The sequence below is a fragment of the Scomber scombrus genome, chromosome 23 (genome assembly GCF_963691925.1).
Source record: "Scomber scombrus chromosome 23, fScoSco1.1, whole genome shotgun sequence".
NCBI lineage: Eukaryota > Metazoa > Chordata > Actinopteri > Scombriformes > Scombridae > Scomber > Scomber scombrus.
Window position 1 is genome coordinate 10194225 of NC_084992.1, and position 138994 is coordinate 10333218.

Below are 138994 nucleotides of genomic sequence, written 5' to 3' on the forward strand. Positions count from 1 at the left end.
TCTTTTCTTGGCAATAATTTTATCACACTACGACACGTTGCCTGACAAGAATGTTGTTTCTCAATCATTTTGTGTGCACATCGGTCTCTACTTTAAGTCGCCTTTTTGCTGTTGGCAGGTGTACCTGCTATTCTGAGAGCCATTTACACTAACATGCCTCTCAAAGTCTATTTTTGTGTTAAAAATGTAAAATGTACATATTGTTGGTGAGTGTGTGACAAGAATAAAAAAAAGTATGTGTAAATGAACTTTTTTACGTCTCGTTCGGCTGTATTGAACATTTATGTATAAAGAACACAGAAAAGAGAAGAGAGGCATTTTCAGCATCAATATTTGTTTATTCTACTGACAAATGATCCACAGAAAAGGTCAATTTCACACAATTCTGTACACACTGAAGGGGGGGGGGGGGGGGGGGGGGCAGATGGGTGCTGCTGTACGCCGCAATCCCAAAAGTTAAAGTTGCTTCTCTGAACATACAAACAAACCTAAACAAACATATAGACTGAAGCTGTTTTCAGGCTTCGTCTTGTGACAGTAAAATATGCAATCAGCACAAAAGCAAATCAAAATCATATAAAACATTATCCTACTCATTGGACATGAAGCAGGAGTAAAGATGGGGTACATGATTTAAAATAAGTACGTTTTTTTCTTGGAGACAGAACACAGAACATGTCATTTAATTCTTTTGTTCCCTTGAATGTATTTTAGCTACATGGGGTACACTGATACACCCAGTAGCCTTAAAATAATCATACTGAAGTGGTGAAGGGAGTTGGGGGCAATTTGTAGAGAGTAGAATAAAATGACAAAATAAGAAAAAACCCTAACTAAATCTTTGTTTGTGTCCAACTCTGAAGGATCTAAGGATGGATTTCCCGAAAGTATCTGTCTGCTACAGATGTGTCCTCCTCAGTGTGAGTCAGGGGAACAAAGATAACCTTTGGGGAACTCAGCCTCGCCTGCCTCAGAGATGTATGAAGGGGCGCAAGAAGGCAGCCAAATTAGCTTTGGATTGTGAATCTGTAGGTAAAGCTTTCTTCAATTTAAGTAACTTTTTTTTTTTAATGGCAACATTAGAGTAGAGGAGGAGGAGGAAGAAGAGGAGGAGGAGGAGGAGGAGGATGAAGAGGAGGAGGAGGGGGTGTTTGCAGCCATCACATTTTGGCTGTAAGGACTTGGCTGCCACATGTAGAACCTCATCTAACTCTTTCTCCAAATGGCTCTGGGCTGCCTACATCGCCACCGGGTGAATCTGCTACCGGTGGCCGTGTGTCTTCTTCTTCTTCAGTTTATCCGCGTTATGTAGGCATCAAAAAAAGCTAAGGCGTGTTTTTTGTTTTTTTTCTTGTTGTCGTTTTGTTTTGTTTTTTTAAAGGATGGCTACAACGCAGGCAGAGAGTAGAGCGTCTCTCCTCCTCGTAGAGCAAGAACCAGATGGAGAACAGAGCCTCCCTGGATTTTGTAGTCTGCTGCTGTTTTCTCGTCGTTCCTGGAAATAGAGAAGGAGGGAGGGATGGATGGAGGGAGGAGAGGGAGGGAGGGAGGGAGGAGAGGGTGGAATGGATGGATGGATGGAGGGAGGGAGGGAGGAGATCAGAGGAGAGGAAGTCAGACAGAAAAAATGTATTTTAAATGACAGCAGGGACAATGGGACTGAGTTACGCTGAGTACTGAGTTCTAGTTATTTCCTAAAACAGCTGGGTGCTGTAGTTTTTAACAGATGCCACTCTTATGGAAGGTAAATGTGCGTTTGTTGGAGACACAGAACAAAATTCTCTGTTATGAAATATAATTAAATTTGATAATACTGTTTTATGTTTTGGGTGTTTTTTTAGATCTGTGTTAATATGACAGTAGGGACAATGCTACTATGTCACCAAAAACATAAATTAACTCCTTTAAACAGCATAAAACATTATTCTGGAGTTTAATATATGCAACTTCTTCCTAAACTGATTAAAGTATAAAACTGGTCTTATTCTATATTTTTCTTGAAATCCCACAAAAAGACAAAATTGTAATCATTAGTACTTATAATCCATTACTTATAATAATAATAATAATAACAACAACAACAACAACAATCATCATATTAATAATAATAATACAAGCACATCTCAAATGCTACAATGTAAAAGCATCAATATAAAAGACAGATTTAAAAAACCTAAAAACATCGTAAACATAGGAGCATAAAAGCAGTAACCAGCAAGATTAATTAAAAGTCAATAAACTATGTATCTATTAACTACTTATGTGTAATATAATGATTATTTGTATATTTCTCTCTCATTTTACTATATCATTTTTATTATATACTCTAATTGGACTTAGAGCTCAAAGAAGCCAAATTTCACTGCCTTTCTTTGCATGTGACAATAAAACCTCTTGTATCTCTTGACTATTTCAAGCCAGCAGATTCACTAGTGAGCCCAGACAGAATAATGAAATATATAACAGGCTTTGGAAACTCATTAATCAATGCTTTTTGGTCTTTTTAAATATCCTTCAGTCAATAAAGTGTTCATCTTACATCTGTTTTCCACTGTAGATCAACCTCTGCTGCTGCGGAGGGATCCCTTCCTTCTCCTCCACCCTTTCTTTAATCCTCTCCACCTGAATGGAAATAAAGATAACTTCACTTAACCACAAGAAATGAATAAAAGGTTATAATTACAACACACTGTAATGATAAATGAGTCATGCCTTATCTGTGGGCTCTATATCAATCTCTATCTCCTTTCCCGTGAGTGTCTGTAAAAAAAAAAGAGTATTTCAGGTTATTATTAATAAGTACAAACATTGTATAAAACTTAATGAGTCAGTAATAAACAGGCATGATTCATTAGTTAGCTCATTCAACGGGATAATGCATGTTTCTGTGTCTTACCTTCACTTTAATCAGCATCTTTGTTGTGTGGTTAAATTCACTGCGGAGGGAACAGAGCTGCGATTATAATGTAGCCGGATCTCTTTTTTGCGCAGCTCCTGTGTGGAAAATTAATGTTGAAATTCGTTATTTTTAGTGAAGAAACTCCTTTCCCAAATATATACACCAGTGTCTGTGTGTTTCCTGTGTGTCACACTGAATAGTTCCTCCTTGTTACTCTTGTGTGTCAAAGGTTCCGCTTCATGGGATTGATCTGATGTTAATTTTTTACAAAATGTGTCTTATAAATTGTTTTTTAATGGTGTGAATGATTATAATGTGTTTAATTAACGCCTAAAACAAGACTTTACGACATCAGTGCAAGGTCTCGTAAATCAGGTCGTGCATTTGTAGTTTATTGTGAAATGTGGCATTCAGGTGTTGTCGAAATAATAGTAAAAAAAATGAATCTCAACTGGCAAAATTCACATGACCGTATATCAATTATTATTTAATTGCACAATTAATGTAACTGTAATTCTTTATATTAACTGAGAAAAACATTGCATTCAACATGTTACTGAATACATATATTGCTGTTTTTAATTCTTTGAAAACAATATTTTTTATGTATGTTTTGTAAATAAATTATGACATGAACCTTATTTGGAGCACACATGGGATTAAATGGTGTCACAGTACCAATTAAGCCCATGCCAGACCTTTGAATGTTTTCATAAAATATTTTTATTTTATATTACAAACTCTACATGAACTAATGAATACATTTTCAAATGTTATAAGAAATGATTATACATCATGTCAGTATCCATGAAAAACACCCGAACTTAGATTTTAGTGGGTTTAATGGATACACTTACCCTAACAGTTAGAAAAGTTATCAAATGTAATAAATTACATTACTTTTATTAAGTAATTGAAATAGTTACATTACTTATTACACTTTAAATAAGGCAACTAGTAATCTGTAACCTATTACATTTCCAAAATAACCTTACCAACCCTGGTAATATGGTATTAGGTTGTAACTGTTGGTTCACGTAGTGACCTATATTATTTCGAAAAGACATTTTAGAGATTTTATATTACGTAGCAACAAAAAACACACTGAATGTAAATAAATATAATAATAATTTATATACAGTCAGAGGAAAAAACTACAACACATCTTCCACATTACGATTTAAAAGCTGATGAACACACCAAAGTGGAAAGAACGACTCCCCAACTGGGGGGATTTGCACCTGAACGCACCATAAATTAAGAACTACAGAGCGGTGAGTCCGTGTCCGCCTTCATAAACCTTCCCGCGTTGACACGACGGGACAGGAAGCGGCGGTACGCACAAAAAATCTGTCACACTTTCCAACAAAGGTAACTCCTCCATTTTTTGCCTCATGAATTATATAACTTAGTCTTGGATTAATTAGCGCTTAATGCTAAAATAAACGCGTTTGCATTTCGTGTCAAGAGCTGCTTCAAATGCGACACGTTTAATATATGTAACCTTGAATTTTGACATGGAGGCTAAAGCTGCTCTGACATCTGGTTTAGTGATGTGTGAGTAGCATTAGCAGCATAGTCAGTAGCGTGTAAGCGTCTTATGACATTTACATACAATAGTAATTACAGTTCTGACTAACTTTACTATTTTAAATGATCTTTGCTTATAATGGACTCTTACTAACTAGACCCTAAACAATGCGTGCTTGTAGATAATAGCTTGTAATAACAATATGTGAAGGGGGGCTGTAAAAAAAGAAAAACACAGCACAAAGCAACCATTTTGACCTTTGACCCCTCTGTTTTCCAACAGTCACTGCACTCTACAGTTGTACATCCTGTTCCCAAAATGCCTCGCATTGAGAATGACATCAAACTGGACTTCAAGGATGTGCTCCTTCGCCCAAAGCGGAGCACACTCAAGTCAAGGAGTGAGGTACATATACAGCTGTGGATTCTCTCCACATTAAAAACTAACTGATCTGAATACAAATACTTTTAGTTACCCTGTGAAGATACTCTGAGTGAGCACTCATCATGAGTAGTTATTTAAAAGGAGAGAAAGAAGTGTTAATCCCCCATCCTCAGTTTCCCACCTGGTCAGAAAATTCAAGCACTAATCCTTTAACCGAAAGCTTGCATTATAAATCAGCCATGTGACTCATGAGGGGAGTTTCAAACTGATTAAATAAATGGGGCACAGTTATAAAAGCATTAAAGGATGAGTGCAATATGAAGCTTCAGTTGTCAAAATGAGTCTAATAAAGTAAATATCTTTCAATGTTACAGCCTTGTTAGTGCCAGAGACCCTCTCTTTGTTACTATACTTCCACTACACCTCTGATCTTTTAACAGCCAGTAAAACAGGAGGAATAATTACAGCAAGGAAAACCTCTTTCAATCTTCAAAACACATTTGTATTTTTTTCTTTCAGGTGGATCTGATGAGGAGCTTCACCTTCAGGAACTCCAAGGGTACCTACAAAGGCATCCCCATCATCGCTGCTAACATGGACACTGTGGGGACCTTTGAGATGGCCCTGGCTTTACACCAGGTAAACTACATTATTACATTACACAGAATGCATATATATATTAGTTATTATCCCGCAAAGATCACTTAAAGTCAGAGAACTCACATTTTTTTGTACCAGTGTTTTGAAGGATAGGTGACAAAGGTAGTCCAAACCTAAATTTAATCTAGGCTGTGAACAAGATAATGGCTAATAATCCTTATAATACATGACAGGCTGATAAATGAGGACAGGCCCTACTTTCCGTGTGGCTCTCTCCGGAGACCAGATTAAACAAGAGCCTTTCCAAAACGGTTTCCTAGACGTCAGAGCTAAATTATAGGCGGCATATGTTCTTATAATGATCCTAAATGATTGTTTTATAACACCTGCTGCCATGTATTTCCAGCCTTAATTCAGTATCATCTTGGATTTATAATCCACAGTAAATAAGAGGCACCTCATAGATTTAGAGAATGGGTCACTTGTATATTCATGAGTTTAAAACTGCTGAATTAACTTGCTTCGTTGCTTTATGGCTCTGCATAAATATCTCAATTAATTCATTGCTTTCTTCCATCAGTTCACTCTCTTCACCACAATCCACAAGCATTACTCTGTGGACGACTGGAAGGAGTTTGCAAAAGAACATCCTGAATGCCTGCAGGTACTCATCATTTAATCCATAATTTGTTCCTTTTTCTCCATCCCTAACTTTATACGGTGTGGTATTGATTGTGTCACATTTATCGCTTTATCTCACAGAGTTTAGCGGTCAGCACAGGTACGGGCGAGAGCGACTTTGAGAGGATTTCCACCATCTTGGCGGCGGTGCCACAGCTGCAGTACGTCTGTGTGGACGTGGCTAACGGCTACTCTGAACACTTTGTCCACTTTGTCAAAGACGTCAGGGAGAAGTTCCCCACACACACTATAATGGTCAGTAGATGACAGAGAGAATGCACTTCCTCTATTTCAGAGATAAGTACAGGACGAACTTCTTCTTCTTTTCTATTTTTTGTGCATAGGCAGGAAACGTGGTGACGGGAGAGATGGTGGAGGAGCTGATCCTCGCTGGCGCTGACATCATCAAAGTAGGCATCGGACCAGGTGATCAGAGCGTAACACTTACTAACACATTTCTGCTCTTTACATGCAACTTTGCCTGCAGAGAACGATAACACAAAGATGTCTTAATACTCTGTCTGTCAATTAATTTATAGAACTGTGTATGAAGTAAAAAAACAGACCACAAAAAGCATGCTTAAAAAAATTCCTGGACTTCAGACTTGGAAGACTAATCTGTCTTCTGTGTGTCTTCTACAGGCTCTGTGTGCACCACCCGTAAGAAGACAGGGGTGGGGTACCCCCAGCTCAGCGCTGTGATTGAGTGTGCAGATGCAGCTCACGGTTTGGGTGGCCACATAATCTCTGTGAGTGACTCTCTTCTACAAAAATGTTACAGGAATAGTTTGACACTTTGGGAATTGGCTCTTTTTCTTGCTGATGTCTCCTTGTCTGTGTGGTAAATATAAAGCAACAGTTAGCTTAGCTTAGCACAAAGACTGAAAATGGGGAAAGAGCAAATCTGACACTTTTTGACAGACAAAATACAGCACCAACGAGGGGTGGGGCGGGGGGGTGTTTATGTGTGCCACTATTTGTCCAGGTGCAGTAACTTACTACTTCTCATGTGATATGTTAGAGATGTACTTCACCCTGAGAATGAGCAGACTTATCTTGTCCTCCAGGCTGAAAACATGATCTCGAGTCAGACTCACAACATGGTGTTAATGTTTTGTCTCGCCCCGTCTCTCCTCTTTCACACAGGATGGGGGATGTACTTGCCCGGGAGATGTGTCAAAGGCTTTTGGTGAGTTTCCAAATATATCTATACACAGAACAATGCTCTGATTCACTCATTGATACTTTGAAGCTGCCCAGTACAGTCTGAGCTTCACTTATCTGATATGATTTCAACTGGATCAGGTGGAGTTAGGGGGGGTTGTTGAAGGGCACCTCAGTGGTGGTATTGAGGGAGGAAAGTGAAAAAGCAAGCCACTCTCCAGTCACAAGCTTGCTTCCCTCACATTCAGGCCACCACTGCCCCAAATAATTAAATTCCACAGTCACATGATTTCACAGTCTGTTGAACCAGATCTCTCACTATTTGGCTTTTATTTTCTATGTGACCCTTAGGTGCCGGAGCTGACTTTGTGATGCTGGGTGGCATGCTGGCAGGCCACTCAGAGAGCGGGGGAGAGGTCATTGAGAAAAACGGCAAGAAATACAAGCTGTTCTATGGAATGAGCTCCGAAGTGGCGATGAAGAGGCACGCAGGGGGCGTGGCTGAGTACAGGTCAGGATAAGGGATAAGAAATATGATTTGAGCATCTTTCTTTTCTACTCTGGGGTGGGAACTTCACTCAGCTGATACTTTTAAGCCTTCTTTTCTGTGGATAATCATAGTTGCTTGCTTGTCTTTCAGAGCATCTGAGGGGAAGACAGTGGAAGTTCCTTACAAAGGTCCCGTGGACGATACAATACGAGACATCCTGGGCGGGGTCCGCTCCACCTGCACCTATGTTGGGGCGGGCAAGCTGAAGGAGCTGAGCCGCAGGACCACCTTCATTAGGGTCACCCAGCAGCTCAACACCGTCTTCGGCAACGACAGCTGAACGTCCAGCTCAATCTCATCTCTAAACAAAGGAGAAGTCTGCAACACTGCCTGTCTGACTCCGAAATGCTGTTTGTACATTTTAAAGGGACATACAGCATCTTTCCCTATCCTTTTTAGTTTTTTGACATAAGTTAAGCCCCTTTGACTTGGAATTTAATGCAATTTTAATATATTAGATTTGACTTAATTCACCTTTTGAATATTTTTTCAACACACAGACTTTGAGACGAATTCAAATTAAAATCATTTTCTTCATGAAGCCACAAAGTGTTTCAGGGCTCAGGGTTTCTAGAGAGCCTCATATAAGCTAGAGCAGTAATTCTCCTGCTCTTTTCATATCTGCCGCATCTCATCATTCCAATACAAGGACCTTAATTGTTCTTTTCACATGTATGCAAATCTGTGGCTGTCTCACAGTTTGTGGCCGAGAAGCATGCCACATGCCATAACCAGCACATACAACATGTCATAGCAAACGTCTTAACCTAAATATGTATGCAACTGCTGTGGCTATCTAGGAAATGGATTTGTTTTTAGAAATTCAATCATTCCATCACAAATTAAGTTTTGCACTTTAATAATTTGTAATTTGAGATTTGAGAGTCTAATATTTAGTATCAGTTATTGTCTCATTGAAATGTTTTGAAACTGCAGTGTCATACTTTTTTTTTTCCAGCACCTATTAGTGCATATGTATCTTAGCAGATTTGGGAGAATTTACTTATATATGGACCATATGTGGACATTTCTTGTTGTAAAGTGCTGCATTCATACCAGAGGTTTTCTCCAGTGTAAAGATATTTACAGCTTTTCTCCTCTCTGGTTCCAGCTGCTCCTGATTGATACCAAAGTTTGAGTGATTTCAGTGATGCACACATTCAAATGAAGTTATGTTTCATTATTGCCTTTAAAGTAAGTGGTCCTTCCTTGGAATTAGCCTCGGTTGTTTTACACCATCAGTATTAGGTATGGTTTCACCTCACACTGTGTCTGTAGTTACACAATTTCAAGCTGTTGTTACATGATCTGTGGGGTTTCATTTTATTCAGTCGCATTAGTGTGAAAGTATGAAAGGTTTTAATACACTTCTTTCACGTTACATTTTATCCGGTCAATAAAGACATTCCACATCTCCAATTTCACTGGTTTTATTTTTGATCTGATCATTCGTAACATGCAAGAGACATACATTTCCTTGTTGCCATTTTAACTTAATTAGACCGTGTGCTATACTATGATACTGTAAAATGTGGGCGTAATGACACATTTGTCACCACTAGATGGAGACAAACACCTTTAACTGTCAATGACTGTCAAACACATACAAGGCAACATCCAAAACAAAATAATTAACATTAATAGAATGAAACACTGAAGAAATCCTACTTCCTATTGTGTATGATTTGTATTTTGTAAACTTAAAACAATTAAGACATGGACGTCTTACTGATATGTGCACTGTTACCACTACATATTAATTTGACAGCAGCTTAACACTAATAAATGCAGTTAGACACATGCAATGAAAGCAAGAGAAATACTATTATTGTAAATATGTGTAGCCGTGCACTTCTAGATTTGTGTAATGATTGGTTATGAGTAAAGTTAAAAGGGCAAACTTGTGAGTTACAGATGTAAACCATGTTCTGCCTCCCGAAGACAACACTAAAATGCACCCTTAGAATTTATATTTTTAATTTACTTTAGAAAGATTAAAACCTTTTGTGTCTGAATCAGCTCATCATCACATACAAAGGGAATATTTTACTGAGAGTCTTGGAAGCAGGGTGTATCTACATTTTCTTGGATTCAGCACCTGATGCATGAAAGATGTGAAGCACCCATTACACAAGTTCACAAATTATCTTTGTGATGCATGCATCACCAATAATTGCTCCACAGGAACAGTTGCCCTGTTGTGAGTACTGGCACATTCCATTGCCATATCTATTCATTCTCCTGTTGTGAACCTGCCCACAGGAGCACCGCCATTGCTGATGGGGCCAGTCTGAACTATTTGGGGCATTTACTTCTCCCAGTTGGACAAAAGCAACCAGGTCACTGTTCTTGAGGTTCATCTTAATTGTGAGTACTTCTTCCCTCTGGTGCTGTCCAGTTCTGCTGAAAAAGGACAGCGAAGACGCTGCTAGGTTCCAAAACACTTCCACTGTTTCAGGTCGTGATACGGCCTCATCTCCATTTTTGCCACGAAATTCAATTGTTTTAGATGAAATCCTGCATGGTTTCTTTGTTGGGGGCATTGAAGCATCAGAACAATCATCATACTCTGTTGTGAGAATGCTGAGCTGGTCACCTTTGCAGCACAGTCCAAAAACATTTCCATCCTTCAAGTTCTTTGGAAACTGTTTGTCACATAAACCAATGGTCCAGTCATAGTCTTCAGAAAGGCCGATCACCCAACTCTGAAAGTTGGGAACAGATTTGATGCTAGCGATAAGAAGAGTAGCAGAGCATTGACCCATCCAGCTATTGTAGAAAACCATCTTTTTGTTTTCAGACAGTGACATGCAAGGGCCCAAAACCTGGGGGTCAAAGATCAGGTCTGAATCAGTGCAAATGAGCTCCTGGTGGTTTTCAGGGTCAACCAGAGTCAACAAAGAACACCACAACTGGTCTGCTTGCTCAGTCATCTTTTCACCACCCTTTCTCATCTCCTCAACCAGTTTATCACGATCGCTGCCAGGCTCCAACCCTTTTCTCAGATCCACGGCCTTGGCCTTCTCCATATCCTGATGCACCTGAGAATACATCTGCAGGAATCTGAAGGTGTCTTTCTCCTCCTGTGCTGCTTGCATGCTGCTCTTACTGGTTTTCATGGACACCATACGAGCAGAGACTGAACGCTGGTCAAGGCGATGTCACGCAGGTTAGTCACAGCCTCAATGAGACGCACACTACAGCGACCAAGCTTCTCTCTTTCACTTTTTTCCCACTTTTCCAGACTCACGTTCTCATCATCAGTTTTCACCAGTAAGGCCTGCTGCTCAGCACTGAGCTTTTCCATGAGCTCCTTGTGGGCTGTGGAGAAGGTCTTCATGTTGTGCAGGCGGTGCTGGTCTTCAATGGCACAGGAAACACAGAGACAGGTCCTGTCATCCAGACAGTAGTACTCAAGCAGTTTACCATGTTGGGGGCATTTAGTGGTCCCACACAAAGCCATCGGCTCAGTCAGAGGATGAGTTTGTATCAACACAGGAGTGGTCAGGTGGATCTGGAGGTGCTGGACACACATGGAGATCTCACATTTCATGCAGGTCTTTCGTGCTGGTTTCCTGTCCTCATCTGTGCACACGTCACAAAAGATAACTTGCAGGTCTTTTTGTGTACTGTCAGACATGTTTTCAAAAGCCTGAGATTGCTTGATTTGTTTTTTATTGAATATTATTGGGTGTTGAGTCCTCAGGATGCTCCTTGTTGGTCCCTGGTCGACTCTGTTTTGGCAGAAAACGGAAAATGAAATCAAATTTTGATCAATTTTGTTTGTTCACTCATCTCTGGTCTCTTAGTGTCTGGTGATATTGGTTATGTTGCAGATTCAGATTTTACTCACAAAGTATAACAAATAACATGATGCATTAATTTAAACCTATGGACTTATGGCATATAGCAAGCAGACTTTTGAATATGAAATCAAATTAAGGTTGAATTTTTTTGGTTTACTTTTTGTGAATTATTTTTTATTGAATTTCAAATGTCCAGAATGTGCTGAAGTAAGTTGCATCTGTATTGTGAATATTGTTTGCCTTGGCCAACTGCTACATTAGTTAATCATTTATCATGTTTTATCACTGGTTGACACACCTAACCACGTTACAAAAAAGAGGGTTATCATCACTGTTTGGCGGGATGTACATGTGCAGAATGTATGAAATGAAGTGATGACAATAAATAAAATATAAAATAATGTGATGCAATAATAATTAAACTATCCAGTATTAAATAAGTTAGAATTAAAAGCTACAGTGGCCACCAGCCTTATACGACGGAAGAGCTGGGTGGTGAAATCAGCACAGTTCCCACAAGTGCAGCTTCAATCAGTAAACAGACAAATTGTTGTTTAATAGTTGATATTGAGAGATTACAATTATACATCTGACAGAAAAGATGCATAAACAACAAAATCTTACCACTGCGAAAAGTTCTTTATGGTTCTCTTTCTGACCTCTCTGCTACAGCAGCACTGCAGGACAATTTCAATTTCCTGAGAACTTAGTCTCACATGCTGACCAAAACTTTCCGGGGTGGAGCCAAAGAGACATGAATAAAGCCGTTGTGTACTGTTAAGTTTCAGTTTTATCTCATGGTAATTTATTTATGACTTACAAATACACTTTGGTGTTGCTCTACGTGTGAAATATATAAAACATTTAGGGAAAGGTAGGCAAACTTTGAAATCCATGTAGTAATCAGTCCAGCATAATCTATCACAAAATCTTCTAATTATTTGAACATATTAATTTACAATGTCATTGTTTATATTTAATCATGTTTGCATCATCAGTTCTCATGGAAATTGTCTGAAAACACGAAACACGTATAAAATAATACAAAAAACACTGCTAAATTGAAGATTAAACCATTTTTATTGTACAATAAGGAGACAGCATACACAGATTGACATCTGCTTATCTCAACAAACAAATAACAAACCTAATCTATTATAGCTTCAAAAGGAACAAAGAAATGATCCATGAGTAGTCAAACATATCAGCTTATATTGATTAGAGCCAATGGTAAAATATACATCTGCAGACACATGAGAGTTACAGAGTCATACATCACCAACAAACAGGGAAGTTAGGCTTCAAGCCATAAAATATTCTTAACATCTTACAATGTCCTCCTCTGTGCACACGTCACAAAGATAACTTACAGGTCCTTTTGTGTACTGTCAGACATGTTTTCAAAAGCCTGAGATTGCTTCATTTGTTTTTTGTGGAATATTATTTGCTGTTGAGTCCTGACGATGCTCCTTGTTGGCCCTTGATTGACACTGTTTTAGCAGAGAACTGAAACTGAAATCAAATTTAACTGAATTTTGTTTGTTCATTCGTCTCTGGTCTCTCAGTCTGTGGTCTGACTTCTCTGCTGCAACAGCACCGCAAAACAGTTTCAGTGTCCTGAGAGCTTAGGGTCACATGCTAAACCAAACCTTCAGGGGTGGAGTCAGAGTGATGTGACTGAAGCCATTTTGATATGTTTACTGCTAAATTTAAATTTCATCTCATGGGAATTTATTCTGACTTACCCAAACACTTTGGCATTGCTCTTTGGGAGTGAAATACATTACATTTTTAGTAAAAGGCATGCAAACTATGAATTCCAGGTAGAAATCAGTGCATGTTAATCTAGCACAAAATCTTTTAATTAATTCATTATATTCATTTACACTTTCATTATTTATACTTAATCATATGTTCAACTTATCTTAAAAAATATCTCTCTTTAAACTTGATTTACACCTGTCATCATTATTACTGAACTATACATTCATTTCATTACAACCTGGCACTGATCAGTGACATTTATATTCACTCAGTGAAAGCAAGAAAAATCTGATTCTGATAATGATTTGTAGGTATTAAAATGAATATGATTAATCATTTGAAGATCTGGGCTGTAGACACCAATATGTCTGTCCATTACAGAAGTTCACAAAACACCTCTGTGATGGGCGGGGCACCGATAGCTTGTCCACAAGAACAGGTGGCCTGGGAAGACTTGTTGTAAAAGGTCCCTCTGTGATTGTATCCATCTCTGGGGTCAGTATAAACCATCCCACATGAGCATTTCCATTCCTTCTGGTATTGTGGTTGAGCTTTAAATAATCCACTTGCCTTATTCACACTCTGTTCTGACTTTTTCCCTTCAAAATGAACAAAAGGAGCTAGTTCCCAGTTGGTGGAGCCGATCTTAATTGAGACTATTTTTATTCTCTGGTGCTGGCCATTCCTGCTGAAGAACGATAATGAGTTAGGAAAGCACCACACCACTTCCACCTTTTGTGGTTGGGTCATTATCTTTGCCACATCTTCACCTGGAGGGTTGATCGGCTGAAGAGAGACACTGCGCTTTTTCTCTTCATTGGGCTTTTGCATGTTTTGCATGGAATCAGATGCATCAATAACGTCATCATATTCTGTTGTGAGAACGCTGAGATTTTTACCTTCTTTACAGCACAGTCCATAGACATCTCCATTGTTCAACTCTTTTGCATATTTTTTGTCACATACACCAATGGTCCAGTCACAGTCTTCAGAAAGGCTGATCACCCACTTCTGAAAGTTGGAAACAGACTCGGTACTCTTAAGGCGAAAAATGCAGGAAGAGTTTTGTTCCAGGTGATCAGTATAGAAAACCTTCCTCTGGTCTTTGGACAGTGATATGCCAGGGCTCCAATTCTGCGAGTCAAAGATCAGGTCTGAACTAGTAGCAATGAGCTCCTGGTGGTTTTCAGGGTCAATCAGTGCCAACAAAGAACACCACAACTGGTCTGCTTGCTCAGTCATCTTTTTACCACCCTGTCTCATCTCCTCAGCCAGTTTGTCACGATTGCTGCCAGGCTCCAACCCTTTTCTCAGATCCACAGCCTTGGCCTTCTCCATATCCTGATGCACCTGAGAATACATCTGCAGGAATCTGAAGGTGTCTTTCTCCTCCTGTGCTGCTTACATGCTGCTCTTACTGGTTTTCATGGACACCATACGAGCAGAGACTGAACTCTGGACGCTAGTCAAGGCGATGTCACGCAGGCTAGTCAAAGCCTCAATGAGACGCACACTACAGCAACCAAGCTTCTCTTTTTCACTTTTCTCCCACTTTTCCAGACTCACGTTCTCATCATCAGTTTTCACCAGTAAGGCCTGCTGCTCAGCACTGAGCTTTTCCATGAGCTCCTTGTGGGCTGTGGAGAAGGTCTTCATGTTGTGCAGGCGGTGCTGGCCTTCAATGGCTTCAAGACAGTAGTACTCCAGCAGTTTGCCATGTTGGGGGCATTTAGTGGTCCCACATAAAGCCATCGGCTCAGTCAGAGGATGAGTTTGTATCAACACAGGAGTGGTCAGGTGGATCTGGAGGTGCTGGACGCACATGGAGATCTCACATTTCATGCAGGTCTTTCGTGCTGGTTTCCTGTCCTCATCTGTGCACACGTCACAAAAGATAACTTGCAGGTCTTTTTGTGTACTGTCAGACATGTTTTCAAAAGCCTGAGATTGCTTGATTTTTTTTTTGTTGAATATTATTGGGTGTTGAGTCCTCAGGATGCTCCTTGTTGGTCCCTGGTTGACTCTGTTTTGGCAGAAAAATGAAAATGAAATCAAATTTTGGTGAATTGTGTTTGTTCACTCATCTCTGGTCTCTTTAGTCTCTGGTCAAACTGGTCATGTTGCAGATTCAGATTTTACTCACAAAGTATAACAAATAACATGATGCATTAATTTAAACCTATGGACTTATGGCATATAGCAAGCAGACTTTTGAATATGAAATCAAATGTCACTTATTTGTTTACTTTTTGTGAATTATTTTTAATTTAATTTAAAATGTACACAATGTGCTGAGGTAACTTGAATCTGTTTTGTGAATATTGTTTACCTTGGCCACCTGTTACACTAGTTAATTTATGATGTTATATCACTGGGTGACACTTACAATAAAGAGGGTTATCATTGCTGTGTGGCGGGATGTACATGTGCAGAATGTATGAAATAAAGTAATGTAAACAAAGAAAGTATTTTTACAAATGTGATGCATTAATTACGGAAGCTTATTGCATTCATTCAATAAAAAAAAATACAGATCCTGTTTTTCTGAGTAATTTTTTCTGTTTTTCTGAGTAATTTTTTTTTAAATCAGTTTTTCTGAGTAATTTTTTCTGTTTTTCTGAGTAATTTTTTTTAAAATCAGTTTTTCTGAGTAATTTTTTCTGTTTTTCTGAGTAATTTTTTTTAAAATTACTCAAAAAAACAGGGAAAAAAATTACTCAGAAAAACAAGGGGAAAAAATTACTCAGAAAAACTGATCCAAAAAAAATTACTCAGAAAAACAGGAAAAAAATTACTCAGAAAAACTGATCCAAAAAAATTACTCAGAAAAACAGAAATAATTACTCAGAAAAACTGATTTAAAAAAAAATTACTCAGAAAAACAGAAAAAATTACTCAGAAAAACTGATTTTAAAAAAGATTACTCAGAAAAACAGAAAAAATTACTCAGAAAAACAGGATCTGTATTTTTTTTTATTGAATGAATGCAATAAGCTTCCGTAGAAATTAACACAGAAATAATATTACAGAAAGCGAGGAGTCAAAGAAGATGTGTGTTTCACCGACTCTACGCTCTGGACCGTGCAGGCTGACCTGCAGTGGTGTCACTTCATCATGTCTGTTGTGTCGTCATGTTTTTAGTATCTTGTGATGCTACATATCCTCTCTGTATTGCACGCAGGTGTAACCACCGATACCCATGCATCTGTCCATTAGCAGGTATATCAGGTTCTTCCATGTTTGTGTGGTTCCTTCCCATGAACAGACACAGTTTTCGGCACTATATCTTAAAATCCTTATACTAATCACCAAATTGTGTTTGTCCTTGTTAGTAAAACCGATTCTGGAGTAGGCATGTTCACCAATTCATCTATACAAAGTGCTTTAAAAAGGCAGCCAAATGCTCAAATGCAAGTAGTTTGTTTCATTCTCAAAAGTTCGACTTTAATCTTGAAATATCAAATTTATTCTCAACATTTAGACTTAATTCTCAAAATGAAAGAAAAAAAATCTTCCACACATTTAAAAATAAAAAAAATGATCTGGCTCTAATATTCCTCATCCTACTTTTGTATGTTGGTGTTGCTCTGTGGGTGTGAAATATATACAATTTTAAGGAAAAAGCGGGCAAAATATCTAATCCAGGTAGTAATCAGCCCAGGTTAATCTTGCACAAAACCATCTAATTAATTAATCATATTCATTTACAATTTCATTATTTATATTTAATCATGTTTGCATCTTTATTTTTGCTCCACTTCTCGTGGAAATTGTCTGAAAACATGAAAAACACATATAAAATAATACACAAAACACTGCTAGGTTGAAGATTAAATGATTATTATTGTACAATAAGGATACAGCATACACACAGAGTGACATCTGCTCATCTCAATGAGCAAAGAACAAACCTAATCTATTAGCAGCAGACACATGAGAGTTAGAGAATCATACCCAAGACAAAGGAAAGTTAGGGCTTCAAGACATAAATGATTCTTAACATCATCCCAAAACTCAAAGCATCTAGCATATTTGGACATGAGCCAAAGTGAGTGGAAAGCAATTGGCCTTTAAAGATAACAAATAACTTTCCTCCAGACACACACACATAGTTATGCTGTAGAAAGCAGCCTCAATCTTGTATTAAATAACAAACCAACCATTTGATCATCCTTTACTTTCAAACACTTTTTTGCACCTGTTATACCTATTATCATTATTACAGAACTATATATTAATTTAACTGCAACTTGGCACTGATCAGTGACATTTAAATTCACCCAATGGAATGAAGAAAAGTCCAATTCTGATAATGATTTGTAGGTTTTAAAATTAATATGATTAATAATGTGGAGGTATGGGCTGTAGACACCAACATGCATGTCCATTACAGAAGTTCACAAAACACCTTTGTGATGCGCTGGGCAATAAGTCCTCCACAAGAACAGGTGGCCTGGGAAGACTTGTGGTAGTGTTGCCGTCCATCATAGTATCCATTATTGGTCTCAGTGTAAACCTTCCCACATGAACATTTCCATTGCTTCGGGCATTGTTGCTGAACAACTCCATACGTATTCAAGCCCTGTTGGGGCTTTTCCCCTTCAAAGTGAACAAAAGGAGCTAGGTTATAGCTATTGGGGCTGATGTTAATTGTGACTATTTTTATTCTCTGGTGCTGGCCAATCCTGCTGAAGAACGATAACGTGTTAGGAAAGCCCCACACCACTTCCACTTTTTGTGGTCGGGTCATGATCTTTGCCACATCTTTACCTGGATGGTGGATCTGCTGAAAATAAACGCTGCGGGAGGAATATTGGCCCATATAACTATTTCCTCTAGAGGAACACTGATTATATGATGTTGTGAGAACGCTGAGATTGTTACCTTCTTTACAGCACAGTCCATAGACGTCTTGGTCCTTAAACTCTTTTACATAATTTTTGTCACATAAACCAATGGTCCAGTCACAGTCTTCGGAAAGGCTAATCACCCACCTCTGAATGTTGGGAACAGACTGTGTACTCTTAAGGCGAAAGATGTGGGATGAGTTTTGTTCCAGACAATCATTATAGAAAACCTTCCTCTGGTCTTTGGACAGTGATATGCCAGCTCCCAAAGTCTGTGGGACAAAGATCAGGTCTGAACTAGTAGCAGTGAGGTCCTGGTGGTTTTCAGGGTCAACCAGAGTCAACAAAGAATAACAGAACTGGTCTGCTTGTTCCATGATCTTTTCATGACCACGTGTTATCTCCTCAACCAGTTTATCACGATCGCTGCCAGGCTCCAACCCTTTTCTCAGATTCACAACCTTGGCCTTCTCCATATCCTGATGCACCTGAGAATACATCTGCAGGAATCTGAAGGTGTCTTTCTCCTTCTGTGCCGCTTGCATGCTGCTCTTACTGGTTTTCATGGACACCATACGAGCAGAGACTGAACTCTTGACGCTGGTCAAGGCGATGTCACGCAGGTTAGTCACAGCCTCAATGAGACGCACACTACAGCGACCCAGCTTCTCTCTTTCACTTTTCTCCCACTTTTCCAGATTCTCACTTTCAACATCAGTTTTCACCAGTAAGGCCTGCAGCTCAGCACTGAGCTCTTCCATGAGCTCCTTGTGGGCTGTGGAGAAGGTCTTCATGTAGTGCAGGCGGTGCTGGTCTTCAATGGCGCAGGAAACACAGAGACAGGTCATGTCATCCAGACAGTAGTACTCCAGCAGTTTGCCATGTTGGGGGCATTTAGTGGTCCCACATAAAGCCATCGGCTCAGTCAGAGGATGAGTTTGTAGTAACACAGGAGTGGTCAGGTGGGCCTGTAGGTGCTCGACGCACATGGAGATCTCACATTTCGTACAGGTTTTTTGTGCTGGTTTCCTGTTGTCCCCTGTACACATGTCACAAAAGACAAATTGTGGATCCTTTTGTCTACTGTCAGACATGTTTTCAAAAGCCTGAGATCGATTCATTTGTTTTTTGTTGACTGTTATTGGGTGTTTAGTCCTTGGAAATCTCCTTGTTGGTCCCTGGTTGACTCTCTGTCTTGGGTTTATATTATTTGCAGCAGCCCTGAGGTCTTCGAGGTCCATTTCTCTTGAGTTGAATAAACACCTCCAGGTGTCACATGTAAACAAAAGATTGGTTCTGAAGTAAATGAAATGGCCTCAAATCAGTTGTTGACCTGTCTCCAATCCCTCAAGAGTAGACCTGGTGTGATAGTTTGAGCTCGAACACAGTGGCTCCTCAAGGTGGTATGATTTCTCAGGAAATGTACTCTTGAACTGATCTTAGTACACTATAATGTCACATGCTCATAAAAAGCCTCACCCTATGTCCTATCAGTCAAAATGGATGATAATTCACTCCAGGGAGGAGTTTAGCAATAGAGTTTACCAATAGACAACGCAGCTACCTGGGGCCCCCAATCAAAAGGGCCCCAAACAGCTACAGATTTATAATTATGTTACTATTTTAACTTATTGTTCCCCAAAATATGCAGCTGTATACTTTAACAAAATATAAGAAATATAAATATTATGCATTATTATTGATTAAAGTGTCCAGAATTAAGTAAATGTAAATACATTGTGCTGATAATACCTCTCTTTTCCCCTTCACTCGTATATAACATTTTGAATGCAGGACTTGCTTTTACAGTATGTTTACTTTTTCTACACTTGTGTGTATCTATTTGTTTCTCTGATGTGCTTACTAACACATAAACTGTGGAATAAGACAACCCAGTCAATTTGGTATAGGCTGGCTTGCTCTGATCTCAAGTGACTCAACAAGCCATTCAGATTTGATGGCCCCTCTCACGTCAGTTGGAGCTTCTTTGTTGAGTGACATGCCAGGGCCCAAAGTCTGCGGGACAAAGATCAGGTCTGAACTAGTAGCAATGAGGACGTGGTGGTTTTCAGGGTTAACCAGAGTCAAGAAAGAACAACAGAACTTGCTCCATCATCTTTTCACAATTATGTGTTATCTCTTCAACCAGTTGCTCATAATAAGCCTCACCCTATATCTTATTTTCAGCCAAAATGAATGATAATTCATGATAATTCTCCCATGGATAAGAGCTGGATACAGGACCAAAAATGGTGCCTTTTCAGTTCAATAAGAACTGCTAGCCTGGTGTATACACCTGTGTTTCTAGCTTCCAGGTTTACTTCGGGGAATGTGGCCCATTAAATATGGGCAGTAGTGTTTCTCTGACCCCACCTGCAAGTTCCCTCCAAAAAACTTCCAAGGATCTTAAAATTCATAATAGAAAGAGTCATAATTTACCTTGTTTGCAGTTTGAGGTGTCCTGCCAATAGTTTTACAGACGTCTCTTATACAGTGTTGGTCTATGGGGTAAATGTTTTTGGGCTGCATTGGGATTTTTTGCTGTTTACAGCATTATAATATATATAATTGGATCATTTCATCATCTTTCATTCTGGACTTGCTGAAGTGGACATCTCATAGATAAACCACGAAGTAAAAGTATAAATAGCTGACCATGCAAGCTGTTTTTACGGAGTGTTAATTGATGTTGACGCCCACCAGGAGGCGGGTTTGAGCAGGAAAAAAACCCAATCACACTAACAAGTTGTTGTCTGTGAGGTAAGAGACCATGCACCTTCACTAAACCACGAAAAAGATTAATAAGTAGAGGTGAAAAAAGTCTAATTATCGTCTATGCACAATCGCAGTGCTATATTTAGCCTGCTTGGTGCATTGTGAGCATTGAAGAAGGATAATTTTAGCTTAGCACTAGACAGCTACCAAAGCTAATATTTAGCATTAAACTAACATTAACACGAACAAATCGATTAATATACTCTAATGTCGGGACGAGTGGCTTTTAGCTCAGCCAATAAATAATAATTATTAACGATTCGTAACTTTATTGTTGGTATTGTTACTGTAGGCTAACATTAGCTTATCCCAGTTAGCCATGTTAAGCCCATAAAGGTCATGAACTATCATAATTAAAGATTTAAAGTTGGAGCTTATTTAGCTGCATTTCTAAAATAGTAACATTATTGATTAAACGCATCTGCCAGCTGAATGAATACAACCCTATTTTTTTGGGCTAGCAATAATTTGGATATTTGATCACTATTATTTCAGGAAAGGCAAGTTTAAGTTTATGGCACATTTCAACTACAAGGCAACTCAAAGTGCTTTATTTAAGACATTCAAAGTATTATTAAGACAATGTGCAAATGATACACTATAAAAAGACATGTAGAGTAGAAAATAAAAGTAAGCAAAGATATAATGAGATATAAAATATAAGAATAATATCAAAGTGCAGTGTAAGATGTTAATTAACAGACAGGTGACAAATTAAAGGAAAAACCAGTACAGGTCTGACTGCTTGACCCCCACATGGCATGGAAAATCAATACAAAGCTGACTGATCACCTTTATCCTTCAATGAAACATTTCTATCCTGATGGGAGTGGTCTTTTTGAGGATGACAGTGACAGTGACTGAAAGGTTTGATTAGTGTGAAACTGATGTGAACCCAGCTGAGCACCTATGGGAGATTTTGGACCTACATGTTAGACAGCGCTCTCCACCACCACCATCAAAGCACTAAATGAAGGAATATCTTTTGGAAGAATGGTGTTCATCCCTCCAGTAGAGTTCAGACACTTATTAATGCTAAGGCACATTGAAGCTGTTCTGCCCCAACACCTTAATAAGACACTTTATGTTGTCTTTTTCCCTTTAGTTTGTCATATATTTGTTTGTGGAGTGCAGAAACTGAATGTTGCTTTTCCAGGCTTAGTTTTGACTCTGGGGACAGAAGCAGACCTGTTCCAATCTGGGTTAAGGGAAAAGTTGAGGGAAACATTCTGTCTTTGCACCGCTTTTACACTTCTGAAAAAAGCGTTACACTTCATAGCAGTCTTAACTCTGTTTAAACCCTTTTTCAGATTCATGAAACTATTATGCATTATTAAGCATACTTTTCCCACATAAACCACTAAACTTGTCAAATCTGGATTAGATTAACAAAGAGACTCCAGAGAATCATTAAAAGACAGTTTCAGATTGGTGAAGCCTTTATTCTATTTGTGAAAACTAAAAAGATCTGGTCTAATGCGGTCTGGATGGATAAACAGCAGTGAAATCGCCCAGTTCATTCTGTTTTCATATGCAGAATAAAGGTTTCGCATATCTGAGAGTGGGTTTAAACAGCCTCAAGACTTTTTTCTACCACGTCTTAACACTTTTTGACAAGTTGAGTGGTGCAAAAACTGAAAATGAGTTGCTAAATATTACTTTATATTTCTTTAAACGAAGGGGGAACTTCACCCTGAATGAGACATTAACCTCTGCGTCGTGAAAACTGGTGTTTAAATGTCAGCCTGCTGTCTGGGCTGTGATGTTGTGTCTCATCATAAGTGCAAAATTCAAAATGTTACATCCCTGTTTTTGTTCTGTATATATTATTCTACCACATGCAGTCTAATGAGACTGATTAAGACTAATTTTAAGGACTACATATTTTCCCCCTAAATTTCTTAATGGCATTTTGGTAATGGGCCTTTTCTGTTTATCTTGTCTCTGCAGGAGTCATCACCACAGAAGACAAAGATGAGGCAGACAGCTAACATAGGGCCTCCAAGGATCAGACAAAATCCTCCTAACGCTCATGGAGAGACTCCGACAATATCAAAAAGGGACTTTGCGCCATCTGCTTTCAACCTGAACCAGAGCAGTGCTGTGTGCCTCCCCCTGGTCTCTGAGAGTCAGAGGCTCATATGGGTAAACTCGAACCAGATCGACCTGCAGCTGGATGGTGCAGCAGAACTCGAAAAGGCTTTCGACAAGTTTCCATACTTGACGCCGACACAGACAGAAGGGCTGGCGCAGCGCTGCTCCCTACACCCAGACCAGGTGAAGGTGTGGTTCATGCTACAGAGGCTCCGCTACGGCATCAGCTGGGACTATAAAGACATCTGCGAGATCCGGGGGAAGTTCAAATCAAACCTGGGAAAGGAAGAGCAGCAGAACGGGATGAGAAAAGAGGTAAAAGAAGATAGTGGAGAGATGAAGGTGCAGGAAAAAGAGGTGAAGGAGCGTGGTGAGATTAAGGCAGGAGAGGTGAGGGAGGAAATGGAGAAAGGGAAGAAAAAGCGAAAAAGGAATACATCGACCAACAGGATGAGAAAGAAGAGAACAAATCAGCAGGAGGAGGGTGTCACAGAGGGAGCAGGAGGCGTAGAAATAAGAAGAGATAAAGTTGAGAGGCAGTGGCAAACATCTACCCCGACATCGCTTTTCACCAGAAAGAAAAAGGAAGCTAAAGCAAAGCAAAGATTGCCACCCCTCTACGAGTGGCCAGCTCAGAAGAGCTTTGTGGTGCCCGATGAGAGGCTGGATGCAAGTTCTCCGCTCATCCTCCAAGCTTTTGAAGCACCTCCACTGACCGAACTGCAGGGAATAGTTCACAGCTTCCCCTCCTCCGCCTCAAATGTTACTGCGACCCCTGTGAACGGCGGCTTTGATGAGAAACCAGAAATGGAAGCTCAACCGCAGGGAGGACTACACGAAGAGTTTACAAACGACGACAGCACCGTCACTGATGTGAGCCAACTGAGGGATTACATAATGAACAGTAATCCTGTCGTCGCAGACGTCTCTCAAGAGTACTCTCAAGAGGTGTACGCACTCCCCACTCGGATCCGCTGGCGAACGAAAACGCAGACCCAGCTGGCGATGATGAAGGTGGCTTTTGCGCGCTGCCAGTATCCAGACAGCGAGTGCTACAACATGCTGTCGGAGGAGATTGGCGTTCCCCGCTACGTGTTGGTGCAGTGGTTCGGCGACATGCGCTATTACATCAAGAGAGGAAAGCCACGCTGGATGAATGAGGAGCAGCACAGCCAAGCGCTGGCCAACATCAGGTACAGGCAGTTACTAAAAGCGCTGGAGAAGGAGCAGTCAAGCGAGGGCGACCGAAAACCAACTATAAAGATGAAGCTGGAGACGGGCAAAAGCTACAGTGATGGTGAAAGTGTGCAGGTGCCTTTGGAGTAGAAATAATGCCACAACGTCTGTGCATAAAAATCCCACAAAAGGGAATGAAGATGAATCATTTATGAACGTTTGGAAAAGTTTGTGCATTTTTAGTTAGATCAAGTTGTTTGTTATGGAGTTGAACTTTAAGACGCGTTCTTGTGAATTTACACGTTCTGTCATAAGGAGAAAAAAAAGTTTTATTAATGTTATTGTGATTATTTAATATGTTTAACATGGTTGTACAGCATTTTCCAATGGTTCTTATTTGCATTCTACAAAGATTGTTAATGATCTTTTCATGTGATTGTACATGAAGGCGTTCCTTTGTGCTGTGCAGACTTCTTTTGTTATTCAAGTAAAACACTTTCATTGCTTGTTTAAAAATGGCTCTTATTTTAGTCATATTCCACACACAAAAGCATTCATAAACTATGAAATAAATTATATATATATATACTGTAATACTTAATTTTACAAAGAGTTTTAGTTCATGTCTTAAATACAGTGTTCAGTTATCACCTGTAATTTCAGAGCTGATAGAAGGAGACTTTCACTTACAACACAATCAAGTTTATGTTTATTATGTAGAATATATTGCACAGAAAATAAGTACATTAATAGCTATGGAATTCACTCTCATGTTACCCGACATACATTATAAAGCTACCATAGTTGCTAAATACAGTTTCTAACACAATCATATAAGATGCGTTTCTCTTTTTTTTGTCCAACTCATTCTTTTTACAACCTGAAATCATCAAAATGTTAAAGGTTCACTGTTATACAATCACCACATAAAAGAGCATCACTGTTATTAATACCACCTTAACAGGTGTTCATGTTTATTTTCTCCCTCTTAAGGAGGTAAACTAATTTAGACAACACCCTGGCTACCAAATGAGAAGCTCATTACTCGGAGTGAACTCAGAAGAATCCGTATTATAATATCAGATGTCTCTCTCTCAGCTCTGTCAGTTCCAGTTGGCGGTGTACTCTCCCCTCTGTGGCTGCCAAAGCTCAGCGCCTTCGATAATGCGGCGGATCATGGAGGCAGTAGTGATGAGCAGGTGTCCGGCGGCCTGAAGGAGGGTGGAGGCAACACGAAGAGTCTCTCTGGAAGAAAACAAGGTGTCATCGGTTACATTTTGTATTGATAATGTGCTGCAAAGACTCTCCACTATCTTCTGAATGAGAGGTTAAAACGATATATAGAGGATATAGTTAAACAAGAAGATATGTCAGATTAAAGAGGACATTAATTCTACTTCCCCTCGGCTCACCTGATGACTTTCTTGGGCCCCAGACACTGAAAATCAGCGCTGACGGAGTACAGGCCTTGAAATGTGGCCTTCACGCTCAGGGAGCCGAACAGGTCCCTTGGGCTGATTCGGTAAAGGTCAAAGGTGACGCGGGCGATGTCCTTTCCTGTCCGAGGCTTGTTGTAGTCTTGAGATCTGGAAACTATTGCACCCTGGAGGGGATCAGAGGCAACAGTCAAATATATTAAATGTCCCAAACTCACAGGAGCCTCTCAGTTACAACTTAAATACATATAATGCTGTTTAATTCTTTGGTTGATCGTACCACTTGTGGTGTCCATGTCTGTCCGGGCTCCAGAGCCATGAGCATGGTGTTGTCGGCCAGGGTCATGAGGAACTCCTCAGAGTCCACCTCGGTACCGTCCTCCTCACACACCAGAGACAGAGACAGTGCAGAGAGGGACAGCAGCAACGCTTGGCATACCTACAGCACAGATTCAAGGGAGAAAAAATGCCTTGATGTCTTAAATAGTGAACATCCTCTTGTTTTCACTGTAATTTTACTTGTTTACAGTATATATACATATATAAAGTTAAGTAAGAATGAGATGATAATGTGTGAATAACATACAGAAATTAGAAAAGCAGGAACTCCAATACACGTTGTACGACATGTTTCACCGTCATCTCATCTAATTCTACGGACTGTTACTCTCATGTTAGAGTTCAGTAGTGAGGACTTAAACTAAAACCGTCTGAAACTAAACTAAAGACTGCACTAAATTGCAATTTAAGCCACTTTAAATTGGTCTGCGGTTGAAAATATGACTCATGTTAAAGGTAATACTATGCAGTATGTCGCTGTGCAAACTCATACAAGAGTAATCCCTCTCAATCATCACTTATGACCCATTAGGAGCGTATGGTTTTTCTTATTATTTCGCTGTGTTCGGGACATTTTTCAGTGTCAATATTTAGGCAGTAGGTGTGTAGCACCCAGCCAATAACAGCGCAGAGGTGTGAGGTTGAGACCAGGTTACATCACTGTCTCCATCTCTCTCCTCTGCTACACTTTGCTCTCTGTCTCTGTCATAGATGTATAAAGAGCTGCATGTGTGTGTGTCTGTTTGACCGTAGGCAGGACTGAGCTACACATACACAGAGCAGCGAGGCCCCAGGAGAAAGGATGAAGCTCTGCATCCTGTCCGGCAGTATGGCACCCTTCTACAGGGTTGTGCGGAAGTGTGAGTGTTTATTTAAAACAATGAGAAAAAGATTTTATCGAACTAATTCACTGCTTTGTTCTCACTATCGCTGCTGCCCTTCTTCATTCACTCTCTAACTCACTTGACCACTGCTGCTCTCTCTGTCTCTCTCTCTCTCTCTCTCTGTCTCTCTCTCTCTCTCTCTCTCTCTCTCTCTCTCTCTCTCTCTCTCTCTCTCTCTCTCTCTCTCTCTCTCTCTCTCAGGGGAAAACTTTGAATTTTAAAGCTACACTTCACATGTCTTATCTCTGAATCAGTCTGAGTGCAACCTCCTGACCTCATGTGATCATCTATTTGACGTAATCGGTTCCTTGAGATAATGAAACATCCCGTCAGAAGATTTTGGACCATTATCTTTTAATAATGTATAGACTTTGTTACCCTGTTTTAAATATATACATTTTTATGCCTTATTATTATTATTATTATTATTATCAACCAAAACCAAGAGGAGAGAACACATGAGTCCAGTTTTAGCTGATCTGCACTGACTTCCTGTAAGTTTCAGAATTGACTTTAAGGCCCTTAAAGCCGTTAATGAGCTAGGATCAAGCTACATGGTTAACTCCCTTGTTAACTATTTGTCTTCAAAAACACTGAGATCATCTGCTGCTGGTTTATTGGAGGCTCACAGCAACAGCAGAGAGAAAATCGTGGATGTCAGCATTTTAAGCTACTTTTACTATGTACTATTTTATTATTATTTAACTCTTAGATTCTTATATTAATTTATGTTTTTATTTCTTTCTTCTTTCTTTTCTGTTCTTTAAAATAAAAACTTTCTGATGGTCCTTTTATGTTCCTTTTATGTTCCTTTAATGTGACGCACTTGGTGTATCATGTAATTTATTGTGTTGTAAAGCACTTAAGCTGCATTTATTGTATGAAAGGTGCTATACAAATAAAGTTATTATTATTCTTCTTATTATTGAACTTACTTTTATTATCACCATTTGTTTTACATTTTCTTCTTCTCTAACATCATTTTTAGTGTTGTTTTCCCCCTCTTCTTTTTTGTTGTATATATAATAGAAACAGTTATATAACCTGATCTGAATCTGCATCTGTTATTCTTCCCATTGTTTTTGTTTTAGGGTCACGCTCACCCTCTCTTTCAGCTCCTCCAGGGTTCCAGCGGTGATGCCCTTCTTGGTCTCCCTGTTTTGACTGCACACCCTGAACGGTCGCTGTGGCGGCGACCAAACTCGCTTGGTTACGGATCTGAGGGCGGATAAGATAGAAAAGTGATTCAATTGTTAAATATGTTGGACTGGGTGTAATAAACGCTCTGTGTGGATCTTCTGAGAGTTTCACAGCAGGCATTTTGACTCGTATCACGGCTGTTACTGAAAACATAAACGATGGCATGACTGTTTACATATAGTCAATATTTATGACAGTGTGAGAGTGATTTTCCTACATTAGATTAGAAATCTTTTTTCATACCTCACACTGTTTCTACCCCTACTTCTCAGTAAACCAGGCTTGAAAAACACTTAAAAACATCAGAATATTAGCTTTTTTTTCTCATTTTGGGAGCTCCAAAAGCTTCACTGTGTTGTTTAGGTTGTTACTCAAATGTATCGTGAGGCAAATCAATACATATGAAACTGATTCTTCACTTACTTGAGAAATGAAGACGTGGTATCCATTCTGGTCGGTGTCTTGCTCTTCTCACAGCCTTGATATATTTTTGTTGGTTAGTTTTTAGTGAGATCAACTGTAATAATGTCAGCACTGCTTGTATTTGACCCAGCAGGTGGACTTTGCTCTGAACATGGTGATCATTCAGATACAGAACAGCACAGGGCAATGTTCATCAGGCCTCTCTCTCTCTCTGTGTGTGTGTGTGTGTGTGTGTGTGTGTGTGTGTGTGTGTGTGTGTGTGTGTGTGTGTGTGTGTGTGTGTGTTTGTGTGGAGAGATATCCTCCTCTCATCTGCCAATTAAAATATTTATTGCATGCATTGCGTACTGGATTTTTAATGCCTGAGGGTTGTTGCACAAAACCTAGATAGTGGATTAAACTGGGATTTATCCTGGCTCGATTTGGCTGGGACTCGGTTGCACCAAAGCAGAGGCAGATAAATGACCATGTAGATTTATTCTGTGCTGTTATCCTGCTCCAGACCAGGTTTCATTAATCCTGGTGTCTTATTTATTCAGTCAGCTGCCACTCCGATCAGAAATAAATGTGTGTTATTTTATTTTATGGTCTTCTGTAGATTATGTATCCTGTCATTAAGTAGCTATAACGATCATCATTTTTTATAATCATACATGTCAATCATTATTAGTTAGGCTTACTGTCCTATCGTTTAAGTCTGTGGTACATACTGTACTGCTGTCAGAGGTTTGATGAATATATTACTGCAGTTTTTTAATTGATTAGAAACGGCTGATGAAGCAAAGGTGGATTCAAAGAAGTCAAAAATGCATTCATGCTCATTGTAACAGTAACATTTCAAGATATTTACTTGATTTGACTCATTTGGATGGCTGAAGCTTCATATTAGCTTCAGATAAACTTTTAAATACATTTATGCACAGAAAGAGGCTTGTGGATTTTATCCCCCCATTATTGTAAATGCATTATAAAGGGATTTTCAAATGGCCAGTATGAAGAGGAGGAATGATTACAGCAAGAATCAAATATTAAAGTGTTCATTTGGGCACCTGGTTGTTGTTTTAAGGCAGATAAATCCTTTAACTTTACAGGGTATTAAAATTGCAAATATGCTTCTTTATATTTTTAGCATTTTCTGTGGGCAAATAACAGTTTTTTAATTGTACATTATTCTTATTTATATGCTTATTAAAATGCTCTGACATTTCGCACACCATTCCGTCTTATTTCCTACTACATTTTCTTTTCTTTTTAACCATTTTTTAACAAAAACACAACATGTTTACAAACAAGTGAAGTACATTAGGACTGAGGACTGTTACGTCATATCCTCGGAACACAAGTGGGAGCACTCGTTTTAATATCTTAGAGTGTTGGCGTGGGCGCGGTTCTATAAACGGACCTCTGAATCCCGCTAAAACGACTAAGCACCGCCCATTCGGCACACGCGTTATTAATAATCGAGCGGCTCATGTTGATGCCGTGAACGCGGGAGGATGAGAGGCAGAAAGTTTTTGGTAGAAGTGTCGCTAGCTTTTTTGGGGGGTATTGACGTCGGCGCTGATGTTTAACGACAGGTTTAAGCGCTAACTCCGGTCATCGGGAGAGTTAGTAAACATTATCAAAGCGGTTTCTTCTTTAAAAATATAACATCACAAAGTGTGCTTACGCCGGTCGGCTTTGTAGCACACTCAGGAAGCAATCTGTAAAGGTTGCTAAGCTAACCTTACTTATTGTCCTATTTTTCACAAAATGGCAACCAGGAAACCCAAGCAAAGTGGTAAGTGTTAATAGTAAATGTGTGTGTGTGTGTGTATATATATAATCTGTCACGGTGGCAGGTGTGGCTGTCATATCACATAATTACCCCTGCAGGCAGTAAGAAGTGCCCTGTGTGCAGAGACAGAGGGGCAGATAAGACAGCTGATGATCGCCTAAATAAACTCCTGCACTCACAATCACTGACAACTACAACAGCTGGAGAGCAGAGTAGAGCATAATATTTAATCCTGCATGATTTAGCCTGAATTTGGAGCCATTGCCTCTTATTTTTTATGTTGTGTCCAAGTCTTAAAACAACAATCAGGTGCCTAGAAGAGCAGCAAAAGAGTTTTTTTGTATCATGGTAATCATTCTTCCTGATCATACACCCTCTTAACATCCAATGTCTTGGATGGAAATGCATTTAAACGTTCATATCCAATCCAATCCACTTTATTTATATAGCACGATTTTAACAAACACAAGGTTTTCCAAAGTGCTGGAACATATAAAACACAATAAATAGATAACACAATAGAAGCACAATAAAAAGATAAAGTACACAAAAGAAAGGTAAAAGCAATAAAATACACTGTATACACATACAATCAAAACCCTACATGGTGTCAAAAGCCAAAGAAAAGAGGGTATATATATATAAGGGTTCAGCAGTCTAAGTTAGTCATATTGGGTGGATATCTGCCACATTTAGTCTTTCTAGCTTCAAATTTCCTCTTTGTGTTTCCCTGTTGAGCTGTGATGGAAATATAGTAACAAAAAGAGGGATTTTGGCACTAAAAAGACTGTACTGTTGAACAATATCTACTTGATTTGGCTCATTTGGACGACTGAAGCTTCATATTAGCTTCAACTTTTAAATACATTTATAAGACAGAAGGAGACTTGTGGATTGTATCCGCCATCATTGTAAATGCATTATGAAGGGATTTTTAAATGGCCAGTATGAACAGGAGGAATGATTGCTCATACAGGGTTCAACGTTTCCGCTGTGTACCTTGGAGCTAGACTCAGACGTGCCTTAAAAGTGTTGCTAAAATTCTAAAATAAACTCTAAAACAAACAGGGAGCCAGTAGAGAGAAGCCAGGATTGGGTTGATGTGATGTCATCTCTTAAAACAACAACATCTGGAGAGCAGAGCAGCATAATATTTAATCCTGTCTGTATTTGGAGCCACTGTCTCTTATTTTTATGTGTTGTCTCCTCCTCCTCCTCCACAGATGCCGGCCTTCCTTTTGCTGCACTCCAGCTGCTGGCCCCGCCTGTGCGTCTGGTTTCTGCAGCCCTCTGGAAAGTGATGAAGCAGAGGGATGTGATGCAGTACGGGGCCGTGGAGGAGTTTGTGACCTCAGCCTGTGAGACCGTCCCCGGCCTGCTCACCTTAAGACATCAGGGGAAACTGGCGCTGGGACTGAGAGCACGGGTGAGTTTCACAAGAGAAGTTAAATCAGACTTTAAGTCTCTTTTATTTTTCTCTGTTTCATTTTTACAGATATATTGTTACCTTTTGTATTTAATTATTATCTGCATGAATTCTTTCCAGTTAATCTTGGAGCTGTGCCACGCACAATCGGATGCAAAGGTGATTGAGACGCACCTGAAAAGGATCCGTGCACCTGCCCCCCCTTCACACTCCTCAGCTCCTACCGTGGTAAATAAGATTCAGTGTTAAAAATTTAATTGAACTGTCTTTTTTTCTCACTATGAACGCACCCACAACCATTTTAACTACCTATTTTATTCCAAACAAAGACTCCACCAGATGATATTACTGATTATTTGTGCACTATTTAGTTTGAAGATGTGTTTAATCAGTGAAATCATCTCATTCAGTCTTTGGTTAGAACAAAAACTGCTGCATTACAACCACTGAGTAGATGCTGGAGACCATTACGAATCAGCGCTTTGATGTGGATATTTTTTGGGCACGACTATTTGTGTATTCATACTGTATTTAAACTAGGAGTCAGTGAGGGTTACGTGATCTGTGATGATTGAATTTAGTAGTAAGTTGGATATTGTGGTTAACCAGATAGACATTCATTACTGATTTCACTTCAAACACTAAGATCAGAAAAGTTCAGAACTCAATCTTTGATACAAAAGATAACATTTAAGTTATATTATGACTTTACAGTAAAAAAAAAAAAACACATGTATCTTCCAGTTCTACCACTCAAACATTTTATGTATGTTTAAATCTTTGTGTGCACTCCATAGGATCATCTGACAAGTGTTTTTTGAAACCCGTGTGCTACAAACTGTACTTTTTTTTATTGTTGTTCCGTCTCCTAGAAGAAGGATTTGAAAATTATGAACACAGTCGAACGTTTCCATGCATTGGTTCAAACGCTGCTAACAGAACCTGCAGAGAGAGAACAGTTCTTCAAGGTGAGTCCCTCTCTTCAAAAGTGTTCACAATCACAGGACCACAACAGCTAATTTCCAGCTCTATGATAAGATTATTTCAGAGTTAATGTATATAGGTATTTAACGGACAACTGTTCCTATTTTCCCTTCTGATAGGAGGAGTTTCCCGTGGATTATGGTCCCACGTTTGACCAGGAACTGGAGAAGCTGCTGTGGGAGTTTCTAATTCGACTGGACCAGATGCTCCCTGTTCCTAATTTAGCTCAGGTAGAGAGCGTGTTTAAGGAAAAACTTCCCTTGTTTTGTTACTGCTTCTGTAAAAAGCCAACTCTGTCCATTGTATAATTATATAACTTTATCATTTTACATGTATAATTTGCACTGGATGAATATGAAAGCTGTTGTTATTATAGCTTTTAATCTTTAAATATATTTTGACTGAATTTAAGGCAGAAAACTTTTTTTTTTTTTTAAATCATTTGTTTCTAGACTGTGTCGTGGCTCAGTGATGCCCCCCCTGTCCTGGAGGAGTGTGCACGAGCAGCCACCCAACCCCAGCTCCTGGAGATTTTGCTTAAGCATCAAACCTGTCTAGGTCACCTGGAGACAGCAGGTACGTAATCATTTGTTAGCGTCTTGGAAGGATGACCTCGACAGCAAGATCTTCGGTTTAGATTCCTAATAATTTCTGTTATTCACATGCTGTCGCTTTGCTTTTCACAGCATCACTCCCTCCAAACATGGGAGACTCCATCCTGGCTTCACTCTCTCTGCCGCCCTCTGGAAGAGTCCCTTCAAACCAACCAACAGGACCCAGAAAGTCTTTTGAGTCTAATGGCACACAGATAAAAGACAATACACCATTTATTACACCTGTTATTGGACTAATATCTAATGACGATGTTCCTTTTTTGAAACATCGTAAAGAGATGGCCAGCTCAAAAGGAGCCACAAGTGTGAACTTTTACTCAAAGCAGAGCCCAAAATTTACATCTCTTAAACCGAAGCAAAAGTCCAAAGATGATGGAGAGAAAGAGGATGGCCAGCAGGCGGAGAAGGAGGAGGAGAGGAATTCCCCGAAAAGAAGCAATGGAGTGAAACGCAAGCAGCCTGACGGAAGAGAGAGTGCGTCTGAAGAAGAGGATGAAGTGTTATGCGTAAGAACACCTGTGAAAATGAGAATGAGCGGAAGTTCGAGGTATGGTGGAAGTGCCCAGAGAGTAAACGAGAGTGAAAAAGACAGAGCGGAAACCGGAAAAGATGAGGGGTGTAAAGCAACGGCCCTGGAAACCCGTATGAAGCAGCTGGGCGTCAGAACGCTGCACCTACCCGAAGATCCATCCCTCCGCTCCATTTTTGTTTCGTGTCTCAACAGCCAGCCTAAAGTTATTATCGAAAAACTGTCAGTGACTCCTGCCGGCGTTAAGGTGACTGATCGAGGAGGACATTCCTCATACAAGCATCAGCAGAGAAGGAAATCACCCGTCAAAGCCCCCACACATAAAAGCAACCAACCTCAAAAGCTTGACTCAGACTTTCCTGGCTTGGATGATAAAGAGTAAGAGGCATAAAATGTGTTAGGATTTTTGTTAATGAGCTTTTCCTCAACTCTGCGCTGGATTCTTGTAATTAATTTGATTAAAACGTGAGTCTGTTCTTTTGTACGAAACATATCAGGTATCATTGCAGTTCCAGGTTTATTATGGTTGTTTGGGCTCACTGACCTAGATATTTTAAGTAAAGCCTGCTTTGACACACTCATCCATATAATACATAATGTTTTACACAATAAATGCAACTGATATAGTCAAATTTTTCCTGTTTCATTTGTTTTTTCTCTCTTTGTCAGATAGTATCAATAATGTACTCTTATCATCATAATTTAGCTGCATTTTAACGTTTCCTGATTGTCTTTAGACTCATTTTAAGGCTCTCTAAAGGTTCACTTCTCCTTAAGCATTCACCATTTATCAACCACTGAAACTATGACTTCATGATTTAATCATATTATTGTCTCTACTTGACAGAAATCACCCCGTATTACCGAGTCTAAGCAGCTCCTCCTCTCACCAGCGGAGTCACACAGGTGAATTTACAAATGCAGTTAAACAGCAGGCAGGGGATATTTTGAATAACTCATATGAAGCAACGATGAATAATGAGCTGCGGTTATTTAACAACTGTGCTTCCCTTCATGTTTAGAGACGTCGGTCCCGCCAGGTGACGGCGAAGATTACGTGGCTGATTCTGAAGATGAGGCGACAAAGAACTTTAAAGGCAGAGTACGTATCCTCAAAACATGAGGCAGTGAAAACGATTAAGCATTTGTTTGAGGAAAGATTTCTATTCTAAAAATGATTGTAGCTTAATTAAAAAAACTATCGTCTGAGCCTCCGTAATGTGGAATCTTGCAAATGTTTCAATCAAGTCTTAGACAATATATTAACTTGCAGTACAGTATTTTAATATCGAGAACTTTGTGCTTCCTTCAGTGTTTAATAATGGACTCTGTCTCCCTCAGCTGTTTGTGAAGCGCTACTACAAAACCAAACACGGCACTTATGTACCAACTCTGAGGGAGTACTGGAAACCCGGGATGACACGGAGGGATTTGGCCCCTCGCACTAAACGCAGATGATGACACGGATCTTCGATGCCAAGTTCAGTGTTGGGAAACCGCCAGGAAAATACCAGAAGACTCACTGGTTTTCTCCTCAAGCTATATAAACTGAAAGCAAAAAATTTAGTTTAAAAAAAAAAAAGATAGTTACCTTTGTATTGTTTTGTTTTCATTGTAATATGAATTTCAACTGAGGGTTGATTTTTTTTATTTAAATAAGCTGTCTGTCATAGAAAACAAGCCCTTATCCCTGATTATGAGCATTATCATGAAGGCTAAACTGTTACTTTAGTTCATGAATTTTTCTGTTACTGTAAATAAATTATTATGATCAAACTTATAAATATTTTAAACCTGAAATGTATTACATGCTTAATCAATAAAGGGTTTTTTTTAACCTATGTGACTGTCTGTCACACCCAAATAATGGCAAAAACTACAGAATTCTGTTCATTTTCTCTAATTTAAGATCATCACATAGACTCACAGCCATCAGAGATCCATCATTCCTGTTATTTTTATATAAATGTTTATATTTTGATCAGAAATCTTTACACAGTCATTCACACAATACCCCAATTATTAATCAGAAGAACAAAATCTCAGTATCCTGGCTAAAATTGGGTTATATTTTTTTTTTCTTCTTTAAAATCTCATGACTCCACTTCAGTAAAACTGTGGAAGTAGTCAAACAATAATCAAAGAGTTCATCTACACAAGAACACAATTAAGTGTAATTTAGTTTGAGGATCATAGTCGACAGCCTATCCCTCCGGTCACTGTGATGGTCTCTCCTGTGATGTATGAAGCCTCCTCGGTGCACAGGAAGGCAATCACTCCCCCAATTTCCTTTGGCTCTCCAATCCTAAAAAGGAAAGACATTTGAAATATGATTCATATTAACATTTAAACTCTTGGTATATCATATTAAGGACAAACTGTTGAGATATGAATGTAAACTGTACCTTTTAATGCTGAGCTGCTTTTTGAATTCGTCCACAACGTCTTCATTTTGCCACAACTGAGACAGAACAGAGTACAATATATTATAAAAACATTAACCAAGAGTATTTTTACAGAGAAATGACTTAAGTGGAAATAAATGATAAAACACATTAAAAAAAAACCCTCACAGCAGAGCTGAAGCGGGTCTTGATAACTCCGGGGGCCACACAGTTGACTCTGATGTTACTGTGACCCAGCTCAGGGGCCAGCGCCCGGGTCAGACCCAGCAGGGCCGTCTTACTCACGCTGTAAGGACCCAAGGCCTGCAGGAACCCACACAGCACAGAAATAAAGCAAAGAAGTTAAAGATCTGCTTAATTAATGCAGATTTCTTCAATAATAGATCTTCTAAGATAAGAAAATGAACTCGACTGGTGTCAAACACAACCAGAAGGCACTCATAATGCTGGATAATGTTGCTTTTATATCATATACGTATATCATATGAGTACAATTTTAAATTGTTAATACAAACACTTTTTAAGTAAATCGGTTTATACTCTCACTGACCTGCATTGGTTGGTATCCAGCCACAGATGACACAAACACTATATTTCCCCCTCTAGAGGAAAACAAATGAAGAAACATCAAAGCATTTGCAAAGAAAAATAGAGTTTTTAAAATAAGCTTTATTGTCATTTGGTGAAATGACTGTATAATTTAATCATTTATTTTGACACTCACCCCCTCTTCTCTATATGAGGCACCACCAACTTGGTCATGAGGAAGGCTGATTTCACATTAATGGACAGAATCTAGAAAGAAACATGAGTAAAAAACATTAATTTGGCATTTCAGTATTTTTTAAAAACTCTCCTGTTTATCAGACTTTGCAGAATTTGCTTTAAAGTGTGCACCTTGTCCCACACGTCCTCTGTGGAGTCCATGATGTTTCCAAAGAAAGGGTTGACAGCAGCGTTGGACACCAGAATATCGATGCCTCCACATTTATCCAGAGTCTATAGCAAACACAGAAAGGCTATTTAGGTAAAAAGAGTCACAGTAATTTTTTTTTTTTTCAATCATAAGGCCCAAAACTGGTTGATTCAGTTGTCTGATCTAACTATCATGTCTGATGCTGATGGGACTCACCATTTGAACCAGTTTTTCTCGTTCCTCCCCGTTGCCAACGTTACAGGTGGTCCCAGTCACTTGGATGTTCTGGCTCTGCAGCAGTGCCACCGCCTTGTCCACGTTGGCCTGCCGCCGGCTGCTCACCACCACATGTGCTCCTCTCTTCCCCAGAGCCTCCGCTGCAGCCAGACCAATTCTGAGCAGGAGAGATAGTGTAATGATAGTGGATCCCCGTATGGGATTAAAGGACATGTTCAGAATTTTTCAAGTGTGTCTTAAAATAACAGTCACACAGTTCATTTGGACGACTGAAGCTTCATATTAGCTTCAAATAAACTTTTTAATCATGTTTCATTGTTCATTTGGGCACCTGACTGTTGTTTTAGGACACACTTTAAAAACTGTGAAACCCTCCTTTAAACTTATATCTGTTATTATTATCATCATGTCTGTACTGGGGCTGTTTTGACAAGTGTTTGGGATTCAGGTAGCTATAAAATCATAAATGGTGTAGACTACGGATCAGAAAATGTTCATCCAAACACTGCAATGCTGTGTGTAAATCATTCATTTGTCAGGACAGGAGACAACAGCAGTCAATAATGTGATTCTTACCCATCTGTAGAGGCTGTGACTATGGCAACCTTTCCAGCAAGACTGCTTTGAGACATACTTCTATATCCGGCTACAGGATTGGTCCCAAGGCACCTGAAAACACTCTTCAACATCACCTGTGGACAGAGAGAGAGAGAGAGAGAGAGAGAGAGAGAGAGACCACAGACACATTTCAACTAGGCAACTAGGGCAGAGGTCACCTGAGAATCGCTGTACACAGGTTACATGCAGAGTGATTAAAGTGAAAACAGACTGAAGGTCGGAACAATCGTTATTGATCCAGTTATTTATCCACAGTGAAGTAGAAGCTATGATGAAATATGTGTATTTAAAAAGCATGACTCGGTTAATGCTTTGACGCAGTGAGCTACACTGTAAAATTAACGATAGATGCATTAGAAACACATGATTGAGAGCATTATCTCACCCTGCAGGTCATGCAAACTGGACGTAAATATGCACAATGGTAGAAATTTGCAAAGAAATACTCTCAAAGTTGTTTCCAAGACCTTTGACTACCGACGTCTCATGTGTCAGCTTTTCCGGGTAAGAGTCACACTATCAAAATAAAACCCTACACAGCTGCAAATTCAAACACTTAGTTGCTATTTACGTATATTACGCAACCAAATCCGTCGAAAATAACCACGCCTGTTGTTTTAGGGATTAGAAATATTGCGATATGGTTTCGATGTTGGTGGTAATGTGACGAGCATGTTTTGTTTTCTCTCTATTTACAACTTTGTATTTTGACTTCATGATATTTCCCGATGTCCATAAACGCAACACACAACAACGAGCCAATCATACAAAGTGAGGCAGAAACAGACAATCAGGGTTATTATGATGTGATAAAAGAAGTTAAAAGAGACAAACCAGCCAAGAAGCATGCTTAGTTTGGGATTTGTAAGGATTATGTGAAGTTTTTGGCCTTTTTGGTGGTGATAATTAACATGACTGTTGGAGGTAATCTCAGAAAAGTGACTTTAATACAGATGCAGCAAGGACTTGTCTGGGTGTTGTGTTTCTCTGTGTGCTCCAGGGTTATTATAATTTTGAAATTTTCATTAGTTTTTGTTTTTATTTAGTTTTTCATTCGGTTTTTTTCCAGTTCAGTTTTAGTTTCATTTTTATTTTGAGGAATTGAATAGTTTTAGTTTAGATTTTATTTAATTTTAGTTTTTCAGGTATTATGAGGAAAGCCTTGATTTGTAGAAGCTGAACATTTTTTAATTAAAAGAATGCATGAAACCAAATATGGTTTACCAAGTCATTGTTTATTCAAGGTAGCTACTATATCATATTGTGCAAACCCATTTTATTATCAGTTTACTCTTTAACCATGACCGATGCTCAACCCACAGCAGAGCTCAGTAATTATCACCTGGAGCTAAATCAAACATTTAAAACGAATCTGGTTTTATCAGTAATTCTGTTTCGTTTTAGTTTGTTTTGCATTGTTCATTGTAGTTTTTATTTAGTGTTTTATTTTTATTTCAGTTAACAAAATGATTTCTTTCACAGCTAATTTTAGTTTTAGTCTTAGTTTAAGATAATATGAGATGAGATGTATCTTTATTGATCCCCCTTGGAAGAAATTCAAATTGACACAAGCAGTATAGTGGGGAAAAAGTAGCAGCATAAGGGTGAAAGTGATAAAAAATAAATAAAATAAAATACTATATACAGTAAACAATCTGCAATAAATAAATATGCAATATGCAGGAATTCCTGAGATTATATGTGCATGTATGTGTGTGTGCAATGTTCTGGGTATATACATATTGTAAGGGCAGCATCAGTCTTTTTTAGTGGGTGTAGCGAGTTTCTATGTGTGCAGCAGCTGTTGAAGGAAGCTTTTAGGCCCCTAAAAATAGAGAATTAATAACAGTTTAGTCACTGAGAAGAGTCTAGTTCAACCCCAGTAGGTGGTGGTAATGTTGTTTACGATCTACCAGTAAAAAATGAGCAAAGAAAAAGAAGAGAAAAAAAGGAGCCAATCATGACAGGCTGGTTGTATGCTAGAGCTCACACACGCCGTCACTTAGCACGCTCCTTACGCTGTGACATCAGCGGACTACGTCAGCGCGTGTGAAGGAGGCGGGGGTTACGTTGTTGTCATCGCGATTGAACGCCGATGGCCACCGATTTTCACGCCTGAAAAGAAGTGATTTTTTTTTTTACGTATCACAGCCTGTACGCCGATGCGAAGTTTATCGGCGAAAAGACAGAAGCGAGGTAGTTGTTTTATAATAATAACGACGTATGGTTGAAACTTTTGGGTAAAAAAACAGGTCGGATTTAGCCTTTTTTTGCGCGGCGGTGTCTTTTGTTGTTGTGAACTGTACGTAATGAGATGATTTAAGCAGCGTTAACACAGCTACCGTTCAGTAGCTAGGCCGCGGCGATGCAGCTTACCATATCCTAGCTGGCTACAGGTTAATTGATTATAATATGAGCCGGTTAGTGGTTGCATACTTACCCATTAATAGTATCTGTGATGGCAACTACCGCCGCTTATTTATCTATGGCGCTAAGCTAACGTTAGCTTTCGCTGAACCGGTGTTATGTCGAAGTCTGTTACCCTTCCAATAATGTTCCCCTCCTAGTTTAAAATAGTGTTTCTCATAGCACTACATCCGCGGTTTGAGTTAGGTTGTGGTTATGGGAAGCTGGTTTTGAGGTAAAGTAAACTTGGGTTAGTATTAGGAAGCTCAGAAGACGACTGGTTGGGGGGTTATGGAAAAGAGGTGAACATATACCGATGGGGTAGCACATTTCGACATAACACCGGAGCTGCGTTTAACGTTATTGGGCGTGGAAAGGAAACATAGACAGGTGTTGCCGCCGCCTGCCTACCTTTCTTTTCACATGTGTCTTGTAGCGTGTGAGTCAGAAATTGCCCTGTGTGTGTGTGTGTGTTGTAAACGAGAAATAAGAAAGCGTGTCTACGTGTATCGCAGGATCCTTATGAAGGCGGAGGCGTCCAGATTTTAAAGGATGTGTCCTGCTCAGACCCAGCTGTGCCTCGGCACCGAGTCTCTCCGCCGACCGACACATCCGTGAGAGCCACAGCTGATCTGGATGGATGGCTGACCCAGACTGACCAGGACACTTGAGTTTCTCTGAGACATAACTGATCTTAGCAACAATGTCTGTCTCTGTGAGTACAGTATTTGTTTGTTTATTTATGTATGTGCACATACTCAAATGTGATCAGAACTAACCTGAAACTAAACAAATATAACTTACAGAGCACGTTTTATGTATGATCTCACCACATCTATATATTTTATCTGGGTCTTTATCGACTCCATTACTGTTCTAAGGGGGTCCCACATGGCTCAATGGAGCCAGGCTATCCCCAGGGGGTTGGTTTAGAAAATGAAAGGGGGCCTGACTCTCTGGCTCTGGGTTGGCAATTAAACCCTAAACAGCAAGGGACAGATGTGCCTCTCATCCCCTTCCCCCCTCCCTCTCATCCTGCTCATTACCATTAAGCCCCAGTGTCCATTTGATCATTGATCCCCTCTCACTGTGCCCCTTTTTTCTCTTCTCTGCTCCATGAGGGCTGACACAGCTGTGAATTTTGAGTTAATATTGATGTTAGATATTTACATTTTCCTTCCTTTTTTTTGTTTTTTTTGTTACTCACACATCCACCCTCTTCCTGACCCTCTTGTCTCTCACACACGTTCATTTTACGAGATCTTCCCTATTCACTCCTATTCACTCCATTCAACAGTCCAAACAATCAAGCTTTTTATACTCGTAGTTTTGCATCGCCGTGTCAATGTACTTGTTTGTTTGTGCAGATGTGAGACTCTCGCTTGTGTGGATTTACGTCGTTGATTAAAACCAACTTTCACATGGTCATTTGGTATATGTGTGAATTATTGAACGGTTGTGTCCGTGTTGGTGATTTCGACTCTTATCTCCTCCTCAGACGGTATTGGCAAAGGCGCTGTTTGACAACACGGCCGAGAGCCCGGAGGAGCTGGCTTTCCGGAAGGGTGACATCCTGATGGTTCTCGAGCAGGAGCAGAACGGGGGGCCCGGCTGGTGGCTCTGCTCCCTACACGGCAGACAGGGCATTGCCCCCGCCAACCGACTTCGTCTCCTCCATACTGCCCCACCCCCAGGCTCAGACCTCAGTCGTGGCACCAGCGAGGACTCAGTATACTTGTCGCCTGGTTCCCCGCTGGCCCGGACTGCTGTCAGCAGTAGTGCGGAGGACATAGACGGAGTGTATCGCTCCCCACCAGCTGTCGGTGGAGTCGCTGCTGCGTCAAGGTCCGGGGAGCTCCGCAGAGTCGAGGGTGGGCGTCCGCGTTCTCACTCCAGCTCTGGCACCCGGCCCAGACCTGACTGGGATATTGGGGTGGCGGGGCGTCCACGCTCACCCTCGCTAAGGGGAAGGGGAGCAGAACTGACAGGAACACTTTATCAGACCCCGGTAAGTCCTTTACCTGCAGCTCAGCATGCCAGGCAGCCAGCAGCACTCATGGCTTCAGAGTCTGTGTACCTCGCCCCTAGTGGAGTACCCAGGGCAGCTGATGAGTCAGAGGAGAACACATATCTAGTCCCCAGAGAAACACTCACAACAGACGACTGTTACTTGGTGCCAAAAGGTACACCACTTGCAGGTGACGAAGTTTACCAAACCCCAACGGGAGGAATTGTGGCCTCTGCTGTCTGCTCTAATGGCCCCTCCATCGTTGGTGGAACCCCCGGTGCCTCCCACCCTAAAGTAGGCCAGGACACACCTGGGATGTACCAAACCCCCACCCCTGTGGGGGCAAACCTTCAAAGGACTTCAGCCACAGTTTTAGCCCATCAGCATCCATCTTCACTATCCCCTGCCCAAGCATCTCCCCGACCTCTGCTCAAAGGAGTGTCCCCAAACTCTGCTGTTTCCAGAGGCAAACCTGGTATAGCCTGTCACCGGGGGTCCCCTTTGCTGGTCCGAGCAGGGCAGGTCCGGGTTCCCGGATCGCCAAGTTTCGCCCGCAAACCTCCTCCACCAGCACCTCCAGTAAGGGGAGTCACCAGGAAAGATGCACAACAATCAGCACATTCGTCAGCTGATTGTAACTCTGTCCCCAAAGCCGCTGCTCAGCCCGCTCCTGCAGGTCTGCAGCAAGAAGAGGAAAAACAGAGGAAGGCCAAACAGAGCAAGGAGGAAAGGACGAGTAACGGCCTGGAGAAAAGAAACAACGCGCAGAACAAGAAGGGAGAAAGTCAAGATTACTCAGATCCTGTGGATGATCAGGTGTGTGATGATTCACTCCACGCTGTTAAATCTGTCCAATAATAGTTGTTCGGCTTAGTTTTGCATCCATGTTGTCGATGTTTTGCTGATTTATACGTAAACCTAAATGCTCTTTAAAAATTTCGTCTACCCAATGGAGTCTGATCTAACAATAAGAGAGTACGTAGGGTGTTTGTAAAATATACACATTTCTGTATTTGGTTGAGCAAAAAGATAGATAAAATTGCAAATAACTAAAATATTTCCCATAATGTCAGGCGCTCATCTTGGACATCTCTATGTATTCAAATGATGCTTGGTTGTAGGGACCCTTTGTGCACCTTGGCAGAAGTCATGAGCTATTGTGGGGTATTATAATGTTATATATAAAATATCCTGATCTCCAATCATAACTTGTGTTTTTGTTGTCTCTGCAGGTGTATGACACTCCTCCCAGTGGCAGGTGGCAACGTCCGGTCCCGGCTGCCCTCGGCGACGATGACAGCATCTACGACACCCCGCGAAGCGTCCCGCCACAGGCCGACTCTGAGACAGAGGTGAAGATAACTGTTCACTCTGCATTCCCTGCTGAATTACAGATAGACGTATTAATCCCTTTCAGGTTTATCTTGTCTTTTTTTAATCTCCGCTCACATTTAAGAATCAACACACTGACAAGTGTAAGTGCTTTCATTTCTTGTGAAAGGTCAACTTTAAACTTTAAATTAGTTTAAACTTTTCAAATCAAAGTGTTTTTTATATGTTTTTGCACAGTAGGAAACATTTTATCATGTTTTAGTTATTTGGGGAATGATTTCAGTTGAGATCAAACTATCTATTTGAGTTAAAATGTTTGGTTTTGAGTCAATGTGCAGCTCTTACTCTTATCAATGCTGTGTGAAGCGTATCATTACACATTTCATACATTCAAATGCCAATGTAAAGTCGTAATTCACTGTGACAAACTGCCGTGTTGTATTCATGTCTGTACAAGCGAGCGATTCACCCGCAACAGATGACTATCAAATACCATGTCACCATTTTTTCCCACATTCCACCATTAGTCTTTCTCCCTGCCCCCCTCCAAGGCGAGGCCACACCTGTCTCTGTCTGCTGAGGGAGCCAGTCAGTCCAGTCCAAATGCTGCTGCTATTTTCTCCCAGTCACACCCATCTGTCAGGGCCATGCCAAGGCCATACCACCGCCACCCTGCCCCCAGTGGTCTCCCTTTAATGTTACTTGACTATGTCTGCCAGCTGTTGGATTCTTTTTTCTCTTTGTTTGCAAGTGTATCTAGCACATGCCATCAACACTCTTTCTAAATTTAGTATCGACGGTACTGTTGCAACATTGTTCCACAGCTGACACAGAACTCCCACACAGTGATATGTTGCAATTAAGTAATCCCATAGAATCAATCCTCATCCCTCATTATAGTATTTCAAATCATTAAGCAACAGTCTTTCTTTTTTTTGTTCTTTCTTTTTCTTGCAGGTCTACGATGTCCCCACCTTGACTCTGAATGTGTCCACATCAGATGTCCAGCACGGCGGCTCGGCGCCTGACGAAGTCGATGACGACGTCTACAGTGTCCCCACGCTTCCAGGTGTGCCTCTGGGTCCGGGCGAGTCCATCACCAGCCTCTCCGTCGAGGATTCCTTTTGTGTTTCTGGATCTGATAAACGATCCAGCGGCGGAGAATATCATCGGAACTCCTCTGAGCCGGACTGCGGCATATACGACATGCCCGCTCTGACCACAGAAGTCCTCCCTCACTCCTCCTCGTCCTCTTCCACCTCTACCCGCCGCCTCTCCATTTCGAGTAACGGTTCCGGCGACGTGCAGTGGAGAGCCTCGCTCTCCAACCTCGTCCACGCAGTGTTGAGCACAGCCTCCTGCTCGGCCACCACTCTGTCTTCACGGGACCTGGCCACCTCGCTGGCTGAAATCTTGTCCACCTGGAAAGCGAGTCACTCCGGGGATCCTCCGCCACCTCTACAGCAGGCCTGGGCTCGCCTGTCAGACCTTCTGCCGGCGTTAGCCGCCATCGGCAACGCTCCTCCATCTGAAGGACTCTTAACACTAGTGCAGCGTTCCCTTGAGGAAAGCGCCCTCCTCTTGCAGGCTCAGGGCCGACCCCGTCTGCCTTCCCAAGACTCCCTGTCCCGCAGGCCGTTGCCCGCGCTCCCAGTGCCTGATGGGAAGTCCCCTGGAGGTGGAATGGGCTCCCGTAAAGGTAGCTGGATTCAAGAGAGGCCCTTGCCCCCAACGCCTCAGCCAGCCTTCCCCCTGCCTCCCACTCCATCCACTGTGACCCTCACGGTGGGAACCAGTGACGGAGAGGACGACCCCAGCAATGAGTACGCAGGGATCGGCCTGACTCCCATCCCGGCACCTGTACCTACTGGAGACAGTGTTGGATACGTCAAGCTGCAGGTCGGTTTTCACGATTAAATGAGTTTATGTTTTTTATTTTTTAACGTGCTGGTTTTCTTTGTGCTTTATGTTCATTATTTGACGGTGAATGCGTCTGTAAAAGCGTCTGTTCTCTCTTTTACCACGTCAGGGAAAACCTGAGCCGCCTCCCGATGGCCTGACTCAGAACGGACAAACACACACGATCACCGCAGAGCCGAGGGTGAGTCCTCTTCATCTGGATTTAAGCCTCCACATTCATTACAGTCCACAGGCCGTCATTCTTTCGAAGTTTTTTTTGTAGTACAGAAACGCACACAGCAAGTCGACACAGATAAGCCATTGATTCACTCTGTGTTCACTGTGCGCTCTGTTTACTAATCAGCAGTGTGACTCATTAACAGAGCTCGCTGCAGCTCTTTGGCTCCTGATGTGGTTTAATCCTGTCTTTAGTCTATACTCGACATGTTTACCCAACATCTCCTGACCTCATGTCACTCATCTCTGTGTGGAGATTGAGAGAAAACGTTTTATTATGTTAAAACTTTGATTTGGTTTTCTGAGAATCCAACACAAGACCTACATTTGGAGACATTTAACAGTATACATCACAACAATTGTGTATTGTCTTGGTTATCTGGTAAGTCCGCTTGAAGACTGAGGTCATGTTTTTTTCTTTTTTATCACTCGATCTGCGTTTTTTTTTTTTTTCCTACTCCTTGTTCGACTCCTTGGTTACGCCATAGACGACCAACAACAAGAGGTCACTTGTAAGTCTTGACAGTCTTGCCTCACATAGAGCGGAGACTGCAGGACAATAAGTGACAGAAAAGCAGTTCAGCAGTTTCTGATGTACTCTGTATGAGTGTGCTTGTGTCTGTCTTTTAGTTTTTTGCATGTAACATGTTTTCCAAAGCGTATCTTTATGTGTCATTATTTTATAAATTCACTTTTCAATCCTGCTGGGATTTTTTTTGTTTCCTAATTTGTTTTGTTATGGAGCCAAAATCTAGTGGTGTAAAACTTACCTTAATTTATTTTTTTAAAGTTAATTATGTCATTGCTTGCATTAATCATAGCCATCTGCAAATCATCTGGTGTGTTTACATATAGAAGGGAAGCTCTCATATCAATGCTAAGCTAGTGTCATGTTTGATTCTGTAGTGAGACTTTTCCCTCACTAATTTTATCTTTCCTTGTACAGTTGACCCCGTCTCCTCCCCTGCCGGTGTCCCTCTCCCTGGAGGACTCAGAGCTGCTGTCCTTCTACTCCTCTCAGAGCCTCGCTCACCTCTCCTGCCTGGCAGACGCCATCGACGTGCTCTTCAGCAGCGTGCAAGGGAACCAGCCTCCACGTATCTTCGTCGCCAGAGGAAAGAGTCTCATTGTGACGGCACACAAGCTGGTGTTCATTGGGGACACACTCTCCCGCCTTCTCACCTCTGCTGACCTCCGAGCCAAGGTCTGTAGAGAAAACTTTTTTTCCCTCATGGCAAATGCAGCTTGTATGTAGAGGGGGAAAATATTGCATTGAGTGAAAGGACTGTGTCTGATTTAAGTATAATGTGCCGAAGCAGACATTTTGGCTCTACCTTTATCTACATCAACAATTACAGGCCAGTCATACTTTTAATGGAAAGTTTAAAATCATGTAATAACTGTGTTGTGTTCTTGTTTCCTCCTTCAGATCACAACCTCAGGGGGACGACTCTGCCAAGCCTTGAAATCAGTTGTTGTGGCAACAAAAGGCGCTGCACAAAACTACCCATCAGTATCTGCTTCCCAGGAGATGGTGGACCGCGTCGCAGAGCTCTCTCAGCAGGCAGCTGGTTTCTCCACTCTGCTGCAGCGTCTGGCAGAAATATCCTCATGATATTTCATATCACTCGCGTAAAAACCTTGTTGACACTACATATTTTCTCTCTTTGAAATGCCTTATTTGTTGTTACACTCTTTCATCACCTTTTCCTTTGTATGGGATTGAAGCAAGCGAAGTGAACACCTGGAACAAGTGTTTTAGCCTCGCTGCAGCTGTGACAAAGCTGGGTTTTGACTGTGTCGGTTCTGTCCTTTAAGTGTGTGTTGGTTTGCCTTTGTTTATATACTGACCTCTGTGCTTTGAAGCCAGGCACACTTACCTTTTTGAGTGTTAACTTATTGAATATTTAGAGCCTCTTTGTGGCTTTGATTGTCCATGCGGACTGCTTATTTTGGGAGCTTTGCTTTATTATGTTTGCCATATTTCCTTTTCCTCACATGATAGCCATTTTCCTTCCCTGCTCTATTTATTTAGCCATCCCCCCTATTCCAAAAATAGCACAGAAGGAGGCCTTACATCCTGGTTCTGGCCTACTTTTTACTGTGATACCTGAAAGGCCTTTTGTGATTATCATGCTGAGGCTGCCGAAGCAGCTGCTGAGTGTTTTGGGCTTCATATGGGACAAATGGAATAGGGCGTGGAATAGGAAGTTCGCCCAACTTCCATCCTTAATCTGTGCAAGTATGTGTTGTGTTTGTGTTGTAACCATTTCTACTAGAACGTAAAGATTACTGCAGTATAGTTTGGAATCCACTCAGTGAGGATTACAAGAAACATCTCCAATACGTTCATCAGTTTGACACTTTACAGAGTCTTAAACGTCTCATGAAGAAAAACCAGAGTCCTGTGTGAGACACAGTGGGAATAGATGCAGGGACAGAATGAACAATAAATTGTTGCCTAATCCTTTTCTTTCCCACAGTCACATGTTAGTCTGGCAAAGAATAAGAAACCTGTCGACCAAGTTCACCTGTCTACACATGTCATGTTACGACCTGCATGCTCATACTTCTCTAACTTTCTTTTCATGTTCATTTCCCATAAAATGCACAGCACCTGTAGACGGTGCTTGTTCACTACAGCCTTGAAAGTTTAAAAGCTGCGAGGTGGCATGGTAGAAGCTAAGGCTGGGTATTAAATATACAGTATTATTGATACAGACCTTTTAATGGAATTGGCTCATGTTGGTTTGATTATCATGTCACTGTTTTATTCAATTCTGTCATCAGAAAATGACGGTAAACTGTAATTTAAATCTAACGTGGATACACATTCAAGATTTTTTTTGTCCTTGTGGAACAAAGTTCACTGTCCTCGAAATCAATTTCATTATCTTACATGATTTGCATACATTTGCAAAATAGATATACATACTGATTTTGATCTTAACCATATCACCCAGCCTTAGTGGAAACAGGAATGAAGCACAGCTCACCTTTTGAATAAAATCTGGCATTTTAAATGCATCAGAACACTATAACATGGTACAACACTCCATGACATGTCACGTCATGCTTCATTTTGGGCTCATATGTTTGCATATTTCTGTCAGCAGCTGTAAAGTTGTCCTTTTTTTGGTTTTATCTAACACCTGCTGTCCATCTCAGATTATTATCTGACCTCTGCCTACTTTCATTCTGGAGATGAAATATGTCATTCTTTGCTAAAACACTAAAAACACACTAAAGATGCTCAGCATGAAGCTTGGGTGGAACATATATACACTAAAACAGCTGTTTAAAAAAAAAAAGAGTTTACACTACAAATCTAGAGGTGCTTGACAAAGTTGGATAATGATACTTTAAGTGTTAGAATCTATCTTCTGTGTCTTCAATCATATTACTTAATCTAATACTGAATTTTTTTTGTTTTTGTTTAGATGCAAATCAGTATCATCTGGGTATAGCATAATCATTTTCACAGTTTAAATCATGCTTTGAGGAATACCTCCCTGCTGTCCCATTTTCTCTGCTGCAGTGTCACCTTGTGGGGGTTTGAAGTATTAATGAATACCTGCCTGCCTAAAACAGGCTTTATACAGTTTGTACGAGTGAAGAGACATGATCGCAAATAACCTTTAGCTATATATTTATTATTGTCAATATTTTTTATGTTCTCTGCTTTCCAGTTCTCATAGCTTTAATTTGCTTAAGTGTTCCATATACACATTCTTCACCAGGGGAGATTTTACTAGGTGATTTATACTGAACAAAAATGTGTTGTTTTTTTTTTTTTTTGGGGGGGGTGGGGTGGGTGGGGTATGTTAAGTTACAGGTATTATATATGGCTGTGTTTTCTTTTGTATGACAGTTTTCTACACTACGTGAACTCATCTGAGTCAGTTATCCATATTTGCTGGGAAGTGAATCTGTTTTGACTTTTTTCTCCTACAGACCTACATCTCTTTACTTTTAAACACTACATTTGGTGTCTGTCTTGTATTCCTGAGAATGCACAAATACATCTTTTACAATTATGCAAAAAATGTGTGTGGATTATTGAGTGCAGTATGTGTTTTTAGTTGCAGGATGACTGGGGGGCTATATATACTCATCATTAATGTAGGGTTAGTAAAAGTACGAGTTAAATATGATAAATAATTTTGACAGGCAACATGCACCAGGAGATACATACATGTATACATTTTTTTAATACCTTAATAGGGGCAACGTTTCCAAAATATTTTTTTAATTATTTGTGGAAATAATTTACTAAAGTGCAGATGAGATGCATAGTAACATCGAAGTGAATAAAAAATAAATAAAAAGAATAATTAACATCTAATTTTCCACTCCTGCCTGTTTAAGGGTTACAAGTTTGAATAAAGTTTGAATAAATGAGTGCGACTAGCGTTTAAATTGTCACACTGATGTTAAAAACTGCCACAGAGCTGTCATTGTGATTCGGCCGAGCCCGAGCGTTTCCGGAAACATCCGAGTGGTGACGCCGACCAGCAGCCGTAGCGACGCTCGCCGGAGTTTACACAAGCGAAGGGGAGCAAAATGGCGGACGAAGATATTACGCTTGATGGAAAACCTCTACAATCGCTCCGAGTCGCGGATTTAAAAACCGCCCTGGAGCAAAGAAACCTGCCGAAAAGCGGGCAGAAAAACACACTCATTAAGCGACTGAAAGGGGTGAGTTTTCTTCCTGCGTTTTGTTACGGACGCCTGTGTCGAGTCTGGCTAAGTTTAACAGGAGGCGAGAGGCGGGGGTTGGCGGGGGGGCAGTTAACATTAGAGGCCGTTGTAACGGTGTGTGTGTGTGTGTGTGTGTGGGCTCGCTCGGAAGCGGGAATACATAAACCTCCCTCCGGGACACGTTATGTTATTTTACGCAAAAGCAAATCTTTCTGTTTGCGGTTATTTGTAGTTGACCGACTACCGCGACCGAGTGTAACTACTTTGGTGCGCCGTGTTGCTCACAGTTGAAGAGTGTGCACCTGTCAAGTCGAGGCCTAAACTGAGTGTAAAGCGAGCAGAGCCGCACATAGTGTACAGTACAACACCGTGAACGCGCTCACTCCCTATGCGCGTGTGTGTGTGTGTTGGGGGGTGACGGGGGCGCGCTTCGGAACGTAAACACAATTTTAAACGCTTTACTATTGCGCGCAATTTTTTATTTTGTTAGGGTAAAACTAGATTTTTTGTGTGGTTAGGATTGTTTTGCAGAAGATATTCAGTTTATAAACAGCCGTGGGTGTCATTCCGGATCCAGGGTTTTAGATCCTAACATGTGACCAGACACTCAAAATAATGCCTCAGATTATATTTTAAACATTTAATTAACCAAGCTCCTATATAACTTTTCACTTATATGTTGTTTCTATATTTTTATTTTTATTTTTTGTTATTAAACTTTTTATTTGAAGAAAAATAGGTTATACGTGTTGCTCTTAATTTTGTATACATGTCATCAAGTCTTATCGTCAAACCAGATCTGGAACTTCTGCATATTGCACATCTATAAATTTCAGATTTATTTACCCTTAGATAGTTTACCATATATAGTATTATTTATTTCATTCATTTTATCACTTTCACCCTTAACCAGACACTCAAAATAATGCCTCAAATTATATTTTAAACATTTAATTAACCAGTTAACTCAACACTTATATTTTTTATTTTAAAACTTTATATAGAGCACTAATTGAAATACACACATTACTATTTTGCTTTTGTGACTTCAACATTTCCAAACTTTTCAAAATGTTTCATGTTTATGTTGCAAATCATGGTCAATTACTTTGATAATTGAATAATTATTTAAGATATTTTTTAAGCATATATCTCTAACATTACTTTGGGTCAGGGTAAGTTAGGTTATTTGTAACAATTTTCTAGTTTTCTTCGTCTTACATGAGAACAAACGTTATTTCTTTGGGATATTTGGTCATATATTGGGCTTTAGGTAATTTTAATTGACTTTTTTCACTTAATTTTTCTTAACAAATGATTAATTGGAAAATATTTTGTAGATTAACTATGAATGAAAATAATAAAGCCCTAAATTCTCAGATGTGACCACAATGGTATCTATGGGCCTGATAGGTTTGTGATTAAACACAAACATGATCAAACATACTAATACATTGAAACACTGTATGTCACAATGCAAAACATATTTAAGGTTAAAATATAATGCTACCGTAAATTATTCATTAGCTGAAGAAAAATACAGTGAGTGTAGTACGTAATAAAATCACAGTGGAGTGTCCCCGACATCTCTCAGGTTTCTTTTTCCAGATTTTCATATATTCAAAACACTTGTCTGTATTGGGCCAGAGTGTGGCTGAATTTAGATTTAAATCATGTGTAAATGAGGCTGTGCTGGGGTGGCACATTTAGGTAGTGGTGCTCTCACTAGATTTGTTGCTCATGAAACGTTGCACTTAGATTTTTGAAAGAAGAAGCACAGATGAATAAGTAATATTAATTGTATGTATTTCATTTGAATAAAGATGCAATTAAGTAATATTTGAACTGTTTTAGTGAGTTTTAGTAAGTATTATAAGAGTGTTAATCCCTTTTTCATTCTGATTAATAGTGAAGTAGCTGATAGTTAACATTGTATTTTGTCAAAATTATGTACACAACGTATGTGTGTGAAAAACTGTTGGTTTTTTTACATTTAAAATATGTGTGTCTTTGAAAAAAACCTGATGGAGTTTACAGTATGTTGCCTATACTAGATTTTGGGGCTTATTTTGTATTCATTTAGTGAGTTATCTTTTTTGTTGTTTTCAAATGTTTTCCAAAGTGTGTGACCCCAGGCAGCAACCAAATCACTATTTTATAAGACAAAGCAGGTTTTATAATTGAGTCACTGAACTAGCCAGCAAACAAAACACATTTTAAAGTAAAATTGTAGATATGAGACGTGATGTGATATAATTTATTAATTAAAATAAATTCCATTCCTTGTTCCCTGCAGGCTCTGATGCTCGAAAACCTGCAGAAGTCGTCCTCCTCTCACAGTGGGCTGCAGCCCAACTCTCAGGTAAGAGGACATTTTTGAAGATGAGCTAATTTCAACAACAAAGGTTTGGTTATTTTGGGCTCTGTAGAGAAGCACGACTCCTTTGCTTTTTGCTTACAGCACGTGGATTGTTATAAAGTGTTTTTTATGTACTGTTTTGTCTTGTAGATAGGGGAGGAGATGAGCCAGAATAGCTTCATAAAACAGTACCTGGCCAAGCAGCAGGAGCTCCTTCGACAGAGACTTGAGAGAGAGGCCCAGCAAGAGGAAGAGGCTGATGGTACATAAACACAACAACACCGCATAAACACCACAGTCACGAACCAGATGAGAATTCAAGTGTCTGCCACATGATAGAAAGAACTGGACAGTCTTTCTTTCGTTCTCTCTCTCTCTTTCTCCTTCAGCAGTCTTGTTCATTTGTGTACTTCAAAATTTGTACTCATTTATTTTCATGTAATTTTTCTATCAACGTGCTCATAAACGTATAAACATATTACACCAAGTTTTTATAATATCAACTGACTGAAGCTAAATTTAGGACGTTGAAAAGTTTGGGAATCATGCATTACAGGAAAAATGTCACATGTTACATGTCTCCCTCTAACAGAAAGCCCAGCAGTGCCGGAAGAGGATGAAGACCACTCGGAGGACAATGAGAGCTCTTCCTATCCTGACAAGGTCAGTATCTTTCAATGAGGAAAAACTAAGAACTTCTCCCTCAGGAAACATTTAAGCTGCTACACATAGGTCAGAATCTATAATACGTTTTTAATACTTGGACATTAAAACAGAACATATGTAGTTATCTCGAGGGCAGAATGTTTTCTCACGGACTAGATCAATTTTTTTTGTGCCCGGCAGCATCATCCCAAAATCTCTCAGCCCTCACTCACCAGGACGGAGGAGAGGGGAGGAGGATCAATGATGGGTCATGGGAAGATGGCATGTGGGCCTGATGTGGGTCCTGCTCCAACCATGCAGCGAGCCTCCTTTCATCAAGGACACAAGGAGCCACCGGCCCCGTCTCCTCCCCGCGCCGTAGCCTCCCTGTCAGTGCGCGTCCTGGGCCAGCCTGACCGCCAGGGGCTGCCCCCTGCCGTGTCCCGAGCCCAGGAGAAGGAGGGCACCGCGCCCATCGAGCCCGGCTCGGCCCATCCTGTCCTCCACCTCAGCCGATCAGCCGGCGTCGTGTCCGGAGGTCGTGTCCAGGAGGACAGCAATGAAGATGACGACGGTGATGACGAGAGCGAGGATGATGATGATTGGGGGCCTGGTCCCGGTCCCGGCGGGGCACGAAAAGGCAACAGAGTTCCTCCTCCACCGCAACAGATGCCCCCTAGTGGCCCAGCGGCAAGCGCAAGATCCAAACGCAAGCTTCAGCCTCCGCAGCACATCCCACCACCGCAGGTACTCGAGACCCCTATGCAGCTGCGCCACCCCACTCCTCCTCCCTCTCCACCACCCAACCTGTTCCCCCTCCCCGACACTCCCAAGCAGAGTCCCCCAGACAACCAGGAGGGAGAAGACCCAAGGGCTGCATCTGTCCCACCTTCCACCATGCAGAGGCAGGACTCTGAATCCAGCTCCGGTTCCAGCAGTCCTGAGCCGCCTGTGAAGCGCAAACCAGGACCCCTTTCTCTGCTGGTCCACAAGATGGAATCAGAGGGGGCTTTCCGGGCAGGCGAGACCACCTCAGCTGTGACTGTGTCCGGAGAGGCCGCACACTCCAGTACCGGGTCTGTCATGTCAGTGGCAGCCACAGCACCCATTGAATCTCCGCTGCAAATACTGGAGAGAAAGAGGCAACAGGAGAACAAAGAGCTGGAGGAAGAGAGGCGACTGGCGGAGAAGAGAGAGAGGGAACGACAGAAAGAGCAGGAGGAAGAACGAAAGAAAGAGGAGAGCGAGAGAGAGAAGAAACGTTTGGAAGAGGAGAAGGAAAAGGAGAGGAAACGACTCGAGGAAGAGGAGGAGAGAAGAAAGAAAAGACAGCTGGAGGAGGAGCGGGAGAAGAGACAGCAGGCGGCCAACAGAGAACGAATGGCTAAGACCGAGGCCCAAGATTCAGGTTCCTCATCTGATTCTGACTCCAAATCCGACTCTTCATCATCTCAATCGTCTTCCTCCGCCGGGGAGAAACCTCGTCCTGCCAGGCAGCTGAAGGTCAGTGATCAAGATCTGTGAGCTGTACTGCTTGTAAACCCAATGTCGTGCCACGCATGATGCACCAGTGTTTGTTTTAACAGTATAAAAATCCAATTATTCCAGAAGATTGGCTTCTTTTTTAAGATTTTCTGCTGTGCATTTAAAAGAAAATTTGCTTTTTTATGATTTATACAGACATTCATTTTTGGGTCAGTGATGGGTTTTTTTTGTGTGTCCATGTGGTTTAGTCAAATTTAAAGGGGTTAAAATTAGAAAATAAACATATGAATAACTCGCACACATTCTTTTTTTTGTGGAACGAGCATAAAATCACTTATTTTAATCCATTTTGAGAGAATATATTAGAGGATTATGGCAAAAAAGTTTAAGTGGTGTAACGATAAAAACGTATACCAGATAATTCAACTTGCTTAAAAACACTAAATTTTCAATAACTGCCGACTAGTTTGGCATGATCTTACATGATAACTTGTTTATATTAAATAAAGGTAATGGAATACAATGTTTCTAAATATTAAATTTAATCTGGGGAATCATGTCAATCACTGACATCATATTGACACTTATATATTGCCTTTTAATGTGTTTTATTTTCAATCATCTCACAGAAAACTGATCAGGGACGAGAGCCAGATGATGAGAAAAAGACGAAGCTGAGTAAAGGGGCGGAGAGAGAACACCTCACAAAAAGGTCAGTAACATTCACTTTAAGTACAAATATCCTCTTTGTCCAGTGAAATCAAGACTTCAAATCATTTGTGGCTGAAGTTGAAAAGTTACACCAGCAAAAAAGTCATTATTAATTTGCACCTGAACACACCACCTCCTTGCTTTCTGTCTCAGATCATTACTTTGTGATGTGTGTTATTCTGTAATGTGATTTGAGACATTCTTAGGACGTTGTAAATAATATATTTTCTTAAAGTTATGATCCTAACCCTCCACACTTTGCATTTTTATATCAAGTAATCTTTCATATATTGAACTATAAAGCGGGGACTCTCTTTATGTATGTCTATATTGTCTTTGCATATCTCGAGAACCATTTATCTTATCTATTTCACACTTGGTGGGTGTGTTGCTGACAAAGTGAAGCGTCGAGTGTGAAGTTTTGTTTGAGTGAGAAATATTAAAGGTGTGATTAAAAGCTGATCTTGAACCTCTCCAATCTGGCGGCCACGATTTTCATGACAACCGTTCATCTGACCGCCTTCATACTTGGCGGGTTTGTTGCTGAGGACCCGAGGAAGTGCAGTGTTGAGTGTAAAGTTGTTTGAAATGAAGAGTTCTCGGAAAATACCGGAGGACAGGGAGGCCGGAAACTACCAAGAGAACGCGAGCCTCCCCGAATCGACACACAGCGGCCGATACAGAAAACACATGAAGGAAATAAGATTCACACCATCTTATTTAAGGAAAAAATTCACCTCAAGGACACTAGCACTAAAAATGGAAGGAGTCTTTATCTGTCTGTATATACGTGTGTGTGTATGTATTTGCGACAAATGATCGATTTCACACTTTACTGTTTGGATGAAAGTGGCAAGCAGCGATACTGGGGCTCAATCATTTTGGCGTAGGCTCATCTTAAACAGGTGTGTTTAATGTGTATATTTTAATTTCAGTTGTACTGTAGCTGACAAAACCCACCAAAAAATATCCATCCCTTCATAGAGTATAACAAATTATAAAGGACATGGATCAGCTGATCTTTATTTAAATTTATCAGCTCTAATAACTTGGATTTTCATAATATGAAGTCCTATTACACTGTGGTTTGTTGCTTGAGTTGTGATGTTTTCATTGAGCCTGTTAAAATTATGTCCTGAGGATTATTTGACATCATTCAAAGACAATAAAACATGTCTACAGCTTGGGGAAAAAATACTGTTGATGGAAATGACCGCAGCATACCTCTATTTGCTCTTGAGCCTGAATGGGTTGTAAACTTGGTGCTCCTAAGTTAATAATAGCAGGTTGTATTTCTTGTCAGGCGTTTGATGCGGCAGCCCTACAAACAGCGTGGCTCTTTTCTCTGGGGAGGGGGTGTAAGGGGTCCTTATTCGCCTTGCCCCCTTTTTTACTTCTTTTCCCCGTGTAATTTCCTCTCCTTGTTGGCAGTACTCCGCGTTTGAGCTCACTCAGAGTCACCATTTCTTCTCGTTTTATGAGTGCTTTAATGTTGAAAAATCCTTAAACCGGAAGGTAGTTTGCTGCACTCCTGCTCACTTGACGCTGGTTTCTTGAGCCAACATGGCCGCCATGCGTGCATTGCATCCTTGATAGCGACGCAGTGATCGGCTAACCAGCAAGCGAGATCAACCACGGGCGGCGTTTATCTTTTATTATATCATTTTTATTTAAAAAAAACTCGCGTCCCCGGTTTCCAGCCACGCCTGACCGGCTCAACCTTTACCGATAACCGGTGACTCTCCATCCGCTGGGGGTTCCCTCCGTCCCGGGGCCGGCCACAATGCTGTCCGAAGGCAACAAAAACGGGTAAGAGTGAGCCAGAGGGCGACAGTAGGTTTCAGGTTGGTGCATGTACTTTCACACCTCTTATCTAGAAAGCAACCGGGAGAGAGGGAGGAGGGGGGGGGGAGTACATCAGTCCCGGTGTCCCCTGCTCGTTAAATATGATATCATGCCGGTTCACATACCGGCCTGGTCATGTTACATGTGAGGAGGACTTGGGGTGGGGACCGCAGTGAGTGAGAGGCTTTTGTTGGGTGCTTTTTTTCCCCTTTCTTTTTGGTAGGGTGAGGAGGAGGAGGAGAGGGTGGAGGGAAGGAAAGGGGGGTCTCCCTTCTTTGATAAGAGCTTAAAATAGCTTTTACATTTAAAGAATACACTGATGAATAAATGATAGGCTCAGGTTTAATGTTGTACTGGCGTAAATCATGCAGGCAGTGATTTCTACCCCTCCTCTCTCCCTCCCTCTCTCTCTCCTTCTCCCTCCCTTTCCTTCCTTCTGACCTTAACATATCCTATCATGGGATTTTTAACCTAGAACATAATTTTAACCCTATTTTTCCCCAAATAGACACATCCTCAATTTATTTTCTATTAAATTGGACCACACTGTGCTGCATCTTGTTGGCCGGCCCCACAGTATTTGTATTTTTTATTTATTTATTTTTGGGTTTTGTGTGGCTGTAGCTCTTAATGATCTCACTGTAGTCAAGGGAGATCATTAAAGCAGACATCTGTTAGCTGTACAGTCAGTGTGAGTGGGCCCTTATGGTGTGATATAATTCTCCCAGCTGGCACCGGCACTCACACTCCTCTCCTCGTCCCTTTTGGGAGCCTGACTACATGTCTGATTTGATCGGTGACATTGTGTTGTTGTTTTTTTTTTGGTCTATTTTTATGGTCGATTGAGACATTATCGGTCACTTTCAGATTTTGATCATCTTCCTCAAGTTTGATCTCTACTTCAGTCTCATGATATCAATATAAAGTTTTTAGATGTAGATTAAAGCGGCTTCAATATACAGACACAGTTATTCACTCTCTTTCTATCTCAGTGATCATTACATCACCTTGGCATGGCCGTTTCCCACCCCTTGCTCCTGATCCTAAGGGGGATATATTTGTAGTTGACATCTGCCTCGCTTTATAGCCTATGCAGGTGCCCATGAGTCCCACACGCAAACACAGACACACAATTGACATTGACATCCACACCTTGGCCAAATGAGGAGAAGACTCAGAGTGGTGTGTGTGTGTGTGTGTGTGTGTGGAGGAGGGGTAAATGCTGTCCTGCCTACACATACTCAGTGCCAGTGACTAATCTCCAGAGAAAAAGGTTGAACCGGCTCTCGTAACCCTCTGGGTAAAATTCAGTAGTACAGACACTACTAACGTTACAGTCACTTCCCTCCTCCCTTTTTTATTTTTTTAAAGACGTCGCGGACCTCTGCCAGTGGCCGCGTTTTACATGTCACGGAGAAAGGTAAAAGCTGAGATTTGACTGTCTGAGCTGGCGAGTGAGACCGCGTGAGTAATTACCAGCAAGATGATACCTTCCTTGAAAACGAAAGGGAGGGCATGGGTTTAATTAACTAGTTTAAAACCAAAGACTTTGATTTTGATTTTATTTTTTATTTTTTTGGTGAAAGTGACTCAGTGTTTTAGTCAGAGATACGTCTGGGGGTCCATTTGGACACCTACCACATCAATCTTTGAGTCAGCGCCCTATTTGGGTGATCAGCAGTTAGCACAGACTACTTACACATTTCGGCCACAGATATATACAACTTTTATGCAATAAATTATGAAACATTTAACACTGAAGCAGAGACAAAACATGCTGTAGAGATCGGTGTAGTTTTGTTTTGATGCTTTGTGGAAATGAAAGCACTTTTTAAAATGAATTATTCATCTCCATTTCCATTCAAATGCTAATTACGGAGCGCAATCTAAAAGAAAAAAGAAATAACCGCAATGAATCAAACAGTAGAGGCGAAGGTGCAGTGTGATGGAGAGAGAGGGGGGGAATGCTAGAGGATGTGATTCTCCCACCTACAGGGTGCCGCCGCCTGGGTGTCTGTCATCACACAGAGGCAGCGGAGGAGGTTTTTGATAGCGCAGGTAAGGGGAAGACGGGGTGTAGCTAAAAATATATTAATGGCCTATGCTTGGTTTGATTCTGTCTTTGATAACGAAGATAAAATAAAGTAAAAGCACATCTAAAGAAGTGTTTGGCTGTGTGAGGTCTGACTCATAGCAGCTACAAAGCATGACCATCTTTAGCTGAATTAGAGGTGGAGTTTTTTTTTCTTCAATAATGACCCAGCACGGATCAGATGAAGACCACACACACACGCTGTCAGCTGTGTGTCTTCGACTACAAGTTCGTTTGAGGAGTGTTTGTGACCCTGGGTGTCAGTTAGCTGGTGAGTTATTTATAGCGGGAGTGACCCAGATCACCGGCCTCCGGCACCCTTCCTCTGACTCCTGCAGTGTTTTCTCGTCCCGCACATCGTTTTGTCTCTCCTCTCAGACTCAACACTCGCATCGACCGCTCTCTAAAAGCTGAGCTCAAAGGCAGCGTCTGGATTGATTTCGATGTGGCAGCTAAAGATGCTCGTTTCTGATTAATCGCTTGGTGCATAAAATGTCAAATTATAACGATCAATGACTTTTACATGACAAAACAGCTCCAGATTATTTTTCTGATCATTAATTTGGAGTTCAATTTATATTGTCATTGATCCAGCCACCATAAATGAGAATAAAGACCCGGCCGATACTTGATTTTTGGGGGCGGATACGGATATTAAGGAGTAAAAACCTTCCTATATCGATATGTTATATTTTTTGTAATGATCCTTAAATGTAGTTATCGACCACATGTGACAAAGATATGTGATGAAGGCGTGAAATTTTACAGTTTGACACTAATCTTTAAGGATGATTAACAGTTAACTGTTGTTTTCAGGTATACATTTTAACCTGAGCAAAATAAAATAAAATCCGATGGCAAAGGAAAGATGCTGGTTTGTTTTTGTGTCCATCTGCTTGTCAGCGCAGCAGTCGCACCCGCTCAGATGTTGTTAGGTATCCGTTTTTGGCAGTGTAACATGTAAGGTGCTGCCAGGCCCTGTCATCATGGTAATTGAGTATAATGACGGTCATTATCAGTGCCCTCTAAAACAAGGAGCTTTCATGTGTCAAATTTAAATACAATGCAATAAAAATCACGTAATCTCTTTTTTTTTTTTCTCTCTCTCTCTCTCTCTCTCTCGGTCCTCTCACCCCACCTGTGTTCCCCTCCTCACTCTCCTACTCCTCTTCCTCTTCTTCCTCCTGCTGCAGGGAGGTGTCAGAGCCCAGCGCAGCCGCCGTGACCGAGGTGGAACCAGACTCCGAGAGCTCCATGGCCCAGCAGCCGGCCTCCGGAGCTGAGCCGGACAACAACAGCAACGAGGGTCGCCTGGAGGAGGTAAGGTCACTGAGAGGGTGGGGGTAGGGGGTAGGGAGGAAGGGTGGGGGGGTGCACCTAAGGGTCTTTGCTCTGTCTCCCACTAACCTGCATCCTCATTCACATATAAGCATGTTTTATAGTTGGCAGCATAAGTTGAGAGAGTCACTCAAAACCAACACAACCCCCGCCCCCCCGACATTGGTAGCTGCGGACACATTCTTTTTTGGATTATTATATCCTCTTAAATGCTCAACAGATTACCGAATTGGGACGTTTTCGCAAATGTTCGTAGGTGAACAAAACAAAACGGGGTTGAGTTGGAGTTGGGTCCTTGGGGGTAAATGGGAATGAACTGATCCCTTCCATCTGTGTTTTTAATTCAACTAATAATAATAACTCATAATTAACTAGTTTACTTTAGATGATCTCTCACACACCACTCGTCTTGTCTGGGGCCCTGCAGAGCAATGTTATAGGGAGGACGGGTAATAGTTCGTTAAATTAGGAGTCCACGCTTCGTGGATTTCTGTTTGTTGTCTGTATGTTGAGAAAGTAGAAACGTTAAACTTCGAAGTCCCCTGACACGCCAAGGTGACTGTCAACCATCAAAGGTGCCATCGATTTAGCCCTCGATGACGTATTGTCTACAATTTTGTCTTTAAAGTCATCCGTTTTAATACGTTAGCTGCTAGCCGACACCGCTGTTTCATCACTGACTTCTGTCACGTGACCTTTTTTTAATCAGCTCATATAGGGCTCTAACATGCATATCAACATTAAGATGATGAATTTTTTGCATCGTGCCCAGTTTAAAGATTTTAATTGAAAACATCGGTCGGTTCAGGTTCGTCGAATTCAACTTGGTGTGTCGGGGTTGACGAGATTCATCATATCTCAAAGTGCGTTTAATGCTATAACAAGCAGTTTCTTTTTTATATAATTTTAATGTTATTACAGACATTCACATTTAATACTTAATTATACATCAGATAATTCCTGTTAGTTCAATATAAAGCTGTTTGTTTAAATACAGCTATACAATATTTATAACCTTCACAGTTTCACATTACGCTACATTACCGGCACCGAGCTCTCAACTTTTCTTATCTAGAGTAATTACATTTACTGGTGAGCTTCTGCGCTATTGAAGTTATTATCATCATGTTTTTTGTTTTCTTTCCAGTGTGTGTTTCCGTGTGGGTCGGTGGGTTTTTTTTAGTTTCCTCCGTGGGTTTGCATGAGTAATGGACCCTGACAGTGTGTGTGTGTGTGTGTGTAGAGAGATGCATCAGGGCTTGTTTCTTGCTGTTTCTTTCACCGTGTTTTCATCCTCTGGCTTGCTTCTTTTTACACTGCATATCTCTCTCTCTCTCTGTTATTATCTCTCTCGCTCTCTCCCCTCTTTTATCCCCTTCACTTTCCATCGTTTGCCTTTTTGTATCCCATCATGAACGCTTCTCTCTCTCTCTCTCACTATATATATTTATGGTGTGACTGCTGTTTAAAACCCCATTGATTGCTTTGTTATGAAGGTGCCCATGCCTCTTCCATTGCCCCTAATGGTACCTGCTGCGTACTACTACTACCACCACCACAACCAACACCTCCTCCACTCCTCCTCCTACTCCTACAACTCCTGTCCCGCTATGCCCAAGTGCGTCGTTGGTACCTGAATTAGGCCCAGAGTCTGCGACCCCCATGGCACTGAGTAAAGCCTGAGCCCGCGAGGCCTCCTCCCCCCCCCGTAGTCCTCCAGTGACACGCTGAGCCAGCAGGAACTGGGGCTCGAGTCAGACCACCACCCGACAGCAGCAGCAGCATGAGCGGCAGCCATGGTAACTGCAGCAGCACACAGTTGTCATGGTAACCCAGCCTCAGGGGGTTGGAAGCCTGCTCGCTGATCTGAACCGGACTGGACTGTACTGCACTGCACTGTGTGTGTGTGTGTGTGTGGTGGTGATGAATGATGGACGGGGGTAAGAGAAGAGAAGAGGAAGCGAGGTTGTGCAACTCTCTCTCTCTCAATCCACCCGCCCCCCTTGCCGCCTTCCCCTCCATCTGCCATTTTGAGGATGAGCACAGTCCTTCAAGTGTCATCCTCCCAAACCTCCGACAGTCAGATGCAAGTTTGTCATTCATTCAGAGAAAAGACAAAAAGAAATTCATTTTTGCCTCCAGTCCCGCACTGCCCCCTGCCTGTGGGGCGGGGTAATGACCTGGAGGACCACTGCAGTAACCCACAGAGTGATCAGAGCTCCATCAAGATCACTGCTGGGGTTTTTAAGGCTTTTAAACACACTCCAAGAGAGCAGCTGGGGCTTTTTAAAAAAAAAATGTGTATGAGACATTACGATGTGGACTAATTGGTAATCGCCTGCTTTGACGAGCTGCTCTGCTTTTTTAAGGACTTCCGTTACTGAGCTATACAACCAAACTCTTACACCACTCCTTCAAAGCTGCCTTGAACTCATAAAGGACTTACTGCCAACGGTTTTAATCTGACACACATTAATGCATCGAGAGTTTTTGTGGGTTCAGTTCACGATGACTTTCAACATCCACACTCAGGGGCCAAGAGAGCTGGATTCACTCAGCAAATCATCGCCCTCACCTTCACCATCCCTGCGGCCACACTGTCAGTGAACTCGAGTGTCACCAGGAGGTTGTGATATTCGGCATCTGCTCCGCACCTGGTGGATGGACAACTGCAGTTGTTGTTGCTGTAGTTGTATTTATCTCTTCATCCAGCTCTTCACCCGCTACACCCACAACTCCTTGGCCCTTTCATCTCGTATGATTTCGTGCGAGTGTGGAGGCGTTCATGCCAGTGAATATACTCGAGAAGATATCCATCAGTCTTCTCATTTGATATATTTCCCTGGATTGTAATTGAACCAAAAAAAAACACAAATTATTTGGATTATTTTTTCCACCTTCATTGCCATTTAAAGACTTCCTTTTTTTCCTATATTCCGCAAACTTTATGGAAATGGAAACCTCAGGAGCTGCTAAATACAGGACTACAAATATCTTGGACAGTGAACAGAAACCTCCAGGACAAGCTGCTGTTGTTGTTGTTGATGTTATGACATTTAAAACACACCCGAGTGTCTTAAAAGGCTTTTAGGACTTAATATCGGAGAACACAGACAGTTTTGTCAAAGACAGTCGACCCTAGCATCACAAAATGGATTTTTTTTCCACTCACAAATCAAAGACTTTAACAAAGTATACTTCACCCGTGACCCCGTCACAATCCATCACAAGACAATTTGAAACTCTTTGCTCCCCCAAAAAGACTGAAATGAGACTCTGTGTGTCGATCAAGAAAAAGTCCAACCACAGCCCCCCCTTCAAGACAAAAAGTCCAATCCAGTGATCAGTTCCTGTCTGCTGGCTAATCTGCACACTCATATCGAGCCCTGCCCTCACTCCTCAGCCTACTCTGATTGGATCCTTGTTGCCTAGATACAGTACACACTGTCGTGCGGTTGGGCCGTAGTCGAGCCAGTAAGGATTCAGGTGTCAAATGGTACCAGGAAATGACTTGTCATTATTCCTCTCTTTTAAAATGTTTACATTTTTAAAGGAATACTTTGTTAAAAAAAAAAAAACTAAAAAAGGACTTTTCTCCTAATCTTTTTTGGTTCATTGAAAAGAGGAATTAACTCGTTCCTCGTTGTAATTTTACTGCAAATTTTTGAGCTGTACTGCAGTTTTAATTTGACATTTATTTATGATACCAAGATGGCAGAGCTCATCATACTTTTTAAACACTATGGTTTAATTTGACTAATCTCCGAGGCAAATTTCAACTGCAGTACCGACACTCGTTCTGACTGATCTTTGAGATCTCTGCACTCTGTTTTCCACCTCTGCTCCACAGAACTAAAGAACTCATAAAAAAGCACATTCAAAATAAAAAATCCAACACTTGATTCAACTACACTGCATTTGATTTACGCTAAGTGGTCACCGAAATTTGCAAAACGCTACAACTAGCAAGGATAAATGCAGCAGCGTTACAACATTTGTAAGTCTCGGTGTTGTAAAGTGACAGGATCGACTCTGCTGGGCTCCTTCTCCCGCTCAGACTCCTGATAACAAACCACATTAAGATACGACCCAGTTTGAGTTGCACACAGGCCTCCTCTTGTCCCTAATGCACATCCTGTACTACACACACACACACACACACACACACACACACACACACACACACACACACAAAAGACTAGATTAATGATTTATCTCAGTGTCTTTGAGCAGAGGTGGAAGGCGGAAATGTGTCTGGAGTCTCTCTGTATCGACAAAGCAGAACCCCCTCTCCTTAATGTGGTACAATTGGAGTCTCCAGGCCTCTTGTTACTTTACCCCTCTCCTCCTCCTCCCCCAACTACCCCCCCCCCCCCCTACTGTTCCTGTTTCACCTCCTCTCTGTTGTTGCCTGTTTGGGTCTGGACTCTCGTTTCTCATGTCGCCCCACACCCCTGGGGTTCTGTATGTTCTCTTTCTGTCTCTCTCTTTTTCCAGAGCACCACTCCTAAGGCTTTCGCTGCTCGCAAGATATCCCTGACCAGTAAGTACAGCAGTCCCTCCCGCACAATCCTCTCGACTCCTGGATCTGTCATCCTACCGGAAGCATATAAAATTTCACGTGCAAAATATATTTGCGTAGCTGTAAATTAACGTTTTTGACTTAAAAGAAGCTGAAAATTATATAAGAATGGATACAAATTCACAATAATGACTTTTTAATGAGTAATGAGCCGTATGACTGTCATGCTGAATATACAAGAGTTCAGTTTAGAGTCACAGTGCAATTCATTTTATATGACCTCCACAAACAGAGCCCAACACTGAACATATATACAACTCTTTTTAACTCTGTTTTTAATTATTTATATGATAAATTATGCATTTGCCAACTATAGTGATCACATCTAAACAGGTGAAGAGTTTCTTTTATGGAGAATTGTACACTCTTTTTTATCAGTGATACATGTTTATATGATCAGTGAAAGTAAGAGTAAATTCTACACAATAAAATCATGTCAGAAAAAAACTACAATATGTTTTATGTCAATAAGTTACCTGCTTTATGGCACTGGTTGGTTTATCTCCACCTGCTGTAATGTATTTATAAAATGACTGTAGACCAGTGACTTCTCAGAGGAAAACAACAGTGGACGACTGTTGCAGATATGTAAAATAAATTCACACTTTTCCTGGTCAGCAATGTTAATTGGAGTGTGTTATCCTCTTATATTAAGGTGTTGTGGAAACCCTGTTACTGCCTAAATAACAATATTTGTTCATATGGTTTTTTTTTAAATCACCAAGCTACAATACTTTCTGAAATATTTATGCACACTACTCAAAGCTAAAGTCACATTGGTTTTTGTACAACTTCACACTGCACTGCATTTATCTAATGTGTAGGTCCCAAGCTCTGTAGAAGTAAAAATATGTGAAAAATATATTTTTTAAATGAACAAATATAGTGATGTAGTTCTCCTAATTCCATTTATAAACTCTGTAAACATCAATTAGTAATCGTCAACTTTGGTAAACCTTTTTCTTGCATGTGGTTTCAAGCATGCAACGACGTGCCGCTAAACTTCCGTTCAGCTGAGAACAATCATCTGTCCAAGAATGTATTTTTACTCTTCTGAATTATATATATTTTTTGCCTCCTCCTGCAGGCAGCAAGACGTCTCCGGCCACCACAGAAGGAGCAGCAGGAGAGTCCGAGACGGGGACTGCAGCAGGGAGGAAGAGGCGATGGGGCTCCAGCACGGCCGTCACCGCTAAGAAACCATCCATCAGCATCACCACCGACTCACTGAAGGTACTGACTCAGCACAGGGACCTGGACCAGGTATCCCAACGAGTGCCAGGAGGATTTAGTTAAGGCTAATGTTTGACAGTTTGACCTCTGACATGAATTACACACTGACTTATGAAAAATCATTTGTCTGCCTTTTCTTTTCATCCCTACCATCATTGTTTGTACCCCACCTTCTCTTTTATTCGTCTCTTTTCTTTGCCTCCGTCCTTTTCCTCCTGTGTGTGTGACCTCCTATTGTCCTCCAGTCTTTGATCCCAGACATCAAAGTAAGCCAGGAGGCAGTGGTGGAGCTGCACCCAGAGGAGCTGCAGCTGTCTGGGGACGAGGAGAGTCTGGACGCCAACCGGGGCGACCAGGACAAGGGCCTCAAGATCCGACGCACAGTCACACAGGTGAGGAGACGCTTTTGTCCTGTCATCCATCTTTTTTAAGTCGCTTCTTGTATCGGACAGCCTCTCCTGATTTTGTTTGCTTTTATCTCTTTTTTTAAATATGTTTGATCTATTCTTACTTTTTCTCCTACATTTAAATGGTTTTTACTCATTAGTTTTTTATTTCATCTCTTTTAAAAAGTTATTTTATGATTTATGTATTTTGCAGCCTTGTGAAAAACCTAAGTAGGATTTTGAAAAGTGCTCAATAAATAAAGTTTATCATTACTATAAAGAGGGAATTTAAGTGTTTTTAATGTGCGCAGCAATGGAACAACAAACGGAAGTTGAGCTTTCTGTTATGTTCGATGCCTAATTTGGGGAACTATGTTTTAGTCGAGTGTGTTTTTAAGCGTGTCACACCACTGTAATTCCTCCCCAGGTGGTCCCGGGTGACGGCCAGGAGAATGGACAGGCCAACGAAGAGGAAGAAGTGGAGAAAACCGAGAGAGAGATACAGCGCAGGACTTCCAAAGACAAAAGGAAGAACAGCGTGTCAGAGGAAGCCTCGGAAACACAGGTGTCTGTCAAAGTTGAGGGAGAAGCAAAGAAAGGTAAATGCCTCGGTGAAAAATGTGTGGGTTTAATTGCTGTTGATAGCTGGTTACAAACCTGCTCCCGATCATGCCTCTGGCGGCATTTTTAATTATATAACTTATATACTTAAAATATCTTTTTTCCTCACCTTTTCTCCACTCTGTTTTTTTTTTTTTTTACCCCAGTCACCCCCAGCGACAGTCTGGTGCGTCGCTCAATCAGTCAGCAGAAGTCTGGCGTGTCCGTCACCATCGACGACCCCGTCCGCACAAACAAGCAGCCCTCGCCACCTCGTGGCAAAGTCTCAAATATCATCCATGTGACCAATCTGGTGGGTTTTTAAATCATCATAAATGCATCAAAAGTCATAAAATACAGAGAAAAAAGTGTTTTTCTTCCAAGTCATGTCTTCTCTAAATGTGCTCACTTTTTAGAGTGGCAGATAAGATAAAAATGTTTCCTTATGTTCTTTGTTTTTTGGTCAAATAGTACCCAAAGACTAAAACTATGTGGAGCTAAAATGACATTAGAGAAAAAATCCCTCATTTCTAAATGTACCATGTAAGTGTTGTCATGAATGAGGCACATTGTGTTTGTAACCACCTCACCATCTTCCCCGTAATTAGAGTCAGGAACTCTTACCCAGGTATTACAGCCGCAGTCGAGCAGCACCTCAAGTCGGGGGCGCACTGCATGACTAAACAGACTTTGACAAGATGAGACATCGCACATTTAATGACTGGCATTTGCAGATTTTTTAAACCTTCGTCATCAAGGTTAGACTCTAAGTTAGACACGGATCAAAGAGTACAAGCTATGTATCGCCACTTAGCCACACAGAGTCCAAACACACAAGACTAAAAGTTTAAAGCTGTGAGGCTCGTTATCACTTTGTTTACCAGAAAATAAACCTGGTAAATTGGACGGATTTAAAATGTACAAACAACCTTGCTGTTTACTGCTTTTGTTTTTTTTCTACTTTCACCTCCAGAAGGGGAAAAAAGTGAGTTTTGTCCTGAGGGTGGCAACAGAGTAAAGACATGTTGTTGCCTAAATTAAAAGAGTTTATCTTCTTGTCTTGTGACCGTTTGAGGACGTGTTAGATTCTGTTTGATAAACAGTGGCGTTAATCTCAAAGTACAACAGAAACCTTTGTCAATTCAGTCAGGTGTTTTTGTTTTTTTTAGATGTTTTGTGTCATGAAGTGTTGGACGAGTGGAAATTATGACCTGTTATTACCTGCATGAACAGTCAAGATCTACAAAGTCGTTCAGATTAAAGTTGTCAAAACTGAATCACATTAATCCTGCGTGGACTCAGGAAGGACAGGATGAATTTTCCATGAATCTGTTTGACCCTGATGTTTCTCTCTGATCCCGCAGGTACGACCCTTCACGCTGGGCCAGCTCAAAGAGCTGCTGAACCAGACGGGCAGCGTGGTGGAAGACGGCTTCTGGATCGACAAGATCAAGTCTCACTGCTTCGTCACAGTCAGTACTAACAAATGCAACCATTTATGTTGCGTTCAGAATGGGAATCCTCGTGTCCACCAATAAATGAGTTCAATGATTGATACACAGCTACCAAACAGGACCATTTAAAGCATGTTTTGAACAGTTTTTATGCTTACTGTTTGGAGTTATTGGTATTTTAGAGTAAGCTCAGACTTGAGCACACAGGGCCTGAATGTTGGAGTATTTCTGAAACTTTTCCACTACAGTTTATTTCTTGCATGCTGCTGAAAGTTTATATTAAAATCGTAAAATAAAGTCGCTGAGCTCAGACATGAATAGAGACATTCTTGTTCTTTCCATCCTTGCTTACTCACCTACTTTAACGATTTGAATCCAATTTTTTAATAACAAACATTTGAGTAAAAGGAGCGTTTTCAGTCAGATAACGCTGTTCGTCTTCTCCTGTTCTCCCAGTACGCCACGACAGAGGAGGCGGTGTCCACCAGAGCTGTTCTCCACGGAGTCAAATGGCCTCAGAGCAATCCCAAAGTCCTCAACGTGGACTTCTGTGAACAGGAAGAGGTAAAGCCAAAAAACAGCTTAACATCACAGTAGATGTTGGGGAATGTGGGGAGTTAACTCATTTTAAATTCTCAATGATTGGGATTTGCCATCATTAGTGTGTTATTATTTGGCTATTTTAAACCACACAAACACGATAATTACTCAAAAATTCAAAAAAATCATAGAGGGAAAACATTGAATCTTAAAGTTTCATATTTTAAATATATGATACAAATGTGTCCATTCTTCCCTCTTTCGTATTTCTCTGCAATTTTTTTAAGATGCACCGGTTTTTTATGGGTTGTAAACTTTACCTTAAAGTGAATAGATAAAATTTAAAAAAAACTCACAGATACACTGCTCTGTCATATTGTAGGCAGCTGGTGTTACTCAAAGTAAAAAGGCTCAGGGAATAAAATATTAACAGGTTTATTTTTGAAACAATATAAGATGAGCAGCCACATACTTAGTGATCCAGGTGGGGATTTTTTTAACTGTAGGCAGATGGATGTCACAACATCCACCATGTTTGCTTTCTGTTTGAACTGGGAAAATAGTTCCTGACCTTTCAGAGCAGAGCCTTTGTTAGCATCAAACTCATATTATACATTAAACTATCAGATTTTTTTGTGTGTGGTGTCTTTGTTAGAGGTTTAAATGATACTCTTCCACATTTAACATCTCCGGTATTTGTGAATTTATTTCTATTCTTTGTTCTTCCTGCAGGTTGACTTTCACAAAGGGATCCTGAAACCAGTCAAAGAAGAGGAACGTGTCCCGCAGCCTGGCGCTCCCCAGAACCGGCTGCCCCCACTCATGCCCGAGCGGGACAAAGAGCGCGAGCGGGACAGAGTCGTGGACAGGGAACGAGACCGCGACTCTGTCCGAGGCGTGGTGGGAGTGCGGGATCTGTGGGCGGAGCGAGAGAGGGAGATGGAACGCCGCGAACGGGCCCGCGGAGAACGGGAGTGGGACCGGGATAAGGTCCGGGAGTTCGCCAGACCCGGTGAGGAAGAGCGGCGCTCTCGATCCAGAGATAGAGAGCGGAGGAGGAGGGAGAGGGGCAAGAGCAAGGAGAGGAAGACCGAAAAGAAGGGTGAGATGTCTCGCTGCGATGAGAATGATAGAAGAGATAAAGAAAGGAAACAGAGCGGAACAAACTGATGATTAGATCACAAAAACATATAAAAACTGCACAAGATAGTCGACCGTATCACGTTTAGTTTGTGTTTGTCTCTTTCTGTTAGTCATCATTTACTGAAGTTTCTATAAGAGGGTTTGAGTAGCCTGGAAAATGATCACTACTATAATCCTTTAAACACCTCTCTTTACATACTCTTTATCAATGAATTATTTCATCATTACGTGTTTGTTTTTTTTGTTTTAAAAAAAATAACCTTTATGTGTCTGTTTCCTCACTAACAGAGAAGGGAGATGAACCTCCGGCGAAGCTGCTGGACGACTTGTTCCTGAAGACCAAAGCGGCTCCGTGTATATACTGGCTCCCCCTCACTGAGGAGCAGGTCGGTACCTCTCCATCACACTGAGCCACATCGCTCTCATCGGTTTAAACGCATATCCTGTGACTAAATCGTTTTTTTTCTCCTCCAGGCGGCGCAGAGGGTTTTGGACCGCTCCGAGCGGCAAAAGGAGCGCGAGCGCAGGCGCAAGGAGCAGCAAGAAGAGGAGAAAAAGCGCGAGGAGGAGAAGAGAGAGGAGAGGTTGAAAACCCGGGAGAAGGAAGGCGGAGTGACGGCGAGCGGCGGAGGAGCCGGGCGAGGCGCCGACGGAGACCGAGAGAGGGAGCGCGGCCGAGACCGAGAGGCAGACAAGAGGAGGGATGGCGGCAACCGGCCCAGACGACCCTCCACGGGCACCGGGAGCGGACGGCGATCCCGTAGCCGTAGCAACCCCAGAGACAGACGCCGCTGAGGCGCCGAGCGGCCGCAGGGGAATGCTGAAGAGAGAGAGATGGGGGGTGGGGGGGACGCTGCGTAACGGAGGAAACGGCAGACAGGACGTCTCCCACTTGGCGACTGATTTCTCACGCCACAAAAAATCTAAGGACTCGTGTCTGCTCCTCACTGTCGCCGCCCCCACCACGCTTTAATTCGTCCACTTTGATGCCAGCGTTGTCTTCCACACACTTCTGCCATTTCCCCGCCACCTCGTCGTCCTCGTCGGTTTACACGAAAATAAAACGTTATAATTACTTATTTTGTTTATAATGAAAAGACGGTTCCTCCTCTCCCTCTCTTCCTTCTCCTCCTCCTCTTTCCTCCTCCTCCTCTCCTGTTCTCTCTCCGTCTTCCAGAAGTAGCGTTCAGCCTCCTCTAGAGAGCAGCGTTCCTCCTCGTCTCCGTGCAGTTGCTGTTTTCATTCTCCTCCGTTGAAGAAAAAGAAGCAGAGAGGGCGTTGTTTGTGTTTTTTGTGTTTTTTTGAGGGTTTTTTTTTTTTTCGTTGTTGGCTCGCCTCAGCATTTTGTCCCTCTGAGGTTTGGTAGCCCGCCTCTTTATTTTAGTTCTGCGGGTGCACAGTTCCTTCCTCCAAAAAACCCTGTAATAAAACCAGTCCAGAATAGATCCCTGACCTTCAAATATTTTCTAGGATCAGTTTTAGTGTTTCAACTCTTCAGCACGAGGATTTTTTTATACTAAATTTACAGGTAATCTGTCAAAGTGAGGAAAAGTTTTTGCTTTTTTTTGTCAACATTTTATGAATCATGTTTTTTTTTGTTTTTTTTTGTTTTTCATCCTTGGTGGGTTTGTTGTTTGTGTGAGTTATAACCTTCACCCCCCCCTCCCTTCTCCCTCCTCTTCCTCCTCTTCTCCCTCTTCTCCCACAAAGGATGCAACTGGTACTGAAGTCTCAACACTGAAGCCTAAAAAATAACAAAATAAAGAAAAAGAAAAGAAGTGTTCGATACAAAGAGACGTGAAGTTGCATGTTGTGGCGATGCGGGACACGTGCACATGCCCGAGTTTGTCTTTCTTTTTTTTAAGCGGATGAGAAAAAAGAAGGATGTGAAACTCTCATCCCGAGCTGGAGCGGAGGTTTATTACGTAATAGATTCGGGAAGCTGTGACCCCCCCCCCACTCCCACCCCTCCTCACCGGGTCTCCATATGAGAAAACTCCTCCTCTTACCTGTCAATCATATAAATATATTTAGAGAGGAGGTATAAGAAAATTAAAAGTTTATCCTGTAATAGAGTAATAGTCACACTTTTTAATATTTTTAATTTTATGTTCTTAGTTGGTTTTGCTCTTGTTGCTTTTTTTCTTCTATTTTTTTTCTTCCTCCTGAGTGCTGAATGTACCGAGAATTTAAAAAGTGAATAAATTTAAATTGGTTATCAGATTGTGTGCTTGGATGTTTTTTGCTCAAATCGAGAAGTTGTGGTAAAAACGTCGACAGCTATTAACGATGAATATAACAACTTAAAAGAGCAAAAACTAAATAATTAAGGTTTTAAATTTTGCAGCCTGATACCCAAAAGTCAAATCTCTCAAGAAGCTGATGTATAGAAAACCTCGACCTTTAACTGGTGAAGTATTTAGACTATGGCGACTTAAGAGAGCAAAAACTGAGTAGTGAGGGCTTTAAATTTTGCAAAAGTCACACACAAGTTGTCAAGAACACAAATGAAAATATTTATTACAGCATACAGAAATTACAGTAATGTTTTTCCCCAAAAAAATTGTACAGATTCACGTTACAAATCTCTTACAGTAAAAGTCAAAAAAAATTTAAGTGCAAAATGTTTGCTAGCAATAATAATATTTACAAAACAGTCGAGCGAGATCCCTTGTTCTTCTACAGCAAACAGTAGCCACATTAGGGGAGGGTAAAAGGGGGGAAGGAGGAAGGGGATTAAAAAAAACTAAAACCAAAAAAAAAAAAGCAGTAGTTTCTTTCCCGTTCCCTTATAACTAGAGTACAGTAATAGTACAAGAAGTACAGCAGGCAGTACATGTGACAAAGGAACTGAAGACAAAAATAAATGAAAGTGAATCAGTGGAAATGTTTTAATATCAGCAGTCTTGAAGAAAGAGTGACAAAGCCAAAAAAAAGCACAAGATAATGACAGCGTTTAATAATTTTTGGGGGGTTGATCAGTGTGTGTTGTGAGAGGGAATGTTGTGTGTGGCGCACGCTCTGGTCATGTGACAGGAGTGGCAGAGGAGATGAGAGTCCAGGGGGAAGCACTGCGAGCCAGCCTTATCGGAGAGCTGCTTGCCACACTCCTGGAAAAAAGGAAAAGGAGACTCAGATAAGAGACAGGAATGCACGCACACACACACACACACAAAAATACAAAAAAAAAAAGGGGAAGTGAGGTCAGGCTTTCAGAGCACTTTACAGAACGAGCTTGGACTTTAGGGGTCGGGATATTTTTAGAAACTCACCTCGCAGTGGTAGCATTCGAAGTGATAGTCCTTGTTCATGGACACGACCCTGAGGATCTCCTCGCTGCCCTGAGACACAAAACAAGAGACAAAGAGGAGGTCAGCGCACAGCAGTCATATGGTCTGTGCCAATAATAGTCTGTTTTGATCCTTTTAAGAGCAACTTTTTTTAGACGAGAGCGTGTGAATCACCAAAAAATGCACGCTGAGTAAGCTGATTTTGACATCTTAACTGCCTGAAACTCAATAGAGGGTTTTTAAACTTTTAACCATCTAGACATGTGTTTTCTTCTTGTGTGGCTCTGGCTGTAACTGGATGTAACATTAAACAAGACACTCACCTCAGTAGGTAAGATGGGTTGTAAACAGGCAGCGCACTTCGGGGCAAAAGTCCTGCAGAAAAACACGAGAGAAGGTTTCATTTAGAAAACACGAGGAGGGCTAAGATGGTTGAGTAATGCCTTTGAATAGAGGTTGGATGAGTAAGAGAAATACTTTGAATGTTACGCATGCAAAAAACAAAATTCCCCTAACATTTCTGTTTCACGTAATCCTCGATTTAAAACGGGATATCTTCATATTTGACAGATGCTGTTAAATATAATACACAGAAACATGAGGAAAAACCTTTTTAAGCATCTAAACATGTCTGAGTATGGGCTATGAGTAAGTTTACTGCTCCACTTCTTCAAATTCTATGTGTTGTTGCTTCACTGGATAGTTCAGGGAGCGTCTGGATATTTCAGCGCTTGCGTTTCAGGTGTAGTAAATATTCTTCAAAACGCACGACAGAAGTCTCACTTGTTATAGTCTGCGACGCAGTAGATGCTGCTGTGTTGGTCCACGGTGAAAGGCACCCCATCCAGAGCCTTGCCACACACAACGCAGCGGAAACAGCCGGGATGGTACGAGTTCCCGAGAGCTTGCAGGATCTGAGACAGTGAATAAACACTTCATTATTCCCACAGATAACAAACCGAGACTGTAAATAGGCTCAGTTTTGATTGCCTGTACTTCATTTCTTGGTGTTTTATTCACCTTTTCCCCTCATTTAGCTCTTATTACATTATGTTAATGGTTTGATTGGTTTCTTACAGCTTTATTTGCCTTTGAACTGTTATAATATAAACTGCTTCTTATTATAATAGACTAACTATAGTTGATTTCCCCCCCCTTCGCCTCTGTTACTGTAACAATTTGTAGCCGTAAAAGCATTTTTTTGGCCATTCAAATAAGGCCTGTGGATTTCAGGCACATTGTTAACTTTTTCTATTTATATTATTGGTTATTACGTGGTTCAAATATGGTAAAACGTCTTAAGCCGATCACTGCAGAGTCTTATTTCTTTGTTTATCAAAAACATTCCAGTGAAGATCTGCCGTGGGAACCCGAGGACGGGCCAACAAAAAGACGTCACTCAGTTTCTCTATCCTCGAGGGGGGTGAGGGGGGGGCTTCTTGAAAGGCATTGCTGGAAAAATGTAATGCATTTTTAAGGAGGCGTATATTTCCTTTAAATCTTACATAAGTCCGAGTTTAGAGGTGTTTGCTTGCGCACACACACACACATATATATACAAACACACACACCCCCTCTCACCTGTTCGAGAATAAGGTGGCCACACACATTGCACTTCTCAGCGGCAGCCTGGAATCCCGAAAACTGTAATTACAACGAGGGAGAATATCATTAGCCGACAATCAATCCCTCTATGACTCCCCCCGCCAGCAAGACGGATGACAAAACACACCTTGACCTCATCTCTTACCATGTAATCCTCTTTACAGTACACAGAGCCGTTGACATTGTAGAAGTCCTTGTTTCTCAGGGTGCGTCCTGCGAGAGGAGAGAGAGAGAGAGAGAGGGAGGAGAGAGACTCAGCATCGTACAAGCCGGGACGTTTTGATAGTTAACAGTCAGAAAAGGTGCAGATAGGGAGAGCAGCTCTAAGCTCAGATACTTGTTGGGAAAGTGGGGAGTTAGAGGCAGGGTCCCCACGGATCCTTAAAATGTCTTAAAATGTCAGGAATTGTTGAAATTAAGGCATTAAATTTGCACTGAATGAATAAGCACAAGTATATTTGTTCAGTTCATCATTATTCTCTGATTATTTTACATAACCAAACAATCAACTTACTAATCGCCTACTATAATGAAACTAATCATTAGTTGCAGTCTTGTATAAATAACTTTAATTACAAAATGAGCTCCATTTCAACCCACTACAACAGTAAAATCCTGCTTTTGCATTATTATATTTGTCTCAGCAATGGTATTTTTGACCCATTTTTACATTTAAGAGGTGTAAAAACACCATATACACATTTCTTTTAGCCCGACTATTACTAAAGTGACCCACAGTATACAAAAATGGAAATAAAATGCATCATTTTTTAAAAGTGTTTGTGCAGCTGATACACATTTTTATATTTTTATATATGCAAATGTACACATTTGATCTGTGTTTATTATAAAAATCCAAAAATCTGCATTAAAACATGTCGTATTCATCATATGGAAAGGGGGGGATACTCACCACAGGACACACAGGTGAAGCATCGAGTGTGATACAGGCTGTCCAGAGCCTGACAGGCATTATCCGCCCCGTACACACCTTTCCCACACTTCACACAGGTTCCTGCCGACACAATGGAGGGAGGGGGGGGGGAGCGGGGAGAAAAGAAAGAACAACACAAACGAACATTTAGTCAAGAGTAAATCGCTTTGCGGCTCTTAGCACTTCGTTTACGACGCATTCCAAGAGGATGTGTCTGAAATCCAACTCCACGCAAAGTGTCAACACTTGTAAATCCTCTCGTTCGCACCACCTAGGGGATTTTCACACAGTTTAAAAAACCAAGTTACCCCATGCCAGCCTGTTTGCTCATCCACTCAAAAGTGTCTGAGGCTCTGTTATTAAAGGGAAACTCCACCGGATCTGACTTTTTTTTGGCAGTCGTTCTTTCAAAAAAGAGAAAAGGGAAAAAAACCTCTTTCTTCTTCTGTGAGTGAGTGAAGACGTTCCCTTAAATTTGACTTTAAACCGCCGCAGTCAGATCAATTCAGCAATTAAATAAGACTACACTTATTCAAACGCTTAAATAAATATATAAAAATGATCCTTTGTGGCTTTCCTTCACATCATTATCTCCTAGCAGATCATTATTTCTTCTCTCTTTTTAAGTCTACAGAACAAATGCTCACTTGCCACTTTCTGGTCAAACAAAAGCAGCTTTTTTTCTTCTTCAGTTTTTCAGGAACAGGAAGGTAAATAATCAGCATTTTTTTAGGTCAAGATTACCATGTTTTACTGCTGAGTGGCGTTAAAAAACCCTCCCGAGGGGCAAGTTAAATACAGTCAATCTTTACAGCTAACTAGTTTTTCAGTGTGTTTTGCACCTCTTAGAAGACACTCCAGTACATGTACTTTAAATGTAAAGTGGAAAAGTGGCTACAGTGTTCCTGTGATCTATTTAAAGGGTCTGCTTGTGTTTTTTTTCTCTCTCTCTCTCTCTCTTCCCCCTCTCTTTTTTTCTAATGTGGCTGAGGGAGTGCCACACAAATCAAGAATTCCTACACTCTGTACCGCCGCTGCCGCCGCCACCGCCACGGTTTTGGACAGTCCCTCCGATATTTAAGAACTGGCACGACTCTCTCCTAAAGCCAAAAGCCAGAAACCAGAAGAAGGGCCACGGCTCAAGCTTCGGAAAGCTTAAAATATAATAATGACTGACGCTGCTGCATATGTAGAATAAAGCTGGGGAATGATTGGTTTATGTGACGGGGGGACGGCATAAAGACAGGGACTCGCTTTCCTTCTTTCTTTTTTTTTTTTTTTTTAAAGGGTTTATAAGTAAGAAGACAAGATTCAGATACAATAAAAAAAACACAAAAATTAAGTCTGGCCCACTTCCAACTAAAATATGTGGATGTTTTGAAGCTAAAACTAATTTTAGGACTCTTTTTTTAAACGTGTTGCACCAAAAACAAACAAAAAAATCAATCTTTCATTAGTTCAGCTTAGGACAAAACTTTTCATTTTTACTCTTTTTTCACCTAAATTATGAAACAGCTTCTTGGCTCAGTATTAGATTTTAACATAGGTGTGTTACTCTGTGTGTGTGTGTGTGTGTGTGTGTGTCGGCAGAGCTCGTAGCGTCTGTCTTCACGGCTCGGCGCTCCTCATTTCTTGTCCTAATGGCAGAGAGGAGTACAGTATTGTATGTCCCCTCCGGGCGCACATACCTGAGCAGAGAAAACAGGCTACAGCACACCGCCCCTGCACACGCCAAGGCAGCATTAAAAAAAGACACACACACGCACACACACATACATGACTCACACACACACAGAGCGTTACTGTGGCCTGAAGTCACTTGGGGAAACACACCCTGCCACAGAGCAACAATATACACACATACACACACATATAAATTCAGCCACCGTAACACACTCTACACACACACACACACACACACGGAGCCCGAGCCCTAATCTTGTGTGTGACTCACGCTAATGGTCGGAGCTGTTTATATGCAACCATGTAATTTGTGTGTGAGTGTTACAGGCAGGATTTTGCAGTTAAATGGCCGTGTAGATACGCTACATTAGCCCTCTGTGTGTGTGTGTGTGTGTGTGTGTGTGTGTGTGTGTGACATCTGCCTCAAACATCAGCTGACCTCACCTCCATGTTTTGTGATACAGATGTGATCCACGAGCGACTTTATACACACACACACACACACACACACACACACACACACACACACACACACACACACACACACACACACACACACACACACACACATCTGTAGCATTAATTATGTGTGTTAATGATGGTGTATCTTTTCAGGAGCATCCGACTCCCTTGTTTTCTTTTCTTTCTTTCTTTCTCCAAATCTACTTGTCTGGATCAGTCTCTCTCTCTCTCTATCTCTCTCTCTCTCTCCTCCTTTCCTCCTTGTGTGCTCCAGACCTGCATGTCTCTGCAGGTTCCTAAGCACCATCCATCCATCCATCCATCCATCCATCCATCCGACTCTTTCAACTATTAATCTGTCCATCCATCCACACCACCCTTTCATTTAGGGGAGAGAAACCTGTGATCTGACACCAGGCAGCAACATGGAGGACAATAATCAGGCAGATGTTGCTGCTCTGTTATGAAAACATCTGTCTAAACTATTGTTATAAAAAGAGAGAGAGCGGGAGAGAGAGAAAAATTAAATAAACGACTCTTGTGGTCTCACCAAAAAACTCCTGCCGGTTCTCCCCCGCCTCTCTCCCGGCGCCGACTCCCGGGTTCTCCTGAGTTTTGCCCGGCCCCCCAGCGGTGGAAGGCCCCAGCGCCGTGGAGCCCGGTTTGGCCAGAGCCGTCAGCGCCATGGAGTGCTCCTTCAGCATCAGACCCTCCAGGAGCCCGTCCCCCTCCAGCGCCGCGTCCCTCAGGAGGAGTCGAGTCAGCTCCTCCTGGTACCGGGTCCCGGGCAGGTCTGAGTAGCTGGCCCTCTCTCCCCCCATCACGCCCCCCTCTTTGCCTCTTCCACCTCCGCGCTGCTCCTCCCACCACTCCGGACCGGCCTGGTAGCACGCAGCCGCCGGACTCCCTACAGCAGGGGGGTACGAGTGTCGGCTGTCATGGGCAGGAGGACGCATCCCCCCGTCCAGGTACTGAGTCCAGGCCTCCACAGGTGTCACCCCGGGCCTTCCTGGAGCGCCGTACCCAGCTGCGGACCCCCCTGACTGCATGGAGGGGGACTGCTGCTGTGGAGGAAGACCCCCGGAGGCGGAGTAGCGGGAGTCGTAGCCCAGGCTGATGCCGCTGGTCCGGTTGCTGCTGCAGCGGCTGCCCATAGGACTCCCGCCTCCGCCCCCGCTTGCCGTGCTGGAGGCGAAGCTGGACCTGGGGCTGACCAGGACCGACTCCTGGAGGCTGAAAGACGAGCATGGGCTCAGAGTTGGTCCTGGGGGGTAAAAGAAGCCTCCTCCTCCTCCTCCTACCCCTCCGCCCGTCACATCAGATGGACGGTGCGGTGGGTGAGAGAGGGACGCCGGCCTCGGGCTCTCCCACAGTTCGCTGCCCGTGCTGAGGCGCTTGTAGAACAGAGCCTCCTGGAGAGAGAGACGCTTGTGCCTCTCCGGCTCTGACAGGTAGCCGGTCTCCGCCAGGCCGCCGGCCCGGGGAGCCGAGCCATAGCCGGAGCTGGCGGGGTACGGTGGGGGGACAGAGAGCGGCGGCTGGGAGAGGAGTTGCTGTCTTCTCACCAGTTGCTGGAGCTCCAATGAGTAGCGCCGCTGATTCAGGGACGCCTTGGAGCCAAACGCCCCCATAACGTCACACTCGGGTCCCAAACCGGACTCACGCCTCAGGTGGGAGTCCACGCCCTCACCAAGGTAACAGGAAGCACGCTGCTGAGGGGAGCGGCGCCTCAACGGTGCCAAGTTGGAAGGATGAAGTTGTTGCTCCCCATCTGACGGTATCACGCCACCCGTGGAGGAAGTCTGTGGTGAGGTAAGGAGCTGTGAAGGGGGCATTCCCATTCCTCCTCCTCCACTACCTCCTCCTCCTCCTCCACCTCCTCTTCCACTCGCAGGAACACATGCATCGCTTGTGGTTGCAGAGGCAAGCGAGAACTGGCCGGGTCTGGAGGGCGAGGCAGCTGCAGAGCTGGGGGCTGGTGCCAGACTGCTGCCCCCACCACTGCCTCCGGAGATGCCAGCGTTGGCGTTGCTGTTATTGGAGTTGTTGGCCGTGTCGTGCTTCTTCTTGGAGCTGTTGAATTTCACACTGCCCGAGTCTGTTAGCTTTAACTTTTCTAATAACTTGCTTATCGGCCTGTCCATGATTAAACTCTACTCTTGTCTTTTTTTTCTTCAAACCGTCTAATCAAAGTCTTTCTGGTCTGTTGTGATGCCCCCCTTTAACGTTACAGATGAGTGCGCTCAATTACAGTGTGTGTAGATATACAGCAGAACAAAGATGCTCAAGTAAATCTACAGTTTTCTTTACGGCAGCTTTCAAATCCTACAAAAGATATTAAAAACTGACCTGGAAAGTAGCTCAAAGCTTCTTTAAAAAAAAAAAGGACCACTTATATATATATACACATACAATAAATACAAAAAAACAGATAAATAAAGACCTTTAAGACATTTCAGGGTGGTTACATGACTTAAGTCCTCTGAGTCATCTGGTTTGCCTTCATGTGGAAAATCCACAGGCACAGGTAGGCTGTGGTGAGGAAGAATCCATCGAGATTATTAGACAATTACTAATAGTTCAAGTCAGCCCAGCCAGGAAAGTGGAGACGCATACATCCAGGACACTTCTGCGGTGACCTATGGTCGTGGAGGGCCTCCTTTGTGGACCCTCATGTGGCTCCACATCTGCATCTTCTCTTGTTAGTTTAAGTGTCTGAAATGTGCTTCAAAAAAACAAAAAAAAAGTTGATATCTTGGTTATCCAGTGCGTATCCTTTGTTGTTGTTGTTTTTTTTTAAATTAATAGCTTTTTTGTCCAGCAGGATGCGGGTTATATATGTTTATATTTATATCGTTACTTCATGTAGGTCCAGTGTAGACAAGAAAATAAATCCTTTTGAGCTCTGATAGTCGACTCACCCGACTTCTGCCATTCATCTCAGGACGAAACGTGCTCGGAGAGGAGAAGGAAAAAAAAGACTTAAAATAACAATGTTTAACTCAATTAAAGCTACAGAAAACACACATATACACACACACACACTGCAGTCTCTACACTCCTCCGTCCGCCTGTGCTCGGTTGCTTTTATCATTCCCGTTTTCTCTCTCTCTCTCTTTCTCTCTCTCTCTCTCTCTCTCTCTGTGTCTGTCCGGGACTCGGTGAAACTTAGTAGCGGAGAAGTTTTAGGAGACAGAGAGGAGGAAATCCTGGAAACCTGCGCTCCGTTGCAGACCCGGTGCTGCACTAAACGAGTCGCTCCAGATAAATAAAATCCCTCCCCGTGTGCACTGCACGGTCGACAACTTTGTTTCTTTCTTTCTTCCCCCTAAATAATTACTTACCTCCCCCCTCTCCTCTCTTTTTTTTCTTTTTTACAAGTGTCAAGGCAGCAAGGAGGGAGAAAGAAACATCCGGTTGCAGCTTTTCACAACGCAGAGCTGCCAACGAGTAGCCAGTTTCAATCCTAGGACGATGAAGACAAGACCCCGCCCTACTCTGCCTCTGATTGGCTTGTTCTTAGTTAGGATCAGAAATAAGGGCCTGTGATTGGGTAAAAATATTAGGATAAGCCAATCAGAGGCAGAGTAAGGCGGGTCATTACTTCGCCATCCTAGGATAAAACCAATATATCGCCAACCATATTACTACTTTATTATCAACATATAAATTAAACTTTTAAGAAGTTTATACTTTTTAATATTTTGTTTGCATTGTCAGAAAGGAGATAATTCTACTTTGTTTATTATTGAGGTCGTAGTCATTATATTGAAGGGTTTTTCCTCATATTTTGACAACCTCAAGCATGTATGCTAAAGGAGTGGACAAAGAAAGAAAGACAAAACGATGCAACTCCTAATTGGTGTACAGTTTAGTCACACTTAAAGTCTTAACTACTGAAAAATCCCTTAGGAAAGCCATAAATGGTGTCCACATCTTCCTCAAAGTCATTGGATTTCCCTTTAGAGTAAATGTTAGTTATTCCACAGATAACAAGCTTCAAAAGTGCCTGTAATATTGATTTAAAGTGTCCACATCAATTGTATGTTTGGACATGAAGATAAAAAAAACAAACCATCTTTTTTCTTCCTGTATTTATAGTCTAGCCCCTCCAGTCAAAAATGTGTTTTTCTTCTTTTTTCTCACAGTCGGATGCGGAAAGTTTCTCTTCACTCAAAGAAAATCTGGTTTTAAGGAGCTGGCCCACAAGCAGGATTTGTGACATCTCAAATTATTTGGAAGGAAGTGAATTATGGTCCAGGATTCAATTTATACAAATGTGATGTGGAAACTTGAAGCCTTTAAGTGCACAAACACTGAAAATTGACTTTATAATTAAGTCCTAGTAGTAATTCTGCATCCAGCAGTTAGACTACTCAAATTAAATTTATTTACATATTTATATATTGTGGATTGTATTATGTGGGGGAAGGAGGAAATGTATTTTAAAGGATTTTAACAAGATAATTCAACTTTTTTTGTGAAAAAAAAAACACATTTGACACAGATTATTATTCAAAGTAGATTATTTAAAATGCATCTTAAAACATGTCTGAGGCTGGTCTTTAAGTTACTTACAGTAGGGAATATTCAAAGTTCTCATATAACACTTAATTATTGCTAAATAATCAGTTCTCTAAGTTAATTGAACACCTTTTTGAAAGCGGTCTAGTTTTTCCCTTTTATTTTGAAGGTGGAATCACTTGGCAACCGTTGCTACGCGCCTGTGTGCGTCTAGCTTGACGCTCCCTCCGCTCCTTTATCAGCCAGCAGGCCGGAACACCTTTCCTGCAGCCATGGCTGTGTCGTCATTCATACGCAAAAACTCCCTCCTCGGTGGATGTGCCCACTCAGCCAAGAAGAGCAGCCTTGTAGAAAGTTAAACGCAGCCCTAAATAACGTAAAAGTGTCTCCACAGGCTTTTTGCAGGTTTAAATGAACACTTCAGCCTACGTGTGTAGTGCTCAGGCGGTATTTTTGGGTCAAAATGTGGGGATGTGTGTCTACTTTAGTGCAATTTACCCTCTTTAAGTGACAGTTATGACACATTATGACCTTTTAAAGATGTATTTCAATTTTATGAGATTACTGCTATAACAAAGTTGGCACAAACATATCTGGGCTGTAAGATAACTTTACTCCACTTCACCTCCATATCTCATTCAAATTCATACACTGTATTTGTGTCTTTGTCAGTCCTGCACACACACAAACACACACACACACACACACACACACACACACACACACACACACACACACACACACACACACACACACACACACACACACACACACACACATAGTTTATTTAGGCTCCAATTCATATTTATATCTACACTGGTATTTATTCTGCTTTATGTGCATGCACATAGTCTTTATACTTGTATTTATATTCTGATTTGTTTTGCACACACGTCATTTTTAATCATGTGAATATACAAGCAGATAGTCCAACCCCACTGTACAGCTTCTTGGTAAACGACTGTCCCTCCATTCATCACAGTTATGTTTGTTTAATGCTCATATTTATTTCTTTTTGTGTTGACATCTGGATTACATTGAACTCCTTGTACTTCCTACTTGGTGAATAAATCTGATTCTGATACTTTTGACTGGATTTATGCCAAGAAATAGATTAAGAAAAAACGAATTTACACACTGTTTTTGGCGTCTGGTTGATAGGATCTGCACTGGATGAACAACACTTGGACTCAAGACTACAATATTTCTATAATTTTGGTTGCAGCTCTGTAATTATTATATATATTTGAAGTAACTTTTTTCTGTCTATTTATCAGTCCATTTGTGTCTTAACGTGTAATTATTTTATACTGTATGTGTTTCTGTACATGAACCAGAGAGGACATGTTTCCTTTAGCCATTTGAGTTAAAGGAACAATACATATAATTTGGTGGTAACGGTGAAGAGCAGGGTCAGTGAGGACACCAAGGTAATGTCCTCCACATTGTTTCTAGGAGGAGCTTGAACAAGTTGAAGAGTTTATGTTTCACAGTTTCACACAAATTACACATGGTGGGTATTTAAAGAATGATATGTGACTCTCTATTTCTAAACTGAAGCCACTTCTGTACATAATAGATGTATATATTTACTTATATGTGTTTAGGTTTTGAATTCATTTAGGTTTTATTATGCACAATGGGAGTCTTTAAAGTGGGGCCTTAAGGACCCTGCACTCCCACACACCTGCTAAATCCACACAAGGCTGAAGGTGGGAGCAGGAGATTTTAATCACACACAATCTGTTCACACCCGCAGAGCCCCAAAAAACAGGTCTTATCAGTCAGGTCTTATCAGCTAAAATGAAAATCACTTGTGTACGTTTACCATGGGTGTGCAGGGCCTTTAAGTCAACACCTGCATTATTATCTGATCTTGAGGGCCCATCTTCTAAAAGAGCCCTGTCCCAAAATATTCTATTGAGGACTTTAATATGTCAGTTTTTATTGTGTTTATGCTGCATTTTTTTTTAAAAAACAAACAAAAAACCCCAAACTATACACACAATGCACATAGAGCAGGAGAAATGTGGGGGGGTCAATCAGGGTCCACAGCTCATTTTCTGCCCCAGGGGCCCCTCAGCAGTTTAATCCAGCCCTGATTCTGATTCTGCATTTGGTAAGCTAACCATTATGTTAATGTTTATTATGACTGAGCACTGCATACAGATGTAGTCATGTGGCTGTGGTTTGGCTTAAACGGTGAAGTGACCACCGAGCCAAACCACCAATATAAACAATTCTCTTCTCACAAAAGCCCTTATTTAGTCTTTGTTTCCCTCATACGACTACAACCCCCAAATCATTACCAAAACCAAACCTGCTGCTTCCGCCATAATGTTTTAAGTTGTGGAATGGCCTTAAATAGCCTACAGTGGTGAAAATTGTGGAATTTACTCCATTATTCCCATTTTTGCCACTTTCTAATACGTTCTCAAGAAAATATCAACTCCACCACATTTATTTGACAGCTATAGAGACATTGTGAATAAATACATTTTTTAAAAACTGGACACATGAATGGATTGATAATAATACAATGATCAGAATCACCTTTATTGGCCTGGTGTGTTGACACATACAAGGAATTTACTAGAATTTTATGGATCAAACAATTATCTTGTTAATTGAGAAAATAATCGGCGGATCAATAGCTGCAAGAACATTACACCTTACTATGCAAATCCCAGGAACCTTGCACACATGTATATTATCTCAGGAACTTCTGCATATTGCACATTTATATAGATTGTTTACTGTTTGTAATATTTTATTTTACTGTATTTTATCACTATCACCCTTACACTGCCACTTTTTCTACTCTACTGCTGTGTCAATTTGAATTTCTCCCAAAGGGGACAAAGATACATCTTATCTAATCTTACTATATGGTACAGTGATGATTTAGTAGTCTATGTCAGTGTTATTTCACAGATTAACACAGGACTGTAGGATATATAATACAAGGCAGATGCTGTTCTGCGTAATGTGAACTTTAACTTTTGATACTTAAAGTGCAATTTGCTGATAACAGCATTTTTTTTTTTTTTTAGAATTTACATGTATAAAACTGTATATGCAGTGCTTTTACTCAGCCTATTTATATATAGCCTTATTCTATTATATATCTATAGCCTACTACATCTATACTCTAGTATATTATATATCTATAGCGTACTACATCTACACTCTAGTATATTACATATCTATAGCGTACTACATCTACACTCTAGTATATTATATATCTATAGCCTACTACGTCTACACTCTAGTATATTATATATCTATAGCCTACTACATCTACACTCTAGTATATTATATATCTATAGCCTACTACATCTACACTCTAGTATAGCCTCTTCTATTTAAATAATTAACTTCCTCCAACCTGCTTCAAGTGCAATTTGCTGAATAGCATTTTATTTAAATAGTTTTATTTGTGTAAAAGCAATATGCAGTACTTTTACTCATGTTATTTATATATAGCATCATAGTAATATACATCTACACTCTAGTATAGCTTATTTTACTAAAAATAAGTTACTTCCTCCAACCTGCTTAAAGTGCAATTTTCTGATAATAGCATATTTTATATAGCTTTACCTGTGTAAAATTGTACATGCTGTGCTTTTACTCATCTTATTTATATATAGCATCATTCTAATATACATCTACACTCTAGTATAGCTTCTTCTACTTAAATAAGTTACTTCCTCCAACCTGCTTAAGTGCAATTTGCTGATAATACCATATATATTTTTTTATAGTTTTACAAGTGTAAATGTTTATATGCAGAGCTTTTACTCAGCCTATAACCTTATTCTAATATATATCTACACCTATACTGCAATATAGCTTCTTCCACTTTAATACATTACTTCCTCCAACACTGTTTTAATAGTAGTTATTCTGTATTGCGGTGAAATGGTGTAAAAAAAAAAAAAACTGCGTTGTTGTTGTTGTTTAGACGACGGCACTAGTTTATTGTACCACCAGCCTGTGGAATGCGCGGAGGGAGACGGCGTCGTGAGGCGGCGGGTGGATTTTTTCGCCGTGTCTGAGTTCTCCAAGGACGATGCAGAGTAAACATCCCGCTACTATTTCAGGACTGGCCGGCGTGAGTCAGTGCTGATTCCGGCCGTCTGTGTCACTTAACGGACTCACTTACAACACACAACGAGCCTTGATAATGTGCAGCCCTGTCCTGTTTGGATAGGCTTTGTCGGCTTTCTATCTACCTGCCCTGGAGCCCCCTTCCTCCTCCTCCTCCTCCTCCTCCTCCTCCTCCTCCTCCCCCTCTTCCACATGGAGCCTTTCATGGCCCCTGCGGTTCACCGGAGTCCCCGCAGCAGCCTTTGCAGACTCTGCAGGCGTTTACCTCACTGGCTGCGAGTGGGAACTTGTCTGAAAAGCTAACAGAGAAATTCTTCTGGGCTTAGTGTTGGAGCTGTTCATACAAAAACAGTACTTTGAAGAGCTGCGAGAGCTCTGTCTGTGCATTGCTCTTCCAGCTAAATACAGTCATACTGATAATCATTACACATATAGAGGCCTAGGCTCATGCTGTCTTCCATTTCCACATCTAAAGGCCTATTTATTTCCCTTTATATGTGGGTAATTATTTGTTGAAAGGGTAGACATGCAAATACAACATTTAGTCTTTTTAATTCTGAAGAAATGTGTTATATTTAGAGTAATTTGAGTAGATAACTAGTCAAATAAAAGGACACTCATTTAGTGTTACACCTGTAGTCCCAGGATAAATCTGAAGGGTCACTTTATGATTGAGGAGGGTAAGAAAAAAAACATATTTCTGTTACACATAGCCTAATTGTTTTCTTCAAAGCTTGTATTGCATTTTTAGAGGCCTCCAGACTTCAGAAAAAACACTTCATATTCAGCATAAAACCCCTTTTGTTGGTCAATTGCTTTAATTATCACATTAAACGCTGTAACCTATGACAAAGGGTCACAAGTGTATCAGCATTACATTGTTTTAAGGCGATGAAAATGTTGATTATGTCTGCATGACACTCTCCTGCCTGAGGATACACACATGCTGCTCAGCCTTTTATGCTAATAAACTACAACTCTACGAGCCCGAGCTGAAACACGACCCTGATGACATCACTGTGATGTCAGCAGAGGTTATTTTCTCAGACTTGTCAAAGCTTCTCCAGAGTCTCAGGAGACATTATACGGCTGTTCACATGGGCTGAAAAGTTCACATCATAACTAATAAACTGGCTGTGATCTATAAATTAAGTGGCATGATTTATAATTAACCCTATATTAGCTTGTTTCCTTTCCACAATAGCCTAATTGTAGGTAATCAGCCCTTGTCGATGACACATCCTCCCTCAAATAACAGGTTTCCTTCAAACAGGACTGAAAGCAAGACAAGACAATTTTCTCTTTCTTTTTTTTCTTTTTAAAATTCAGACTTATTAAATACACACAGCTCATGGGGAGGTCCATAACACAGTAAAATACAACATTAACAAACATTTAGTATGAGCTGCAGCTTCTTGGCACCCTCATACTTTCATTATAAACCACTGTGAGGCTTCAGGTGCTGCCTTTACTGTAGCAATGCCACAGATGGGCGGTAGAAAGTGGAGTACAAAGTTTTACAGAATTTTAAATTCACGAGCTAACATCTTTGCTTATGCATACAAGTTACGACAGTATCTGTAAATGTCCTTATCACCTGACAGATCATTGGTTAGGTAATGGCCTGTAAGTATTTAGCCTCATTAAACACTTTGAGGGTAGGTAATGCCAGACCGGAATAAATCATTTTCTTCCCTGCTTCTGACAATAATAATGATACTTTTATTTGCATTATATTTGATGTTGAAATCTACCATATTGTGAACATACGCTTAGATGGTTAATGAGAGAATTACCCATCCATTTAACTGCAATGACAGTTCATCCATATAGATGTTAAAAAGAAATGGAGACAAAATACCACCCTGTCAAACTCCATTATTGATATGGAACAGTACAGATTCCCTAATTTTATGTTATCACATATTATAATGTAAAAAAATAACACATTTCATAACTGGTAAACTCGTGTGTTGCAAACAGCAAAAGTAACACGAACAGAGAATAAAATACAAAGTAGCAACAACAACTGAGAGGAAAAGGAAAAACTTAAAGAATATAAGATAAGCGATAACAGATTCTATGATTGTCATAGGAAAAGCAAAGGTGTACTTACATTAATGATGACTGCTCTATTTAATTGTAACAGCGAACCAGCACACACAATAACTAGAGCACCTATGGAGTACTTCAATAATTAATGTTATGATTTACACTTGTGCCTTTCCTGCTACAACATGTCAACATTTCTCCTTGTAATTCATTGAGAAATAGGCACTCTGAACTACAATAATGAACGTTTTAAGAGACCCTAGCTGTGATTTTGCATGCTGTGGCCCACATACTACAATGCAAATCATGTCTACTTTACATTACAGGTAATCATCAACTTGTAAATGCAGTTGTATGGTCTTTTAAAACTGGCTTTACCACAAGATAAGTTTACAAGGCAGGACCATTGTGAGTTGATATGTACTCATGCAAATTTTTCATGTGCAATAAAGCAAATGACCAATAACAAGTTCACTGTGAACCTGTAAAACCAGAAGAATGCACATTTTGAAAGAGGTTTTGATGATTATGCATATACACATATACACACACAGACATTAGATGCATTACTATTATTATTTGTTTGGTTATTAATAAGAACCGTATAAGAGCCTATATTGCCTGCAGTGTTGTTGGTATTATTGTTTGGTAAATGGAATGGAGAAAAAAAAGGTTTGAATGACCAAATAAAGAAGTAAAACTACTTTAATAAGAAGAATATTGAGCTGAATCAGTGTGAGCTCTTTCATAGCTTTGTTTTCCTCATTTTTGAGTCTTAAAATCCCCCGTTAACTTATCCTGATTAACAGTAACCCTTTAATTTAGCTGTATTACTATCATTATTTGTTTGGTTATTAAAAGACGCCTAATAGTATATTGAATTTATATAATATTTTAGCCTATACAGCTTTTATGTTTGCTTGTTCATTGTTTAGTAAATGGAAACAGATTTGAATGACCAAATAAAGAGCTAAATCAGTGTCAGAAGAATCCAGATAATAAAAATAATAACTTATTGTCACGTTCAAAGCTTTATTTTCCTAATTTTTTAGTCTTAAAATCCGCTTTTCATTCACAAAAATATTAAACCCTAACCCTGACAACAGTGTCCCTGGCGACAGTGTCCCTGGCAACAGTAACCCTGGCAACAGTAACCCGGAGTACGGCGTGTCTTTAGCTCCACCTGCTGGTCAACACCAAACTGTGCAGGCAACATGGCGGCCACCATTAGGACATTGTGCTGCTCAGGTGAGACAGAGGTTATTCACTAAATGTGTTGAGTTTTTTAGCCAGTTAACGCTTGAAAGTTGAGTTTCGTCTCGGTAAATATCTGTTTGTACCAGCCGCTGCTTTTAATACAGATGTCTCAATGAATAACCGACATAAAGCGACATAAATATAGCAGTGCTAACGCTAAAGCTAACAGCTCTGTCAGATGTAAACGAGTGACAGTGTCTCATAAGATAATAAAGCAGCTATTTAAGTGAATCCTGTTTATTGTGAGTGATGATACGTGTCTAGAGGCTGATTTTGTGTCTATTTGATGTTTTTTTTTCCAGTGTTGAGACACTCAAACAGGCAGCTCAGCACAACATGCCGAGTTCAAGCTGGAGAGAAATGGAGGAAAGAGTAAGTTTATAGTTTGTGTGTTTTTCTTCTGCTGACTTTAATTTCAAGCTGCAATGATTAGTAGATTAATTGGCAACTATATCATTTACAACTAAAAAGAAATGTTATCTGGTGTGAGGATTGCTGCTTTTCTTTGTCATATATGTAGGGCTGCAATTTACCATTATTTTCTTTGTCAATTACCACAAAACGTTGATTATTGTTTCCCCAAAGCCTAGAAAGATGTACTCAAATGTCTTGTTTTTTCCACAACCCAAACATATTCAGTTTACTTTCATAAAAGCTAAAATATTAACATTTGAGAAGCTGGAAAAAGGTCATTTTTACACTTTTTTTCCTTAAAATATAACACATGATTAATTGATTAACAAAATAGTTGCAGATCAATATAATATTTGTCAACTATTTGATTAATTGATTGTTCATTGAAGCTCTAGAATAATTGTTTATGCATATTTCAACTAATAAGGCTTGGCTTAAGCTTTTTCAAATATGAGCATTGCTGCTTTTCTCTGTCATATGTGACAATAAATTAAAAAGCTTTACCTTTTAGACTGTTTGGACTTAACAAGCACATTGAAGACATCACCATAGAAAACTCTACTTTCATGATCACTTCTGTGCTTAAAGTATATATTGCTTATTCTTGAATAGAGTGCAGTATTATAATTAAGAATAAACACACATCATTGCACAAATAATGTAAGGGAGCTGGCAGTTTAATAGAGGCCCAGCAGCCCCTCATATTATATTGTGCACTCTTGTCCAACAGTGAAATGGAGATGGTAGTGAAGCAATCAGAGGAAAATCTTAAACTGTTATATTAAATCTTTTAAATAACATATTGAAGTGTGATTGATGGTGATATTTGAAGTAGATGATTTTACAGATGTGCAGTGAACAGTGAAGTACATTGACACTTTAACAGTATCTTGTATAAAGTGTTCTTTCTTTTTTATAGTTACATTTACAATCTTTTCATATTTATTTTCTAACTCGTGTGTTTGCTTGCAGACATGGACTTGCCCGAAGTGGCACAGAATACGGACCTCTGACAGATCTACCTGATTGGTCTTTTGCAGGTATTGTGTTTTTGTATTTATTTGTTATTGTAGAATTGTAGAAATGTGGGGGTTCATTCAGAGCTAATGTTATGAGGCAGTGAGTGAGGAGATGTAACTGAGTTTTTGGTGAATATATTATACTTAGAGTATGTTGTTTTAAATCCCGTCTGCTCTCACTAGCGACTTCATTGCAAAGTGAAAGATTTAGGAATTATTTGTATGGTTGCTTGTCAAGTCTGAGCAAATTATCCTGCTTTGTCTAAAAGTTTCTAATACTTTTTATATTTATAAATTTAACATATGAAGTCCAGCATCACATTTTATTTGATTGTACTTGCAACAGTGTGAGAAAACTACGACCATGTTTAAAAAAAAAAAAAAAAAGTGACATACTTGTTGCACATTTTGTGATGCAGTTCATCGTCACATCAGTTTGTATTTGTGTTAATTTGTGTCCAATTTGATCTCAGATGGACGACCAGCACCTCCATTGAAGGGAATGCTGAGAAGAAAGCAAGAGAGGGAAGTTTTAGCAGTGAGTATCACACTTTTACCTTTTTAAAAACATTCTTCTAATCACTCTCTTTGTGTTTATTACACACTTGTGCCTCTAACCTCCACATTGTCTGTCACAGAGGCGCATCGTGATGCTGAGCTCTGAGGTGGACCAAGGGATGGAGACGTGGAGAGAGAAACAGGAGGAAGCCAAACGGGTGGAGGAGCACAAAAAATCTCTTTTACTGAAACCTAAAGGGAAGCTTTTAAGGAAGAAAAATCCTCAAAGTTAGAAACAGCTCATCATCGTAATAATATAGTTTTTCTTAACGGTATATCGATATATGTCAGTTAAATATTTATAAGGTCTCAATATGTCTTCTTCTGCCTTATAGTTTGTGTTTTTCTGTATTCATGAACTTGTGTTGCAGTCGCTGATTGTTTTCATTCAATAAATGATTTATACTTCCAACATGAAGCCGGCTTTAGAAATATTTGTAGATTAAAAAGACTTTTAAGGATCATTTTATAGATATAACACTGAGTTAATGTCTCTCCACTTCCACTAGAATGCAGCATTTCTCCAGTAAAGTGCGACGTGAAGGCTCGCCATTTTGTCTGGTGCTGCTGGGCTCAGAGAGGAGTTTTGTTGAGCAGGAAGGGAGGAGTTGGAAAACAAAGTAGCACTGATTCAAGACCTTAAAGTATGTGTATGTGTGTGTGAGAGAGAGAGAGAGAGAGAAGGAGAGTGAGTGAGGGGTTCACACCTTGGCATGCTGCAACTCTATGTTATTACTCGAAATACATGACGAATGTTTCGGTCAAGACCACCTCAGTGAAGTAAGTGAGGTTAAAGTTGGAGACAGGGCAGCTGAAAAAACGGCCAATTCTTAAAAATTCACACAACTTAAGCAACACGTTGGAAACCAAACTGTTCCTAGATTTAAAAAATAAAGCACATATACAATAATAGATGATGTTTTTCTTGTAATATTTTGTCTCATAACAAGCTCTGTGTTACTCATTAAGTTCTCAATTTTTAGTGGGGCATCTGTACCAACAAAGAGTAAAAGCCAGAGTTAAGAGTGAGCCGTCCTGCAGCCTACTGTCTGGAAAGATGATTAGACGGCTGCAGCCAAGTTGGCAGACCGTCTCATCCCACAGAAAGTGATATTTTTCTCTGGTATCAGCTCAAACTGTACGCCGGATAAATCTTAATCAAGCTGCAGAAACACTTGTCCTCTACGTCATTTAATATGAAAAACTTAACACATGAATAAGCAGTACCAAAAAAAAGAAGAAATTAAAATATCTTAAAGTGGGAAACATGAGATTATGGCTTTAGTTTTATTGGAGGGGACTCTTGTAGGGATTTAGGTTGATTTGTAGCATACAGACCAGCTGTGCCTTTGTCAAGTCAGCACTTATTAAGTGTGACTTTGACTTATAAACAGACTATTTACAAAATGAGGTAAGCCTCTCCTCTCTTTTTGCCCTCACTCTTCTCTTTCTTTCTGCTCCCTTCATCCTCAAGTTTTCTCTCTTTCTCCTCTCTCTCTCTCTCTCTCTCTCTCTCGCTGCCTGGGTCTTGTTGCAGACTTCAGCAAAGCCTCACTGTAATTAGGGCTTCTAGCCGCTGAGTTGCAGATTCTTTTGCTGTGGAGATTGGACTCCCCCCTCCTCCTCCTCCTCCTCCTCCTCCTCCTCTTCTTCTCCACCTCCCCTCCTCTTCCATTCCTTGTATTTTTTCTTTTTTCATACAGTTGACCAAAAGGAGCTGACTGTTTGTTGAGTTACGAATGTGTGGGAGGACGTTGAACAGACCACAGAAGGGTGTAAAGTACCAAAAAAAAAAAAAAAAGGCCAACAACTGGCGACACTTCCTCACACCTGGATCATCAAAGAAACTCCACCGACGAATCAGAAAGGCAACTCTTCAGTCTTTTCTCGACTCTTTTTCTCACATGCAGCTTTCTGTGAATGTCTTTTCTCTCCAACCATCCTCCCTCCCTCCCTTACTCCTTCCCTTCCTCTCCTCCTCCTGTTGTTTTGGTTTTTTAGGGGGGGAAATGAGAACCAGATGTTGCTTATTGTGCAGGAGTCAGCGCTGGAGTGGAAGGGTGGGGGGGGTGAGGATGAGGGTTTTAGGGGAGAGAGCGTTAGGTGAGGTCAAGTCTGCTCCGATGGAGGATGAAGGGATGAGATTGAAGGGGGGAGGAGGGGGAGGGGGGTGTAGAAGGATGAGACAGGGTGAAGTTCAGATGTGGTTGCTTTTGAGGATTTAGCTGACAGGCCCTCTGTAGCTTCACCCGCAGACCAGAAACAGGGAGGGTTTCCTGCTGGCAGATATGACTGAGACAGGAGGGGATGCAGGAGGACCCTAATGCAGAGTAGGGGGTGGCGGTGGGGGGGTTTGGTGGAGGGGTCTGATTCAGCAATAATAACAAAGACCGCTTCCTGACCTGGGTGTTCCTGTTCCTGAAGGGGCACCCTGGGTAGCATGGGCATTTTGAACTGGGCATGACTGCAGGAGAACTGGCACCGCGGGCTGCAATTATCTTTGTTTATTGCTCGTTGGACAGTAAATCATGTGACTCCCAAACATATTTGAGATTGTTGTTTACATCTCATGCAAAGGAATTCACTTTTTTTCTTTTTTAGCATTGGCATGATAGATTGATAAAAATATTTATACTTTAGTGGGAGTTTCTGCTATATGAGATAAATAGGTTTGAACTTCAAGGCAAAAGAGAAAAAAAGGGGGGGGGGATTAAGGGATGAAGTGGGGGGTGAAAACAGCAGCCCTTTTAAAAGTTACAGTAGAGAGTAAATTGTGCCATAATGTAGGTCACCCAAACAAAGTCTCAGGTTGAATTGCAAGCAGCTGTCCTGGCCACTTCCTGCCTGGCATTGAGAAGGAGTGCTGAGCCTGATGGTTGTTCCTGCGCCGCCCAGCCAGACTGTATGAGTTCAGCATTAAAATGGCTGAGAGAGAGAGAGAGAGAGAGAGAGAGAGAGAGAGAGAGGGAGAGGGAGAAAGAGGACTAAAGGCCAACATGGCTGCCAGAGGTCTCATCTGTATTCTTCTCCGTGACCTACAAGACAAGGAGAGCAGATGCTTGGCAGAGAAACTCGGCTGCACCTCCAGACAGACATCCAGATTCCTGCGTGAAATGACAAAAAATGAAGTGAATAAATGCAGTCTGTGGATGTTTGATATCTTCTCACCCTCCTCCACCCTTCACCCTCCTCTTTCCTGATCTGCAACATCTCTTACAACCATTAAACATGATCGTATCTCTGGACTGGACTGCTCTTCTTCTGCATGTCCGCCCACTTACTAACATGGCATCACCATGACAATACAAAAACAAAGAGGCACGAGGAAGGAGTTTTTGGAAACGCCTCATAGTTTCCTAATAATTTAAACCAATTATATAAATATGTAAATTCTCAGGAAGGTCGCTGGAAAAGACTATGTAATGTCATAATAACTGTAGGCAAATTGGAGACAGTGCTCAGTTGGTACTCTTCCAATCCCCATTAATTGCATGTGAACCTTTGTCGGAGGGGGTCTGGACTCCAACAACGGGTCACAATATTAATCTTAGGTTTCGTGAGAATATGAACAGCTGAAAAAACATATTTCTGCTTTACTGGCTCATTTTTACTTCTGTAGGTGTTTTCAAAAAGCAGACGTTTGGTTTAACTGGAATAGGAAGCTGTGATGAAGGGTTGTGAGTAGTTTTGTTTTAAAGGAGCTTAAAAAAAAATAATAAAAAAAGCTGAGAACCACTGACCTAAATATTATTTCAATCAGGTCATCTCCAACGTGGAAACTGTAAAAATGTGTCTACAGGCAAGCGTACAATTCAACAGATAAGTTTCCAATAATAAAATGCATGTTTACTAGCAATTTTGTCAAGGTAGTTCACATTCCTAAACAAACAGCTGCTCATAAACTCAAACTCAAATAACAGTCTCTCTATTTTACATATATTTACTGTTAAATAAATCATGTGGGTCTTTCTAGGAAGCTTCCCAAGTAATTATTAGGAAAGATGAAGTTGAAATCTCCCTGCTGCGGTTCTTCCTCTCAGTTCCTCCTGTCTGTCTGTGGATAAGCACCATAATAAACGTCTTGATGAGCAACGTCTATACACACTCATCTTCACTTCAACTTCAGCGGGGGAAGTTTATCTAAAAACAGTTGTTGTGCTTTGGAAAGATTCACAGAGGCCAATGGAAAAAACAGGTGATATAAAGGGGAGAGAGAGAGAGAGAGAGAGTTTGGCCAGTGCAGGAGGAGAGTGGATGAACAGATGTGAAAATAAAAATAAATAAATAAAAAAGGTAAGGTCAGCCAGGTTTGTATACAGTGTGTTCAAGCAAATGAATGTTTATCCTTCAAGGCCCAAAATCTCTCTTTTAGTGTCTGATTGAAACACACAGAAATGTATCAGTAATCAAACCAGTTAACTCAGCTGGGTATAACATCTGTAATACAACTTAAATCGGACATATGCACATCTCCTGATCTATGTTTTTATTCTGGGTCTCTACTATAATATCTTTGCATGATTTAAAGTTAAAAAACTCATCATTTGTCTTATACTGACTATTTATGCCCCTCAGTTCAGCCTCTGTCTGAAAGAGGCCGTTACAGCTGCTGCTGCCTTGAGATAACTTCTCTTGTAATTTGATGCTATATATCAAATGTAGCTCCTGTCTCTTTAACGAGCCCCTCCTGTTGTCCTCAGGTCAAATTTGACCCATTTAAAAAATGTTTTCATGTCAGAAATATGGATTTCTTTTATCTAATTGCCTGTAAATCACGTGGATGGTTCCATACAGCATTCTCTGCAAGTTTAATTATCACTACTTTCATTGAATTGTGTGTTAATATGCACTTTATGCTTTTTAAAATTAAATCCATACGGGGTCAGTTTCTAACCAGGAGGACAACAGGTGGGATTAAGTGCTGCTATTCAAACTAATTTATGATGTAGAGGTGTACTTCAGGCTGTTTTAGTACAGCGTGAAATCACTGTTGGAGGCTTTGCAACCAGAGAGCTCAGCGAGACACCGATGTTCAGCCTGGTAGCAGCTCTAACCAACATTTTCTATAATAACAACAGATCAAAATGCTTGTAGTCACAAATCCACAGAGCTCTGCAGTTCCCCTGGACACTACAAAACTTTACAGCAACTTTCAGTTCATTGTTTTGGTTTTTCTGTTTCTCTTCTCTTCTGTTCTCTCATCGCTTTCAGCAGTTGTCCTCGTTTCCAGATGCAGCGGGCAGCTGTCCATGTTGGCTCAAAAGCTGAGTCGAGATCCCTCTTGACCTCGGAACCAGCAGTTTACAAAACAAACTGAAGCACTGCTTACTTTCTTGTTCTTGTGCTTTTAAACCATATCTATCAGATAACTTCACAAGCCACTTAAAACTAATGTAAGTATAAAGCTAAGTATGTTTTTGGCATCCTCTAAAAAGTCAGAGGAAAGACTTGCAGAGCTTTGGTGTCTTTTTAAAGGCCACTTTTACCCCCACAGGTTAAAATCCTATGAAAACTAAGATTAAAACTGTATTTGTGAAGCACTTTTTTTACATAGCAAGTGACACACATTGAAATCAGGACTGTCAACAGTTAAAAGAAATCACACATGGAGACAGAAACTTTTAAACTAATAGATGATGTATTCTGGAAAATGTAATTGACACGAAAACCTATTTTTTTAAGAGACCAAACCACATCTGATTATAAAGGTTTTAAGCCATTTTTGTGTAACGTTTGCGGTTGTTTGTCCTGAGCTTGCGGTTGTTTACCGTGACGCACAGTGTGCAGTTTGTGAGGAGTTAAAGCAGAAAACAGAGAGCAAGAAGAAAGAGGGGGGAAGGAGGAGGGGAAGGAGGAAAGGGCAGAGAACGAGAGAAAGAGCAAAAACAGACCAGAGATACTTGTGGTTTGAGAAGCCTCATAAAAAGAACAATTTTGTGCAGTTGGTGAGGAAATAAGAGAGAGAGAGAGAAAGAGGGAGGGAGGAGAGGAGAAGGATTGGGGGAGGCTGCTTGCAAAAAGATTTTTGGATAGAAACTTGCAGAGGGAAAAATATCCCCAAACCTATAAAATAAGTTATTTTACTGGCCTTCTCACTTCTCTCACCTCTCAGTTTCTTTCTTTTTTTCTTGAACACACACTGTTTGTCTTCGCATGTTGTAACAATAAACTTTAAGAGGAGAGAGCCGCGGGGAGTAAACTTTTCTTTGCATAAACCTGCATACACACACACACACACACACACACACACACACACACACACACACACACAAACACACACACACAGAGTATCTACAGTGTACACACATGCAGACTGCAGCCGGGTTTGGCCGAGAAGTTCAGATATTTCAAGAATACCAGATGCTCAGTTGGAACGAGCTCCTCTGAAAAAATGTGACCGTTCCATCATTTTTTCCGACTGGTTCCTCGACACATGACTGCTGGCTCCGTGTCCAAAACAACCAACGGTGTAACTGTATCCAGACGGCTCCATCTGTGGCCCTCCAGCAGCTCCGAGCTGCAGCAGACTGAAACCCGGATGTCTGTGAGGAGGTGAAGATTCAGATCTGACACATCGGCCATTGACACATACCACCTCTCCCTGTCTCCTCAGCAATAAATTAATAATAAAATATATAAATAATTATCATATCTAACAGTAGGTCATCTGATTGAACTGCTGTAAGGTTTGTAGACTATGGGCAGGTGATTACTGATATAAAACGCTTCATATCATTTGATCTTTTACATTTATAAAAAATGTTTCTATGAATGTGGCTTCATGTGTTAAAGGATCATGCTAAAGAAATCTATGGTGGCCCTGAGAGGTCAACACACTGCAACTTGGGAAACACATGCAACAGATAAAAAAAAATAAAAAAATCAATCAATTTGACAACACATTAAGTTGACACAATAATAAAGTTGTTTTTGTCCCACAAAGCAGCACATACCGGAAAAGGAGAAGGACGTTCAATCGATAAAAAAGTGGAAAAATAGCAGTTGTTGATCTAGTTGAAAACTCAGGCTGAACCGCTGTGAACCTGAATGAATCATCATCAATCATCACAAAACAAACCAAGTTTTCTGAGAAACATTTTAGAAAGGAGAGGAAGTGAACTAAATGTGAAGTTTAAAAAAACAGTCGTAGATTCAAAGCTTCAGCTCAGCGTGAGTCAGTTTGCGTTCACCTTACATCATGTTTCCCTACGCTAGCTTTTAAAATACATTCAGCACTAATTTTAATGAGCACATAATGATTTCTTGTCGTGGGTAGCGCTGCTCAGCCAGTGAAAAGAGTCGTAAATTGTCTTCTTTCCTAAAGTTCATCAGCTCGTTAAGGGTGTTTCTGTTCACCAGAGTTCCCCCCGAATTTGACTCAGATGAAGGATGTGATGTTGAAATGAGGAAAAGTTTGTGTTCTAGTAGTGTGTTAATGGTGACGCAACACACAAGAATAACAGATTCTCCCATTTCAATCCAACAGAAACACAGAGAAGAAGTGGATTGGACTGACTGAGCATGTTCACACGGTAAAAGATGAACAAAGGTGAACTTTGACCTGCAAAACCACCAGAACCGGCTGGACATCACACCGAAACAGGAAACACTGTCCACTGGGATTCAATAGGAGTGAATGGGACATGTAGCAATTAAATATTGAATGGAAACATAATGTGACTCCCAGCTTAACCCTTAAACAAACAGGAGTGAAAAATAATTTTAGGTTACTAGTTATCTCATTTGCACCTAAGAAAAAAATGTCCATAAATAAAGTTTTAAAAATATTACTAATATAATTGGTATTTCATAAGTTGTATCTCCACCAGGATATGTTGCCCCTATTAAGGTATATAAGTGGTCATAAACAATTGAATGTGAGGTGATACATTCTTGCTTTCCCCTACTAGTTTCTAAACTGATTTGATCATTTCTATCAAAGTGTAGACCGACCACAAGCTTCAATTCTACCAATTCAAGACACATACTATTGAACAACCACCTTAACCAATCATACTCCTATTTGTAGAGTCTGTATCTCCTGGTGCACGTTGCCTATTTAAGGGTTAATGGAAGTGCAATGCTAAATTTCTGGAATACTCCGTTAATACATACACTTATTACAGTAACATTGAATGTTAGGTAGTGACTCTGCTGGTGAAAAAGATTAACCTAGTTTGGAGTTAAAAATGCACTTAAATGTGTGTTAGTGTGTTATTAATTCAACACTATAAAAGAGTTTAAAAAAATAACACTATTGAAAGTGTAAATTTAACTCAGAATCTGTGAGAATTTTAACATTGACAAACTTGCTGTGTTTGTAGTTTTAGTGTGAAGCATGTCAATCGAGACCAGATGTTTGCATACATTGAGGCTTAAATCTTTTGGGTTTATCAGATTGTGTACTACTGTACAAGAGCAGATGTAAAAGAGTGATTAAACTGGACAATCATTGTAGTCATAAGTGAATTAGGTAAATTGAATAAATTGATCAATAAAGTGATAGAATGGCATTTCACTTCGATATCCGGTAAATATTTGGTATCTATACGAGTTCTTTTCTTATTTGAGTCAATATCAAGCATGTCATGGACTAAAAACTGTACTTAATATTGTGCTTTTCTGTAAATGTGAGCCTATTCAGACACTGATGATGATGATGAGGTTTTGAATGCATTAAAAAAAGTATGACAGATTGTAGAAAATAGTTTAATTTCACTTTATCTAATGAAATACAAAAGTGAAAACAGGCAGGAAAAAAAAATCTCATTCCATTTTATTGATATGATCATCATTATAAATATCATTACCATTATCATTGTTATTAACTCAATCAAATCACCTTCAATTTTGATTTGTGTAAAAAAAACAAAACCAAACAAAAAACATTGAGCACCATCTGTGTCAAAGTTAATAAATAACATTGCTTGTTATCCTGTGCCAACGTCTGGGTAAATTTCGGGTGTTTCAGAATACAAAAAGAAACTCCCTGAAAAAAAAAAAAATCACATTTACCCCCCTCTTCTGATCTAATTCACTGCACGCTGAATGTAAACTGGGAATTCATTTCCATCATTGTCACGTTATGCCTCTGTCCAGCAGGACTCCAAATGACAACGTACAAAAGAAAAAAAAAAGAAAAAAAGTCATTATAACTTTACCAGGAGAACAATAATAACAATAACCATACTTATAATAATAACAATTTCCCATAAAAACGATAATAATTAAAGATTGCACCATATTGTTGGAAACCGTACCGCGTACACGCACATTTGTACGAGCGTCTCTGCTCGTCAATTGAGAACAAATACTGGAATGTTTGAAAAGTGTTATTTGTGAGATAAAACATCACATATTTATTTATTTATTTATTTTCAGTATTATTTTTCCCATCTGACTGCTTGCACTGAAATTAAAAAGTTTTGGCTGCAAGTCTAAGCGACTCAAGTTGTAGTTATATACTGTAGTTTTTATACCAGGCTTTTTTGACAGGGGTGTAACCAGAGGATTTGTCGGGGGGGTCGGGGGAAATCGCCTCAGAGCCCCAAGTTAAGTCTGAATTTTGTGGACATAATCTTGGTTTAACAAATACTCATCTCTGCATCAATCAATACTAACACTGTGCATTACGGCTGGGCTATTATACTCAGCTCCATAAAACCCATCAAACAATTAGGGAGGTAATGATTCCTAAAACTGAACACGGCCTCCATCTTTAGCGACTGACTGAGTACCTGTGAGAAAGGCAGGATTAACAGAAAGGAGAGGAACCTCTAAAGAGTAGGACTGGGTATAATTTCTCCAAATTACAATACATTTTCTGTACCTTATTTTGAGCAATATGAGCATACTTTTCCACAAAATACTTATTTTTTTTAAACAAAAGAAGCAAAAGATGCACATGCAGCTGTACATAAGATTCTGAATAAAATAGTCAACATTTTGTAAAATCTGACCTGACACTCAGTTTTTAACATTTTAGACATTAAAAAAGCTTTATGAACTTTGATACCCAGCCCTACTTAGTGGTAGAAAAATGTTGCCTAAACATTGGATTTAACAGCAATTGTAATGTCAAAATGATGAATTTAAGTTAAAAAATTAAAAAAAAAAAAAAAAAAGTAAAACTCCCTACCAAAAATATCCCCAAAGATTTGACAGCAAATGCATTTTATAGCAAAACCTCAAATTTCTGAGTAAAACCCAAACTGAAAGCACAGATTTGTAAAGTCTACACTGGTGAAGCTAATGAATCAGACAGCAGTTCAGCTGGAGTCGTCCAGTTAAAAGGAGAGGAAGAAGGGATTTTTGTGGGGGGGGTTTTTTCTCTTTTTGGAGGGGTGTGAGAGAGGAGAGGCAGGAGGGAAGTCATCGATGAAGTCTTGAGATTGTGGGTATGTTCTTAATCTCTGAACACAGAACAGTACATGTAAATAGTTAACATACAAATACACATTTTCCTGATTTCAGTTTAGGGCCCTTTTTGAGAAAACAAACCACCCAAACCGTAACACATCAGCATCGTCCCTTTTTTTTTTCAACCAAAAAATCCCTAATCATCCATCTTGTCTCCAGTTGCTCTCTCCTCCTCTTTCATTTCTTTCCCCCTCCTGTCAGTTTCCATCTTCATCCGGCCCTCTTTCTCCCTCTCTTTCTGTCCCTCTGTGGCAGTCTGTCAATCACCCGTCGCTCTGTCTACACCTTGTCCAGCAGGGATCTCTGGCAGTAGAGGAGGCGTCGAGGCGTGCCGTACTTCCTGAAGAACAAAAGCGCTCCCAGAGTGACCACCACCAGCACCAGTAAGAGGAGAGGGATCACCACCGCCACCGGCCCGGCCCCGCCCTGCGATTCGTCCACCTCGATGATGATCACCTCCTCTTCCCGACCCTTCTTGGGATCCTCGCTTTCGCAGCCCATCCAGTCCCTGAGCACAGACTTGGGGTAGCCAGACTCCACCTTCATGTACTGGTTGTTGAACTTCCAGTACTTGTTGGCTTTGTAGAAATACGTGTAAGCTGTGGAAAATGGAAAGATGGAAAAATCAGGAGTTAGTTTCATGAGTTTTCTTCCAGTTTTGAGTGGAGAAAACACAACGATGGAGATGTTTTTGGGCTAAAACTTGAAATATATACAGTTAAGTTATCATCAACACATTTTTGCAAATCCTAGAAGTAATATTTGGTGTTTTGAAGGTGAAAATGCACATAAGAATGTTTATTTACATCCATCCTCGCTCATGATGGCAGCCTTGATGTTTTCCGGTGCTCCGTTCCACATGCTGATAGGCTTTGGATAGTCTCTGTCCACAGTGCGAGTCTGCTCATTGAAGCGGTAGTACCTGCAAATGCCACATAGAGGGAAATATTAAAGAAATATGTCTTGAGAGAACAGTTTTGGGTGATTAATTCCTACGACTGCTGCTGGGGCGTTTTGGTGGGATTTAAGACGGGCCTGTTTGATGCCAAATGTTCCTGTTTTTGTGTTTGAACAGGGATATTTTGTTACATGTCATCCCTCCTCACTCCCTGCAAATCCTGTCAGCTTTTTGAAAAAGGAGTTTGATGCAGTTTGAGCGTCTAGACACCATTAACACACTATAATACAGATATAAGGATATTTATAAGTGTTGGTTACTTATTAGAAAGACATATTTTACTTTTATTGTCATTCATTACCTATTTATACATCAGCTTCCACTTATGGTTGTATAACTACATTAAAATGTGTTATAACCATTTACTTACTGATTATATCCCATTTATAAATGCAACACAAGGATACTTTAAGTTACGTGTTAGTTTAAGATGAGGGGGGTCCTATGATTGTGAGTCAGAGAAGTGAAATGTGGGAGGCCACTCAGACAGATAAGAGATAAGGTAGATGTACATCAAGGTAGAACTTGTTACTGCATGTATGAAAAGAGTATGAAGCATGTTTGTTTAAGACATTCATGCTACAGGAATGTCTCTGATAGTACTTCAGAAGGCTGTAAAAAGGCTGAAAGTGTACAAGGATAATGAGGAAGGATTTTCACTGATTGGTTCTTCAACACTAGGACGATACTGGAAAAATAAGAATAAAATATATAATAAATTCTGACTTACTTAGTGCCTCTGAAGAAGTACGTCTGTCCTGTTGGTGTGTAGAAGAGAGCGGCGTCGATCTTGTCTTTGGGCAGACCAGTACCCAGGTCTTTCAGGCTCTTGGGGGAATCCTTTTCCATAATAGACTCACTGAAAACCCAGTATCTGTCACCTGGAGATGGAAGAAAGGAAAAAAAAAAAAAACAGGATAATGAAAAGAAAGGCAGATACTAAACAGAAGTGAGTGAGGTAGGGGGGGAGAAGGAAGATCAGAGGAAGATGTCGTAACAGTTTACACATGAATTTGATCACTTGAGCAGCTGCAATGACGCCACCGTCCTAAATCTGGTTTCAATTTAATCTCAGAGGGAAACTACCTTTGAAGAAGATGAATTTCCCATCATCTCTCTCGTAGGCAGCGTTAATGTTTGAAGGAAGGCCTTTCCAGAAGTGACCAATGGCCATGGGGTATCCTGGCAACACTTTGTTGTTACGCACACGCCAAAACCATTTGTCCTGCAAACACACGCACACACAGATGTAGATTAAAACTACACAAGAATATATTCCATGCTGGCATTTTGTTTTCTTTATGCGTCTGAAATAATGCATGCTGCTGCTTAAATTGACAGACTAAGCAAAAATTCCAAATATTGTCTAGTTTCAGCTTGTCAGATGTAAGAATTTGCTTACTGTCTCAGCAAATAATCAATATGAAAACCCTGCTTGATGCAAAAGCAGCATTTAGCCCAAGAATTTGCAGAATTAAAGGAACAAACAGTCAAGTTTAAGCAGTTGTAGTTAGGCTATTCCTACATGAAGCTGGAGCAATCAGCTTAGTTTAGCAAAAAGGCTGAAAACAGGGATATATAGCTAACATGCCTCATCCAAAGGTAACAAAAACTACCTTTCAGCAGTTCTAAAGCTCGTTATTTAACACAATATCTGGTTTCTTGTGTACAAAAAGTGTAAAATGGAAAGTTATGGTTTAGCTAGGCTAACTTCTCCCTCTGTTTCCATTCTTTATGCTAAGCTAAGCTAACTGGCTGTAGCCTTATACTGAGCATTCAAACATGACTGTGGTATCAATCCTCTAATTTAACTCTCTAAGAAAGCAAATAAGCACATTTCCCCCAAAATGTTAAACAATTAATTTAAAGAACAGAAAAAGAGAAGCAAAAACATCTGTGTGATACTCAATATTTTTGGTTTTGATAAATTAAGTGAAATATTTTTTTTTAAAGTGAAAATTATTGTACCTTAAATACGAACTTCTCCCCTCTGAGGACAGCGACGGTGTCAAAGTGACCCTCGCAGATGTCCGGGCCATTGTCCGGCTTGACGGGCGTCTTCGTGGGTCGGGGGGGAGGAGGGGGAGCGCCGGACTTTGTTCCTGTGGGAAAGATTTTTGTGTGAGAGAGAAACGGTTTATTTAGAGGAAGACCACCCAACATGTCTCAAATTATGTTTATTTTACATTTTTACTCTGCTATACGCACATATCATCTTCTATTGATGCACACTTTGGATGTTCTGCTTTTGTATTAATGCTCAATGAAAGATTTTATGACCTGTTTCATTTCAGCTTGATTTTTTTTATAGCTCATAAATCACAATGGTGCTTGTAGCTGTTGTGTCAGTTTCTATCAGTAGGCTACAACTAAACCAATATTGATAAAAGAAACAGTGAATTGATACTTAAACATCATCTGTCTTCTGATAAATTAAACCAAATGGACTGTTCATGGTTGTCACACCCTTGCAATGAATTTGGACTTTAAGTTTTCAAAGTTTTATCACTGCTTTGAAAGAAGAGAAACACCATATTTCTAAGGCCTCAATTTAATACATTACATACATACTTCTCTTTTTTATACATTAGATGGTCATATTCATTAAATATTTCATAGCACCAGCAGTCTATAAATGTGGCAAGATGATTTTGAGCTTCATGGCCTTTAGAGGAAATTGATTGAAAGAATAATAAAGCAGAAAGAAAAATACTTCTGCTTCACCAAATTCTGTTTATTATGTCAGAATATCCTCTGATCTTTTTCCTGACATCCAGACAAATGGCTGCTCTAAGAGACCAACAGATCAACCCACCGTAGATGGCCTGGATGCCTCTGCGGTCGTCGTCAGGCAGCTGGAAGTTTTCAGTTTCAAACCACTGATAGAAGGGGGCCATGATGGCAGAGGGGTTGTTGGAGTGCTCCAGACCCAGAGCATGACCCAGCTCATGGACGGCTACCAGGAAAACATCATTACCTTTTGATGAGAGGAAGAGGAAATTTAGTTTTTATCAGTTTAGACGACAGCAAAGAAAACAAATTGAATCTGTTGAATCGCCCGGCTCAGCTCCGTGCTCTTTTTCTTACCTCCCTGGTCGACGGTCCCAGTGGTCCAGGGCTCGGCGAGGTCGAAGTGCGTGTCTCCTCCGATGCCGTGGCCTGGGAAATAAGCGTGCGCCAAGAAGCCACCTTCACCATCAAATGGCGTGCTGTCGCCGTGGAAACCCTCTGCGAAGGAGAGCATGATGTCTGCGAACTTGTCGACCTTGCCCTGGATCTGGCTGTAGGGGATCTCTCTGAAGGTGAGGGGGATCGCGCTCTCCCACACCTTGAAGGCCCTTCGGATGGCTTCATATGTGGCATGTTCACCAATTTTCGGGGTGTAGTTCATTATGCTGCAGTAGATAACGGAGACACTAGGATTTAGGACACTAAAGGTACTGCAGTGTTATGTCTTTTGTTCAGTGTAAAAAGTGTATATTTAAGTGGTTTAACATTTGCCTGCTAGTTTTGATTAATTGATTAATTGATTGATCGATGCATAGTCAATTTTTCTCAGTCCTCTATGACAGTAAGTTCTCAGAAGTTAGAGAGAGTTATTTTTTTCCTCAATTTTTCAACATTTTAAAGATAAAATGAGAGAGAAAAAATTCAGCTGATTAACTCAGCCCTAAATTCCTTAAATAAGTTTAACATCATCTGGACAATAAAGTAGCTGCACATGTGAAACTTTAGCAGTAAATCCAAACTACAGATCAGTGTTGGTGTCGGGTGTAGATCCTGACCTGAATGTCACCTCAGACTTGTCCCACTTCAGACCCTGAATGGCATATCTCTTCCTCCTCAGGTTGGTTTTCAGCTCCGGGCCGAACTTGTCTGGGACGCCACATCGTGCCCGGCTCATCGCCCTGGCAACGGCAAAATCAAACTCTCAGCTATGTAAAATATTCCAACTGCTTCGTAGGACACATTTAACAAAAAAAAAAAAAAAAAAAAGACCTTCAGATATTTGTGGCTTTTTTTCCAGTAACAAATTGAAACCGAGTAGTTATGTGTTATAAAGCTGTCAAACTGGACTCACTCTAACGTGTTGGCGTCTATGGAGCCGGTGACAGTCAAACCATAAAACCTCTGCATGGCCATTATCGCCGTTGCAATGGATTTGGGTGAGCGGATAGCCTGAGCTCTGACATCACCTGGAGGCAGGTAGCCAAACTGCTGCAGCCAAGCCTACGAGAGAGAGGGAGAGAGACAGGAACGAAAACGTCACCTATTTGCCATTATAGTGTAAATATATGAAGATAATCACATTTATACAGATTCACACTGTTTCCTCTACCAGTGAACAGGTGGATTATGTTGTGCAAAGGTTTGAAAGAGGTTTATTGGTGTTGGGTTTAGTGTTTTACAGGCTGACTGATCTCACAGACGGAAACACAGCTGTAAGAGCTTATTTATCTAAAAATCTGACATCCAGACAAACTATTCGACCATGTATACATAATGATGTTTTCTTTATGTTCTTGTACGAAATCAATGATCAATCTGGCTTCATGTACAAGTATCATTATTCTCTTTTACAACTAAATGACAATATTCAATAGTGGGGAGCAGTTGCATTAACTTATTACCCTACATAACAAAACTAGTGAAAGTTGAAGCTTATACAAAAATATGCAATATGTAGGATAACATATATGAATAGTTTATGAAACTATATATCAAATTAAACACCTCCAACCTTTCATAAATTGGGTCACAAACTAAAAATAATTTTTCTCCATTGGGTAGATTTTCAGTCGTTAACATGCTGCCAAAACATTTTTTATTTTTCCTATTCTAGCTACAGGACTTGACAGTATAAATTACTACCTTCTGACAACAGAAAATACCGGAAATCTACTTTTAACCAGCTGAAATACAAAAAGTTCATGTCGCTTCCAGAGGCTTTTACTTAATCCAAGTGTTTATGAGAGGTTTAGTGACATATTATTAAGAATTATTTCTTTCTCTTTTACTTTCTTTGTGAGTTATTCAGTCACTTAGTCAGACATGCCGTAGGCTGCAGAAAAACAACTTGAAAACATCTTCGTCAACAAAAAAAGAAGGGTTTGGCCCCTTGTGTGAACCTGTTGGCTTTTTGTCTACTTCCAGTCAACTTTGAGCGCCTGTTCAGACCTGCTTCTCTGAGACGTATCACACGGATTGCTCGTTGAACAAAGCTGACAGGGTGTGTGTGTGTGTGTGAGGGGGTTTTTTGTACCAAATTGACTTGAAGCAGCAATAACAACAGGGTCAACCTACATATCCTTCTCTTCAGCAGCCAACACACACTGAGCTACCACAGCACGTTACATTTATTGTCTTTTCTTCACGTGACTGTGACATTACCCGTTTAACGAACTCTTAAAAGACTAACACCAAATCTTCACAAGGGCCTTGTGATTTATGCTTTACGGGAAACTTTGTTGTGGGGTCATAAGAAGGGATGAGAAAGGAACTAAAAGCCAAATAAAACACACAATCCGAAAAACAGTGATGTCATTTTATTCACGATGACCCAGAACTCTGTCTAGACTATCGCAGCCAAAGACAACTCGCAGCCACAAACGCTGGAAAAAGCAACATTTTCAGCAACATTTGGGTTCCTCAAAGCTTGAGTTTAAGATCTTCCTGTCACTGTCTACACTGCCCCCCCCCATTCTGTCTGTCTGTCTTCATGTCAACCAAAACCACCACTATTTATCTTAACACATGAAAGGCCAGGCTATTCTTTCCACTGCCTGCTGCTGGTGGTCTAACACTGGACAGAGGCACTTTTAAAAAGGAGTAGTTCAACATTTTGGGAGACAGAAGATCAATGCCACTCTCATATCGAGATGAAATGTGCTGGTAAGAGGATTTTGTGACCTTTAAATAGAGCCAAGCCAGCCGTTTCCCCCTGTGTACAGTCCTAATGCTAAGCTAAGCTAACCAGCTTTCCTAGTCTATCTGTTCAATCATTTTCACTATCTCATTTTTATTATAGTGGACATATGCACATTTTCAAGCTCTATATTTTTGTTTTGGAGCTCTACTGGTATAAATATGCATGATTTACAGTTTAAAAAAACCTCCTTGTATATATTAAACCGGCTCTTTACGCAGCCCCTCAGTTTAGCCTCTGTCTAAAACAGGCCGTTTTTCTTTTTCTCATTCTTTACTCGAGACTTAAACTCAAAACTCAAATACATCTGTACATGTTGGACTCGAAATCTGCGAGTGTACAACCCGAAACAAAGGCTATGAAACAGACGACCTGTTGTGGGCACATGCGAACAACCTGATATCATCACAAGGAACAGGCAGAGGTTACACATCTTGGAAAACAGCAGAAAATCACAAAAAAGCACCATATGTCCCCTTTAAGTATCAAATATGTCCCCTTATAATAGTTCAAGGCCTAAATGTGTCTTGACTCTGTGTCTTTCCACAGAGAGTTAAAGCACACCTCATCCTCAACCACAAATTAAGTTGAGGGAATTACCCCGAATTCCTGCTTTGGCGTCACTCAAACCTCAGATATCTCTCTTGTTCCACCATTAGCGCTGTTTTTCTCTTCAAACCTTCATCCGACAAGTGAAGGGGGTGAAAAAACAGGGGAGGGATGGAAACGCAGCAGGACTGGAGCAGGACTACCTGGCCATATATTGCCCGGGGCACACACAGCTACTGTTAGTCATGTGGTGGGGCAGAGAGGCCGGAGAACAAGGTTCACTTATGATGACCTGCAGAGAGAGAGAGAGGGGCAGCTTATCCCCCTTCTCTCTTTTGCCTCTGCGTCATACTCACTCACCTTTTCTTAAAGATTTCTCTGGATTATTTAAGGGTCTAGTTAATTTAATTTATCTTCTGTCTCACTCTGTGTCAATCTACCTCCAACGCCGACCAAATTTACTTTTCTCTGCCTCCGCTGCTGACTGCTGCTAGTGTTTCCTGTGGCTCCAGTGTGGTGATGCGTCTGCTTCTATAAAAACACCCTCCCCCCCTCCCCGGCCCCCCCTCCAACACCATCAAGACCTCCACTTCTCTCCTGTAATCCCAAACTACTCCTTCAACTACACGCTAACGCACACCTCCACCTCCGCCTCCGGTTCGGACGCCAGATATCCCAGCATGCACCCCTCCTGCCTGGAACTAGCTGCAGCCACCATCAAAGCTTCTATTTATTGAGACTTGTACATGGCTGGTATTGTTGGCGTTGGGGTGGCTCGGTAGCTCTCAGCCATGTGTGGTCACAGGGCTGGCTGCTGGTTTGGTAAACACACACTCCTGGGTCTGTGCAGTATGTGTGTGTGTGTGTATGTGTGTGTGTGTGTGGACTGACGTGTGGTCCAAATGTATAATGCTCAGTGAAACACAACCAGTGTGATGTAAATGTTGGTGGTCGAGGTTATTTTGGTGAAGCGGTTTGATGTATACATGGATTCGGTGACCCTGCTGTGACCTTACTGATCTATACAGAGCTGGAAAGATTGATTGAGTGATCAATTAGTCGACTGATTTCACCTTTTAAGCACTAAAATGAAATATTTAATCTTCCAACTTTTTAAAAGTACTGTGAGTTGAATATTTTTTGGTTTTTTACACAAATGCTTGGATAAAATGGATTTAAATGTCAATTATGAGAGGCATTCTCACTTTTTTGTGATTTTTAATAGACTAAATGATTGATTGATTAATTGAGAAAATCATCACCAGCTTTTGAAAATAACCACCTGACGATTTTTGTATTTATTGATAATTAAATAGATGAAATATACATTAAAAATCCAGAAACTGAGGTAGGTATGCTGCCTCCAGAGCACTGCTGCGTGTGGCTGCTTGCAATCATCTTCTCCTCAGGATAAGAACAACCAAACATACTTTCGGCTGTATTAATCTGCACGTGGTCTTTACATAGTGCACAGTGGTTCCATGTTACAGTAGTACTTGTGTGATAATTTGACTACTGAGAAGAAAACATTTTAACATTGTGTACATAGAATGGCAGATCTAATAAATTAGCTCTTACTAGTTCTGCTCTAATCAAGACCCTGTAAGGTCAAAACTGGTCAACGTTTTTTTTTCTCCAAATATGCATCTTTAGAGCCTCTTCTACTTTTTTGTCAGCGTGTGGGCAGTCATTCTATGAAATGGGACTTTAATGAGGCTTTATATATAACTTTTCTCCTTGTTTTGCTTTATTTTCTGTGTGCACTTTTGCAAGCGCACCAGGAAGTTCCCTAGACACTAAACCGACTCAGCCTCTTTATTCTTCTTGGTACTTTGGATGATTTGGAAATCTGCACCAGTAAGCACATTAATGGCAGGACAGCTTTGTGCTATCAAAACATTAAATAGTTCAATCCGGTGAGTATCAACAAGTAAAAAATGTGAGCGTGTGGCTGGATATCGTGTATGCGATGTCTCACAGGACATGTCAGTGCCACCTATTGTCCCACACACTTAGTCACATGCTCATGAGACGGAGGAGTGATACATTTTCCCGGATGCGTGATTAAAAAAAGGCAACCACATGTTCCGAAAAGTTATAAACAAAATGTAAAAAATCCCCCTGTGTACTCACAGCTGTCGTGATAAAAAAAAGAAAAGAAAAAAGGATGATGACATTTTCATAGGAAGTGAAACTGTCATTGCGTTACTGAATACGTCATATGAGGCCCCGGTCATATTTTAAGCTGACATACGTCTTTAGAATCTCACCAGGCATGAAGGAAAAGAAAAAAGAGCAGACAAAGAGAGTTAAAGACAGCTGAGGATGATCTAAAGTGCAGAGTTACATTAGAGAAGGAGAGGTAAAGACATTAGAAGGACGAGTGGTAAAAGAAAAGTGGGGAAAGAGAGAGAGAGGGGTTAGAAGTATGGCTGAATTTAAATCCGAGCGACTGAGTCAGTTGTTCCTCTCGTTCGGTGCCAACGGAAAAAACAGAGAATTTTGCTCAAGAGTGGCTGAATCTCACATTGCCTTCATTTCTTGGCGTCTCTGACCCAGTTAGCACTCACACCACAGCATTTACATATCTGCAGGGTCAAATAATACTATCACTGGACAGTTTTTTCTGCTTAGTAAAACTTTATTTCACTGTCGTCTGGAAACAGTGTCTGGCAAACTGATACGAGAGTGATAAATACTTTTGGGACAGGGGTGATTGCACTGGAGGACACTGCTTTATGACAATAATCCCATAGAAAGCACCAATGGTGGAAGTAGCTATCCAAGTCCTGCACTCAAGTACAATTTTGAGTGTTTCTTCTTCATCTTACTGCTATCTTATTGCCTTTCTTTCCTTTTTTATATGTATTTAGCTATACTTACAATGCAGTTACTTTGCAGGTTCATATCCTACATATATCCTATATGTAAGATATAAGGAGATTATAAACCATATGATGCATTGTCATTCATCAATACTATTAAAAGTTGTGAAAACCCCTTTTGACGATATATTCTGCTTTGTAAGGATTCATTCTGCATTATGAGTACATTAATGTTCTACACTTGAGTACATTTTGTGGAGAATACTTCTGAATGCAGGACTTTTACTTGTAATGAAGCAGTTTTACATCCTAGCTTTGATACATTTACTTAAATAAAAGGTCTGAATACTTCTTTTTTTCCTGTTTTTTGGAGGAGTTTTACATTTATTATCGAGTCCTGTAAGGATGGAGGGTGGCAGTGCTGTGTAGTAGAGTTACACAATAGTATGAAATGGAAACACTTCAGAAAAGTGCAACTACCTTCAAGTTCTATGTACAGTTACTTTCCAATACCGCATTTTAAGTGGCTGGCCGACTTTTGAGAGTTAGCTTTTGGATCAGCACTTTCTGCTTTCAGCTTTTGCCAAATCCATCCAGCTGAGCTCCAAAATAAAGAGCAGCAAGAATGCAGATCTTGATCAGTATAATAGTGAAAGCATATCAGTCCTAGGCCAAGACTTGTGACTCCGCACTCACTAACATCAAGGTGGAAACTTTTTGCTGTTTGATGTCCTCTACTTATACCAAGGTGGAGCATTTTTTCAGGTGTTGAGTGTAGATAAGCTCCCTTTCTCCCTTGAACTCCATCAGTTTCTAATTAAGGCCGATCGAGCGGATTATTTTGACATTTCTTAAGTGACAGCCGCTGCCTGCCGGAGCAGCGTGCACCAAAGCTTGAGCAAGGCTTTTCTTTGATGCTACATCAACAGCCAAGATAAAGAGAATTGAATCCAGATGTGTTTTGGTCAGATCTGCTGGGATCACGAGACATGTGTCTCCAGATGGCAACGGGAAATCTCCAGCATTCTTTCAGCCAGATATGGAGAGATCCTGTTTTTAGACCCACTTGTTTTCATTGCTGTTCGCTTCCTTGGCTCACAAAGTCCAACTAAGTGTTTTATTCAAGCAGAGAAAAGGTTAGACAAGGCAAAACACGGTGAATGAAAACAGATGCCGGAGGGCGCAAAAATGGTCCTTCGCTAGAAGTGTTTTCGTTTCAGGGAATAGGGGAAGTCGTATTCCTCTTTTGGTGGGGCTTCTCTGCTCATTTAGGATGGATTGAGTCTGTCACAGTGAAGTCAGAGATGTTGAGCAACACTGATAAACCACAAAATTCCTCTAACTTCAGTTTCTGCTTTTCCTCGGACCTCTCGACCCCCCCCAAAAAAGGGAAGATTCATCCATGATGATTTGACCTTTGTGTCACTTGTTATTATGTCTTTGTTACTCCTATTTCTCCAGTTTAGTCTACTTTCTACACACACACATACACACACGTCTATCTTTTGATCACAGGTTTCCTATACAACCCTCAGGTGATGTAATCCAGACCCGATAATTACGGCTTATCGTCTTTCTCAGTCTGACAGCATCACATACTGACAATTAAACTGCACATACGCGACCTGCATCAACAGACGAGACATCCAGCTCTCATCTTTGTGCATCTTGCATTAAATACTGCACACTAAACTGTCACGCTGATGTTGTACAGCTGCTGCAAACAGTGGTGTTTTCTCACCCTGTTTACAGCCGTTCATCACTGTGTCGATGTGTTCGCCACAGGGGGCTGCTGCCTGCGGCGTCTTATAAACTGTCTGACTTCTCTGAGTTATCCACCACGTCTGGCTTGACTCATATGCCAGGCACTTGTGGTCAGTGACTAAGGTCTTCCTTCACTCATTTACGAACCTTGCGTCCACTAAGAGCTTTAGCACAGTCTCTTTTATATCCTAACTAACACCTGAATTGACTTTCTACTCTGAATCAGTTTCCTGTGGCTGAAGGATATTAGTGAAGCATCCTGTCTTTTACAGAGCAACATTGTATATCATCACTTCCTGAAGATGACTGAATATCACCTAATTTTTTCCATGCACTTATAACAACTGGTTGTTATTGATGTTATCAACAAGGTGGCCTGGAACACAGCCGGATGAAGCAAATCTACAATGTGCAGACAGCGGAGGCGCCCAGGATGTACCCAATCATTTTCAGAGCTCTAAGTTCCCTGATGACAAAATATGTTGTTCAGGTGAGAGCTAATCTGCAGTTTACTGTTTCCGAGCCGAGGTTACTGCGTCTCCCTGACAGACCGTCTCACGTCCAGCTTGTTGTGAGTGTGGACAAGCTTCTCGGCCTGCTGTCTGTGCAGTCTGCACACACAGATGAAAGCCATTAACCCCCTCCCCTGCTCCCCTCCCCACCCCCAGTACCACCACTGCCCATTTTTTCCTCAGAACAAAGCAGCTCAGCTGAGGTTTCTAAACTTTGCTGCCTCTGCATGGTTGGATCTCCCCCTCTTCCTTCTCAAGCCACAAGAGTTTAGAGTCAGGACTTTTTTTTCTCCTCCCTTTTGTGGATGAAGTTTCATCTGTTGTTACAGTTTCAACTCAGGATGGGTTCGTTTTAACAGAGAAAAGGGGTTAGGAGTGTTTGAAAGAAGGGGAATAAACACGTAGGAACAGAAATAGCAGTTGTAAGATGACAAAAACATATTTTTAGAAGACATTGCAAATAGTAGGAGGTTAAATTACAACGAAATGAGATCACTATAATTCATGTTTCTACTATAAACTACTTTAAAGCTACGATGTGGGATGTATTGTAGAATAATTGTGGAAACTGATTTGAAATGGAGAAAATGGAAAATAAACATTGTTGGCACATTATAACCTGCATGGCACACTGAACATAAGCATAAAAATCCTGTATTTTATCAATCTGCTGTTTACATTTAATATAATCCTCTTTTTTCTCCAACAGACTTACCTCTGCTTTCAGCACATTTGCAGTGACGGAGGTAAAACCAAAGCAGCAGAGCCCGCAGGCCAGTGTGAGGAGATGGAGGAGCATTGTTGTATCTGCACACTGTCTCCACAGAGAAGTTCAGAAAACTGTGTCTCTACACAAGTCCCGCCGTGTGGACAGCAGACGATGAAGGAAAAGAAAAATAAAGAAAAAAAATCAATCGATCGATGCTACTCCGGTTTGTTTTCTCTTTAAAACGTGGCAGAAAAGTGTGGTCGTATCCGCATGGACTCTTTGAGCGCAGCTTTCTCTGCGCAAAAAGCGACTCCTGGAGAGTCAGAGTCGAGCGGAAAACAACCAACAAAAAGCCAAAAGCATCGGGATAAATGATCAGCTGCTGTTCACTAAAGCTTCATAGTTCAGCTTTGCTTTGGTAGGTTTGCAGCGTGTGTGGACGTGGGCAGAGAGAGATGGATTTTCCTGTGGGTCCTCCTCCAGGTTTTTTTTTTTTTTTTTTTTTTGACAAGGCTGCGTGACGACAGCTGACCAGGTTTGTTAAAGTGCTGATCAATGACAGACACGCACATATACAATGATTTGAAACGATTTTGTAACATTACTGGCAGCTTGAAAAGATCTCTGTGGAATTTGTTTATATGATTGACAGAAATGGAAATTGCTCCACTGACACGACTAATTAAAGTAAAACATCACAATTTAAAACATCTTGTCTTGCATCCTAACTTTACACGTTTATATAAGTAAAAGCCATTTGTCACTTAACCATGTGTATCAGCTACTTTTTTGGCTTTCATCAAAAACATATAATAATCAATTTATAAAATATGAATAGTAGTGGAAAGTAACTAAGTCCATTTACTCAAATACTGCACTTAAGTACAATTTTGAGGTACGTGTAGCCTACTTTACTTGAGTATTTCCATTTTATGCTACTTTATACTTCCAATCCAATGCACTACATTCAAGGGAAATATTGTGCTTTCTACTCCACTACATTTATTTGGTAGCCCTACTATTGATACTGCTATTTACTTTCCAGATAAAGATTCAACAAAACAAGCAAAGTTTATATCTTTGGTTTTATTTTATTTTGTTTTGTGGATGTGTCTGAAAATAAAGTTTCTTCTTAGAGAAAAGTGTTTCTGGTAGAACTTTTTGTTCCTTTCTGTACCCAGCTAAGATGATTTTCTGCAACCTATCCTTTATTACTTTAAAGGATACTTGTCGATATGAACACTGAAAGAGGTCTTCCTCGCTGCAATCATTCCTCCTGTTCAAACTAGCCTTCAAATGTGCCTTTCTTGTTTGTAATGGGAGCCAACAGTGTGTCTTTTTGTGCAAATATTTATTTGAGTTTATCTGAAGTTTATATAAGGCTTCAGCAGTCTGAGTCATATCGTGTGGATATCTCCTACATTTATAGTCTGTTCCTCTTTGTGTTTCCCTGTTGAGCTGTGGTGGAAGTATAATAACAAAAAGAGGGACTTTGGCAGTACAAACACTAACATTGAAAGATATCTACTTGACTTGACTCATATTCAGATAAACTTTTAAATACATTTTAGCACAGAAGGAGGACTCTGTATTTTGTCCCCCGTCACATTGTAAGTGCAGCAAGATAAAATTACTTAAGTGTTCTTTAGAGTACCTGACTGTTTTAAGACATCTGTGAATGCATCCTTTAAGTAAATCTGTACTTTTCAAACTATGAAACTCAGGTATATATCATTCAACGCCAATATTACTCTCTTGTAAATAATGTTACGATTTTTTTATTATATATTTTTACTTCTATTGTTTTATTGCTTTTGTACTGACTTATTATTTATTCTTTTTTATTGATGCTCTGCTATTTTAACTATCCACTTTGCTGCTGCAACAATGTAAATTTCCCCATCGTGGGACTAATAAAAGAATATCTAATCTTTTACTTAAGTTGGATCTTAAATGCAGGAATTAAACTTGTAATGGATTGATTTTACATTGTGGTACCACAAAGGAAATGAGTACTTCATCCACCACTGTATACTCAGTCAAGGAGCCCTGCTTGGACCTCCTTTGCACCATTTTTTGGTGAATTAAAACTGTTTTGATGAATGAACTAAACAACACTGACACCTTGTGTTGACGAATAAACACTTCACTTATCACTTTCTTTTTTGTAAATCAGCTGCCTGTAAGAATATATACAGTTTACAGCGTTAATATGAGTCTAAATAAGCATAGAACACTTACTATGAGGAGCAAATATGAAGCAAATTTTTATGAATGGATAAAAATCCATTTAAGTGTTACGTCACAAACCACGCCCCCTTACGTCATGAGCTGAAATATACGGAAGTGGTTAAGAATTTGTCAACAAGAGAGGCCGACTGACATGGTAACGACACTTCTCTCTCTCTTTAAAAAATACATTTTTATTATATTTTTACCGCTTCTTGTCTACATGTTATAGCTTCATCTTGTTCTGTAGTCCTTTGTGGTACGCTGGCAGTAATTTTCTCGGGTTGTCCCCGCTTATAAAAACGCGATTTAACGCAAAGAAAAATAAATAAAAAATGAAGCGAGGGTTGTTTTAGCTTTAGCATGTTAGCTCGCCAGGAAGGGAATGGCTCCTTCCTTCTGCTTTAAACCGAAACTAACTCGTTATGTTGATATTAAGACTTTATATAAACACAAATTAGCCAAAAAAAAAGCTGTTAATCCACTTGAATTAATAGTTTTATATCACTGAGAGGGATAGAAAGAGCTTTAAATGCTAGTTTTGGCCAAGGTAATAGCTGGCGTCATTGTTAAGGAGATTAAAGGAAGGAAATAGTGAGACAACGACGCGGTGAGGAGATAAACAACCTCATTCAAGAGGCCCTGAATACTACACATACCTATTGTTTTCCTGCTAACACACACAAGGACCTGGGTTTGGTTTTAGGAATGTAAAAAAGCGTTGTAAACCTACTAATAACGATGGTAAGTTTACTTTATAGAGTGTGAGAAGTGTGTAGGTCATTTACTTGAGAACAACAATGTAGAAATACTCCATTATGAGTAAAAGTTCTACATGAAAAACTCCCACTGAAGTAAAATTACATTAGTGTTAGAAGCTTCATGTAGTTTAAGTGTTAAAGTTGTGTTTTTTTAGCCCCTTTGGCTGATATATTATCAGTCCGTATTTACTTTGTTTAGTCAATATGTAATTTCAAGTTTTAAATATCATTTTTCAAAACTATTATTACATTATTTAAATTTTTCTTTTGATTATAGTACTACTTTGTTTATTTCATCATTATTAATGTAGTTTTGTTCTAGTTTTATTCTTCTTTGACTAAAGACTTTTTATTTATTCTATTCAGAAAAAAGGCAATATCTGTTTCCTCCAGCTCAAGGTGATTATCTCAAATGTATTATTTTGTCCCAATCAACAGTCAATAACCCACAGAAATTAAATTTATTATCATAGAAGATTAAAGAAACTAAAACAGTTGATTAATTTAATATATGGCAACTAAGTGATTAATTGTTGCAGCTTTAAGGAGAATATTAACAATACATTATGTCATTTTTCACCATATCTCATAATTAGGAGTTACTTTATCACAATTACAAGATAGTAGGTGTTATACCTTATTCTTTATTTTGATTTTGGTTTTCTCTACTTTATTGAATGTTGTCTCTTTTTTATATATAGAAGGTACTTTATGTGTTTCTTAGTTGTATCTTCTCTTCTTTCACTTTGCAGATGAAGTCTTCCTGAACAAAACCGCCTACGATGACCCTTTTCTGACATTTATTTCGCCTTCAAGTCTTCATTTTTTTATTTTTATGATTTGCAGTGTTTTGGAGGAGGAGCATTACCACGATGACGGTCACTCACAACTTCTTTGCTCTCCTACTTTTCTGCATAGCAGGTGAGTGAAACCACATTCATCGTTGTGTTTTGTGTGTCCGTCCGAGGCACCTACTTAAATTGTTGTTAACATTTCTCATGCCGTTAAATGCCTGCCTGACTCGTGCTATTTATGTCTGTTTCCTTCTGCAGTGTGCAGCTGTTTTGAGCCCGCTCTCAGTTATGGTGAGGACACAGACCAGTCAGCACTCTCTCATGTTGTTCCTGCAGATGTCATAAAATAATAATTCAGTCATACATTGAGCTGAGGGAGGTCATATTTAACAGCGCTCTCACTGCATTATATTGAGCTTAAGTATTAATCAAAAACTAGATAGGCTGCTGACACTTCCCTCCAAATCCTGCATGTTTAACACCTCAACATAAGATAAGATTAGATAAGATATTCCTTTATTTGTCTCACAGTGGGGACATTTACATTAACTTTACACAACAACTACATTAACATAACCTCTGCCCCTTTTGTCCTTGTGTTTCTCAGACCATTGTGGGCACTCTCTTCAAGTCTTAGAGAGCAGAGAGGGAGAGATAAGGAGCTCTGCTTACCACAGCTGGTCCTACCGCTTCGGCTCTACATACGACTGCTGGATCATAAAGGGTTCAGAAGGAGAACCCGTCGTTCTCAGGTACTGACGCTGGGAGAGTTTCAAATACCAGATACACATGCCAGTGATTTTATATCTAAATTCCCAAATGCAACCCTATATTAAGGTTAAATTAAATGATTTGCTGCCAATCAGATGCCCTCTTGGATAATAACAGCCTAAATTGAGCTGGGTATCTTTATTGGGTATCTTTTCTGCATTGTGTTGCATTTTTTTGCTGCATTGAAGCTTTTGGGGGAAAATTGTCAAAAGTGCCTCTGTATGGTTTTATAAATCAGATCAACTGATATGCCTCCCCTTCCACTTTTCTCCTCCTCTCTCCCTCTGATTCCCTCCTCAGCTTCTCCCAGTTTTCAGTCCGGTGTAAGAAGGAATGGGTGACTATAAAATCCTCAGCTGGAGGGGAGCCGTTTGTCCTTTGCGGATCCAAGTTGCCGCAGCCAATGGAATTCCCAGGGGGAAACATTACAGTGACGCATCACTTTCTCCCGCATCTGTTCCCTGTGTCGTCGTTTCGGTTGAGCTACGCCAGAAGTGCGTTTCCATGGTGTTTCTTATTTAACTGTTTCTGTGATGTCTGTCCCCCTCTGCTGTATAAAAATGTTTATTTTATTCTTCTGTTTCTTCTTATCTAGACTCTGGTGAATGCCCGTTAACATCTTTTGAATGCCTCGGAGGGCGCTGCCTACCCCTCTCCTGGCGCTGTAACGGTCAGATTGAGTGTCTCGGAGAAGGCAACGGTCTCGGCACAGATGAACAGGGCTGTGCTGCCGAAGCGGACCCCCCACAAAACCCCAAGAACAGCATCACACAGGCAGAAGAGGGCAAAGCAGAGACGTACCCAGAGAGGAACAGTGACAGGGACTCGGAGAGGCACAGGGTCGCAGATAAACCCGAGAGCTCTGATATGTCAGCGGAGCAGAACTTGGAGTCTGATCTGTGGTCGCTGCTGAAGGAGAGGGAGGAGGAGCGGGAGCCCTTTGTGGTGCACGTTGTGACGCCCACACCTACTCCGTGGCCCTGCGGAGGGCTTCTCCAGACCTTCTATGGGACCTTCTCGCCTCCAGCCAATCGTGATACCGGACTGTTCTGTGTTTGGACTCTGGACCCACAAGACTCCAGGCCGCTCAGACTGGACTTGCAGCAGCTGGTGCTGGGGGTCGGGGACAACCTCACCGTCAGCAACAGAGAACAAGGCAAAGGAGACTTAATCAAAATTGTGAGTGTATTTAACCCATAAATGTATCCAAACTTTACAAACTCTTTAAAAAAATTACAATCAAGGATCATTTGTTGACTTTATGTTTCCTTCATGTTTCCCCACAGATCACCAGCGCCTCCAATTACAAATCAGTCCAAGTAGAATCTCACACTGGCCTGCTGTCGCTGACCTATCAGACTCTTCCCAAATCGAATGGGAGCGGCTTTAACGCTACGTTCCACGTCGGGACTTACTGCCCTCCGTGGGAGGGTCGCTGTGGCGGTGCGTCAGGAGGTTGCTTCACTCAGGAGCAGCGCTGCGACGGGAAGTGGGACTGTCCAGAGACGGGGAAGGACGAGGAGGGGTGCCGCGGCTGCAGCCCAAACCAGTTTGCCTGCGGAGTGGCGGGGCAGAGGGCGGTGTCATCGAGCCACTTCGCTGGCAGGTCGGTGTGTTACCCCGTCAGCGAGAGATGCAACTACCAGCTGTACTGTGCTGACGGCAGCGACGAGAGGGACTGCACCGTGTGCCAGCCAGGGACTTTTCACTGCGACAGCGACAGGTGGGTTTATGTGAGAGTTTGAGACTGAAAGCCTTCTCACTCTCCTGGATCAGAGAGGAAAGTTGTGTGAATATTTCTCCCAGATTTTTAGTGCAGCTTCATTAAGAAGGAGCTCAAATTTAAGATTATTGTTGAATTTTTTTTTTCATGTTCAAAGTATCCATGATTTTGAGCACGTGTTAGATTTCTCATCCATGTTGACTTTGAAGTTCAAAGTTCAGTCTTGACTTTGGAAACAGCAGTTAACTTTTTAACTTTTTAATAGCTGTTCATGTATTAGTTTTTTCTCTTTTTTTAATAGATTGTTTTTGTCACATTAGCTAAAATGTTATGTGTCTCCATTGTGGTCAGGTTAGTTAAGTATGGGGCCTCTGTGTGTTTTGGTTATAACGTAAGTGTGTGAGTCACAGGGTGTGTGCAGGCATGTGATCATGTGGAGTCTGGGACATCATACCTGTGTAATTTGCGGGTTTACAGTTGTGTTACATGTCAGTAAAGCTGTGGGTGTAACAACAGGCAAAAAATATGTGACTGAGAATGTCTTTTATGGTTCTGTGTTCAGTTTATTGTTACATTCAACCTAGGAATTTGAAAATTGAATAAAGAAGCTCCTTTTGATCCATTTAGAGCAGCATATATGACACAAAGCTGATTATAATGGTAGTTTGTTTCAACTTTTATATTAGCTAATAAAATACCTAATCACGTAAACACATTTTTGCACAGTCTAACAAACTATTTGAGCATCTTATTTTGTGCTTGAGTTGCTAGTTTTACAATCCTGTGGTTTTTATTATCGATTGAAACTGAACCTCTCCCTCTCTTGTTACATTCCCGTATCCTCAAACACACAAATGACCCATTGTCCCGTCCGCAGGTGTGTGTTTGAGAGCTGGCGCTGTGACGGCCAGGTGGACTGCAAGGACGGCACAGACGAGCTGAACTGCACCGTCATCCTGCCCCGCAAGGTCATCACTGCGGCAACGGTGGGCAGCCTGGTGTGCGGGCTTCTGCTGGTCATCGCCATGGGCTGCACTTGTAAACTGTATTCACTCAGGACCAGAGAGTACAGGTAACATCATGTAGTTCTTCTTATAGTTTTCTATATGTATTTAATTTAATTTAATTGGGATTTATGGGCAGTTTTCCTCATTTTAATTCCAGCTTACTCGATCATTTTTGTACCTGTATACTGTAAATGATATAACACCTAATTTCCCCCTAAGTGTTATCTTATTTTGCACATGAGGTCAGGTGTAAGCAAATATATTAATAGAGTTCATAATTTCAATGTTAATTCTCTAATTCCAGTTCTCCTGTCCTTTGTTAGCTGTTTTATTTTCATTTCAGTTGAACATAATTAGGCGTTCTTCTGACTTAAAAAAAGAAGGTGCCACAGACAGATTTTGTGCTGAGAAAGTCACGCTTTGTTTTCCTCACTACTCGCTTCAGTAGCTGCCAGTTCTAGCAGACAGCATCTCTCTAACACATAACACAACCTCCCACAACACAGCCGCAGTTGTTGTTGTTTTTATTGTTGTAAACCGTCAGCATCACATGTGCTGTGCATCGTGTCTCCTCTTAATTCACTTTAAACCTTAAAATATAAATCATATAAAAAGGAAAAACTATGCCTGGTTTGTGTCTTATCGGCCGGCGGTGGCTTTAAGTTTCCCCACAGGAAGGCATGAGAGATAAAATGCAGGTAATTAGTGGGACACGACCGCTCAGGTGAGACCACAACCAGTGACGCAGTTCTGTGTCAGTCATCCTCGTTATAAAACCCAACGAACCTTTTAAGGTGATGGACTTCGTGGTCTCTATTACAGTGAGAGCTGGTGATGTCACTGCAAAAGGCTTTACTCTGTGTGTGTCTCTTAAGCGCTTTTAAGTGTGTGAATGCGTCTTAATGTGTGTGTGTTTCCTGGCAGCATGTTCGCACCAATCAGCCGTCAGGAAGCGGAACTGATCCAGCAGCAGGCTCCTCCGTCTTACGGTCAGCTGATAGCCCAGGGCATCATTCCCCCAGTGGAGGACTTCCCCACAGAAAATCCCAATGAGGTGAGAGTTGAGAACCACATAACCAGTATCCTAATTTCTGGTGTTTTTTTTTAAGCTGCTGACGTGCTGGAACATTTTGTTCCCGCAGTGCTGCATGTTAGCCTATAACAGGAAACATATTGTAGTTAGAAAAATAAACCCATCTTGTAACTTAATCTTGGTTAAAACAACCAGATTTAATGTAAATACAGTTTAATATCTACTATATTCCTCAATCACATGCACATAGCACATTACTTACTGCAGGGCCTCTCCCCCTACATGCACAGTGCACTCCTCCATCACATGCACACATGATTTCTAGAAGGGAAAATGTTTATTTTACTCAACATTCATGTTTTTGTTGTTCAATGAAAGCATTGATTTAAAGTTCTAATCTCAAATAAATCAGTCAAAATGCCATTAAAAATTGTATTAGTTTGCATGCGTGTCTGCTTATGACAAAACAAAATGTTTATATTTAGTTGATACAGTTTGTATAAATTACCCCAATTCTCAATTCCAATTTACTGAAAATGTATCAGAAAGTTTCCACCCCTTTGCAACCCTACACTTATTAGCTAGCATCTTACCGCAGCATGAAATAAAACTTATTTAAAGCCACAGTAATGCAGTTTGGACCATTACAAATTATGTAAACATTGTAAAGTTTGAAAGAAAAGAGCAAGTGGGGAAAAACCCCCGGTACTAAAAACTAAAAATAGACAGAAGTGACACAACATTCATTCATCAGAGAAGAGGCTGCACTCAGTTGTGTCTTCAGTGTCTTCAGTCTTCAAAGTCATTTGCTGATTAATCCCCAGCAGGCTAAGAGCTGAAGTGGGAAGAGCTTTAAGAGGAGAAGAGCTGTTGCCGTCCAAGTCCACTTTAAGATGCTTTATTAGTTGGTGTGGACAGTTGAGACGGTGACGGGGGGTAGAAAGGATTAACCATTTAAACAAAGCACGCTCTGTCTCATGGGATTTACCTAAACTACGTACTCGTCCTCTAAATTTGGATTGGCATCTTGTGAAGTTAAAGCTGTACTAAGTGAAATGATTTTAATGCAGATTTAGGAGGAAAATAACAAATAAGAGTTGTAATTTCTGCTTTATTTTACATTTATTACTCATAGTTTTTGTCTATTTTCTTGTTTCCTGCACTGCTGTAATGTGAATTTTCCTTCTTGGCATCAATAAAGTTAAATTTAAAAAAAAATCTTGTTCCTCCGTCAGACATCATCTCTTTCTCTGAGAGGGATCCTCCAACTCCTCCGCCAGGACGCCGCCAACTCCCCTCACCGCAGACGCCGGCCACGATTCGTCCGCCGAGCTGTTCGCCGCATGAGGAGGTGGGGTCTAATCCCCAGACCTCCATCCAGACCCTCCCAGACGTCCAGCTCCACCCAGCAGCAGACAGACGCCGCTCCTCCCGGTCAGACGACGGCTCACTCGGCTCCCACCAGCTTCTCGTCGGCCGTGGAGGCGGTCAACCAGCCGGTGCCTCAGAAACTCGGCCTGCTGTCCCAGTCGGAGCAGCAGCAGCGCGAAGCACCATCTCCTCTACTGCCGCCTCCTCCTCCTTCGCCTCTACCTGTCGCTTCCCCTCCTCCTCCTCCCTACGCTCCCCCAGCTCCACCCGCGGCCACTCCCCAAACTCCTCCCGTCGCCGTCCCCCCGAGCAGCCCCTCTCTGGCCTCCATCTTCCACACGCTGGGCCTGAGCATCTCTCTCTTCAGAGCCTCGCCCTCCTCCTCCTCCACCAACTCCATGCCCCTCTCCGTCTCCCCGTCTTTCTCCTCCTCCTCCTCGTCTACCTCTGACGACGAGGTGCTGCTCATCCCCCTGTCTGAAGACACCACTTCAGAGGATGATGTTCCCATGCTCACCTGAATGACGCCAGGACTTCCTCCCCCCTCCCCTGCACCTCCTCCACCTCTACTCTATCTCCTTTACTCACTGATAATAACTGAAACCCAGTCTTTCCACATTCGTTTGAACTTGAGCACAGGAGCGGCCCACCGCGACGACTCGCCCTCATTGTGCAGAGTCCGGTGCCTTTTTGAAATTGCTTTGAGTTGGATTTGTGAACTTAAGGAGACGAGTATTTTACCTTTTTTTTGTTTAAGACGAAAAAGCATGGCTGACGTATGTTTGTGAGTAAGCGTCGGTGAGTATTGGTCGGATGTGCACTTAATTAACGCTCGGCTGCACATTGAAGGTAAACTTTTGCACAGACGAATCTTCCCTATCCTGATACCGAGGCGGCAGGCGACTGTCCAGCTGATTGAGTGACGGAAAATAATTGTGTTTGTATAACTGCAAACTGTGTGAATGCGTTTGCATTTTAGTCTTACGTAGACAGTGGAGTATGTTTGTAGATGTGGATTATCTCCACATACTTCTGCCACTAACATCCAGTCACATGTTATATCAGATATTATAGAGAGGAAGAGAAAAAGAAAAAGAAATCCCCCTATTTAAGTGCCTTTTTGAGGAGTTTCCTGTAGATGGTTTGAGGAGATTTAGACACACGACGCACACCGAAAAACACACACACACACACACAGGCAAATGTTTTTCCCCACATCAAACACACGCAAACGCACACACACACACACACACACACACACACACATACATCAATGGCTTTATTACAACATGAAAATGCATGTCTACTCTGCAAGCTGGCAATAATTTTTCTTTTTTTTTGAGACCCCCGGTTTTAAGCACACATGGCAACAACAGGTGTGCACCCCTTCCAAAGTGAATGTATGTAGTCTAAAAAAGCAAACGTGTCAAAAAGACAATCTCTTAGGTGCCTGATTTTAGGGTGTGTGTGTGTGCGCTGCGTGTGTGTGTGTGTGTGGTGTGCACAGCGCCCTGAAGTGATGAAAAGGGCCCCTTCCCTCCTCCCACCCCCCCTCCGAGTACACGAAATAGACTCAACTTGAATCTTCAGCCCCTGAGGGGAATTAATCACATTCTGACACAACAGACTTGTGGTGTGCCATTTGTATTATTGTATATTTTATGGTGTTTTTATTTCTGCAAGTTGTTTTTCCTCTTTTTTTTCTTCTTTTCTTTCGCTCTCTCTCTCTTTTAAGTTTGTTCTGTTTTTGCTTTGTTGAATGTATTAGGGTCGACGTGGAGTAGGAAGTTTTAAATTTACAATATAATGAGATAAATAAGAGAGAAAGTGATTTTATGATTTTATTAGGGTCAACTTCACTGTACATAAGTAAAAATGTGGCTGACATTAAACGATTTGCACTTTTAATTGTGGTGATTTTGTGTTTGTGTGTGTTGGGGGTTAAGTGGGTAAGAAAAGGAGGTGACACCTTAGTGACACATGCTGCATTGTGCTTTGTATTCAAAAGTCTTGTAGAAATTCACACAAATTCCCGAGAGAGAGATCTTCAGGTGGAAGTTCACGTCTTCACTCTGGTGATTTAGTTAAAGATCAATGTGAGTGACGTCTGAACATAAGTAGAAGCTTTCTGCTCCGAGGTTTGGTACTACATGGATGGACTGAGGATCAGTTAGTCTATAAGGTAATTATATTGGCCACTTGGTGCTTAATTGGTAAGTCAGTGCTGCAGGAAGTTGAATTTTAACTTAACCACTTCACCAGCAGGACTGATTCATTTAAAGCAGTTCTCACTGGCTGAGCTAACTGACCAGCGAGATGACAATAGAAAAACAAGTTATAAGAGTTTTTTTAAATCTATATTTGTAGAAAGCAGACATCCTAGATTGTGTCCACTTAATTTGATTAAGCTCATGGGTTTGCATGTTACACCCCTTTCCAGCCCTCAATAAGATGTTAAAATTGTACTTTTTATGAATTAAAAGGACAATTTAACAATGTTTAATGCTGTATGTATGTGTGACTGATGCTTAAAATCTCAAATGCAACATACAGCAGGCTTTGACCACTAAACAACAAGCAGGCTAATCTTTGTTATAAGAAGAACTGAACTCTTAGGATGCACTCCATGAGTGAAGAACACATTTTATAGAATTTAACCACATCTGCAAGAAGTTTCATTTCATCTTTGTATTCAGTTATTTAACAATACATTAACTATAAGACATGAGAAATGCTATAGAGGGAATGTTAGAGGTGCTGAAGCCACCAACAAAACTCATCTTTGATTTATTTAGCTCCCTGCTGTCTTTATTTATTGAATAACAGATAAAAAAAAAGAAAAAATGGAAACCTCTCCATTTTACATCTTGATACGATGCTGCTCAGGAAATCTCTGAAAGCAAAATGTTCCAACGACTCATCATCTTCCTCACTGTGACCCTAAAATAGGTCTCAGCTGTAATTATGGTTTCACCTCCATCCCAGAGACTCTGGGTGGGGATGCTGGTTGTGTTCGTGGTGTTGGTGGTTGAGCTCCCTGGAGCCCTGCAGAAGTGCATCTTTGATGAGGTTCAGGTTCAGGTCAGAGTGGTTGAAGCTGCACCCGTTGACCCAGACAGCCCACCCAGTGAGACCAGACTCAGAGCCCCGGCCGGGCAGGAGCAACAAACCGCTAATCCAGGATTCAAGGGATCACCTCTGCAAGCAGTGAAGCAGAGGAGCAGCCTGGGAGGGTTAGTCCCGCCCACTGCTGTCTCCCCACAGCCAATCAGGATCCGCACCTGGGTTCCGGAACAGAGTGACAGCCTATCAGAGGCTGAGAAAGACAAGCTGGAGGCAGCTGTGGAAGAGGCTGTGAGGATGGTGTCCTCTTTACTATCAGGTGATACACACACACACACACACACACACACACACACACACACACACACACACACACACACACACACACACACACACACACACACACACACACACACACACACACACACACAAACACAAACACAAACACAAACACAAACACAAACACAAACAAAAACAAAAACACTGGTTAACATAGATGTATATTAATTTCCTGGAGAGTTATCCCAAAAAGAACCTGAATTATTTTTAGGTGGATGCTTTAAGTAAGCCCATTCTGGTTTTCTGCCACTCCCTACACTGTATATTATCTGTCATTTTTTGTGTAAATTTCAACTTGTGCAAAATAAACTAAAGTAAAACTAAATTAAACTTTACCCTAACCTTAACCATTGACCTATAAATCACGGTTTAACCAATTAGGGACACATCTTTTGTCCCCAATCTACAGTCTTTTTTTTTACTCTGAAAGTGACATAAGTCATACCCCCAACCCACCCACACACACACTAACATGTATGAAATGCTGACTTTTGATAGTGGACAGAGTACGGGGCCCTTTGCTGCTCAGCAGAGACATCAACAAATACTGCAAGTTTCTCTGGAGGAACTCGAGCACTGTTAACTACAACAGGTTGGTGTGTTTATGTAAACTTAATGTTCTGGTACAGAAATAAAAATCACCCGAACTGACTAAACAGACTAATCAATTTTAATCTGTCAGTCCTCAATAAAATATGTTTCATATGTGATGTTTCAGTGTGCACCATTAAATGAAGGATAATTGTTACTGAAAATGTACAAATAGTTAAGATTATCTTCTTGCAGGTGTGGTAGAGCCAACAACAACTACAGATCTGAGAGCTGTCTGGATGTGACAGTAAATATTATTCTCACTTTTATTTATTTATTATTGTTGCGGTGTGTAGTGTGCAGCTGTATGTGCTCCTCATCTATATATATATATATATATATATATGTATGTATATATATATGTATGTATATATATTTTATTTTTTTTATCCCTGTAACCTTCAGATCCCAGATGATCACCTGGCTGGATGTGATGTGTATCCAGAGGCTGACTCACCTCACAGGACTGCTCTCCGACCTGAAGGTGCTGGACTCACTGACACCGACTTCCTGCTTTACCTCCACGTACAGGCCACTGACAAGTGTCGAGCAGAGGTGAAGATTTACAGAAAAAACAACTGAGATTATTGATATCATACATAGAGCTGCAGCAACTAATTGATTAATCAAGAAAATAATAAATAGATGGATTGATAATGAACATGATTGCTTGTTGCAACCCTATTAAAATAATTTGTTAGAATCACAGTAAGTAGTAGGGACAAACTGATGTGGGAAACATTACTGTGTGAAAGTAATAATCCATCATTTAACCATACTGTAAAGCATTCATCGCTGAGACTTTTTTACGCTGTGATGTTTTCATTGTTGGTTAATTTGTTGATTAATCGATTAGTTGTTTGGTTTGTAAAGTGTCTGGAGTTTACTGTCATAGAAGACTAAAGATATCTGAAAATATTCAAATTTGACAAGCTGCAATTTAGAGAATTTAGAACAATGAATCGATTGTTAAAATAGTTGGTGATTAATTCTCTTGTTTTACTTTTCTCCTTATATTTTCATGACATCTGGATTCCTCTAGGTGGTGCTGTTTGCTTACAAAACAAAATTTTCTCTACAAAAACTAAAATAGTAAAATGGATGACTTTATGTGCATTAGAATATGTTTCCTGCAGTTAAACAGTAATCCAACCTTATAAACTTTCATAAAATACGTTGATAGGGAGATTAAACATCATTTTTTGTATGGATAATATGCAGATTACTTCTTGAAACTGTATTAATCCAGAGTTAATTGTAAAGTTTCTTCTTTCTTACACTGGGATCTTTCTTGTGCTTCACTCCTTTTAACTTTCCACCCAGCCTAACGTGTTGGCCTACGCTGTCCACTGCCAGACGGACACCCATGGGCGACCTGTAGCTGGGGTGGTGGTCATCTGCAGGGACAGACTGAGCGGAGCCGCATACAGCCACCAGACTACTGTACAGGTATGGTTAATAATATATGCTCTTTAAAAACTAATACAGTAGTCAGCAGTTTGTAAATACTATGCAGATGTTGTCTATTTAAAACTAACACATTATGACCTAAAATGACTGATGACACTTTGAGTGATGACACTGCTGATATAAAACATTGGCAGTTTTTGTGTGTTTGTTTTCCAGACTGTGATCCACGAGCTGTTTCATGCACTCGGTTTCTCTAAAGATCTTTTCCACACCTGGAGAGACTGTTCCTCCTCTACTCAAGGTTTTAAAACATATTTCATATATTTTTTAAGCCATTAAAACACATATTTACATGTATAACACTATTCTATAATAGTATGTAGTGACGATGTTGTTCCACATGATGGTTGTTTATTGTCCAAATGTAATGAGATCAAAGTGAGAACACCAACAATATATATCTTAATAAACCCACATTCACACTAATACCCAACATTCCTCCTGGTTTAATAGCACAGCAGAAATATCCTCTTTTAAAATGTATTTAATTTATAATTTACATTTATATCTTCAGTTAAATAATCTATTTTGCAACAGTGGGAGTCCTAGACAAGGGTACTAACATTAAGATAGATAAGTAAAATGTAAAAAATGTAAATTTAATTTAAGCTACCTACAAAACAGCAATGTAAAGTGCTCATATAATAATTGTAAAGATTGTCTAGTGAAATGTAGTCACACAGCACCTTTCAAAGTTATAAAGAGCTTTAAATGGGAAAATTAAACATTTCAGCACTAAAATGAAAAAGAATCAGGCAATTAAATGTAAAGATAATGAAATACAATAAAAAATCAAATACAAATAAAAATAATTCAATAAACAAATAAAAAGGGATTAAAATGGTTTGAGGTTACTGTACCTTTAACTCACATTAAAAGGTTGTGTGCATTTGTAAGAACATTTTTGTTTCATTGTGTTTTTCTCTGATTTTTCTTTCAGTGGGTGTTAGCTGTTCTCCTCGGGGGAAAGTGACTCACACTGATGGATCGGGTCAGATGAGGATCTACACCCCGTCTGTTATCTCAGCCCTGCAGAAGCACCTGGCATCCACAGACCCCGAGCTCGGAGGGCCGCTGGAGAACCTGGTCCTGAGCAGCTCAAGTTACTCTTTCTTATATTCATCATCTGCTCTCTTTACATGCTTTTTTAAACGCTTCTACCTTCTTCTTCTTCCAGGATGCACCTCCAGGTGGGGTGTCCTCTCACTGGGAGTCCCTGCTCCTGCAGGGGTCCATCATGGCAGCAGTGCTGGGGGACTCCACCACAGTCCGGATCGACCCGGTCACCTTGGCTGCGTTACAGGACACGGGCTGGTACGCTGTCAACCTGAGCCGGGCACAGAGTCTGGTCTGGGGAGACGGTGAGAGAACAGGAGAGCAGTGAAGATATTACTTCAGGCACACATACATTTTAATGATACATTTGTTTTGTTTTACAGGTGAAGGAGCTACGTTTGGCTCTCTGTCAACCTGTCAGAACGGCTCCTCATCCTTTTTCTGCACTGGCAGGTACATTTAAAGTGATATAACTATTTTATACACATCAATTTATATCTTTAAGTGGGATGTGGGTCACTTTTTCCTTTATACGTTCATTTCCAGCATAGATATTTGCATTATTCCCCCTTCCCAGTGAGCTCGGGTGTCATTATCTTCACCTCCACAAGGGGGAGTGTCAGACTGATCCATACCTGGAGATGTGTCGAATGTACAAACCTCTCAAGAATGGAGTAAGTTTTGTTTACTGTCATGATTTTGTTGGAAAAGGAAATTCTATTTGAACCATTTTTCATGTTTAATTCGAAAATGTCCAAAATTATTTGCATTTCTTACATTTTCCAAGTTCTGTGAAGCAGGAATTTGTGGTCAGCTCCATATTTATGTGCATGTAATTGTGAGCTGTGCCATTTTATTGCTGTTTTTTCTCATTTTTTCCTGTCATTGGTCTTCAGAGTGAGTGTTGGAAAAAGGAAAATGAGAGGCATTCAGCTGAAGAGGACTGGAGCGGAGAGATCTTTGGCTTTGACAGCCGTTGTTTCTTCTCTAGTCTGAACAGACAGGTTTGTGTTTGAGTATTTTTGTGTTTCTCTATTAAATGTCATCTCAACTGCTTCCTACATGTAACATCACTGCCCTGTTTCTCCATCTGTCTCTCTTTTAGAGTCACTTTCTCTTGCCCAGCAGCTCTGTGGAGGGCCGCTGTTACAGACACAGGTGTACTGGACCTAACAGGTACCAGATCCAGGTGTCTGGCACTGAATGGATGGACTGTCCAGCTGGAGGAACCATTCAGGTAACATGACAAAATACTTTACTGCATTATAAATCAGTAGAGTTGCTGAGAGATATCCTATATGCTAACTGTGTCAGAGATGTTTTAAAATTAATTACTTAAATAATAATGTACAGTATACAGTGATAACACAATGTACATAGAAATCAAAGCAAATTCTATGATATACTACCTTAATAATAATAATACAGTAGTAATAAAGTATCATTATCTACTGACACAAATACTATAACGCAATGTAAATATAAGTACATTTGTTACATTAATTAATTGTTCAATCAAAATATGTTTGATGCATAATTTCTTATCTTTTGTGCTATTCAGATCTTGTTTACAGAGATTTTACAGCACAAACTCTGACACATGATCCCATTCACTTGGGTGGGAAAGTTGTCTCAGATTTTTTAACTCCACTGTCATCACAACAGATATAAAAATGATACTGATGTGTGTACAGATACTACAACAGCAAACATTCCCACAGTTCTCATTTTATATTGAATTATATCATCTGTCATTTCTTTGCTGTTACTGTGTTTTTTCTCAGATTAAAGGATATCAGGGTTCAGTTTTCTGTCCTGACAGGTTTTGTCTGTACGCTGACGTTACTCCCTCACATGATGTCAACACATTTCCTGCTTCTATCACAAGGTGAGTTTGTACAGATGTCCTCTTGATACTGAACTCTAACTGATACTAATCTTATAGTATTGCTTTATTGTTTTTATACAGTGATTCCTTTCAGACTTCACCCTCAGCCCAGGATGGGACCTGGTCTTCCTTCAGACCTCATACAGAGGTCACTACAGTCACAGCGCTCTGCTTCACTGCTGCTGTGTGTCTCCTGGCTGCAGTCATGGTGTCTTACAGGAAATGCTGCTCCTACAGGGTCAGGATCCACACTGTACCAGAGGATCACAGCGACCTGTAGCAGACCTGCCTTTAAAAACTTTGAATAGGAAACTTTAAGTGTGAAAAGATTTGAGTGGTTTTGATGGCTTGTTTTTTTTCTTCACAGCCACCTATTGTAAAGGATTTGGCTGGCTCTATATTTTTTTCATTGTCAACAAATATAGTGTGAAAAGCCAAACCAACAATGCACTACTTACAGGTATTGTATGTATATGAAGAACCATTAAAAACATATCATTGAGCCACATTACTGCATGTTCCTTTTTCCCTGAAGAGAGTCGTTACTGTTGCTTGTTTAAAAATTGCTCTTAAGAGTTGCAAAAACATAGCAATCACAAGCCAAATCATAACTTTATGTACAACAGAAACAATGTACTCCAACAAACAGTTCACTTTTTATTTGAATTGATCAGGAAAAACAGCCAATGATGAACATTATTTGTCTTGTGTCTGACTCAAGTCAAAAACGGGTTCCTTAATAAATGATACTAAAATAACAGAAGGAAAAAACATGTCCAAACAAGAAACAGTAAATATATTAACAAAATTATGAAAGATGTGTTAAATGAACAGATAAATGACTGATGAAGTTCTAGTTTTAGTAAAAGCTTATATGAAAATATCAGCCAAAGCTAAAGTAACAGTCTGTTGTTGAGATTATTTATCATTTATTATGTATCTGCCGCACTGGTATAGAAGTTTGTCTGGGGGCGACACCTCTGGAGCAAGGCTCGTAAGGTGAACTTGACCTCACACACCGTCTAAAGACCCTCAGACACACAAAACAGAACTTCTCTTTACATCGGGTACAGATGATACTTTTACATAGTTTTCTGCTGTGCTCCACCAGTTGGCCACATGTGGGACAGGCTCGTATGGAGGGACATCCAGTGACCCCCATCACATCCTTAAAGATGATCTCTGGACACTTTCTCAGTGTTTCAAGTGTATCATTGACACAGTCATCATTATCACAGCGATCTGAACGTGGAGTTGGACCTTTCCATTCCCTCAAACACTGCCAGCAGAACATGTAGTCCTTCTTTTTCTCAGCTGTGCACACTGAGCAGAGGACACTCAGATTATTCAGATCAGCTCTCTCCACAGAAGAGTTGCAGCCAGGACACTGTTAAATTGGGTTATAGGAAGTATATATTTTTTTATTGCATAAGTGTTATGGTATGAAAATGGATTTTAAAATAACGTAATTAAAATACTTACTGGTTTGAAATCCTTAGAGTTGTTGAGCATTTTCTCTTCAAACTCCTTCATTTCTTCAGGAGTCAGAAGAGCCATTTTACGAACCTCCTCATACGACCATACAGCACCACAGTCAGTTTGACCACACACAAATGTGGTCTCACCCTTTGGGATTAAAAAGAAAATCAGTCAAAATAAAACCTTCACATGTAAAAAAAATAATTAATTTTAATCTATAGAGATACAGCCTGATTTACTTGAATGTTGTGCAGAAAACTGATTGCAAAGATCTCTTTCTTATCAATTAATTTTTGTTTGTAATTTTAAGCATTTTCTTAAACAAGTGAGAAAACCATCCAGTGTGGTGAGAAGATTTTAGCTGGTCAACTTCTGTCATCAGTCAACCTTAATACAAGTCATTTCATTGTATTTTCTTATTTCTTCTTGAGAAACGTATAGAAAAATTGTCCTACTGCCATTCATTTTATTTATTAATGTGTCACAGCCAAATCATTTCAAATTCGCAATGAAGGTAATCATGTACAACAATTAACAATAATTAACAACATTTACTAACCTGATCCAAGAGGTGGCGACACCAGTTAGTGAGAGACATCGGAGTGACAGAATGACCACAGGACATCAGAGCTCTGAGAGACTTGTAGCCAATATACAAAACTATGAACCACACAAGAAAAGATGTTAAGTGTTACAATTTGTGGACCGATTGTCTCTCTCTGGACATTGTCAGTGGCTCATACCAATAAAACATAGACTGTCAATTGAGATCACTGCTCAGGAAATGTATCGATGAGTACTTACAATCCATTTCATCCTCCCGATCGACAAATCTAAGTGTGGAGTCTTCAGGGTCAAAACACTTTTCGGTCATCATCTCTAAAGGTGTCAAATCGCTCATTACATCTGTAGTATCCATTGTCGATGAATATTCGCTTTTTACTGGTTCGACATCAAGGAAATCCTTACAGTTGTTGAGCATTTTCTCTTCAAACTCCTTCATTTCTTCAGGAGTCAGAAGAGCCATTTTACGAACCTCCTCATACGACCATACAGCACCACAGTCAGGTTGACCACACGCAAATCTGGTCTTACCCTTTGGCATAAAAGAGAAAATTGGTCAAAACAAAACCTTCACATGTGGAAAAAACATTCACTTTAATGTAGGGGAGAACGGGGTTGGTTGTGTCATTCATCAGATCTGGGTCCCTAGAGGGCGCTGTTAAAAGTTTTGGCACTGGAAGTTTCAGAATTTAGGTGAGATGTTACTTCAGAGACTTTTTCTGGAGTAAACTGCTTGACATTGAGGTGAGAAGACGTTTAGTGTTTTTTATGTGAAAATGTAAATATCCAACTCTTCAGTGTTTCTCTTCTCAAGCATGTGGTTGTTAGCTTTGCTGGTGGCAAAAAATCCCAGTTGGGGATGTTTATCACATTCTCTTTGGGATTGGTTGTCACATGTTGGTATATACATATATGGTGTCATATATCTAGTTCTTTCTTTCTTTTAAGATAACAAAATGACCAGGAACTTTTTCAGGAAGATAAACAAGAGCCAGACTCCTCCAGATGTGATGCTCATCAGAGAGGTGAACATGCACAATATTGTTATATAAATACAAAATATGCACTTGTAGAAATGATTTTTCCTGTTTATGTTCTCTTGGTGCATGAGATGTGTTATGTTGTTGAACTTCAATGAAACTAAACATTAAAATACATTTTTAGGATTGTCTACATTTTTCATTTTCACCCCGGTACAGTACCGCAGGGACAACCAGCCTCATAGTGTGTGACGGTCCATATCTTTTAAACAGAATCAGCTGAAGGAGAGTAAGACCTCTTTATTCCCACCTGACACTTTAGGCCTCAATTACAAATTAAAAGGAAATCTATTTAGTATACAGTTTATGTGGAATTCAAAGGAAAGTAAAACGTGTGACTACCAACCCTGTTCTCCTCTATAGAGATAGCATACAGCATCGATTTACTTGAATGCTGCAGAAAACTTTGACTTCAAAGATCTTCTTATCAAATCATTTTGCAATACAAGTCATTTCATTGTCTTTTTCTCTTCCTTGTTTCAAGAAACATATTTCTCGGAAATGCTTAAAATGTTTTAAACACCGGAGCCAGGTTGAAACATTCTTACTCCTCTAACACTTCTTCATTGTTTGACGAGAAAATTAACGTTTTGCGGACTCAAATATAGAGAAATGACTTGATAAGACGGAGATATTTGCTGTTTATTTGTGCATTTTGCTTTAAATTAGTGTTGGCAGCTGCATGAAACTACACTTGTTTATTGACATTTGAGAAACGTATGAAAAAAATGCGCTACTGCCATTCATTTCTATTAATTAAGTTAATTAATGTGTCACAGAAAACTCATTTCAATTTCGTGATCAATATAATCATCAATAATTAACAATAATCAACATTTACTAACCTGATCCAACAGGTAGCGACACCAGTCAGTGAGAGACATCGGAGTGACAGAATGACCACAGGACATCAGAGCTCTGAGAGACTTGTAGTCATTACACACAACTATGAGACACACAAGAAAAGATGTTAAGTGTTATAATTGTGGACCGATTGTCTCTTTATTGTCAGTAGCTCGTAACAGTAAATTATAGACTCGATTAAGATCACTGCTCAGGAAATGTATAATCAATCGATGAGTACTTACAATCCATTTCATCCTCCCGATCAACAAATATAAGTGTGGAGTCTTCAGGGTCAAAACACTTTTCGGTCATCCTCTTTTCAGGTGTGCAATCTCTCTTTA

General features: G+C 40.6%; 15 protein-coding genes and 2 pseudogenes across 18 annotated transcripts; 8 read left to right on the plus strand and 9 right to left on the minus strand.

The window, feature by feature from the left end:
• Positions 1–341: 341 nt before the first annotated feature.
• Positions 342–3075, minus strand: nedd8 (NEDD8 ubiquitin like modifier). Its single transcript, XM_062444532.1, has 4 exons — positions 2897–3075; positions 2713–2760; positions 2540–2622; positions 342–1495 (listed from the first exon to the last, which is right to left on the minus strand). Exons 1-4 carry the CDS (start codon positions 2912–2914, stop codon positions 1387–1389), a joined length of 258 nt encoding a protein of 85 aa, XP_062300516.1. The 5' UTR covers positions 2915–3075; the 3' UTR covers positions 342–1386.
• Positions 3076–4220: 1145 nt separating this feature from the next.
• gmpr2 (guanosine monophosphate reductase 2) lies at positions 4221–9228 on the plus strand. The gene is made up of 10 exons (XM_062445077.1): positions 4221–4270; positions 4713–4835; positions 5334–5453; positions 5995–6078; positions 6177–6350; positions 6440–6521; positions 6738–6844; positions 7242–7284; positions 7611–7770; positions 7900–9228. Exons 2-10 carry the CDS (start codon positions 4749–4751, stop codon positions 8087–8089), a joined length of 1047 nt encoding a protein of 348 aa, XP_062301061.1. The 5' UTR covers positions 4221–4270; positions 4713–4748; the 3' UTR covers positions 8090–9228.
• Positions 9229–9935: 707 nt separating this feature from the next.
• Positions 9936–11449, minus strand: LOC134006054 (tripartite motif-containing protein 16-like; annotated as a pseudogene).
• A 2305-nt stretch (positions 11450–13754) lies between these two features.
• LOC134005524 (tripartite motif-containing protein 16-like) lies at positions 13755–15308 on the minus strand (annotated as a pseudogene).
• Positions 15309–17766: 2458 nt separating this feature from the next.
• LOC134005525 (tripartite motif-containing protein 16-like) lies at positions 17767–19320 on the minus strand. Its single transcript, XM_062444449.1, has one exon. It carries the CDS (start codon positions 19318–19320, stop codon positions 17767–17769), a length of 1554 nt encoding a protein of 517 aa, XP_062300433.1.
• Positions 19321–20977: 1657 nt separating this feature from the next.
• homezb (homeobox and leucine zipper encoding b) lies at positions 20978–24870 on the plus strand. Its single transcript, XM_062444323.1, has 2 exons — positions 20978–20986; positions 22952–24870. The coding sequence occupies exon 2, from the start codon at positions 22976–22978 to the stop codon at positions 24419–24421; it is 1446 nt and encodes a 481-aa protein (XP_062300307.1). The 5' UTR covers positions 20978–20986; positions 22952–22975; the 3' UTR covers positions 24422–24870.
• Positions 24871–24963: 93 nt separating this feature from the next.
• On the minus strand, positions 24964–28707 carry cideb (cell death inducing DFFA like effector b). The gene is made up of 5 exons (XM_062444325.1): positions 28554–28707; positions 28034–28148; positions 25988–26146; positions 25684–25874; positions 24964–25516 (listed from the first exon to the last, which is right to left on the minus strand). Exons 1-5 carry the CDS (start codon positions 28577–28579, stop codon positions 25375–25377), a joined length of 633 nt encoding a protein of 210 aa, XP_062300309.1. The 5' UTR covers positions 28580–28707; the 3' UTR covers positions 24964–25374.
• A 1350-nt stretch (positions 28708–30057) lies between these two features.
• tinf2 (TERF1 (TRF1)-interacting nuclear factor 2) lies at positions 30058–35704 on the plus strand. The gene is made up of 10 exons (XM_062444322.1): positions 30058–30333; positions 31554–31756; positions 31877–31984; positions 32629–32724; positions 32860–32970; positions 33193–33316; positions 33427–34261; positions 34731–34789; positions 34906–34985; positions 35225–35704. Exons 1-10 carry the CDS (start codon positions 30306–30308, stop codon positions 35339–35341), a joined length of 1761 nt encoding a protein of 586 aa, XP_062300306.1. The 5' UTR covers positions 30058–30305; the 3' UTR covers positions 35342–35704.
• A 120-nt stretch (positions 35705–35824) lies between these two features.
• Positions 35825–38593, minus strand: dhrs4 (dehydrogenase/reductase (SDR family) member 4). Its single transcript, XM_062444324.1, has 9 exons — positions 38445–38593; positions 38018–38133; positions 37421–37598; positions 37186–37287; positions 37013–37083; positions 36839–36890; positions 36457–36591; positions 36289–36344; positions 35825–36188 (listed from the first exon to the last, which is right to left on the minus strand). Exons 1-9 carry the CDS (start codon positions 38454–38456, stop codon positions 36074–36076), a joined length of 837 nt encoding a protein of 278 aa, XP_062300308.1. The 5' UTR covers positions 38457–38593; the 3' UTR covers positions 35825–36073.
• A 1552-nt stretch (positions 38594–40145) lies between these two features.
• On the plus strand, positions 40146–49974 carry efs (embryonal Fyn-associated substrate). Of its 2 annotated transcripts, XM_062444321.1 has the most exons (8): positions 40146–40255; positions 40981–41180; positions 41964–43289; positions 43706–43825; positions 44763–45704; positions 45835–45906; positions 46888–47145; positions 47371–49974. In XM_062444321.1, the coding sequence occupies exons 2-8, from the start codon at positions 41169–41171 to the stop codon at positions 47554–47556; spliced, it is 2916 nt and encodes a 971-aa protein (XP_062300305.1). In that variant the 5' UTR covers positions 40146–40255; positions 40981–41168; the 3' UTR covers positions 47557–49974. The 2 variants fall into 2 exon arrangements, with proteins under 2 accessions (XP_062300305.1, XP_062300304.1); XM_062444320.1 differs by lacking the exon at positions 40146–40255 and having other exon boundaries at positions 40712–41180.
• A 500-nt stretch (positions 49975–50474) lies between these two features.
• acin1b (apoptotic chromatin condensation inducer 1b) lies at positions 50475–73270 on the plus strand. Its single transcript, XM_062445113.1, has 17 exons — positions 50475–50639; positions 52939–53004; positions 53152–53263; positions 53594–53664; positions 53848–55149; positions 55761–55843; positions 60973–61099; positions 65615–65660; positions 66787–66932; positions 67178–67324; positions 67746–67917; positions 68086–68231; positions 69283–69390; positions 69829–69936; positions 70645–71014; positions 71344–71441; positions 71530–73270. Exons 1-17 carry the CDS (start codon positions 50505–50507, stop codon positions 71848–71850), a joined length of 3558 nt encoding a protein of 1185 aa, XP_062301097.1. The 5' UTR covers positions 50475–50504; the 3' UTR covers positions 71851–73270.
• Positions 73271–73618: 348 nt separating this feature from the next.
• ajuba (ajuba LIM protein) lies at positions 73619–82340 on the minus strand. Its single transcript, XM_062444761.1, has 8 exons — positions 79580–82340; positions 76864–76965; positions 76096–76163; positions 75927–75989; positions 75129–75259; positions 74669–74720; positions 74328–74396; positions 73619–74165 (listed from the first exon to the last, which is right to left on the minus strand). Exons 1-8 carry the CDS (start codon positions 81171–81173, stop codon positions 74034–74036), a joined length of 2211 nt encoding a protein of 736 aa, XP_062300745.1. The 5' UTR covers positions 81174–82340; the 3' UTR covers positions 73619–74033.
• An 8591-nt stretch (positions 82341–90931) lies between these two features.
• Positions 90932–93372, plus strand: mrpl52 (mitochondrial ribosomal protein L52). Its single transcript, XM_062444988.1, has 5 exons — positions 90932–90966; positions 91278–91347; positions 92362–92429; positions 92882–92946; positions 93047–93372. Exons 1-5 carry the CDS (start codon positions 90933–90935, stop codon positions 93197–93199), a joined length of 390 nt encoding a protein of 129 aa, XP_062300972.1. The 5' UTR covers position 90932; the 3' UTR covers positions 93200–93372.
• A 9564-nt stretch (positions 93373–102936) lies between these two features.
• On the minus strand, positions 102937–116862 carry mmp14a (matrix metallopeptidase 14a (membrane-inserted)). 2 transcript variants are annotated; one of them, XM_062444363.1, is made up of 10 exons: positions 116635–116862; positions 108425–108573; positions 108129–108251; positions 107431–107738; positions 107159–107320; positions 106312–106445; positions 105430–105568; positions 105074–105224; positions 104192–104307; positions 102937–103984 (listed from the first exon to the last, which is right to left on the minus strand). In XM_062444363.1, exons 1-10 carry the CDS (start codon positions 116716–116718, stop codon positions 103665–103667), a joined length of 1686 nt encoding a protein of 561 aa, XP_062300347.1. In that variant the 5' UTR covers positions 116719–116862; the 3' UTR covers positions 102937–103664. The 2 variants fall into 2 exon arrangements, with proteins under 2 accessions (XP_062300347.1, XP_062300346.1); XM_062444362.1 differs by lacking the exon at positions 116635–116862 and having other exon boundaries at positions 102938–103984; positions 106312–106481; positions 107156–107320; positions 108425–108511.
• Positions 116863–118999: 2137 nt separating this feature from the next.
• lrp10 (low density lipoprotein receptor-related protein 10) lies at positions 119000–128225 on the plus strand. Of its 2 annotated transcripts, none has more exons than XM_062445049.1 (10): positions 119000–119014; positions 120371–120539; positions 120671–120703; positions 121020–121164; positions 121484–121677; positions 121779–122362; positions 122470–122906; positions 123784–123978; positions 124838–124967; positions 126182–128225. In XM_062445049.1, the coding sequence occupies exons 2-10, from the start codon at positions 120491–120493 to the stop codon at positions 126836–126838; spliced, it is 2424 nt and encodes an 807-aa protein (XP_062301033.1). In that variant the 5' UTR covers positions 119000–119014; positions 120371–120490; the 3' UTR covers positions 126839–128225. The 2 variants fall into 2 exon arrangements, with proteins under 2 accessions (XP_062301033.1, XP_062301034.1); XM_062445050.1 differs by lacking the exon at positions 119000–119014 and adding an exon at positions 120000–120017.
• A 1056-nt stretch (positions 128226–129281) lies between these two features.
• On the plus strand, positions 129282–135004 carry LOC134005526 (ciliated left-right organizer metallopeptidase). Its single transcript, XM_062444450.1, has 14 exons — positions 129282–129699; positions 130218–130311; positions 130506–130557; positions 130716–130865; positions 131634–131759; positions 131937–132021; positions 132751–132866; positions 132958–133141; positions 133220–133289; positions 133414–133510; positions 133733–133840; positions 133942–134073; positions 134621–134724; positions 134806–135004. Exons 1-14 carry the CDS (start codon positions 129282–129284, stop codon positions 135002–135004), a joined length of 1935 nt encoding a protein of 644 aa, XP_062300434.1.
• A 597-nt stretch (positions 135005–135601) lies between these two features.
• LOC134005845 (uncharacterized) lies at positions 135602–137254 on the minus strand. Its single transcript, XM_062444851.1, has 4 exons — positions 137008–137254; positions 136763–136863; positions 136207–136350; positions 135602–136111 (listed from the first exon to the last, which is right to left on the minus strand). Exons 1-4 carry the CDS (start codon positions 137228–137230, stop codon positions 135650–135652), a joined length of 930 nt encoding a protein of 309 aa, XP_062300835.1. The 5' UTR covers positions 137231–137254; the 3' UTR covers positions 135602–135649.
• Between the last annotated feature and the right edge of the window lie 1740 nt (positions 137255–138994).

Coding starts and splice junctions, on each gene's coding strand:
- nedd8 (XM_062444532.1), bottom strand. Junction 2,623..2,712: donor ATATAGAGCCCACAGATAAG/GCATGACTCATT, acceptor ATTTCCATTCAG/GTGGAGAGGATTAAAGAAAG. Junction 1,496..2,539: donor ATCTACAGTGGAAAACAGAT/GTAAGATGAACA, acceptor CTCTATTTCCAG/GAACGACGAGAAAACAGCAG.
- gmpr2 (XM_062445077.1), top strand. CDS start 4,749: ATGCCTCGCATTGAGAATGACATCAAACTGGACTTCAAGGATGTGCTC. Junction 6,079..6,176: donor AACATCCTGAATGCCTGCAG/GTACTCATCATT, acceptor TTTATCTCACAG/AGTTTAGCGGTCAGCACAGG. Junction 7,771..7,899: donor GGGGGCGTGGCTGAGTACAG/GTCAGGATAAGG, acceptor CTTGTCTTTCAG/AGCATCTGAGGGGAAGACAG.
- LOC134005525 (XM_062444449.1), bottom strand. CDS start 19,320: ATGTCTGACAGTAGACAAAAGGATCCACAATTTGTCTTTTGTGACATG.
- homezb (XM_062444323.1), top strand. CDS start 22,976: ATGAGGCAGACAGCTAACATAGGGCCTCCAAGGATCAGACAAAATCCT.
- cideb (XM_062444325.1), bottom strand. CDS start 28,579: ATGGATACCACGTCTTCATTTCTCAA. Junction 28,149..28,553: donor ACCACGTCTTCATTTCTCAA/GTAAGTGAAGAA, acceptor ATCCGCCCTCAG/ATCCGTAACCAAGCGAGTTT. Junction 25,875..25,987: donor AGACATGGACACCACAAGTG/GTACGATCAACC, acceptor GATCCCCTCCAG/GGTGCAATAGTTTCCAGATC.
- tinf2 (XM_062444322.1), top strand. CDS start 30,306: ATGGCAACCAGGAAACCCAAGCAAAGTG. Junction 30,334..31,553: donor CAGGAAACCCAAGCAAAGTG/GTAAGTGTTAAT, acceptor CCTCCTCCACAG/ATGCCGGCCTTCCTTTTGCT. Junction 32,971..33,192: donor CTGTTCCTAATTTAGCTCAG/GTAGAGAGCGTG, acceptor ATTTGTTTCTAG/ACTGTGTCGTGGCTCAGTGA.
- dhrs4 (XM_062444324.1), bottom strand. Junction 37,599..38,017: donor GTCACAGCCTCTACAGATGG/GTAAGAATCACA, acceptor TCTCCTGCTCAG/AATTGGTCTGGCTGCAGCGG. Junction 37,084..37,185: donor CAGAGGACGTGTGGGACAAG/GTGCACACTTTA, acceptor GTTTCTTTCTAG/ATTCTGTCCATTAATGTGAA.
- efs (XM_062444321.1), top strand. Junction 43,290..43,705: donor CAGATCCTGTGGATGATCAG/GTGTGTGATGAT, acceptor TTGTCTCTGCAG/GTGTATGACACTCCTCCCAG. Junction 45,705..45,834: donor TTGGATACGTCAAGCTGCAG/GTCGGTTTTCAC, acceptor TTACCACGTCAG/GGAAAACCTGAGCCGCCTCC.
- acin1b (XM_062445113.1), top strand. CDS start 50,505: ATGGCGGACGAAGATATTACGCTTGATGGAAAACCTCTACAATCGCTC. Junction 53,005..53,151: donor GGCTGCAGCCCAACTCTCAG/GTAAGAGGACAT, acceptor TTTGTCTTGTAG/ATAGGGGAGGAGATGAGCCA. Junction 69,391..69,828: donor AGTCTCACTGCTTCGTCACA/GTCAGTACTAAC, acceptor CTGTTCTCCCAG/TACGCCACGACAGAGGAGGC.
- ajuba (XM_062444761.1), bottom strand. CDS start 81,173: ATGGACAGGCCGATAAGCAAGTTATTAGAAAAGTTAAAGCTAACAGAC. Junction 76,966..79,579: donor GAACCGGCAGGAGTTTTTTG/GTGAGACCACAA, acceptor TTGTGTCGGCAG/GAACCTGTGTGAAGTGTGGG. Junction 75,260..75,926: donor GCCACCTTATTCTCGAACAG/GTGAGAGGGGGT, acceptor TCACTGTCTCAG/ATCCTGCAAGCTCTCGGGAA.
- mrpl52 (XM_062444988.1), top strand. CDS start 90,933: ATGGCGGCCACCATTAGGACATTGTGCTGCTCAG. Junction 90,967..91,277: donor TAGGACATTGTGCTGCTCAG/GTGAGACAGAGG, acceptor TTTTTTTTCCAG/TGTTGAGACACTCAAACAGG. Junction 91,348..92,361: donor GGAGAGAAATGGAGGAAAGA/GTAAGTTTATAG, acceptor GTTTGCTTGCAG/ACATGGACTTGCCCGAAGTG.
- mmp14a (XM_062444363.1), bottom strand. CDS start 116,718: ATGCTCCTCCATCTCCTCACACTGGCCTGCGGGCTCTGCTGCTTTGGT. Junction 106,446..107,158: donor AGGCATCCAGGCCATCTACG/GTGGGTTGATCT, acceptor TCTTTCCCACAG/GAACAAAGTCCGGCGCTCCC. Junction 105,225..105,429: donor GAAATTCATCTTCTTCAAAG/GTAGTTTCCCTC, acceptor TTCCATCTCCAG/GTGACAGATACTGGGTTTTC.
- lrp10 (XM_062445049.1), top strand. CDS start 120,491: ATGACGGTCACTCACAACTTCTTTGCTCTCCTACTTTTCTGCATAGCA. Junction 120,540..120,670: donor CCTACTTTTCTGCATAGCAG/GTGAGTGAAACC, acceptor TTCCTTCTGCAG/TGTGCAGCTGTTTTGAGCCC. Junction 122,363..122,469: donor AAGGAGACTTAATCAAAATT/GTGAGTGTATTT, acceptor GTTTCCCCACAG/ATCACCAGCGCCTCCAATTA.
- LOC134005526 (XM_062444450.1), top strand. CDS start 129,282: ATGGTTTCACCTCCATCCCAGAGACTCTGGGTGGGGATGCTGGTTGTG. Junction 133,290..133,413: donor TCCTTTTTCTGCACTGGCAG/GTACATTTAAAG, acceptor CCCCCTTCCCAG/TGAGCTCGGGTGTCATTATC. Junction 133,841..133,941: donor TCTCTAGTCTGAACAGACAG/GTTTGTGTTTGA, acceptor TCTCTCTTTTAG/AGTCACTTTCTCTTGCCCAG.
- LOC134005845 (XM_062444851.1), bottom strand. CDS start 137,230: ATGGCTCTTCTGACTCCTGAAGAAATGAAGGAGTTTGAAGAGAAAATG. Junction 136,864..137,007: donor TCGGGAGGATGAAATGGATT/GTAAGTACTCAT, acceptor TGTGGTTCATAG/TTTTGTATATTGGCTACAAG. Junction 136,351..136,762: donor GTCGCCACCTCTTGGATCAG/GTTAGTAAATGT, acceptor TTAATCCCAAAG/GGTGAGACCACATTTGTGTG.